Source organism: Lutjanus erythropterus, chromosome 9 (assembly GCF_056507025.1).
Source record: "Lutjanus erythropterus isolate fLutEry1 chromosome 9, fLutEry1.hap2, whole genome shotgun sequence".
NCBI classification, from domain to species: Eukaryota; Metazoa; Chordata; class Actinopteri; order Lutjaniformes; family Lutjanidae; genus Lutjanus; species Lutjanus erythropterus.
In genome coordinates this window covers 8199922-8340866 of record NC_139325.1, presented here as the reverse complement: position 1 = coordinate 8340866, position 140945 = coordinate 8199922, and the positions used below count along the sequence as shown (strand labels likewise).

Here is a 140945-nt window from a genome sequence, read left to right as displayed (position 1 = left end):
ACCTAATGATGCACTGACCTGCTGGAAGAACTATTATACTACACAAAGCCTATAGAAAGCATAGCGATGCAATCAAAAACACCAAAGATAGCTTTTGTATTTTTCTGACCTAACTGTATTGAAATTACTGCATAAAATTCAGTTGAAGTCAACTATAAGGAGTTCTCCAAATCTGTTAAATAACTGATTTCTTTCTGTCTTCAAGGGCAGTATATACATGAATTATGCAGTATTTTTCACCCTGATAAAAACAATCCAACATTACAAGCCTACCTGGAATTATTTCTCTTTTTCTAATTATCATAACATCTTGAGATTTAATTTTTCCTTTCTCCTGTCATCGCCATTACTGAGTTTTGTTTGAATGAAAGAGGGAGAGCTTGCTTGTTCTTGTTACCGAACACATCTGGATGACGTATTTCTGCTTTTACATCAGTCCCAGTTGAAAGCGGGTACTGTGATTGGTTTACTTCTGTGAGGAACACAGCATAGACAATTGCATTTTAGAAAAGAAAAAACAGTAACAGCCGACTTCAAAGCTATACTTAGCCTAAAGTAATGAGTAACAACAACATTCCTAGAAATGTAGTGGAGTGAAAGTCATAGGCTTCCAAAACCTTTAAGTTTGATTACAGCATGCATTTGCGAGAAAAAAATCCATTGATGTAAAAAGTTGTTCATTCAGTTTATTCAGGTAGTGAACTGGCCTCATTATTCGGGCACATAATGTCGCTGAACCTCTGCGTGACCAACTGAAGCAACCCCAGATCATGACACTGCCCCCACAGGCTTGTACAGTAGGTACTAGGCACGATGGGTGCATCACTTCATCTGCCTCTGTTCTTACCCTGATGCCCCCATCACTCTGGAACAGGGTAAATCCGGACTCATCAGACCACATGACCTTTTTCCATTGATCCAGAGTCCAATCTTTATGCTCCCTAGCAAACTGAAGCCTTTTTTTCTCCCCAATTAGCCTCAGTGATAAGTGGTTTTCTTAAGACTACACAGCTGTTTAGTCCCAATCCCTCGAGTTCTTTTCCTATTGTGTGTGGAAATGCTCTTACTTTCATTATTAAACATAGCTGTGAGTTCTGCTGTGGATTTTTTATGATATGATTTCACCAAACACTTAAGTGATCTCCAATCACAATCATTCAAGATTTTTTTCCATCCACATTTCTATCTGGAAGATGATGCTTCACCACTATCCTTCCAGGTTTTAATAATGTGTTGGACAGTTCAGTCTCCTTAGTTGTTTTCTTTGCTTGATGCAGGACAATAATTTGACCCTTCTGAAACAGAGTTATATCTTTTCCACGACCACAACGAAATATTGGAGTGTGTGACTTTTTTGGCCAGTGTACATACTTCAATTCTTTTGTCTCATATTTTTTCATTTCACCTTTTATGTCACACTTGTCATTGAAACAGTTATTAGTTATCTCCTGCTTCAACATTTCTTGCAAAATAACAAAAAGGATGACCAAGCAAACAGTGCTTCAAATGCATTTATTATGAAAATTACAAATCTCAAAGCCCACATATTACAAATACACTAAATTTAAAGCTTTATAATTACTTTGAATCAGATATGAAATGTAAGGTATGCAGAATTTGGTAATTATGACAGTTTTCTATTTTCTGGTGTCAGATATCATCAGTCTCATGTCTCCTCTCTGGTGCCTCGTAGCCATTAGCAATCAGCTGTTGATTTGGTTCACAGGACATCTAAGAATTCTTCTGTGGTACCTTGATGGTCACCTGAAAACACAGATGAAAGGATTTCAGAATATCAAGAAGTAAAGAATATTGAACTAGTTGTTATGTATCTCAGTGTATAATCATTTCTTCAAATAAATACTGCATGCAGTATTTCATTTCAGTTAGACTTGAATCAGATGAGCTAAAGTTAGCTTAGTTTTTAATTCTCAATTCTCGGGGCACCCCGGTAGCTCAATTGGTACAGTGTGCACCTTATGTACCGAGACTGTCAGAACAGATGTTACATGTGTCAAAAGAAGGGTCTCTTCTATTTTAACTTCAATCAGCAATCAAGAACGCACTTTATTTCTTCAGCTATGAGCATGATCTGCAGACTACAGGTAACCTACAGGTGATCTAACAGGATGTTGGTGTCTCCTCCTCTACTCTCTTGTAAGTCTGTTGAAAACTGTCCGACTTGACTGCAGACTTTCGTCACAACCTCCTGCTGTTGCCGCCTGATCTCGTCAAGTCTCTAGGCGAGGCACAGTTCATCTCGAAAGTACCTATTGTCTCCGAATGCATTGCCTCGATTTTTTGCCTCTGCTCTAACTGAAGGGAGGACATTTCAGCTCTCAAGTCTTTCAGGGTAGCCTCACAGGAGAGCTGAAGTTCCTCATGAAGAAGTTCAACTGAACTGTTGGAGCTCTGTTTCTGGACTAGGTTAGGTAGATGGTGAATTTAGCTAATTTTTTGTTAAAACCCCTGAAAACTTGGCTTGAAATAGTTTACTATGATGTCACACAGTGTTTTCAATGGGGAACTGAAGCCACCATCGCTGCTCTCTTTACAACTACCAGACTATATGGACAGACACAGCCAATTTACTAAGGAGGACATGGGAGTTGTCAGAGTTTGTTTGTTAGTCAACTAGTGTTATTGTTTGACTTTGGCATTTTGACACATTTGTCTGGGTCTGAACTAACGTCACTTGCTGCAGCAGTGGGAGAAGAGAAAAGTTTTGCTGCACACACATAGTAAGTTTTCTGACTGGTTTGTGGAATTATTTGCATAATAAATCTGAGTTCAAACACGTCCAAATCAAAGCCAAAATAGGCAAGTGTGCAAAAACGTAGAGGACAATATTTCAAATATGGGTTAAATCTGATTTCTAATACTATTTACTATTAAATACAGAAGACCCTAAATTACATGGTTATAAGACCATAGTGGATTTGGGTTTACTGAGACTTTAAAAGAAACAGCTTGAGAGAATATCATATACAGTGGACTTAAAACACTGAGTCTGATTTCATTTTAAACTAATCTTGTTGTACAAAATGAGTTTGTAGAAACTAAAATGATCAGACTTCTACAGCAATTCTGCCCGTCATTCAACCTGAACTATACTACATCTTTAAGTTACTGAAATGTACTTTTTAAACTAAACTGCAAGACTACTGCTTAAAACTCAGTTTTGATTAATTCATGTTCCTAGTATTATGAACATACTTCTACCCAAAAATAACCATCCCATTATTTTAAGGGACAAATGACTGGTAGACCATGTCTGATGATGACTGATTATTAGTAAATGGAAAATTCTACATTTTATCTTAAAACACTTGTGGGATGGGTTTTTTTCTTACCGTTTTGACTTCTGTGTAGTTGTCCAGACCATACTCGCCCAGCTCTCTGCCGTTACCTGAAGCCTTGTAACCTCCAAATGGAGCCTGAGCCCCAAACACGTCATAACAATTAATCCTGCAAAGAAACACACACACATTAATAATAAATAAACTCCAGGCATAATCATTACAGCAACAGCTAATTCAAGACATGGATATTCCTTATCGTTTGCTGACTGACCAAGAATCTGATGTGCAGAAGTTGTTCTATATCACTGGTGCTCACAGTCAAAGTTAAAGCTGGGGCAGGCAATATTGTTTTGGTATCATTCAGAAATAATTTCATAATAACCTTTCAGCACATTGTAAATCAAGTGGTCCTAGGCAGAACTAGACTTCCACACCTCCTCTTGGCACTATTTTTAGCTTTTAGAGAATCTGGCCCATGACGGTAGACTTAAACCAATCACAGGTCATCTCGGACCAGGGGCTCCTATTGGCTGTTCTAATAGTGCAGCTGCTCATGCAAATCAATGACTGAAACTCTTGCAAGAAAAGTCACCATAATAAAACAGAATTATAATAAAGAGAATCTTAAAAAGAGTCTAAGGAGCAATTTGCTCACCCAGGAGTTTGTACAATACAACAACAAATACAACAAAAGCCATGCTGTTGAAACAATTTGATTGTGAATATTCATTAACAGATTCTCTGAGGACCTTCGGGTTAAAAATTAATATCTGCAGCTTACACACTAAAGTTTGCACAGCAATGATTTCAGTAATAGCACTCCTACCAGACTGTGCCTGCACGGAGCCCATTGGAGACATAGTTGGCCTTATCAATGTCCTTAGTGAACACAGCTGCTGCCAGACCATATTTAGAATCATTTGCTCTTGTCACCGCCTCCTCCAATGTTTTAAACTTCAAAATCTGCATCACCGGACCAAAGATCTGCCAGAGAAAACAGGACAAGGTCAGTAACTTCAATATTCAACATACAAGCAAACCATGTACCCCCTTCAACCACACACCCTCAGGAAAACAAAAAACATATGAGAAAAAGAGAACAACAGGAAGGGGGGGGGCATTACATACTACACACACAAGACTTCACTAGACATAAAATGTCTTTCTTTTTTTTGTTGTATCATGGCCCACATGCATCCTTCCACCTCCAGTATCCTCCAGCTCCACCCATCACCGTTCTCCCCACCCTAGACCACCACTGATAGAAAAGACCACAGGTCCTGCACTGTCCCTCCATGTTTATGATCTTCCAGGTCCAGTTACCTAGAGGATTAAACTCGGTAGGCATCTTTACTGGTGTGTTCTGATGCACTGCGTAGAGAGGGGCGAGGTTACTTATACAACACTGGAACTTAGAGATAGTTCACCCAGAAATGACAATTCAGTCATTATCTTCTCACGCTCATGCTGATTGAAGGTCTGGTTTAGTTTTTTAGTCCACAAAACACTGCTGGAGTACATGTGAACGTGGCTCCAAGCTAAGGATCTACAGTGAAGATTCAGGGTAAAAACATGGTGTAATTTTTTTTTTTTTTTTAGTCCACTTGGCATGTGGGGCCTTCAGGAGATGTGGATTACAGCAGACAAGCAGTATGGAAGCATTTCTGTTTTTATTCTGTTGTTTTTTACATTTGACAATTTACACCATTGGGCGGTGGTGCAGTGGTTAGCACTGCTGCCTCACAGCAAGAAGGTCCTGAGTTCGATCCCCCACCTCCCTGGCTGGGTCAGGGCCTTTCTGTGTGGAGTTTGCATGTTCTCCCCGTGTCTGCGTGGGTTCTCCGGCTTCCTCCCACAGTGCAAAGACATGCATGCTAGGTTAATTGGTGACTCTAAATTGCCTGTAGGTGTGAATGTGAGTGTGAGTGGTTGTCTGTCTGTGTGTCAGCCCTGTGATGAACTGGTGACTTGTCCAGGGTGAACCCCGCCTCTCGCCCAATGTCAGCTGGGATAGGCTCCAGCAGCCCGCGACCCTTACGGAATAAGTGGTTACAGAAAATGAATGAATGAATTTACACCATTCACTTCCATTGTTTGGGAGATTCTGCAACACTGTTCTCCTGTGAAACTCGAGCAGTGTTTTGTGGACTAACAAAATAAATCCATGAAGGTGAGTAGATGAGTGAATTTTCATTTTTGGGTAAACAATCCCTTTAAAGAAAGCAGATAAATAGTTATTTGTATGTAGAATATGATATCATACACCCCTAACAGCAACCAGCTACAACAACTAAAGTATTTAGATCCATTATTTAAATTTAGAACCACAGACATTTTTATGATAGATTGTGAAAAAAAAATCTAATTTTCAGCATTAAAACAATAATGTCTGAAGTGTCAAATGAAGAGCTGTACATAATATTAAACAGACTGGTTTTATATGGTGAAAATTAAGTTTGCAAATTGCATGATTGCAGCCAACTTGACAGTTACATAAAGCAATTCAAAAATAATCAGTCTCATGCCATAGGATATAATAGTCTATTTCACAAGTGTGTAGTGTAGAGTGTGTAAGTGTGAAGTCTCATTTTAGCTACATTTCCATCTTTGTGTCATACTTCGCATCACTTTCAGACGGGATAATGTAAATTGTAAATTCAGATTTCCTGACAATAGTTGCCTACTTCCTGTAATGACTGTCCTCAGAAGAAAGCTATCTGTACATTAATGTTTGTTCATCTGTTGGAGGAGAAAACACAACCTGCTGAGTGCTCAACAGATCACCCAGCAGGTGCTTTGTTGAGGTTCTGCTGAGTGCATCCTCTCTTTTATTCAAGGAGAATAAATAGCTCTTTGCTGCCACCTTCTGACATCACTATGAAACTGCATCAACTGTGTTTGATATGATTATATTTTAGATGACAGCTCTGATTCTCATCAAAACTTTAGATGAAAGCATAACAATAATTAAGTTAGCAGTAACATTAGTCGCCTGTGTCTCGCACATGTTTGTTATCAGCATTACCAACCTGACAGAGTCTAAAGTATAATCTCAGTCAGAAGCATCCAAGTGACCATCATCTGTTTCATTACTTTTATTAAGACACACCCTGATACAGTGAACATTTTTTTGTGGCCTAACCTGCCAGGGGGACTCAAGAGTTGACTGCACTAACCATCTTGAATTAGCAACACTGTATGGTTTTGAATTTAATTATGACAGAGTAAAAATATTAATTAAAAAGGACAGGCATACAGCAATGTGTCATATACTTCACTTTGTTTCTGTTTAAATTGTCTTTATTTAGGCATTTTAAATGTTCCATGCTATCCTACCTCCTCCCTGGCAATGGTCATGTTGTCCTGGACATCTCCGAACACAGTAGGCTGGATGAAGTATCCTCTGTCTGCAGCCACTCCCCCTCCACACATCAGCTTGGCTCCCTCTCTCTTCCCACTGCTGATGTAGCCCAGAATCTTGTTGAACTGCTCCTGATCTACCTGGACAGGTCATTAGGAAACAGCAGTCCAGACTGTGTGAGACTGCATACCACAGTGTTTGCACTCTCTAGGAGTCTAAGTGCTGAATATGTTCCTGAACACAATGAATGAGGGATAATGCTCAAAAAGGTGTCCATTACCAGGAATTAATGGATGAAGCGGAGACCAGAACTGTCCAACACTTAGTGTCAGAATATCCAAGCAACGGCTCTGTGAAGTTCAGACATAACTTCCCAATACATGCACAGAGTTTGGATATCAGATGCCGATTTGATTTTTAACCATTTATTTAAAATTGAACTTCAAGATGAAATCTGTAACAGATTTACTGTAATGAATCATAAAATTACCATGACTTGTCATCAGACAGTAAGGAAACATGCCAAGAGAAAATACCGTCTTCTTCGACAACACTACAGCATGTCGTCCTGTCAAAGTTCCATTCCACATCAGAATGTCTGTTTTTGGACTCATGATTCTGCATGCTGCCCCTTTCACATTTATTACGGTTAAATTGAGCAATATGTTAATGGAGTATGGCAGTCACTGAACTTCAGCTCCAAAGTGTGTACTTTCAGAGCAGTGCACTTTTGTTTGTTGTGTGTTAGGGTAAGTGATTGTGTGTTAGAGTAGGTGATTGTGTGTTAGGGTAAGTGATTGTGTGTTAGGGTAAGTGATTGTGTGTTAGGGTAAGTGATTGTGTGTTAGGGTAAGTGATTGTGTGTTAGGGTAGGTGGGTGTGTGTTAGAGTAGGTGATTGTGTGTTAGGGTAAGTGATTGTGTGTTAGGGTAAGTGATTGTGTGTTAGGGTAAGTGATTGTGTGTTAGGGTAAGTGATTGTGTGTTAGGGTAAGTGATTGTGTGTTAGAGTAGGTGATTGTGTGTTAGGGTAAGTGATTGTGTGTTAGGGTAAGTGATTGTGTGTTAGGGTAAGTGATTGTGTGTTAGGGTAAGTGATTGTGTGTTAGGGTAGGTGGGTGTGTGTTAGAGTAGGTGATTGTGTGTTAGGGTAAGTGATTGTGTGTTAGGGTAAGTGATTGTGTGTTAGGGTAAGTGATTGTGTGTTAGAGTAGGTGATTGTGTGTTAGGGTAAGTGATTGTGTGTTAGGGTAGGTGGGTGTGTGTTAAGGTAAGTGATTGTGTGTTAGGGTAAGTGATTGTGTGTTAGGGTAAGTGATTGTGTGTTAGAGTAGGTGATTGTGTGTTAGGGTAAGTGATTGTGTGTTAGAGTAGGTGATTGTGTGTTAGGGTAAGTGATTGCGTGTTAGGGTAAGTGATTGTGTGTTAGGGTAAGTGATTGTGTGTTAGGGTAGGTGGGTGTGTGTTAAGGTAAGTGATTGTGTGTTAGGGTAAGTGATTGTGTGTTAGGGTAGGTGGGTGTGTGTTAAGGTAAGTGATTGTGTGTTAGGGTAAGTGATTGTGTGTTAGGGTAGGTGGGTGTGTGAGCAGCAGCTGGGTAACATGAGGTGCATTCGAGATGAACCAGCCCTGCACAGAATCGATCACTAGCGATCACCACATAATGCATGGCAGTTAGATTTGTGTGACTTGATCCCGACTTGCTCTGATGTTATACACACATAGCAACAATAACCTCATGAGATTAAGGTGGCCACAGTTGAGCCAGTCACTACAGTTTCTCTCTCACCGTCTGAAAGCGCCTGGATGTCATCTGATCAATGAGCTGACAGGCTCTGATTGGCTCTTAGTTTTGACAACAAACACCATGTGTTGTGTAAAATACACATTTTTGTCTAACTATAATATTTAACACTGGATATATTAGTCTTATGTTGTGCATTGAAGTTTTAATCTGTTAACAAGCAGATATCTTGTGGCTGATAATAATAAAGGTTACATATATGACTTATCAAACAGTTACAAGGTGCTTTACAGGGCAGATAAAAGAACAGATGATCATGTAACAGAGGAGGATCTCAATTTCAACTTTGATCAGTGATCAAAAACGCATTTCATTTCTTCAGCTATGAACATGGCCTGCAAACTACAGGTTACCCACAGGTGATCTAACAGGATGTTAGTGTCTTTCCGTATATTCTCTGACATCTGCTGGAAACTGTCCTACTTGATGGCAGCTTTCCATCACCGTCTCATGCTGCAGCCGCCTGATCTCATCTACACTCCAGGTGAGGTACAGTTCATCTCGAACGAGCCTACTGTGTGACAGGAAGTGTGTGTGTGTTACCTGAGGTCCCTGTTCGGTCTTTAAGTCAAACGGGTTTCCCACCACTCGTCTCTTTGCTCGCTCAACACTCCGTTCCACAAACTCATCATAGATGTCTGCTTGGACGTAGGTTCGAGAGCCAGCACAGCAACACTGGCCTTGGTTGAAAAACAGAGCAAAGTGGGACTGCTCCACCGCATCTTCCACTAAGTGAGGAAACATCAAACAGAAACTTAATTTTAGTGGAAAATAAGCAACAATCAAACAGCTCTTCCACTATTAAATCAACCTGTGGCTGCTACTGCACTTCAGGTCTGTCCTCTCTTAAGAGAGCAGTTGACAGCAAGTGAAACTTGTCTTTGCTGACCTCAAGTGGTTTCATTTTTAATGTTTCTGGAGTGATGTAGGAGTGAATTTAGAATTTTAGAATTTTGAATTTCTTTTGGTTCACAAATAGAAATAAGAACATCATGTCTAAATCTACAAAATCATGTAAATAAATGCCTCTTCCAGAAAATGGCAGATACTTCAATGATGCAGTGAAAAAGTCATTTAACATAACTTTGACACTTCTGCAGTCAGAAAAAGTGTAGGCTGAACCTATAGTTTATATGACCTGCTCTTAACAGCACATCATATTTAGCGTTCAACAACAAAACAAACCAAAACAGGCAAATAAAATAATAAAAATAACAACAAAGACAAAATACAACACAAAAACAACTTGCAAAAAGCAAGTTATACACTTTAAGTTCCTGTACCCTGTACTTCTACAGCAGTATTACAATCTGATCATCCATTCTCATATTTGATCAATACATTATTTTTAAATTTTGTTGTGTGCTTACTGTGTGACAGCACAACATTATCACCTTTAGGTGTGTTTACAGTGCAACAGCATGTTTCTGACCACTCCCAGCAGTAATGTTAGGACATAACCCTTCCTTTTACATGAAATGTAATGCAGCATGTATTCTGATGTAACAATGATCAGTAATCACTATCATTTATAATTGGGCGCTCAGACAAACTTATCAGCTATCTGTGTCTGATTGGAGTACATTGCATCGAATATTTGGGGTGATTGTTGCCGTTTTATTTTGTTAATGGTCTGCGAAGTGAGAGCCGGTGCTCTGTGACACACACTCATTCAGCAGCACATTTACACACCACCTGAACCGAGAACGAGTGCACTGAGCTGGAGGAGCTGTGACTGCAGCAGTTCTCTCTGTAAAGCACACAAACACAGCTTTGGAAACACAGAGAGAATACGTACTGTTGGCATCAGACAGGATGATATTTGGACTTTTTCCTCCCAGCTCCAGGGTGACTTTCTTCAGGTTACTGCTACCTGAAGCCTGCTGGATTAGATGACCCACCTAATGCACACAGAAAGGAAAAGAAATTAATGGCAGCAAATTATTAGAAATTAGTGCTATAAAATGACTACAGCTTATTCCAGATGGCATTACAAGTGACCAAAGTGATGAGAAAGAAGTTAGCCAGGTAAAAAATCCTGCATGGCTGTAGTAACACATCTTACAGCACAGACTGCAGGATAAGGTTGATCTGTCCATGTTGAAGCCGTTTCTTTCTTCTTTGTTTACTTTCTCTTTATTCAGTGAGAGAAATGATTTACTCTGCCTTGAGTCATCATTATTTGCTCTGGCCATGCCAGATTTACACAGTGCCCACAAAGCAGTGATCATGCCTCACCCAAATTAATAACTGACTGCACAAGTCTTCACCCTTTAAGTCAATATTTAGTAGAGACACGTTCAGTTTCAGTTACAGCCTTCAGTATTCAGTCTACATGGGCAGGTGCAACTATCAACTATTACTATTACTACTATTATAATACTATTACTATATGTCAGTTCTATTGAAGCGTATGGGAGGTGTAATGTTAATGTTGACATCTGAAGAACAATGGCAAATAAACAAATGCACAGATTTGGAAAAATCAGTCAGTATGTTGTATGTAGTGTAATGTAGTATGTAATGTTAGAGCCACTTTCCCATGAGGTCATTCATCATAGATCTGTTGGGTTGGGTTAGACTTATCACAGAACTAGACAGGACATTGCCGCTTAGCCTCGCTGCTGGTATTACATTTGTAAAACTTTCCTCATGCAGAAAAAAGCCATTTAAAAACCTGTGATGTCATCACAAAGTGAAGTCTATGCGCCTAGCAGGAACTCGCCAGATGAGCAACTCACAGTGGACTGACTGGGTGCCATCTTTGCCTGCACTGTATATTTCATTATAATATATCTATGACAGTAATACAGAGAGAGCTAGGTTCACTAGCCAGTTACCTTATCATTTGGCAAACTTAACTTTTTAACCGGCTCATTACTGAAACAAGTCTTTATAGACATCACAGCAATACAATAAACACACTTAACATCGACAAGACAGAGCAACATCATGAAGAACAGAGATTTTTTACATTATTCAGTACTTTTTCAGGCTATAAAATAAATTTGCTAAAATGTGCAGTCTTTTCTTTACGTAATTTATCAGATTATTTATTTTGCATATGTGCATATTTTCTCCCTTATTGATTATAAGATGTTGTACAACTGTCCATCAGTGGGTGTGACCAATGTCTGAATGTTGACTCGACAGAGCTGGCAGGAGTCGCTTAAACCGTGTTTAAGACAAAAATCTAAAAATTATATAAAAATCTATAAAAATAGTTTTATTTATTAGCAGTTATCAAATAACAACGAAGACTGAAGTTAATTCTCATGTTTAATCTAGGTCTGCAACATCTATAAAATGTGAAAAAACAGTGAAAAATGTGCATCCCAGTTTCTTTAAGTCCAAGGAAATGTCTTTAAACGTCTTGTTTTGTCAGTCCATAGCCAATGATATTAGTTTAATTTAATAAAACAGAGAAAAGTAGGAAATCTCCATATTTGAGAGGCTGAAAACAGCACAATCTGCCAGTTTGTATGACAAAATACTTAACAATTAATCGATTATGAAGAGTTTAATAAATTAAATCTTGCCTTGTCCAAGTGTGTAGTCTCCATTGTTGAGTCCTACTCTGTACTGTATTCTGGCCAGAGTATCAGCTAATGTGTTATTTGACTTCTGTATTTAGAATAACCTCCAATTAAACTTGCTTTATGTGTCAGGGTTGCATTTCTGTGACTTGTTTGAGTCTTTGTCCCGACGTGGTTAGAAATATGTCCTGGCTTTTGAGATCAACAACAACTAAATGGCAAAAAGCAGAGAATTTTCATACCTCAGTGGAGCCAGTGAAAGCCACCTTGTCAACATCCATGTGTCTTGCAATAGCAGCACCAGCAGATGGTCCCATGCCAGGCAAGATATTCACAACACCTTCAGGAAAACCCACCTACAAACAGATCCATGTCAACACAAGCTCAGGATCATTTGGTCATTACTGACTACATCTTTGTAGAGAATACAAAATGCAAAAGTAATAAAGTGGACAATTACACACAAAGTGTTGCTTACTGGGGCAGATTTGGGCAGTTTGGGTTGCACTGTGCAGGTTAAAAGCTTGGGTGAGTGGACAGGAGATTACAGTGCATCAACTGATGGAGTATAAAGTATGAAAAAAGTACCTCTTTGATCAGGCTGGCTACGTAGAGTGCTGTGAGCGGTGTCTGCTCGGCAACTTTCATCACCACAGTGTTGCCGGTCGCAAGGGCAGGCCCAAGTTTCCATGCCTGCATTAGCAGAGGGAAGTTCCACTGCACGGAGAGAAGGATTGATTGATTAGTTGGTTAGAGTCGATTTCTGATTCCAGCTTCAGTTTCCAGCTTAAATGTGAATATTTTCTGGTTTCTTTACTCTTTTCCAACAATAAAGTGAATATCTTTATGTTGTGGACAAAACAAGACATTTGAGGACGTCATCTTGGGCTTTGGGAAACACTGATCAACATTTTTCGCCATTTTATAGACCAAACAACTATTAATCAATTGAGAAAATGAATTGACTAATTAATGAAAATAACCATTTGTTGCAGTCCTAATAGCTTTCCTGAGTAATAAAATGCTGTTGTGAAGTGTAGTGGCATCTGATCTTACAAATGCATTAATCTGCTACTCCAACTGTACTTCCTCAATACGATACGATATGATATACTTCATCGACCCCATAGGAAAATTTGTTTTGGACTCGAATGCTGCACACAACATGCCTCCACAGTGTGATAAAACAAACAACATAATAAATAAATTGCACATAATCCACATTGCACATTACAGATATTGCACATACAAATACATAACACATATTGCACATATCCTGTGGTAAAAAACACCATGAAACTATTGCACAATCCCTGCAGCCTCAAACAGCACTATTTAAAAGTTTAATGGAGGCAATGTTTCTGTCTCACTAGTATTTTGAACAACAAACCCCCACTAACTAACTCATTCTGAATCTTTAACAGTCAAAGTATGACCTCATAGAACTGATTAAAGAGGTTACTTTTACACAAAAATTCCCCAGCTTCAGTTTTGATTCTTAATTGGAACAGAATGACAATATGCTGGTGGACAACAGATCATCATGAAGTGTAAAACATCTGAAAAAATGCCATATATAGTGTGTGTGTGTGTGTGTGTGTGTGTGGGTTTGTCTCACACCACAACACTTTATAACACAAATGTCTATTTTTGCCTTTGATCTGGATGGTTTTCCAGACGCTCTGGTTTTAGATGACCCATTCCTGTGCACTTCCATCTGTGCACTGAGGACCAGAGGAATCTGTGAGCTCATGTTTCATTGGCTTTGGCAGATATGTCTGGCTAACCCCCCATCCAGAATGATTTCCACCCATCCTGCATCTGGTCAGAACACACAATCACAACAGTTTATTTAATATGAAACAATGACTGACACATGTCAGTGATGTCACACATTCGAAAACAACACACCGGACTCATGAAACTTGGACCAAACTGTCCAATTAGACAGTGTTGATCAAATATGAATCAAGATTGTGTTACTACATCGCCTATTTCTGCCTAAAATGATTTCAGAAACACGTTTTTGTGTTCTGTTTAGCTGGAATGTGAGAAAGTTTGCCACCAGGATGCCATTTTTTCTTGCCTGAAACTGGACCAAACACCGACCCAATCTGCATCTGTCACACATATCATTCCTCTGACTGTAATTGCCCCTTGGAATCAAAAATGAACTGTGAAGCTGGGCTATCTGCTCTAGAGTGCACTCTTTTTGTTTTAAAGCTGCGGTAGGGAATCAGTGTTTAACCTTCACATATATATTATATTATTACTATTATCAATATTACTATTAATTTAGTTTACTCTCCCAACAGATAAGTGTGTTCAGTTATTGGTATCTCAATTATTGCTATTATGGTTGCTGATGTTGCTATAGTTGTTCTTATTATCAGTATTAAGATGGTTGTAGTGGTTAATGGTATGAATAATGTTATTGGCAATAATATTAAAGTTATAAGGATGTATTGTGATGATTGCAATGACGGTAATAATAACAGTAGTACTTACTGCTGTTGTTATTGTGTCAGTATCGTATATCATAATTATATCACATTTTTAATTATTTTATTATTATTATTATTGTTATTTTTATGTTGCAATGTATATATTATCTGCATGTACTGTATAATTTCATGCACATTCAGACCGCAGGAGGAATAGTGGCAGCTAATGGGGACAGATGGACGGACGGATGGACAGACACACAGACGGGGTCACACACGGACACACACACGTTCACATGTGTTTTTTTACTGTACAGCATTCCAGGCAAGTACTTTATCATAACCTGCAAGACTTTCTGCCACTGAGTCAGGCTTTCACTATTTCAAGGGGCATGCACTCACATCTGCAACAGCCAATAGGAATGCACAGTCTCTGAAATGACCTGTGATTGGCCAACGTCTTCCATCATGAGTTACATTTTCTAAAATCTGAAAACAGATTCAAGAGGAGGTGCAGAAGTCTAACTTCCTACCAGACAGTCCAGTGCAGATACAATTCTAGAATGAGCAAATCTTCCAACTAGCAGAGGAGAAACAAACAAATGTAATTTCTTGAAAGGGACTCCTGTTATCCAGTCAGATATCTACACATGTAAAACTTTTAGCAATTTTAATTTGAGATCCCTGAGGAGTGTGAACAGGCAGCAGGCAGGATAGTCTTCAGTGACCTTCATGACGTGTATATTTTGTGCAGAAACCTGATATTAATCCTGCCATTGCAAACCTAAAGTCAGATTTTGATGCATAACTATTGCAAGTTTATTTTTTCACTCTGTCCATCTTCACTGTGTAGTCTGTGTCCCTCTGTGTTATCTGAGGAAACTGTGCTGGAGGTTCGAATTCCAGATGTAGTTTGCAGAGTGGTCAGTCAGCTGGGAAAAGTCAGCAGCTCTTTGTATATTTACTCTTGTTTAAAAGGATGTGCAATATTTCATTATTTTTCTATTTTTCCTCGCTGTCTACCCCCCCACACCCCCGACCCCAACCCCCCTCACCGGTATGATCTGTCCACAGACTCCAATGGGTTCATGTCTGGTGTAGCAGAAAAAATCTCCATCAATGGGAATGGTCTTACCCTCCCATTTGTCAGCCCAGCCAGCATAGTACCTAAACACAACACACCTGGTTAACTTGTTATGTACTAACAAGGCAGTGTTATATCAGGGCTGCATTTGTGACTCTGTTTTCAAAACGCTGTTCTCCTCTGGCCAAGCACAAAATGAAGCTTTAAAATGCTAGAAAAGCCCGTGTTGTGCATTTGTTACCTGAGACATTTCACCACATTGGGCAGATCCACAGTGTAGGACACAGCATATGGCTTTCCATTGTCAAGGGTCTCTAGTTCCTGTGACAAAAAACAAATTATTTGGAATGAAAAGCATGTACAAATTACAACCAATTTCAATTGCACAATATTAGGTTGTGTGTGTGATTCCAAATATCATATAAAATACATAAAATGCTGTTATTGTTATAAAGATCTGTAGAAGAGACATAAAGCGTCCCATATCCTGAAAAAGCAAGGGTTTTGCAACAGGTATTTACAACACAGTGGGATTTTACAACAGACAATCACAGCAGGTTTTGTAACAGCCAATGTGAAAGTGAATCAGCATGAAGTAGTGAGATTAATCATAAATTAAGTTCGTGTTTGTTTCAGTCCACTTTTGGACTGGTCAAAATTTCTCAGAAGATGTTTGTGTTGTCTCCTGGGGCCAGTATTTCAAAACTTTTAATCCAGGTCAGAATTATTGAGATGTTGTAATCACTTTTTTTGCACTCCCAGATAAAACTGATCTTGTAAGTTCTGTCTTGGGTTTTGCAGTCTTTGGATAGACCTCCATCTGTTGGTCAGGGTAACATTTCATTAAGACAGACATGAAAATGCTGCTAGGGGCATTATTGCTATTAATTAAAAGTCTCACTGAATAAAAGAAAACTGTAAAACACATGGGCCTAACTGCTTTGTTACCACGCAACTGTTAGTAAAACAATGGGTCACTACAACATGTCCCATTGACCGTCCACCTGGTTCATCTGGTTGCAGTGCTCATTACTTGGGGATTCCACTGCAGTGAGGAGCCTCGCATCCTTAAGTGATGTTATGAAGCATAATGCAGGTGAGACTTATGTTGCACTTTTGGAGAAGAAATGTGAAATTCTTGTTTTTGTACCTACCAATTTTTACACAACAGCTTGATTTTAACTGAAAATATTGACTTATTGTTTGATTAAAAATAGATCTGTTTTGACATGATCTGTTACTTTAATATGCAAGAAATTAATAAAAGAACGATTAAATAAATCCCCAAAATAATACCCAATAATACCCAAAATAACATTTGATCTGGATTCTGGGAAAGACTGGATTACCAAAACCATATCTCAGTTTTGTAGGACAAGGATCAAACATCCTTGTAAAACATTCCTGTTTTTTAATGGACTGTTGTAAAAACAACTGTGCTGTGATTGGCTAACGTAAAAATACCCGTGCTATGATTAGCTGTGGTAAAACCCTCCAATGCTGTGATTGGCTGTTATAAATCCTTGATGTGCTGTGACTGGCTGCTGCAAAATTCCCCTGTGCTGTGATTGAGTGTCAAAAGACCCTCCTGTGCTGTGATTAGTGGTTGTAAAAACCTGGGCTATGATTGGCTATTGTAAAATCTCACTGTCCGATGGCTGTTGTACAATCCCCCTGAGCTGTGAATGGCTGTTGCAAAAAACACCTGTGCTGTGATTGGTTGCAAGTAAAAACCATCCTTTGCTGTGGTTGGCTGTTGTAAAATTCCCCTGTACTGTGATCGACTATTGTGAAGCCCACCTATGTTGTGATTGGCTCTTGTCAAACCCCCTGTGATATGATTGACTGTTGTAAAACCTTCCTGTGCTGTGAATGGCTTGTATAAAATCTAATAATGACTCACAGCAAGGTAGGCAGAATCCCTCTCAATGGCATCAGCCAGTCGGTTTAATAGTAGCCCGCGATGAGAGGCATCCATGCGTCGCCATGGTGATCCCAACTTAAAGGCATTACGTGCTGCTTTCACTGCCTTGTCGACATCTACCTGGAAATATGACACCACAAGATGATTAACCACGGATTTCAATGTGTATCAAAAGTACAGTCCACTTCTTCTCTGTCAATTCATTTTTTGAGCAAAGCATAACAGCTAAAAACACTTTTATGTTACATTATCAACGTCTCATACTTCTAAAGCTCCAATGGAATTGGATTTCCTTGAGAAACAAGTTCTGGTGGAACATACAGATGAATGGCACAGAAGTGCATTATGCTACAAGAAGAGAAATGTTTTTCTGTTTTTTTTTCTGATTGCTAATGACTGCTGTCTAACACACATAACTGTGCTACACTATAACTCAAGTAAAATTGAGCAGGTCTTAAGAGGACTGGATAAATCTGTTACATTCTTAACATATATAATAACAGACAACTTAACAAATCCCTAACAGTGAAGCCAAAAGAGGGCTGGCTGCAGATGGAACAGGACAAACTAAAAAGATTTTTAAAAAAAGGGAGTTTCATGTCATGATTGACAGCTGAGCCCTGGTCACATTTGGATTGTGTGTGTTGGTGGGACCTCAATACATCGACTGAACCCTGAGCATTACTGCACAGACTCTGCCTCAAAATGACATCACCAGCCCAAGATGGTAGAGCTTCTATCAGGGACATTTTGACCTAATTTCTTTACAGTGAGAGGGAGCGTCATCCATTGTCATTTACAGTCAGTGGTTATAACATAAACAGAACCTAACCTTCTCTTTTGCATTGGACAACTTAATTTCCTCCCTAAGTCTGTTTACTTGTGGCATTCCCCAAGGATATTGGATTTGGTCCACTGTTATTTTTTTTATTTCTCAACCACTGCCATGCAGATGACATGCAGTAATAAGTGACTCTAAAATCCAATTATTTTAGCCGTGCAGCTGATCTAACAAAAACTAAACAATTTTACTGCTTTTGCAAGAAGTTGTTCTCCATCTGCGTGGACAAAAAAAGTACTCCGACTGGTTCATGCATTTAGAGAGGGCATCATCATGAATCTGTAAAAATATAACTTATAGAAATGTCAGGACATTTGGTTTATAGAGCAGATGTGCATGCCGCAGCAGAAGTTCAGTTGGATCAACACTTCAATTTCAGTTGAATGTTAATTTAGTTTAGTTTAATATTATTTGCAGTAAATCTTGCCCACAACAGAGCTTACCTCATCAGCCTCTGCAACTTGACAGATGATTTCACCAGTTGCTGGGTTGATGGTCGGGAAAGTTTTCCCACTTGCTGCATCCTGCCACTGGTTGTTGATGAACAGCTGAAATATTCAAATGTATCATTACAAGAGGTGCATATAAACCAAAACAAGCATTTCCTTTCCTTTTAAAACTTTTACATTTCTTTTTTTTTAATGAAATAAATAAAAAAACAACATTAGAGATCACATTACTCCGTTTTCTACCTCTGATGCTGTGACTTGTAAATTCCACGCTGCTGAACAACAAACTCTTACCTTTGTCCAACTACATGTCTGACCTCATGCCAGATAAGGACAAGAGTCTGTCTTTGAACTGCCACTCCTGATGTTTCTCAAATTTTCCCTTTTTTTATGTGCTTTTACAGAGCTCAAACTGAGTCACAGTTACTGACATAAAACAATGACAGTGTATGCAGTACTTACAACGAATCTGACAAAAAAAGTGAAAGTACAACTTAAACTACTCTAAAAACAATGTTAAAAGATCAACAGTATGATCTCTTTCGAGGAAGTGTCACTATTATTCAAGATTATCCATAGACCAGAGTGATTTTCTAGGTTATCACTGATTAAGGAAAATCTGTGGTTACAGCTTTCTAACCAAAGTTACAACAAATAGTACATTAAGAAGTTAAGAAGAAGCAATATTATAATTTAGATCATTTTATTTTTGACTTGATGTCTTACAGTTATATGGAGGAAATACTTCTGCTTTAGTCCACAGGCACCTTCAAAAACCGTATTTCAGTAAATGTATGTAAGTATGAACAGCTAAATTTACATCACGTATGAACAGTAAAAGCAGTCATGTAGTGGTAAAATGTTCCCTGTGAGTGTTTTGCTGTTAGATCCCTTCAATTAATACTACTGCTGCATTAATGTGTAATTTTAAGACTAAGATGTTTGTAGTGTGACCTGTGAGAACCATGTATCTCTAAAAAAAAATTAATTAATTAATAAAAACAGCCTGTTTTCAATGCATCTTCTAGCTGATCCAGTGCTGGGCCAGTGCTGTGATCATTGGTAATGATAATGAACTGAATCTTTTATATTAAACTGTAACTGTACACACTCCTCCTGTACATTCATGTTGTTTAGCACCTTGTTTGCAGCCTGCATGGTACACTGTAAAACAAAGTTTTGGACATTGCCAACAAAATTATTAGCCCATAGTTCATCACAAGACAATTCAGAAAGAGTGACCAACAGGAGAAATGCCCTCTATAAACACTTCTGACATTCCATTATTAGATTTTTGGCCATTATTAGGAGCTTGTATATGGCCCACAGCAGCCTGATCAATTTCCCATGTGCCCCCCCCCCCCCCCCCATGAAAAATGACTGTCCACCTCTATGCATGAACACTGTGCAGCCCTGTGTTGTATAAACATAAATGAATTACCTTAGCAGTAGTTGTTGTGGAGATAAAACTGAGTGTTGGGGCACTGTTACATGAGCTTCAGCTAAACTTGGCCTCATCTGGCCCCTTCACAAACTGTTCATAAGCTGCCAAACAATCTGACTTGACAGGAGTCAAGGTTTACTGGTGCAGAAGAGCACATGTCAACATCCTAAACTGATAGAAAGCCACAAGGACACACTATTAATAATTAATCTTATGTAACAGTGATACACATCTTGGACCCCGACAGGATGCCCTCCGACCATTTTTTAATGCACAACAAAAATAAATGGATTCACACAGTTTTCCCAGGAAGGATGGACAGACATGCTAGTGTTGTATGATGGGATATGTAAGTGAGGCTATGAGTAACAGAGATGACTGATCTTTGTGTGATAGCCTCTCAGCTTGTGCCAAGTATGGTAAGATCTGAGGGTGAGATCTGCAGGGGCAGATGACTATTAGCTGAAGAAATGAAGATAATTCTGATCCCACTAAATGTGCTCTTCACTTTGTCCCTAGTAGCAGATGTTTGTTTATGAACACTGGAGTGAATGCATGAGGTAAGAGTTTCCAGCAGTTTAATGTTGCACAAACTGTTTAAACTGTTCCCAAACATTTACAACTAAAATACAGTTGCAGTTCTTAAATGCAGTAAAAGCTGAGTCATAGTCCTTTTAATGTTGAATCATCGCATCTGATAAACCGCGTTATTATGAATATTTGTTTATTAACTGTCCCCTGACCTCCTGTCAGATTGTCAAATTGGCCCCTGGACAGAGCAGTCTGTTATATAAGCTCATCACACCATGTGACACTTATCTCTGCAAGAAGGATTTCGCAATAGGAGCTGCATTCCTGCCTGCAAGGAGTCTTTCTACTGTTCCAGTACTTCGGCCTGACCGAGCTGCTGGTCCCAGAACTGCAGTGGTGTCAGTCTGGGTCCCGGGCCTGGAGCTGGAGCTGACCTCAGCTCTGATCTCACAGGTTGAGCAGCTTTTTGAACATCACTTAACTAATAATGTTCGCGGTGAAAATTAACACTCGTTGACTTGTTTGTTCGCAGCAGTACGCACTCACTCACTCACTCTCTCTCACACACACACACACACACACTTGTTGATTGCGCAGTTGGCCAGAGTCCAGCTGTGGCTGCAGATCGTTACCTTGTTGTAGTGGACCTCGGGCTGGGTGCTGGGTGCTGGGATGGCGGCTGCAGAAAAGTGTCGCACCGACAGGCGGCTCAGTGTGGGCAGAGCCCGAGAAAACACGGTACGGATCATGATGCCTGTCCTCAGCAGACTGCACAGATACTTCCTTCTTCTTCTATTAATACCTGTTCAGCCTTCTTCTGAACAAGAAATTCACGGTAGACAAGAAGCAGCAAACACGTAGTGCTGCCCCCCACAGGTCACTTGTAGAACTCCATTCTCTCTCCTTCACATCAGGTAGATCTGATCAAATGTTTTCTCAGACAAGTCAAAGCCAAAATAATCCGGAGATCCGGATGTCTCCTGGAGTAATTTGATCTAGCCTATTTTTTTTTTACACTTATTCTTAATAGTGTGCAATAACAAAGAAGAGATATAGATTAAAGATATAGATACTGGATATGGAAGCACATTCCCACCATTGAAACAAAATTACCTCCATGGAAATCATAATTATGAGATTAAAAAAAAAGTCTAAATTAATTGGATAAAATTGTCAAAATTATTACTTTTTATCATAGTTTTGACTTTTTGTCTCATAATTTTGACCTTTTTTTGTCTCTATATATCTACAGAAAACACATGACACTGACAGGGGGTCCTTTGAGAGTTATCAATATAATTATTATAGTATTATCTATCTAATCTTTCAGGGGGCCCAAGATTTCTGGCGGCGCCCCTGATTGGAAGATCCTTCATCATGGCAGAGGGGACACAACTTCCGGGTGAATGGAGGACAGAGGAGATGAGGAGGCAAAATTCAACATAATGAAAAGTACCCTCTATCTCCTGTTTTCTTTCTATTATCATTATATTGCATGCCTAGATCCACTTCAGGATCTAGGATCAGCCAAGATGGTGTAAATGACCAAAAGACTGGAGGGCACTCATTAATCTTTATAACACAAATTTTCTCCGCTTTAGATTTTAGCTTATTTCCCAAGTTTGTTTTGACCAGTCTTGGTCCTCCCAGGTATTCCGAGTGGCGGTCTAGCAGGCTATTTGTGTAATAACTCTGGTGAAAACTTAGACTCAAACACAGAAAACACACAGGAGGCAGGAAAACCGTGAGTATTTTTTAACCTTATTTGTAGCAGGTACTGGAGGGCTGCCTGTGGGGCCACGCAAGGATTTGGGGCTAGAAATATAAATAAAGATTTAGGCAAGTACTGTCAGTAAAAACAGCATAAATAGAAAAGTAAGAGTACACAATAAAACATGAGGAAAAAAAAACCAAAGTGGCTAAAAATGTACAATATAGAAAAACAGTATTTACAGATGTTACTGATATTTACATAGGTGGATAGTAGAAGGAGCTGTGCAGTTTTATGTGGGAGTCCAAAGGGTGTGACATTGAACATGCAAGTTCACAGTATACAAGGATGAAGCTCTTAGACAACTTCGACCAACTTGTTCCATGCCTGTTCACGGTCTTGCAGCCGCTGCTCTTGACATAGCAAGCAGTGCAGAGAACATCACTCTCTGCTAAGTCTGACATGGCCACATTATACTGTAATAACTCAGATTCAAATGCAAAGAACACACAGGAGGCAGAGCAGGGTTCAAAAGAAAGTATGGTCTTTACAAGAGTCCAAAAAGGTAAGATATAAACAAGGAGTTCAAAAAGCTAAAAAAAAAAAAAAAAAAAAAAAAAAAAACAGACAGGAAATTAGCAAAAAATCCTTAAATCCAAAACAGGCAGAGTTTAAAAAAAAAAAATCCAGGGGATAAAACACAGAGAATGCTAGAAAGCTACGACACGGATGAACAGAGACAATCTGGCAGAGACATGAGGAGCTGGTGGGTGTATGTACACAGGCATGGCTAACAGGATAATCAGGGGCAGGTGAGTAAGTGGCTGCAGGTGTGGTTGATGAAAGGTAGGCAAACACAGGAAACTGCAATGACATAAGAGGTTAGTATTTCAAAATAAAATAGGAATATCATAACAAAATCCAGAATGTTACAATTTGTTGGAAATGTTCCTTTTATTTTCATCAAGTATTTCAATCCAAGTTTGATGTTCTAATTTCTGAGGTCATCTCTCCCATTTCTATTAATAGGGCAGGTGTTGTTTGACTATTGACAAATGCCCCACTACATATTTTTAAGGCTTTAGTTTGTACTTTACTGTACTTTTTTACAGTTTTAATCACTGTAGGAGCTGCTGAACCATGATCAGTGAGTGATGTAATCATTGTTCAACTGTCATTATCACTGACTTTCTGTCAGGCCCCGGTCAGTCACACACCACACTCCATCACCTTATCCAGAGCTTTTTGAACACTGGAAAACATAATTGGGAATACTGTACAGAAATATGCAATTTCTTCTTATTATTATTTTTATAGTATTGAATTTATTTTAATAATCAAACAATTTTATTTGGTCCTAGTACTATTCTTCTTTCTGTTGTGGTTTGTATAGAAAGGACAACTGTAGCACTGTTTTTTGAGAAACACAGCATGACACTAGTCTGTTTTATGGCAGTAATTATGACTAGTCAGAATTGTTGTGCAAAATGTTGCGCATGCGAGGCTTCCCATTCGTTTGCTCATTATTATGGCAAGCTTTCCATTGGATACTGGCTCAGTAAACAAATCAATTGAACAGTGTTAGAAGAAGAAATGCACATGAAGAAGAAAAAGTAGAAGAAATGGTGGTTGCTGTTGTGGACAAGGTTGTCAGAAAATGCCACGAAATAGAACAAGTTTATCGCCAAGGAATTTGGTTTGAAGGGTTTTGATTGATTGAATAGGAAGCCCTATGGCCATACAAGCCGCTCCTACCACCCACTTGCTCCCGCCTCCCACTTTTACAGATATCTGCAATGTCATTTCGCCTTGTCAAAACTCCAATACAAGATATCTGCTATTACATTCTGACTAGGTAGATTGCAGGTTAATATGGCAAGCCGTTTTAACATTTAATAGCTAAATTTGACTATCCGGAATTAACATTATAGATATCAATAATTTCATTTTGACTAGTCGTAATTATATTATGACTATTAAGTATTTTCATTGAAGATATCTATAACTTCATTCTGACTAGTCAAAAGTACATTTAGAGATATCTGCAATTCAATTGTGACTAGTCAAAACAGAATTGCAGATATCCGAAATGACGTCACTTAAACCGACACTCGACTCGTCACACATCCTAAATGACAATTACAGATATCTGTAATTCAGTTTTGACTAGGCGGAATGAAAATTAAAGATATCTCAAACGTAATTATGACTAGTCAGAATTGTTGTGCAAGACGTTGCGCATGCGAGGCTTCCCATTCGTTGCTCATTATTATGGCAAGCTTTCCATTGGATACTGGCTCAGTAAACAAAACAATTGAACAGTGTTAGAAGAAGAAATGCACATGAAGAAGAAAAAGTAGAAGAAATGGCGGTTGCTGTTGTGGACAAGGTTGTCAGAAAATGCCACGAAATAGAACAAGTTTATCGCCAAGGAATTTGGTTTGAAGGGTTTTGATTGATTGAATAGGAAGCCCTATAGCCATACACATGGCAAGCCGCTCCTACCACCCACTTGCTCCCGCCTCCCACTTTTACAGATATCTGCAATGTCATTTCGCCTTGTCAAAATCCCAATACAAGATATCTGCAATTACATTCTGACTAGGTAGATTGCAGGTAAAAGATATCTCCAATTCGAGATATCTCTAATCAAAATCCATTCCAAGATATCCACAACCCCATTATAGATATCTACATCTGAATTATGACTATCCATAATCCCAGCTAGAGATATCTGCAACATAATTTTGACTAGTCGTAGTTCCAACTCAAGATATCTATAATGTAATTCTGGCTAGGTAAAACTCATTTTAAGATATCTCGAAAAACAAAGCAGATATCTTGAATTAAGGGCATTTGGAGATATCTTTAAATGGAATTAGGGATATCCATAATTCAGATGTAGATATCTTTAAATGGAATTAGGGATATCCATAATTCAGATGTAGATATCTGCAATGCGAGTTGTGGATATCTGCAATTTAATTACGGATATCTGTAATGACAAACCCCATACACATGAATGGGGGAAAATTACGTCATTTGTCCTAGTAAAAATTACATTGTGGATATCTAAAATGCTAATTGTGTATAGGAAGAATTACTTTGTGGATATCTGAAATGTTATTTTTGAATAGGAAGAAATGAATTACAGATATCTGCGATACATATCCAGCCTAGCTATTAAATGTTAAAACGGCTTGCCATAAAGGACAAGGAGGGAGGAGGTCATCTGCTACAGGATTAAATTAGGTCATTCAGATTTAAATAGTACACTAAACAAAATAGGAAAACACCCAACCGGTTTATGTGAACATTGTCAGTCAGAGCAATAGTCCATGTAATCACAGAATGCACCAGGTACAGCCAGGAAAGACAGGAAATGAAGGAGGAATTAAGACAGATTTGAATACATGAAATTAATGTTAAAATTTTGATGAAACTGCCAAGTGGGCAAAGCACTAGAATCTTCTTTGAATTTATTAGAAGGATTGGTTTACACAATAGAATTTAATCTCTGATCCACACTCCCGAGCAGACGGTGGCGGTAATGCACTTAGTACGCTGTTTACCAACTGCAGTTAAAATCCAAGAAGAAGAAGAAGAGTGCTAGCTGCGATAAACACAGCTCGTAGAATAGGTTGCCAGTAATTCTTTATTATTTAAATATGATTATTCTTGCAGGGTAACTGGCACCAGGTTAATTAGCAGTAGTGTAGAACATTAACTAACTGAGTGAGTTAGTGAGTAGTCACCCGGTTGATACAGTAGAGCTGGGTTAAGTGCTAGCACAGTTAGCTTCAATGTGCTAGCTAGCTAACGAAGGTTAGCTTCATTAAAAACCCGGAGTGTTAAATTCACTCAGCCGGAGAAAGGTTACGGTTCGTATCCAGAGAGTGGAAACAGCAGACGAAGGTAAGTGTTTGTTGTAGATCAGATGAAGATGAAGACAGATGCTTCACAGCAGACTACTGAACTGCTCCTCCGCAGTCTGAACCACTGAGGGGAGCTGAAAGTTCTCATGTGTCGTTGAAGTGTTTAGGCTGAAGGACCACAGCGTGCCTTTGCCATTGAAATGATTTTAAATTATATTTTATGTTAAGCACTGTTCTGTCACACAGCCACAGTACACTGACACATAGTTTGGCTGGTGTCTGATCAGTGTTTTTGTCTCTTAGATGGCGCTCAAGTCAGGAGAGGAGCGTCTCAAAGAGATGGAGGCTGAGATGGCTCTGTGAGTAAAACCGCTTCACCCAAATCACTAAAACTGTGTTTTTTAACCTATCCTAACAGTAATGTTCGTATAGCCACACATTATATTGTAAGTGGACATAAGGTAAATCAGGTGGGCCTACCTTCAAGACCCTCAGGTACAGGATTCAGAGAGAATACAGGTAGTATCCTCTACAGTTACTCTTGATTGAGAGCCTTCACTATAGCCAATGTGGAATAGGCTGCAACTAATGATTATCATTGTCAGTTAATCTGTATCAATTAATCTATCAGTTGTTTGACATTTTTGACCATTTTCTTACATTTTAAAGACCAATGTTATGTTTCCCTAAGCTCAAGATCAAGATGTCTACAACCCAAAGATAGTCAATTTATTGTCATAGAGGACCAAAGAAAATTGAAAATATCCACATTTAAGAAGCTGAAATCGGAGAAATTACTCAAACCAATCAATCACTTATAAAAATATTTGCCAATTTAATAGCTGACAACTACTCCATTACTATTGCAGCTCTAATATGGAATCCCCCATTTTCATTCCCTTTTCAATCACTCAGAAAATTCACGTTCAGTTTTTATCTCCAGTGTCATTCTTTGTTTCTCTTTGTTTTATTAGTTATATGTGTTTTGTTTTTTGAAATCTGTTGTCTCTAGCTTGAGTAAAACTGCCTCTGTACCTGTCTCTACCTCTGTACCTCTCTTGCTCTAGTTTTGAGCAGGAGGTTCTTGGTGGTCCAGCACCAGTATCAGGAAGCCCACCTGTTATGGAAACGGTACCTGTAGCTATCTCTGTTCCAGCAGTTCCAGTAGTGCGGCCCATTATAGGCACCAATACCTACAGACAGGTATGTATTACTCTAGTAGGATCTGGGTAGTAATATACATCCAGACTGTTCATAGTAGTCATGAATGTATAGAAACAAATGTGCGGTTTGCACAAAATGACCTAATCACAGACATATAAATGTAGATGCTACATTGGCCTTTCGATCACATGTCAATGTAGCCACCATACTGGATCAGGCAAGACAGACCTGTAAACAAATACATGTAAAGGGAGAGCTGCTTTTTTCTGTATAAAAAGCACTAGAACGTTTATTTCTCAACTGGCTTCAATGAGTCAAGGGTTCATGACCTACATGGAGTAAGTTAGAAAAAAAAAGCAACTTGTTATTACTCTGTGTAGATGATAAAGTCATGAATACAACATGAATCATTGAAACATTTGAGAAATATAAATGTCGTAGGGCTTTTTATCCTTAAAAACAGCAGCTCTCCCGTTTACATGTATTTGTTTACAAGTCTGTCTGGTAAGGCAGCAGTGTTGACATAACGCAGCAATGAGGTGAAGCGGTCAATGTGGCTTCTACGTATAATATGTCTATGGGCCTTATACACTAAGATGTTTTTACTGATGGAGGAAATGTCTACATAATTTAGGGCTGTACTACAAAGGAAGCTCAACACAACCAGGCTTTCTTTGCATGAGGTGCTCGACAAAACCTAAAACCCCAGTCAGAGATAACAGGTGTCATAATGGTGCTTTGTTAACTCAGGCTTTCTTCTTCAGACTCTGCGTCAGAAAATGACTGATCAGCTGAATGTGATCTTAATGCTGCTGTTTATTTCCAACACGACAAGTGCACATTAAACAGTTAAACTTCATACAGCAGATTTAAACATGATGCTGTCGGTCTGAGACGCTCCAGTTTTTGGCCAAATCAAAGTGAAATGAGTGGATTGAAGTTTTTTCCTTCAAATAGTCAATAGTTGTAGTATTCAAAGTCTGCATAGTTTCCTCATCATTCTTTTAGTGTGTGGATGATACAATATGTAAATTCAAAGTGTTAATATGATCTGATGCAAACAGGAAAAAAATAAGTTACCATGGTGATCTAGCCAGGTTAAAAGAGAGGCACCTTCATGACAATGAAAACGCTGCCTTTAGACTCAACATAACTCACTAACAAATAAATCTTGCTTTGTAGCACAGCCCTCTTGTCTTCCATCTCTCTCACTCTTTGCGCCATGTCCCTGTCTTACACTCTGTCTTTCTCTCTCTTAGGTCCAGCAGACATTAGAAGCCAGAGCTGCGAGTTTTGTTGGTCCTCCACCACCAGCCTTTGTGGGACCAGGTGAACATAAACTCTCACACACATACAGCAGCTAGGGTTTGGCAGTTAATATTATAATATTTAAAATAAACAGAGAAGACAGTGATACTGTGAAACCCCTATTACACTGGACAAAAAAGACTGTCACGTGTATTTATTGTCTCCAGCTCTGATTGGCAGCGATGGAAACATGACAACTAGATAAACACCATTTTCACCACTTTTCAGCAGAGGCAATGAAGGCTTGTCACCTCTTTTGCTCCTTATTAATCCACATGTGCTGCTTGTCTTGATTTAATTCAGTGTTGTAGCACTGAAGTTGAGCTGCTGAACGGTGTGTAAACATTTTACTTCCTATAAATTTATCACAATAAAAGTCCTCCGTTATTTTGTTATTTAAAGGCTTTTATTATGAGGCAGCAAAATCAAGAAATGTTGGGAGGTAACTGAACATGTTCCCTCTGCAGCTAAAAGCAAGACAGATACCTGAAAATACAAACATCGGCACAGAGAAGGGACTGAACTTGGTCTCCTGCACACACATGAACTGACTCTTGGCTTTATCAGTCGCCTGTTCAGCATCTAGCATCAGCATCAGTTTACCTGCATTTAAAACCTCATGCATATTCACCCTTATTTTGGTGTAAATATGTTATCAGGTTCACAGCTCAGTACACTCACAATTATCAACAAAGCTGAAATGGAAACAAACTGCTTGTACAGAAGATTTTCTTATATCTTATGTCATTATCTTTCTAATAGTTGTCTCACTTCTGTTTCATTGACATCCACTGTGATATGTGTCTGTCCCAGTCCCTCCAGTGCGTCCTCCCATGATGAGACCAGCCTTTGTCCCCCATATCCTGCAGAGACCTGGTAAGGTCACTTTTAGACTACTGGTTTACTGAGACAGAGAGACTAATTAGTCAGTCACAGTGAGCTTTGTCCACTTCTGCCCAGAGACTGCTGTGTCACTGGCTACAGTGATTATGGTCACCTAAACACCGTACCCAGTGATCATTCTCTGACTTGCAGCTTATCAATGAAATATGTGTAATGGGCATGTGTTTGTAGAGTGAGTAGAGAGTATATAATAACGTGTCTGTTGAGAGAAAAAAACCCATCAAAGTTCAAAAGATTTACAACAGGATGTGATGCTAACTATGTCATGAGCTGCAGTGCACTAATGTGTGTCATTACATTCTATCTATCTATCTATCTATCTATCTATCTATCTATCTATCTATCTATCTATCTATCTGTCTATCTGTCTATTATATACTCATTATATATCTCTCTTCACTAACTATTTTTTCAGCAGTAAACATGCTGAACATTTCAAACAATAAATATTAATTTACAGTGTGTGTGATCATTGAATTTTGATGTTCAAATAGTTTTAATCCATGTAGAAAATATCAAGGTGATATTGAGTAATGTTTCTATGGAAACTGGTTGCTCACTGACTTTGTGGTATGACTGAATTTAGACCAAAAAAAAAATCTTATCTGACATGTCTGTCTGACTCTCTGCTTTCATTCACAAAGTAGGCTTCATGTATGTTTAATATCCTCACACTGTGTTGATAGGTGGTCAGAGGCTGCCAATGATGCGTGGTCCTCCAATAGCACCTCCTCTGCCCAGGCCTCCTCCACCTCCTCCCATGATGCTTCCTCCTTCTCTGCAGAGCCAGACACCTCAGGGTCCTTCTCAGCCCATTCAGCACATGGCTACTGCACCTCAGGTGAGAGCTCATAGATGCAAAGAGTGTCCGCATGATATTCACCTTGACTAGAGAGACACCATACTTGGTGTCGGGCCATGTGCACATGTATGTCTTACTGTGGTGTTGTCATTAAGTTACTGTTCCTATAAACAGTATAATAAATGGATCAAATGTTCAAATGACATTTGGTCTGACAACTTAAAAAAAACTCCCCAAAATTCTGACATGTTGCAGTTATTTTTCTTGACATACCTTGTGCCTGAAGTTCTTGCTTCTGTGTTTGTTGGTGTGTTTTACTCAGGTGGCTGATATGGTCTCGATGGTGTCAGCCCCAACCACAAGACAGGGAGCCCCACCATCCATCAAACCAACTCCATCAATCATCCAGGCAGCACCGACAGTGTACTCTGCTCCTCCTGCACCTGGTGGACATAAAAGAAATGATGTGAGAGCCCAGAGACAAGCCAGAATGGTGCGTACATTTTGACTGATATCTAATAAAATAATGTGTTCTAAAGTTTTCTGCTAAAACTATTCTGCTCTGAGAGCCTGTTCTGTATCTGATGATGTGGATAATTTCAGGAGGAGCTGGCGGCACGGGTTGCAGAGCAGCAGGCAGCAGTAATGGCAGCAGGCTTACTGGATAAGAAGGAGAGTGAAGACAATAGCAGCGTCATTGGACCCAGCATGCCTGAGCCGGAGCCCCCCCATACTGAGGTACCTTTGAAAAGCAGCAGTCTGTCTGCTGGTGACTCTGAAGCTCCGCTGATTTAGACTATACTTAGAAAGGATTTAGTAAGGATCAAGTGTAGGTGCACTGTGAGTAATAGGACACAAATATTACAGTCACATGTGATAACTGAACAAGTCATTTAAAAACCATGGACATTCTTGTCCTGCTGTCCACTTGTGAAAAAGAAGCAACAAACTAGTAAGTGTCTGTAATTGGGCCAATATTGTATTGAAGTACAAACAAGCTGTTTCTCTGGGAAAAGTGCATTTTTTCAGGGGAGGTGAGGCTGGAAATAGGACATGGCGGTGTGTCAACGAGCGCCAGCATGTGCCTAGCCTGCCGCCTGTGTGCAACTAGATACATAAAAAATAATAGGGGCAACTGTATTGATGCACAGAAGCAGTGTGCTTTTAGGTTAACCGATCAAGAGGAATGCCTGAAATGTTGCAAGTGAAGACAAACGTTACTGCAAAAGTACTCTGCACACTAAAACTATATTTTTTACCTCCAAAAACTTCACATCAATGATATGAACTGTAGGTCAAGACGTACTTTGTTGGGTTTGTGTTGCAGTCTGTTGAAAGTGCTACAGAGGACAAAAAGAAAGCCAAGGTGGAGAAGGTGAAGAAGTGTATCCGGACTGCAGCAGGGACCACCTGGGAGGACCCTAGTCTGTTGGAGTGGGATGCAGGTACAAACTGCTGCAGGGTCTACAGGACTGTGATCAAGTCCTCAGTTTAACCAGCCTTAGACCCCTGATGCAACACGCTACAGTGTATTTTAGCCTTTACAACAAATGTGAAACATTACGTAGTTACATTCAGCATGACTGGTGATTTTGTTTATTATTGATTTCCTGCTGCAAGATAAAGATACCACTGTCTTTCTTTGATATGATGTTCGTGTGAATCTTGTTTTTTCTGTTTTTCTGTTGCAGATGATTTCCGTATATTCTGTGGTGATCTTGGTAATGAAGTCAATGATGATATCCTGGCCAGAGCGTTTAGCAGATACCCATCTTTCCTCAAAGCTAAGGTGGGATTGTTTTTCTGTTTTCTTTACCTCAAGACATGAATGAATGTGTTTGCAAACACACTATTAATTCAATATTTATGCATACAACTCAATCAGTGTCACTCGCAGCGCTCTGCTGTCTGTCCCTGTTACCATAGTAACCTGAATAAACAGGAAGGAGGCAGTCAGAAACAGATTAGCCAGGCTACTCAGTAGAGTTGGAGTCAGAAAATTTACAAGTGAAAGAAAAAAAAAAGAGAGCAAGAGAATAGGGGACACACATAACAGACAGGGGAGAAAGGGGGGTTGTGCCAGAAAAAATTGGGGAACCACTGGGTTTAACTGAGGATGTGAACATAAGTGTAGTTCAACAATGTTCATGGAAATGGATGTGAGCAGAGACTAAACTGTTCTCTTAATAATGTCCCTTTTAATGCAGTGGACACTGATGTAGAGATCTGTCATGACAACTTAACATTATCCAGGAGACAGATTGCCCAAAAATCTGAAATCAAGATCTGCTTAATATTTTTTTCCCTGATTAAAGCCACTACAAGTAACTTACCCACTGTGTTGTGGATAAAGGAAGTAGTGTTTCCACTTAAATAACCACTAGATATGACATCAAAGATAAAATCTTCTGCTTATTTTTACCATGCATGGGAAGACCTGGTGCTAGACTTAAAAAATAACTACAGAGAAATAGCCGACCTTCTCACAGATGTCTTATTTGCTTATGCAGGTCACAGACATCAGTATTAAAATCGTATATAATTTCAAATATTATATCATATCTACACACACACACACAGCTGTTTTAAATGTATTACAAAAAGTTTTTAACTGAAGTCATCACATGAATTTGTTGTCAACAGGTGGTGAGAGACAAACGTACAGGAAAGACCAAAGGCTACGGCTTCGTCAGCTTCAAAGATCCGAATGACTACGTCAGAGCAATGAGAGAAATGAATGGTCAGTCTCTTCATGGACATGCTAAACCTTTTCAACAATCACAGGGTTCTGTTTAGTTTACAAGTGGGTACTTCTGATGTATGTCTTAACACTTGGATGGTCCTTGATTTAGAAATTGAGTTGGTGACTTCCAACTTCCAACTTTGTCTGTGCATTCCAATCTATTTTATTTTTTTACCTGGTTGTCAATGTGACTTTGACACTGGTTTGTAACTGCTGCCTCTTTGTATCCCTCTCACTCTTTGTGTTTGTCCAGGGAAGTATGTTGGCAGTCGTCCCATCAAACTGAGGAAGAGCATGTGGAAGGACCGCAACATTGAAGTGGTTCGCAAGAAACATAAAGAGAAGAAGAAACTGGGCCTCAGATAGTGTTGATGCCAGTAGCTGTGTGTGTTGTACTCCACAGTGGACAAACAAAAACACTGATTTATTTTGATCTGTCCAATCAGGAGATGGACTGAGATTGCATAGTTGTTGACTTTTTTCCCTTCCATAATAAAACTGTAATTTTTCAAGTTGCTGACTTGGTCAATTCAATTTTACTGGATGTGTTTACGTAAATACATGAGTTTCATACTGCTGAACTGCTACTTGATGTAGATTCTGATTTCAGTTATGAGACTGGGCCACTGTGGTGCCACAGTAAAAACAGATTACTCCATTTAAGTTAATGTTGCTCATCAGTTGTTCCTGACATCTTTGGCTTGTGACAAGTTATAGCCTCACTGTGGACAAGAGAAGTCCTTTCTCACATTGTGAGAATTAGTCTTTTTACATATGAAATATGGATAGTTCCACCTTTTCAGACCTGTAGAGTTTGTTCAAATGACACATACATTTTTGTAAATAAAAACAAAATGATTTTTTTCTTAAATTCCTTCCATCTGAAGGGTCATGAGATGATTAATCTTGGGATCCCTTGCAGGCAGTGGTGGAAAGAACTGAAAGTCTACTCAAGTACAAGTACTATTACATTAACTAAAATATTACTCAAGCAAAAGTAAAAATACTGGGGTTACAAAAAAACTAAAAGAACAAAGTATTAATTAAAAAAAAAGACAGAGTATTAGTTACTTTTTAACCACTGTTTAATACATTGTCAATAACAGCTATTCAATCAAAGAGGTTTCTGTTTCTTTAAATCTTAAATCTAAATTTGTCCGATCTCCTTCTGTTTTGCTTTGTGGTAACAGTCACTTCTACAAACTAGGGTTCCAAATTTTGTGCATCTTCCTGAAAATGCAAGAATCAAGAAGAATCAATTTATAAGATACAAAACACACAAAAAAGGTAATTTTTCCCAGGTGATTAATAAAATATATCTTCCTCTTATTGGCTACAAAAATGCAGATGATAGGTTTGTAAAGTAAATTGTACTCAATCAGTTATGATTTTAAAAGTAACTAAGTAGATTACATAGTGTAATGCATACTTAAGTATGAGTAAAAGTACACACTTGAAAATCTACTCATAAAAGTACAAGTACCCCCCAAAAAACGACTTAATTACAGTAACTTAAGTATTTGTCCCTCCACCCCTGCTTGGGACGTCCCTTTCACAAAGTTGGGAACCACTAATTTGCCTGACGGGTTAACTGATCTCTACAACACATGCTCAGGACTCCTGAATGCAATAACGGGATAATTAATTATGGCTGGTGACAAATGCAAGTCATACATGTTTGTTTTGTGGCAAACATTTCATGCAGGTTTTATTCCCAACCAATACAAACACTTGATGAAGAAAGAACAGCTTAAACAGCTACAACTTGTAGGAACAATAAGGCTTTTATTTAAAGTGCAAATTCCATCAGTAGGCAAATCATAATGTCGGCCTCCCTAAACCAGATAATGTATTAGGTCTGCACAGTTATCAAAAATCTTAAGTAGTTTTTTGGTCCAGGTAAGATGTGTGACAAGCAACTTTATAATGAAGGACTGTAACGCTGCAAAGATGACCCGGCTTACACATCTGGATCTCCAGATTTTTTTTTTTTCCAGTGAAAATTAAAATTGATGCAAAAATGATGGTTCCCAATGATGATTGAATAATATTGCAATCATAATATCTGTCAAAATGAAAGCAATATGAATTATTTCTGTAAACCATACTGTGTAGCCCCATAATGTATGAATGTTGCTTACTTTGAATAAAAATAACTCTCATTTTCAGTGAGAACAAAAAAACAGGAGCCTACACAACCTGGTGCAGGTTGGCCATGGTACATTCAGATGCTGCACAAACACAGTCATATTATTTAGACACTGCTATATTAATATGAATTATACAAAGTGGTAGTGAAGAAAAAAGGACTTCAGTGTCTCTCCTGATCAGTCTTGGCCTTTGCAGGTGAGTCTTGATGCTGTTCAAACTACGACAGCTCACCTGCTGCTGCCTGCAGAATGAGTGACTGCACTTTTCCCCACAAGCTCAAACAACCAGCTCACACACGGTCCAGTGTCGAGCAGCTCCATCAAATTTAAGTTCTCAACAGCTCCTCGACAGCTGTCCGTCCACTAAAGATGACATCATTCACCGACACACCATCATAGGAGGAACCAGTCAGAGACAGCGACAGATTGTTCTCCTTTATGAAGCTACGCATGGATTCTGGAAAGGCAGGCAGACAAACACACCTCAAAATGATGACTACATTCAGAATTTATGGATGGAATTTATATGTGAATACTCACCGACTCTCTGATAGTGTCCCTGATAATACTGAGGTATACAGTCCTGATGAGAGAGAGATTCCATCACAGTTACAACATACCAACAATACAGTCAAGATGCAGCATTAGCACAATATTATAAGTTATAACTTCTAACAGCTCAAAATAATGATAGTAATATAACAACAGAGACTTGTGTATTTTCTGCATGAATTAGTGACATGTTAACATGTTATTTACACACACACAGTCCTGTCATACCCTCTGCACAGCCAGCCGAGTCCAGATGGGTGCTACAGTGACTCCCAGGTGGTTCTGCACTGCCTCCGTGGCTTTTGCTAAAAGATACTCCTCTGTTACTGCTTCTGGGGAGCCAAACACTTCCTGGAACCAGGCCCCACCCATCATCACCTAGCAGACATGGTCATGAGCTTTGGTCAGAGGAGTGCACTCATTTAACTGAACCATACAACAAGAAAGAAACGTGTGTGTTAACTGTCACTGTGTGTTGTTATTGTGTGTTAATCTTGTGTAATGTCACTCAGTGATGAAGCCACAGAATTATCCCTTAGTTTAGTTTCAGGTTAAGGTAAGGTGGAACTCAAATTGAAGGGGAAACAGATTTTAACAACACAGGAAAATAAGTTATCCCTAACCACAAATGTTTACATAAGTTACACCCTCACACAGTGCAGTGCTACTGGCAGCACTCTTGAAACAATACAGACTTCAACACAACACCGGCCCACAACTCCCCTTGCTTTTAAAATGAAAGACATTTTACATTGTGGATGAATCACAAAGACACTCGTGTGTGTGAGTATGTACCGTCAGTCTAGTGGTCTGTCCATTAGGTCTGTTGTGTTGAGGGAAGGGAACAGAGTCATAGACCACCCCGAGTACACCCCGATCCTCTGATGATGGAAGCAGATGACCAAAACCCTGTGTACACACACACACACACACACACACACACACACACACACACACACACACACACACACTGCTTAGTGCTGTTTCACTGGGTTTGTTCATGCCACATTTTGATTTGGCATTTATATATATACATGTATATATATATATATATATATATATATATATATATATATATATATATATATATATACATATACATATACATATATATATATATATATATATATATATATATATATATATATATATATATATATATGTATGTATACACATATATTTGTAACTGTAGTTCTCACCATTACAGGCAGGATGCAGCCCTCATACTCGAGGTTCACCACAGCGACTGTGACTGTGGAGACGTCCTGCAGCTGCTGGATGAGAGGTTGACAGGAGGAGGGCAGGGCTGAAGAGAGGGCTGGGGGTGTGAGGGAGGGGGGTCAGCTGAGAGAAGTGACTTCATACAGAACAGAAAGGTGTAATGAAGAGAAAATCTATTTCTCCCTTGTGTTTTTACTGTGGATCGTGTTGTGATTTCAGACCCAGTGTACTCAGGGCTGGGAAATATACTGATATTATATCATACTGTGATATGAGACTAAGTATCAGGAGAAATGTTGTTTATTGTTATATTGTGATATGGCATCACTGTTGTCTTTTCCTGATATATCCATATTACTGATGATCATCATTATTATTATTAAAAATTCTCATTGGGTTAATATTTTGTAAAAGCACCAATAGTCATCCCTACAATATTGTTGCAAGATCAAGGTATTTGGTCAAAAATATTACGATATTTACTCATCTTATCATCTCAGCCTCTTCGACCCCTCGGAGTACAAAACATCAGTCACAACCAACATGATCAATAATTATTGATATCGACCGATATGAAACTTAACCACTGTAATAGGTTTTTCAGCTATATCACCCAGGCGTAAGTGTACTATTACATATACTATATAATAATGTTGTATTTATTATTTTGTAACAGTGTAAAACATTGAGAATTACAATTTTAGGTTAAAATACTGAGCAAAGTTTTACATTGGATCATTTCCTGCTCTGCTAAATATTGAAGGATTGTAAACATGTTGCAGCTGAAGCTTTGTTTAATCATTGCAGCTCTAGTCAAGATAATATAAGGTGCTGCAGAACTGGAAGTAAAAATGGTGAGGAACCTTCATTTATGCATACATTAAGTCTTACCAAGATTTATTAATAAGGTCTATTGTGGATTGGGTTGTGATGGTTTGTCATTCTTTGAGGGTGGTGTAAAACACTACTTACCTTTTGCAGGCAGAGCAGAGATGATGTGGTCAGCTGATACGGCTCCATCCTCCAGTTGGATCTATAAACACAGACACTTGAATGTATAATGAAAGGAGCCAAATAATAACATAAATATATAGGTGGTATATGATACATGCTGACCATCACATCATGGGTGTCAAAGGGAGAAGAAGAGGAGGAAGGAGAGCTGCTGATATGAACTGAGAGGAACTTTTTTTTTCTTTTTTTTTGGAGACTGATGGACAATGAAGAATAAACCTCGTTCCTTGTCAGAAGGTCACTGTCTAGACATAAAATCCTGGTAATCCATCCCATAGTTTTCAAGACATTTCACTAAAAGAACAAAAATGTCAACCTCATTGTTGAACCAGAGCAGGGGTTCTCATGACTGAGTGACGATTTAGGGAACTGGCACATGACTGTGGGCTGCACAGCAAAAGCCATGAAGGAGGTTTGTGAGGTTTGTGATTCATTTCTTTGAGCAGTGAATTGACCTGTTTACAAGTAACACATCACTTTATCCGTCCCCTGAGTTCTGATGAAAAGAAGTTGATCCATATTTCCTGAAATCTGCTTTTCTCTTGAACCATAAAGAGTTTTTTCCGTCTCACATCTGCATTAAAGCTGTGGTGGTAACATTTTCTTGGCATCAATGAGCAATAATTCCATATTAACCTTTCGGCATATTGTAAATCCAGTGGTCTGAGAGAAAACTAGACTTCTGCACCTCCTCTTGTCTCTGTTTTCAGGCTTTAGGAAATCTGGCCCTTGACAGTAGACTTAAACCAATCACAGGTCATCTCAAAAACCGGGTGTTCCTATTTGCTGTTCTACTAGTGCACTAATAGTCCACTAGTGCAAATGTAAGACTGAATGCAGAACAGAATGCAACAAGAGAATATGAAAATATCTCATTTTATCTGAATTTATGCAGGAGATATATGTTTGATTTGTGGTAAAAATAAATAAATAAATACAGGTTTATCTCCATTAATGCTGAACACAGTTGTATACTCATTATTTATTATTATTATTCATTATTAACTCTTTACTTTAATGTGGTGCAATGCTCAAAATGGTCAGTAGTTGTCACCATCTCACCACTGGGGGGTTGTCCATCAAGAATTTGTGTTTCCTCGTTCACTTTCTCAGAATGAGAGCAGCGAGAGAAGCTTGTGTGAGGCAAAGCAGGCAGCCTCATGAAAACATATTTGCATTTAGGGTGTCTGCTGCCTTTTTTGGTCCTCAGGTCCCAAACTCTGAGTGAGTGTTGTTAAAAGAAATGATGTGTCACAGTGGTGAACATGACTCGCAGCTTTTTTTGGAATGTGTTATGAATGCATGCGAATGCATATTTATGAAAAACAAGTTAATCACTTTGACCATTTAATATTTTGTTCTGTACTGCATTCAGTTGAATACAGGTTGATTTTTTTTTTGCAAACAATTGCATTCTGTCAACCTTTCGTGGAACTGAATACTTGCTGAAGTATTTCAATCTTGACCGAAATGGCAGACCAACCATCACTGCCACCCCTGGAGCCACAGCGCTGCCACGTCTAAAATGGTGGAACTTCAAATCTACAGCTGAGTTATCAATTTTCCATTTTGTTGTTGTCCAGAATAACACAGCATATAGTCAAGCTGAAGTAAATGTAGTTTATAGCCTCCACACTGACCTTCCAACCAGAGGCTGAAGGACTGATGTGTTTAACAGCTGCCTCTTTGTGAAGCTGCACCTTCCCACTTCGTTGGAGATACTCGGCGATGGATTCTGGAAAGGACTCCACTCCCCTACTCAGGGACCACTGGGCCCATGACTCTTTAATAGATCTCTGAGCCAGAGGGCCAGGGAGGACCACAGGAGTGGGACCTGCAGGGGTTCACACACACACACACACACACACACACACACACACACACACACACACACACACACACACACACACACACACACACACACACACAACTTCAGTTGTCCATTACAACTATGTTGGGTACTGGGTGTAATAAGGGAAGATACAGTATATTAATCAGAGACATAAGAAAAACAGTTTGGATCATCTAGATTCCCAAACCTAGGAATGTCACAGCCCAATCTGAACTCTTCTGTGGCCCACCCAAACCTTTAATTACAACTTTGATCAAAACATGAGATACAATGAGATATACAATATATTTTAGTGTTACTGTGACAGATGCCAAATACTGTTAAACAGCTGTTAAACTAGGTCAGAGAAATGAATAACATGTCATTTTAAACCAATGGCTTTGTTTTGTTAGTTCTGATCACTTTTCTAATTAAGGATAAGTGTTTTATGGTTATTTCAAATTAAAACTGAGACTTAAAAACATTTCATGTTATGGGCTGTGGCCCTGTAGTGCTATTTATCCATCTACATTTTTTTGAGAAATCAGCTGTAGACATGTCTGCCTTCTCTCCAATATAATGGAACTAGATGGCTCTCAGCTTGTGGTGCTCAGAGCACCAAAAAAATCTAAAAAACTCAACAGCAATGTCTCTTTCCAAAAATCATGACCTGGTTACTCAACATAATTCACAAACCTTGTCATGAGCTGTTTCATGTAGGAACTACTTACTTTCTAGAAGAAAAGAAAGTAGTTTGGGTAGATTCTTAAGTAATTCTGAGAGTAGTTCCTCCACAAAACTGCTCACAACAAGGTGTGTAGATTATCTTGAGTAACTGGGTCGTGATTTTTGGAGAGAGACACTGGTTTTGAATTTTTCAAATGTATTTATTCCCTTTAAGCACTATAAGCCAAGTGCCATTTAATCCCATTATATTGAAGAGAAAGCTGAGATCTCTATGGCCAACATCTCAAAAACGGGTGCAATTGGTGTGAGCTGTCCCTTTAAAGTTAAGGGTAAATCCTACTAAGGACATAAATTATTCACAAAGCATCTTAGCCCTCCTGAGAGCTCCTGAGGTAAAAAACTGTAGCAGTAGGGAGAAGGACTCTTAAGAGCCTTAAGAGTTTCTTAGACAGAAGAGAAAATGTTGGAAAGAGAAATCAGTAGAAGAAGTGTTGTCTCTGTGTGTTAGGAAATACTCCCATGAACAATGGTGCCATATTAATAAATGTTCATAGGAGCATCATCTAACATGCAGGCTATGTTTGTTACACATTGTCCATTACCTAGTATTTATCGCATTTGGATGTGTGAGCTTTTGTAAATGTTTTCACAGGAGACATACTCTCCAAACGCTGACTGACAAGTGTGTTGTTAAAACGCTTGTGCAGGAATAATGTTGGTTAATCCCAGGAGAGATGCCCTCACACCTAACACAATAACACTGTAACACATGAAAGTGATCACAACACCAAGATATTTGGCAACTGGAAAAATACAACAGTGCAGCAGTGATGACGTGGGTCTGTCCCAACTCTCCATCAGCACAATGATCACACAAACAAATTCAGTCTCCTATTCATTTAATTTCCACTGGATGTCCACACTAGAGGGGCATTCATGGACACAGCAGGCTTCTCCTATTAATATCAAATAAAATACATGAGGTACTAAAATGACCATCACGGTAAATCAGCGTAGGAAAAGGCTACTGTGATGGTAAGCTTGTGTTCCCACTCAGTTTGTAGGCTACTTCTAAAGCGACAGTTCACCTCGAAATCAAAAATGCAGCAACTCATTATAATGATGTTTTCTCACACATTTTCCATTTTTCAAAAAAGTGCGATTTGGTTCTGGTTCTGTGATTTGGATATTGCACTTGGCCATATTGTGATTTTATTGCGACTGTGAATAATTGTGCAGCCTAGTGGAAATTCTCAATATTATATTTCTTTTAGACTGAAGTTGCTTCTACCCTCTCAGACATATTAGATAGTTTGTATCCTGCCACAGGTCCTTTTACTAAGTGAAGAATCTTCCCTGAGCCTCTCCGAGCAGAAGTAACAACAGTGTAGTAAATGCTGCAGTGTACCTGAGCCCAGCAGCATGCCCAGTGTCAGGGAACCTCTGCACTGCTCTGCGTTGTACAGGACAGGAAAACAAGAACGCACACTCAGCTTCCTGCAGTCCCCTGCAAACACACCACGACACAAACTGTCCACAGCTATGTCTGCCAGCTACACACACACACACACACACACACACACACACACACACACACACACACACACACACACACACACACACACACACACACACACACACACAGGAAGAAAACAAAGAGCAAGAAATATATCACAAGACAGACTACTGATGACATTAATATAATAATGTGATCAAATAAAACCATGATCATTGTCCAGAATACACAGGATGTCCATACTGCAAGAGTATTCTGTCATACATCATGTTGAATATCACAACAGCCTGAGAAAAATCTGAAGGATGATCATTCAGACAGACAAGTTCCCCACACCTCCTTTCCCAGCCTCCGCGAAACAAATGAATGGATGGACTCATCGTCTTCCTTGCCTCTCCTAACCAGCATCTCTGTGGCAACACTAAATAGGAGGGGACGAGAGAAGGGTGGGACAGTCCGCAAAAGTCCACTGAAAGAAAGACAGAGACACAGAAAGAGAAGGAGAAGGTGACTGATAAAGTATATCAAACATCTATCTTCACAAAGGTACATTATATTGAGAAGTGTTCCTAATTTTTTGTCCATCTCATTCACATCCTGCAATGCAGTGCTTATTTAGAACATGTGTCTGTTTAGAATGGGCTGAGGTGCTGACTGCTGCGTTCTTGAGGGACACTCATCTGATTGACTTCACATACGACACTGCACTCCCTCAGCAATACACCCACCAAGTCAACCAGACCGACGGTTCTCAACATATGTGAAGGACAGGCAGACAGACAGAGATTTCACCACCAGCACTTACAGTAAACTCAGTATAAGACACAGAATTGAAGTAATGCTTCTGTGACACAGAATAACAGCTAAATGTCATGTTTTTAGTCTGAATCTTCACTGTAGATCTTTAGCTTGGAGCCATGTTCACACGCACACTGTCTGAACTGTGTGTGTGTGGTGTGACACTGTGCAAACAGCATGGTGGGACTTTGGAAGACATGGACTTCACCAGACAAGCAGTATGGAGGCAACTGCATGTTATTTTTTTTACATCTGAAAACCGGTCACCATTCACTTACATTGTTTTGGAGATTTTGCAATGCTGTTTTCTTGTGAAACTCAAGCAATGTTTTCTGGATTAAAAAACACCCCAAACTTCAATCAGCATGAGGGTGAGTAGATAATGACTGAATTTTCGTTTTGAGTGAACTATCCCTTTAAATCCCTTTGTCCTGTTCTACATCATGAGCAGTGATTCGCTGACCAACTTCAACACGGTCACTGGATTCTTAGCAGAGTAAGGACAAACTAAACACCATCAGCTGAAACTAATCATTGTGCATGCAGTAATAAACAGTATATGTATTTGTTTTTGTTAGTTTTTTGTTTTTCTCCTTGCTCAAAATGTCAAAAACTGTACCTCTGTTCCAAAGCCGAAGGTAAAGTTACACCCCTGTGCCTAGAGCATCACAGGTGCCCATCTACAGAGATGTACTGTACCTGAAACCAATTATTAATTATTATATATTTATAGAATTTTTGTTTTGTGGGCAGCATAATGGGACTGGATTTTGTATTATAGTGTTGTAGAATAACAAATCAGTGACCCCTGAAACATCTATTCTGTTGTGTGAATGGGTGCTACATAAATACAGTCTGTTTGCAGCTTGTCAGCCAAGAGTTTCCCTCATGATATCACTGCACAATGTGTCACATGTGGTACAACAGTACAGAGTGATGAGAATAAGCACAACACACCCACTTTAAGATGGACACACCCTGCTGTGGTGTGTGCCAGTACAGATGGTTAACACACCACTGCAGTGTCAGTTTACAGTCGCAACAGGGACCTTTTATTTCTCCTTGTGTCGTCCTTCTGTCTTTTTTGCTTTTCTCTCATTAAGATAATTAAAATACATATTTGATATCAAGTAATAACAACAACAACAATACTAATAATAATAATAATAAAAAATAAAAGATAAAATAAAAAATAACAGAATATTTGAACGTAACCCCTTATCAAATTATTATTATTAATTATTATTACATTTGAAGAATATGACTTGAGATCATATATTTTGCTCCTGCAGATGTATTGAAATTTGCATTTCTATTTACTACTAACCAGCCAAACAAAACCAGTTTTGTCTTCTCACCAGCCTCACCTTATTCCTGAAGGCATCCTGTGGAGCTGCTTGTTGACATACAGATATCTGTTCTTAGAGGCCACATGACTGTAGGTGACTGGTAGAACCTCTCCTCCAAGACCCAGGTCATCGAGCTACACACACATACACACACACACACACACACACACACACACACACACACACACACACACACACACACATAATTTCGAATGTCCCCAAAAGACAGAGGTTCACTGTTGGTCTTTCTTCAGACTATCCTATAATAATCCTTCAGACCTGCCACTTTTAAACAGGATGACTGAAAGTAAGCATCTCACAAACTGAAGTTGTGAAGTTTCTCTCCAGAGCAGCAGGGAAACATTGAGACAAGTTGGATGAGTTGAAGGCAGCAGTATCATTATCAACTGATTTTTCCGACTGATTGTCACTGATTGTGATGCACCTGTATAAAGCGGCAGTACTGGAGGAACTTTTAATACTTTGTTTGATTACTACGACCATTTAAATCTACTGACTCTACACACGAGGAACTCCCCAAACATTTTTATCTGTATTAATGAACATGAAAGTCATGATAAACAGTCCTCTAAGTGATTCAACAATTATCTTAAAATGTATTAATTACAAAAACCATCCGTTAACACACCACTGACTATGGCCTCAATACAGTGGTAGAACTCACCATATTGAGTGTGTTGCGTCCCACTGCCCCAGCAGGTCGAATCCCTCTGGGTCCATGTTCAAACACTGCCCCGTCTGACCTCCTGGTGGACCACAGCCAACCTCCAAAACGACTGCTGGACTCCAACACAATGACCTGAAGAACAAAACAGTTGTTTCAGCACAATTTAACAGAAGTATGGTCCACAGATGTAGAAGAATTTTATTCATAGTGCAAATAAATGATAACTTAAAATGAGAGTTAGGCTAGTCAGCTGTTTGGTCACTTAAATGGCACGTCCCCCAATTTTCAGTTTTAATTATTATTTCTAAGTGCCTTTATTTTTCAGGATTCTAATGTACGTAGTCTTGCGAGGAGGCCACATCTGCTGTTATCACAGGTATAGTTAGAAACAATGTTTATATTTCCCCCCAAATTCCCAACATTCACTATGTGAACAGTAGATACAACTGAACATCATGACTGCACTTCTTCAGCAAATAGTAGCTTAAAAACAGGATGTCTATACCATGTAACAGTCTGTGTGTGTGTGTGTGTGTGTGTGTGTGTGTGTGTGTGTGTGTGTGTGTTACCTTGGTAACCTGGGGGCTCTTGCAGAGGTAGTAAGATGCTGCCAAACCCCCAATCCCCCCTCCAAGGACTGCAACTGTCCTCATTGGCTGAAGGTAAACACAAATCACGTCCAATAACCAACAGAGCTATAACAGAGGACCAGGAGCTGCGTACGTGTGTCTGATGTACTGTGACAGGGTGTGTCTGCTAAATGAAGCCTGTGGATAATGATAAAGACAACGCCTCATTCTGTCCCCCAACAGTCTGTCTGAAGAGGAGAGGACTCGTAGGACTGTTGCAGAATCACTGGCAGGCCTTTTTATTTAAAAAAAGGGCTGCATGATATGGCAATAAAGTCATATTACAATCTTTTTGACTCTTATTATAAAAACTATTAAAATCAAGCTGAAGAGTGTAGATCTTCAATGTGCTCCTGCGCATGTTAAATCTGAGGTCTTTCATTTGCCGTTCTCACTATCACTCTAATTTGCCCATTGGACCAGAGACTCGTCGTCCCCTGTTACTGGTCTGGTGGCAGACCCTTGGAATAATTGATCAAGTTTACATGAAATTATTATTTTTTTTCCTGCAGGAGAGTTTATGTTTGAAATTCTGACACCATAAAGGCAGGCGAGCAGAGAAGATGAATATAACCCCTGGCATATTCCAAGAGCCCTTCAACACATGCTGTTCTCCACATTGTTCCTGGTACAGTTTATACGCCTCGCTGTGAATCTTGGTGCTTATAAAATATATAAAATCTTGTCAGTGTCTAAAGCTATAAATTTAAACTCATGGTGCACCTCTGTGAAGGAAAGTTAGTCAGTGATTGTCAGGAGGTGGCAGGGGTGTCAAACATATGGCCAGAACCAGCCAATCAAATCTTCCAATCTTTGCAAAACAGCAGAGGAGTAATTAATTCCAGTACAGAATACAACAAAAAAACAAAAACAACAACAACAATGAATACTTATTGTAGTCACAAACAAAAGACACTGAACCTTGTCAGGGATGGCTTGACACCAGTACAGATGTCGAAACCAATACCAATCCAATACCATCTTCTTCACTCTCTTCAGCAATTAACCTGTTCATAATACATTTGTATGGATCCAGCTTGCTTGAAATAACGTCATGCTCAAACTGTGAAACAAATATTCTACTCTCATAGAGTGGGCTGAATGATTTTGAAAAAATAACTTTTTGCAATTATTTTGACTGATATTGCAATTGCGATATGATTTGAAATATTAGAAGGAAAGCTAAATTGTACATCATTATTCTCATTTTCATTTAAACCATATCACTGTGGCGTGAAAAACAATATATACATATACATATATGATGCATAGGCCAGTCTGACACACATTTTGATTTGTTTTGGGGGGTTTTTTCTGATTATTTTCTGGGCTTTTGTCTTTATTTGGAAGGTGACAGTTGAAGATGTGAGAGGAAAGGTGGTAGAAAGATGGAGGATGGCATGCAGCAAATGGGCCACAGGTGGGAATCAAGCTGGCAGCCGCTGCAGAGGACCAACAGCCTCAGTACATGGGGTCACACTCTACCAACTGAACTACAGGGGCGTCCCTCACACATTTTACATTTAACAAATATTGCACCTCCTGCGATTTGAAAATTTCCGTGGGCCATATTGTGATTTCAATAAAATTCTGATTAATGGTTCAGCCCTACCATGAAGTAAGAAATACATTCCCACAAATATGACTCACTTCTGCAACACTGCTGCTTCTTTTTATTTGATTTTTTTTTTTTCAAAAAGGACTTTCAGCTGCATGTTTGACTGGTCAGCACCATCCCAACATTAAAAATGAAAATAAATGTCATCTGTGTTACTGTGACACATCTACAGCATGTCACTCAACATTTAGCACTCATGATAGTTTAGACTGTTGGATCATATTGGATTATATGTTCCTCCTTTCCAAAATCCAGTCCAGTGATATTGGTCGGTATCAGATCAATACCAATACTGAGTATCGTATCAGCTTGTCCCTGAACACTGTGATAAATAAATACTGTCAATTAGCAGCTTCACTACAAAATCATCTGTAGGTTATCAGTCACTTTAGATACAGAACATAAATATCACCTGCCTCGTTAGCTTCCACTTTAGTTGTGTTTGTGCTGATGCAGTGTTACTACACAAGAGTGAAAATGTGTGGAGAATTTCCAAATCTCAACAAGCTGTCTGAATTACAAAGAAGTGAAATACTCCATTGTTGTCCAGATCCAGAATTTCTGAATGTTTTGTGTTTGTAGATCCACTGTGATCTGTATAGTGTAATGCACATCTAATGACACTAGACTGACTGAATGTGGAAAAGCTGATTTTTCTTCACACATCTCACGATGCTTATTATCTGTTTTGTAAACGGATGCTTCATTCATTTTGAACGTATTTTGAAAGTACTTGTACTTCTCATCACTAAAAAGGGGAAACATTTGGAGGTTGTTATTTATCATTATCCACTGGTTTCACTGGTCCGGCCCACCTGAGGTCAAACTGGGCTGCATGTGGTCCATGAACTAAATGAGTCTGACCCTCCTGTCCTCCTTGTCTCAGTCTTCACTGTGTTTCTGAGTGGAATAACACCATTATAACGAGCAGAGACACAGAGACTGGACTGTCCTGCTAGACAGCAAGCATACACACACACACACACACAGCTCCACGGTTACCTTAAAATTGGACGGAGCACAGCACGGTCAGGTCCGTCTTCTTCCGCGTGTCCCCAGTCACTCACAAACAGATCGGCAACGTAACACTTCTTCTTCTCTTGTTTTAAACCGCAAACAGCTTCAGGGTGTATACCGCCATCTAGTGTTCACGTCCTCAACACCACGCCACTGAGAGACCATGAGCTGCATGTGTTCAGGTGGAATCAGGAAAATGCAGAACTTTTGAGGCACATTTATAGTATTCAGTGACAGACAAATAGCAGCTGAATGTCATTAAAGGACTATTGTGGGCAAGGAGCTGTGGCACTGTGTCATTTTGTGTGGCAAAAAAGGTCACGAGAATAGGCATAACAGCCATATTGATAAAAACCAGCAGGATAAACACAGGTGATAGCAATTATACTATGGTAATTAAGTTCCTGTTCCAATTAGTGTAGAAGAGTCATTCCAGAGAACCAGCGTGGGACCAAACATGAATTAGAATCATTGCTATTGTCTATGTTGTCAGCTATACTTTGAATATGTAGTTTGTAATTTACTACCAAGGCAAGGCAAAGGCAACTTTATTTACATAGCACCATTCAGACACAAGGCAATTCAAGATGCTTTACAAGAACTTAGAAATACATTAAAATAAATCAAAAGGAACATTAAAATTGCATTTGAGGTCATTAAGACAAAAGCTAAAAAGTAAGACAATACATAGTTAAAAACATTATAGAAATTACATTTAAAAAGCAAACATAAAGCAAAAGCAGACAAATATAAAAACAATAGCTACAGATTATCCTAAAAACATGTAACATATCCACTTCACTGGTAAGCTGCAGTAAATGTTTTAAGACCTGATTTAAATAAACCGACAGTTTCAGCTGACCTCAGGTGTTCTGGAAGTTTGTTCCACAGGTGAGGAGCACAGAAACTAAAGGCTGCTTCACCTGGTTTGGTTCTGATCCTGGGAACACTGAGTAAACCTGTTCCAGATGATCTGAGGGGTCTTGGTGCTTCACAACATACAAGTAAATCAGAGATATATTTAGGCCCGAGACCATTTAGTGCTTTATAGACAAGTAACAAGATTTTAAAGTCTATCCTTTGACACACAGGAAGCCAGTGCAATGATTTAAGCACTGGTGTAATGTGCTCCACTCTCTTGGTGTTGGTGAGGATTCTGGCAGCAGCGTTCTGGACAAGCTGCAGTTGTCTGATTGATTTTTTACTCAGACCTGTGAAGACACCGTTACAATAGTCCAGCCTGCTGAAAATGAAAGCATGAACAAGTTTTTCTGTATCTTCTCCAGACAGAAATCCTTTAATTCTTGCTATGTTTTAAGGTGGTAGTAGGCTGATTTAATAATTGTCTTTGTGTGACTGTTGAAATTTAGGTCTGAGTCCAGAATGATGATTTCTGGCTTGATTTGTAGGTTTCAGTGTCATGGATTCAAGGTGAATGCAAGTTTGATGCATCACTGCTCAGATGTCATTCAAAACTTTTACAAGTGCAGTCTCAGTGCTGTGATGTGCTCAAAATCCAGACTGAAAGAGTATTAAAATCACCCACTATAACAACACAGTTCAATAGTTTAGAAGTCATCAATAAAGTGTGCATTATATTTTGGTGGTCTGTAAATGGTTACTAATACTGCTTGACAGGAGGATCTCAACTGCAGTGCAATATATTCAGAAGACTCAGACTTCCCATATGATAACTGTTTGCACTGGTAAACATCCTTGAATAAAGTGGCTTCTTCACCTCCTGTCCTTTAAGTTCTTTAACTGAGCTGATAAAATGGAAGTTTTGGGGGGCTGATTCAATAAGAACTGCTGCACTGTTTCATTTAACCAAGTTTCAGTTAAAAACATAAAATCAAGGTTTTTCTTGCTAATAAAATTAATTAATAGTGACTTGCCAGCCAGAGACCTGATATTTAATAAAGCCAAGTTTAGTGTATTAACACCATTGTCTGACACAGTCGGTGACTGACGCATAACTGGAGTCAGATTAAATAACGTAGCTGGGCGTTTTGAATACACATTGTTTTTCCTGATACTGGTCAAACCAGGAATGATAGACCTTGGAGATGCCCCTGGCTGATACTTTTCAATCTCAAGATGTGTTTGACCATGCCACCGGCTATTTAAGATTGCCGGTATGTTTAAGGAAACGGCATGGGGTCTGTCTCATCTCTGACAAGCAGCTGGGTGATGGCGTCTGGGGCTGCTATTTAAGAGTTCATCGATTTGACTGAGCTTCGGTGTGGCAGCTTTAACTAACTCCTTGATTGGTGAGTGTGGTGGAGGGGGGGAAGGTTGACCCTGGCTCTGTAGGGGTTGCAGTGGTGGGGAGGGTCGATGTTGGCTCTGTAGTGGTTGTGGTGGAGGGCAGGAGGAGGGTTGTTGAATCCCTGACTAGGACAGGGTCATCCTTTAAATGAAGACTTCAGGATTTGGATTAGCTGTAGTTGTGTAGTTTTGCTGGCTACCAGCACACAGCAAAATGGATGTTACATAATGAAATTACTGCACTGATACTTCATTACAAAGGAGAAGGAAAAATAATGAAGACAAGAAAGATGATGGGGCAAAAAAGTAGGATGAGGACAAAGAAGAAAGCAACAGAAGGGACAAAATCATCACAGCAACACTTCCACACATGTGTGTGTACTGGGCAAGAGGGGCAGAGATATTTTATGAAAACTGTTAAGTTAAAGATATAATATGCAACATGTTCTTATAAAAACAATGTATAGACTCATATTAACATGTTTTTCATTATGTATTTTGGTGTCTGTATCTGCAGAGACCCTGCAGTCCTCTACCTGTGTTGTGCTGTGTAAGAACAGCCTGTACAAAACCTATTTATTCTACCTTTAAATAAAATCCCTGGATTTCCCTCAGTGTACCATCCCAGGTGCTCTCCAGCATAGTGCATTATCACCACCTACTGGTTCAGAGTGTGGTGTCATAAACCTGACCTAAAAATAGTGAAGGAAAACCCAGACTTCTTCTCTGGTGTAATCTAAGTCTCCTAAAGCCATGACATCCTGTTCACTAGCGTGTGCACACCATCACACCACACACTCAGTTTAGGCGGTGTGCATGCGCATGTGAACGTAGTTCCAAGCTAAGGATCTACAGTGAACTTTCAGTCTAAAAACATGGTGTAAATGACAAGTTGTTTCAAGTCATGGTTGTTTTTTTTATGTTTGAAAACTGGTCACCATTCACTTCCATTGTTTGGTAGATTCTTCAACACTGTTTTCCAGTGAAACTCCAGCAATGTGGGCTAAAAAAAAAAACTGACTTTCAATCATGCTTGATGGCAAGTAGATATTTTTTGGGTGAACTCCCCCTTTAATAATAACTAGCTCTGAAAGCAGAAATCTGTACAACTATCATAATTTATTTAAAAACTGTGGTCAGAACACGGTTGGGTGATGCCTTCTGCTACAGTAAAGCTGGCTTTCACTGGTTTTCACTTAGAACTCTTGTCAAACATGCTGTTGAGAAAGCAGGCTGCCTTTTTCTTGGACTTTTGTTGGCTTTCTTGGTGGCTAAGGTTAGCATAATTGTCTCCATAAACTAGACTTCCCCTGCTTCACTGAAACCTGACACAATTCCCTGGACTATTTCTCACTAAAACAAACCACACCCAAGTGATAAGATGACCATCCAATGACAGCACGGGATGTTGTTTCTTCTAAAGAAAAGACGTACACACTTGCTCCATGAAAGCCTTGCACCTACTTCACGTGCGTGTAATTACTGCTCCCCGTGTCTTTATCCATCAAACGCTACCCTGACACACTTCAACAGCTGTGTTGAGGAACAGAAGAAGATAATTATTTTATTGAAGCAGTGCATTCAATCATAACTACATCCATGGTACTACTGGACCAGCATCTGCTTTTAACGGAAGTGGCTGGCTGGAGGTGTGATTTAAGTCTGTTGGGTGAAACTGTCACTGCCTGTTCAGGCTGCCTCATCACCCAATCACAAACCAGGTTTCACTGAGCCTAACACTGCTGACGCTGGTTATCAAGTTTCTTAACTCCGGGATTTCCATCATCAGAACCATGAGTAACATGACATGAGATGAAATAGTGACATCTACAGGGAAATGCAGTTAGTGTGGCAGCAAAAAGTGATGTTCAATGAGGTAAAACATACTGGATGTTAAGAGTGAGGCTAAGGCTATGGATGGACTGCTGGATGGGTTTACTGCGCACAGGCCCTGGTACCAAGGGGTCAAAGGACCAGAGGGCCAACCACAAAGGAACACAAAACAACCACGGAGACACAAAAAGAGATTTTAAGCGATTAGAAAATGATTGACTCTTCAAAATTGCCTTTGCTGAATATTTTGTGAAGATCAGTGAATGTTTGTTTATTTGTTAGGAACACTTGTGCGCAGAGTGCTGTTTTACCATAACAGTAAAATTATTTCATTTTCATTTTCCCCGACTTTGCACAGAGGAATGACAGCAGCTTCTCGGTCTTCTCTCTTGGTGATTCTGTTGTGCGCTCTCCGTCCTGCTTGTCAGCAAATGCAGAGATACGATTTTTTCCTACTCTGCTGTTCACTGGTTTGTTACAGTGCGCAACATTCATCTCTGCTTTTTCAGTGCAGTAGGCTTTATTTGCTCCCAGCCTTCATCCCCTCATGGAGAGATACGTTTGGGGTTCTGTGACGCATCATTATGCATGACGCTGTGGTGTGACTGTTAATTGTCAACATACATAAAACAAGTAATCAATGCTGATACTGTGTGATATTAGATAAGGCATGATGATAACACAGTATATGCTTTGAATTCCTTAGATAATGACAGATGAGCCAGTGGCTAAGTTGACCCAGCCCGTTTCTAGGCAACCATTCTCATGTAACCATAAATTGAAGAAGCACCCATAATATTTCTATCTGGCTGTGCTGGAAAGCACACAGGAGAATTTTTTTTTTTCAAAGTAAATTTTCTGTATATCCAGTGTGATGAATGTTTATCTAGTTCTAAAATATGTATTATATATGTTGGTGATTTGCCAGTGTATAAAACCATGTGAATTACTTAGCTAATGATTAGCCTGAAGTGCTAAGGTAGGCAGCTTTTTCCAAAATGGTGACAATGGGGCAAAGTGAGCCAAACGCTGTGGGGTACGATGAACCCGTAGTCCAACTTCAACATTGTAAAAATGCTAGAATGTCAAGAAACTACAAGAGAAGGACAAACTGGGGCTCAACACCCCTTCTTCTTCATTGATATAATTGTATTTTTATCATTATTATTTGCACCCCAAAATGCTTTGATTATACCTGTTTCATTTTTCTTTGCCTAGAGGAGAACATAAGTAAAAATGAGCTCATCCTTCCCTCACTCTCCACAATAGTTATGCAGTGTTCTAAGTTACCACTGTGATCTAACTGGGTTATAAGTGTCACCTTCATGACATTGAAAAGTCATCATCATCAGTAGATAATCTTCTACTGTAAATCACATTCAGTGTGTTCCCAGGACGAAGAGCTCTGCTGCTGGTGTCTTTAGGTTGCAGCTGTATAGATGAACTTCTCTTTGTATTCTGGTGATTCACCAGTAAAGCTGCTGCTGTTGTCGCCCACAGTACATGAAACATTTCACACAGAAATGTGGGATTTCATATTGACAATAATGTACAACAGATGATACCAAAATCCACCAAAACAGATGGTCCCCTGTAAATAAACACCTGCATCTTTGGGTTATTCATGGATTTATAAATGTCATTCTTTTTGAGATATTACCACTCAGACCCAATTTTCATGTTTAACTAAACAATAGCATATGAAAGAAACAATCATATGAATAAAGAGACAAAAATCTGATCATCAAATTGTGAATTAATCCAACACATTTGAAAGCCCAGCTCAAGTTAATGTTCTTTCATCCTGCCTCTTTTCACAATAAGAGCGTGCTGCATGCTTTTCCACTGTCTGTCAGCTCATTTAGACCAAAGTAGCAGCCAATCACAGTTCAGTCACGATATATTTTGTGTGAATTTATTTATGTGATTACTTATATTATTTATTGATGAACTCTTTATGTCTCCATAGTATAATTAGATTATTTAGATGAACTCTGCATGCGTTCTACAGGCACTGTAAGCCAGAAGTTCCAACGGTTTTTGTTCAAGGGAGCCATTTTCTATCTACTGACTAAACTGATGACCTCTGACTGAGAGACATATTTTATATTGTAATCACTGTATAACAATAAAAGTACAGAACAACTGATAACTGCACAATTAACCCAGACAGCCAGTGAACACAATAACTGCAGGATGTTTGTGTCAACGAGTGATTTACAATTTTTGGTCTGTATAATATATTCTTTTTTATTTTAACAACTCATGCAAACTACATAAGTTTCTTTTGTTGACAAATTCAGTGTTCTTCTCCCTGAGAAGCTCCGTGTACTTTTCTAATGCAGGACGAGGGTACTAAGCAGAGAGCGAAGGCTCTGTGAATACAGCTTGTGGTCTTCACACATTTTTTATTAAATAATAATCTAAACTTTAAAAATATCCAATTTATTTAAGCTTTTTTTTACGGAGATGACTGAAATGCTGAGACAAAGGCCTACTGCATTTTTTTTTAAAACATCCCTTTAAAATCAAGAAGCCCTCGCAGCTCCCCTGAAGCTTTGGAGACCCCTAGTGGGGGTTAGGACCCCAGGTTGGGAACCAGTGCTACAGGTGGCATAAAGGCATGATAGCAGCTGAGCATCAGAGCATGTGACGTGTTGATGATCTTCATCCTGACAACACATGAGATCATGAGGTGCTAGATCAGATTAGTAGGAAGAAAAGCGGAGATCTGATGTTTGTTTGACTTTGGTGTGCAAAAGTATACTCTTTATTCTTATTATATATCCAACTTTATTTTGCCCCAACCCCTCCCCTCCACCCAGCCCCCACAACTGGTGGCATTCCCATGTCACCAGTTACTGTCACTGTTACAATAGCCAATCAGAGCTCACCTGCAGAAAGAAGGCAACCAAACAAAGAAGAGCAGAAAAAAGGGTTACTTTCAGTTTGTTTTTTCATGTTAAATAGTAATAAATACATTGAGATGCAGTGGTTCTTACTTTATCCTTTTCTCTTAAGCAGAAGGGTTAAAAAGTTTCTTTTATTTCTGTTTCTATTTCTTTTTATTTCTTTATTGATCTGTGTTGGATCTTTAGCAGCAATCCGGACCAGTTGTCATGGTGATTAGCAGCACAGAGAGGAGGAGCTGTCTGGAGGAGAAACACAACAGGAGAAGGAGGAGAGGAAGAAGAGAGCAGGGAGTTGGGGAGGATGAGGAGGAGAAGGAGATCCCTATGAGCGCCAGGAAGGCATCAGTGTCCTGTCACCTTCTCCTCCCTCCAACTCGCTCCCTCTCTCCAGACTCCGTCACAACAGAGGGAGGACACGAACTCTAAGAAAAGGTGAGTTGAACACAGACAGGAGTCCTGAATCACACGTGTGTTGGTGTTTTCTCCCTTTGAACCAGCTTTTGTCTTCTTGATGCAGCAGTATAGGTGTGTATGTGTGTGTGTGTGTGTTAAGACTGCTCGTCTCTAGGAGTTGTAAATATGACTGTACTAATGTCATGTCTAACCATTGTGAACATGAATATGTGCTCTCCTTCCACTTACAGCCACCGTGTGCAGTAAGATGGAACAGCGTGGCTCCTCTCTTTCCTCTTCATCCTCCTCCCCCTCTCCAGGCTTAAACAACAACCAAGTAGAACACACAACTCCTCAAACCCGAGAAAATCAAATAATATTAAACAACAATAATAATATTAATAAAAACAAACTTGTCACAATCATTCCTTTCCAATGACAGTTGCAACAAAAGACAACAAACTAAAACAGGATCAAAGGAGAGTTTTCCCAGCATCCTCCTCCTTCCTCCTCCTCCTCCTCTCATGCAGTACAAACTGTCTCCTCAGCACAAAGTTCACTCTTTGTCTCTGAACTCTGGCTGTCCGTGTGTAGTTGTAGTAGTTGTAGTTAAAATTGTATGGCTTTAGGGCATGGTTCAGGTTTTATCAAGAGTTGGCTGGCCCCTCATCTGAGTCCGGCCTCCCTCTGCCCCCCGCAGCGGGGTTATTGTTGTTGGAGGCAGGGTAGTAGTCCTCAGGGGGCGGGGCTTGTGGCCCTGGGGCGGTGGGGGCCGTCCGAGTCCGGAAGGCAGACAGTCCGATTGGCAGAGCAAGGGGCAGGGAGGCGGAGCCAAACTGAGACGCCTCCATGGAAGACACCGCCCCCAGGTGGTGCAGCCCTAGGGACACGCCCACATCCATGCTGTCACTCATCTGGGGCGAAGATCCCTGCTGGCCACCCCCTCCACCGATGCCCGTCTGTCCGCCCTGCCGCAGGCCACGCCCCCCATTGCCGTGGTGGGAGTAGGTTGGGTGGGGGTGGTGTGGCGGGTCCAGGAAGTGGCGCTGGTGTTGTTGGGAGGCAGCCGGCTTGTGGAGCAGCAACTGGGTGTATGCTGGGTCCTGACCCCCACCTCCACCATCACTGCCTGGCCACATCCTCATCTGCTGCTGGGAGGGAGCCTGAGGGGGGACATTCCAGGACACAGACACAGAGTGAGACAAAGGAACACCGGGACACCTGATGTAACCTTTCCTAACAGAAGACCTTTGTCTTCTGTTTCCACTGATCATTTGCACTGTCAAGGCTCAGTCAGTAACCTGGATGTGTTGCTGGGGGTACCGGAAGGTGAATGGATAACATGCTGAATATTCAATCTGAGCTGATTTCAGGATGTCTAAACCACGGAAAAGTTCAGGAAAATGTGTGGAACCTGCTAAATCTGAAGGAGCTGGTCAGGAAAGGTGAGGGAGAGGTGATATTTTGAGAAACTAAGATGTGTACAAGCTAACTCCTCCTAACTCCTGTCTTGGAATAATGATCCAACAATTTTGCCTTCCATTTGCTACCCTGACATAATGATATAGTGACATAGGCTCCTTTGTTTACAGAGTACACACACACAGGTACAGGTACAGGCACATGTGAAGACCTTAAGGTTTCCTGGATTGTGGACAGTCAGAGAGGCTTGTTTTGCTGCCGACAAATGCAATGTTCACTACATGAGAATCCATACATACCACGACCCCAGCGTCAGTTCCAAGTCTGGATATGTTGTTTACATTCAGTACATCCAAAATGTCTGACCTCTGACTGATGATGCGCTGTGAAAAACACTCTATACTGAATCACAGCTGTTGGTACTATCAGGGCTTGAAGGCAGGGACTGTGATTGGTCAAAGCAGACCACCATTACCATTTCACTGCATTTGTGTCAACTGGGACAACACATCCTTTAAAACGGTTTCAATTTCCAAAGACTGGGTCGGGACCCACAGGAGGGTCACAGGAGATTTTATTTGGGTCACCAAATAAATGAGACTTAAGTAGAAAATCTGTAAATTGAGGATTTATTTCTGCAGTACAGCAGTACAGTCTGGCTAAAATGTCCTACATTCTTAGAAATAAGGGTTCCAAAAGGGTTCTTCCTGAGGGGCTGAGGTTCTACCCAGAACCATTTGCTACTGAAGAACCCTTTTTGGAAGAAAGAGTTCTTTAAGGATTGTTGAAAATCTTTCATCAAGGGTTTGTTGTAGCATAATATAAAATGGTTCTTGAGAGAACTCCCCTGGGTTGCTTCTAAGTAAAACCTTTGGAATATAAAAGGGTTCTTGGGTGGTATCTAGATAAAACAGTTGAAATATAAAAAGGTCTTTGGTAGACCTCCCTGAATGTGTTTTAGATAAAACCCCTTAAAGTATAAAAGTGTTCTTGGGAGAACCCCTTGGATAGTATCTAGACAAAACCCTTAAAATAAAAAAAAGGTTCTCGGTAGAACCCACTAAGTGGGTTTTCAATAAGACCCATGGAATATAAAAGAGGTCCTGGGTGGGTTCTTGTTAGTGCACTTAGAGGGTGGAAAGATTCTGTGCTGAACCTCTCATAGAGTGTTCTGGGTGGAACCATTACACCACAGAAGGGTTCTCTGTTGAAGCTCTCACAGAGAGTTCTGGGTGAAACATTTCACAGATGGTTCTAGGTATGACCCTTTATGTGCGGTTCTAAGAAGAGCTCATTTATAAAAGGTTCTACCAGGAACCAAAGGTTGTTCTCCTATGGGGACAAGCCGAAGAAGGCTTTATGGTTCTAGTTAGCACCTTCACTTCTAAGAATGTGTGCTGTTTTCCTGATGAGAGGAAATAATAATACAAGGTGATGAAAGTGATGGGGAATTTAAATTTATGCATAAATTAAGAAGACCTGATGAGGCGTATTATGAATTGGGTTGTGATAGTTTGTCATTTTTAAAAAGAGGGTTCCCAGAAAAAAAAAAGTTTGGGAAACACTGCTTTAAAACACAGACCAAACAGTAAAACCTTACAAAGATCAAGGTCCACCTGTTGAAAGCCATTTCAGAAAATAAAATAAAATAAGCTAATTAGTTACCAGGAAAGAACCTTTTGCATTACTTTGAGATGTCTGCTCTCATTAATGCATATATAGTTGTATTGTCTTATAATAACTGAAATTTTAACCTACAGGCTTGTTCACACCTGGGTATGAACAAGCATCCTGTGTTATCCAGTCACAAGTGGATGGTTGTACGTACAGGTGTGAACACACTCAGACCACATTCAGAAGTGTGACTGTAGTGTGTCCCTGCTGTCACTGAAGGGCCGCCTACTGATGTCCTGTAAGTTCATCATTTGGTTCACTGTGATGCAAATGACACTTTTGGGCTCCTCAACCTGCAGAGAGTGTTTGCGAACACACTGTAGCTCCACACTCCCTTAAAACTGATCTATTTACAGCATTGTTGAGTGAAGAGAAGCTTTATAACCTTACCTTTGTTAAATGCTGTATATAACAAATTCTTCATTATTTGGACCTTCTTGCAAATTCGGCAAATGTTACACAGTAAATTATTTGTTTCTTTGTGTGAAAACATTTTGTCCACTTGTCCCAGCATGTTAATGGTTACTACTGTTAGGCTGCTGGTTAGAAATAACACATTTTGAAAACATGTTTATTTGCATACAGAGTGGGGAAGTGAAGCAGCCATGACAAATTCTTAATCATTTATTTTGTCTTGTAAATTTGGCAGAAAATGCAAAACATTAATTGTTTCTTTCCTTGTAAAAATATTGCGCTGCTGTGAAGAGCAGACAAGAGAGCAGCTATATTGTGCACTGAGATGCACACTTCTACTTTGTCTGACACTGTCCTTTAGGCTTTTCCTCATCATATGTGGAGCTTCTTTCCTGCCAGGCCTGCTAACAACGCAGGTAAAACATAAGGCTCCTACAGACTTAAGTGTGGCGCTGAATTAAAAAAAAGAAGGGACGGCCTAATGGACAGTAAAGGACATTAAACTGTCAAAACAGCCCATGTGCATTATTTGCATATAAACGAATCTGGCAAAGTACTGGATGTTAACAAGCCACCATTGCTGTGGTGGAGTCTCCCTACAGTGTGAGTGCAAGTGAACGCAAGCCATCATAATAAATTTACAATCTTCTTCTTTTATACTCACTTTTTTTGTAACGTTACTTTTAACAACCATGTCTATGAAGTCAGGAAGAACCTGTGCTGTTCAGCTGCTCCAACAGTCAAGTCAGACTTCAATTTTGGAAATAAAAAAAGAATGGAAAATACACAAACCTTTACTTGATGAAGAGAGCTGCTGTCTGAGAGCAGAGACTTACAGAGATTCACTGAGTGTACAGAGGACCACCATGTGTCACAGTGGATCAAAAATATGAACAGAAAGGAACTTTGGTCATGAAAATATTGAAAACCTGATGAAAAATGACAATTAATGTTAATTTTTTATATATCTTACACAGTACTCCATCACTTAGATGTGATGGAGGTAGTCCGTTTTCTCTCTTCTCCATTATCCATTTACAGCTCTTGATCAAATCAACATGTAACTGCTATTTAACATTTGAAGAACATTAATATCGCCATCCTAAAAGAAACCCTCACCAGTTACTGAGGGCTGCTGTTTAATGTCAATCCAGTTATCTGCGCTGACACCGGTAGGAAGCAACAGCAACATGGTGTGTAGAAGGGAACCCAAGATGTGTGAGATCTCGCGAGAGTGAACATTTTGACCCAGAACTATGAAAAAAATCTTGCAGAAGTCTCCCTTCTAGACACAACCAGTAGACGCCGAGAGTGACAGACGTATCGTCGACATAGCACACATCACTCACATACTCAAAGCTGTCCACTTGTGATTGGATCACCCAGGATACATGTTAATACCAGGTGTCAACAGAGCCAATCATTGTACCTGTTACCACTGAGAGGTGTTATTAATACACCTGACCACCAGAGGGCAGCAACAACTGGCATTCCTACCTGTAAGCTCTACTTGTATTGCGTGTGGTTTAGACAGTAGAATTTGGTAGGACACAGATAGTGTTAAATATGTTAAACAATTGTTGCTAATTAATAATTATATGATAAGATATGACCCTAAGCTGTGTGTGTGTGTGTGTGTGTGTGTGTGTGTGTGTGTGTGTGTGTGTGTGTGTGTGTGTGTGTGTCAGGCTGTTCAGAGGTACAGTGCTGTGTGTACCTGAGGGCTGGTCATCTCATAGTCTGAATGTGTAACAGCAGAGTTGTAGTAGCGGTTACTGTAGCGGTAGTTGCGGTTGTCATTGGAAGAACCACTGGAGCCACCTGAAATCAAAAACACCAATGTTAAACTCATACTACTGTTGGCTGCACTGACATGTGTTATGGAAACAATCTGTTTCATTTGACCTGCAGGCTGACAGTATGTGGAGTTGTGCTGCACTTCAGACTTGTCACGCCACAGTGTAATGAAGGGAAACCTTTTGAATTCATACGCATGTCGTGTGTATACCATCACAGGATCCTGTGATAGTCACAGCACCAGAAACACACCAGGGTCCAGTCCTGTTCAGGTGTGGACTAGATGGCTGTGGTCATCAGGCCGTCCTCCCTCAGGACTGGTCTCTGTTCTGTTTTTAGTACTATTCAAAGGTAATGGACTGAACAAGCTCCAGCAGACATGGTTAACAGTTCAAGCACTACCTTCATGTCCCAACATGGCTGTTAATGATATGTGAAGGAGACAGATTCTCCTGTCCTCCCTTTGCATGTCCCCTGTGACACTGTAGCAGATGGGCTTGTTTTCTTGCACATAAATGAGGTAAATTATCATTTAAACATCCAGGACAACTGATTCTTTTTGAGGATTCACCATTTTCATTGACTGTGTTAGAGATGATAAAGATCTGGTTTTAAACTGCACAGTGTGTGTGTGTGTGTGTGTGTGTGTGTGTGTGTGTGTGTGTGTGTGTGTGTGTGTGTGTGTCTCTATTTGTGGTCCAGAGCATGTTGTGTGTGTTTTACCAGAGCTAGAAACAGAGCTAGTAGTGGAGGTTGAATGGGAGTGGTCCATGGCAGGAGAGGTGGATGTAGATGAACTGGTGTTGGTTCCTTCATCTGTCGTCTTCTTGAAGAAATTGTGCTGCAGGGCGTAGAATGGCGTGATGCGGCTTTTAGGGTCATAGTCCAGCATGCGCAGGATCAGGTCTGGAAGAGAGAAACATGATGATGATGATGATGATGATATGTTGCCATAGGTGGCCAGCTAGTGCAGAAAAGAGGGGGCAGAGTCCAGGAACACCCTGCTGGATTTAAATATCTTGTAGTGCTTCCTAACCTCCAGCAGGTGCCACTATTTACCATCATCTCCATGGCACCATGCCTTACATGTGCAGTGTTTGCTGAGGCGTTTGGTAAAAAAAATGCATGTTTGTACTCTTTACCAGGTTAAAGCCTATCTGGGAAGTTGTGATGTTGTGATAGCAGCAATTCATGCAGTTTCAGCCAATCCAGTGAATTCTGCACAACCTTAGAATTTTGTCCAAATTCTGCAACTTTCCCTCAAATTTGACCAATTATTGTGTGTACATGTTTTGCTTTATTATTAATTTTTTTTTTGCATTTGTATATTTTTTAATTTTATCACAGGTGCTGAACAGAACACATCTGTCATTGTCATGGACATTTATTAAAGCTCTGTGCACTTCTATGTTATCGTGTGCTGTTTTGACTGAGTTTGAGCTCCAAAAAGATTCTGCTTCTTTGCGGAATACCCTGGTGCACTTCTTCATTTACAAATAAAGCAGATCTTTATCATTTTTGTAATTCTGAGCCTTTTTGATGAGGTTAGTTAGAACACTCAGAACAGTGTGTTTTTTTTTCTCCCTGGAACAAGCTGACGCTTTAATGAATTATACAAAAAAAAATTGTAACTTTCTTTTGCAATTTTCATTTGGTCGTACAATTTCATTGCAAAAAATGCCTAAAAACATTGCAACATGCATCGCAATTTCTGAGAAAAGCTACTGTGAAATCAGGCATTTAAGGCACAAAAAAGGTCCACAAAATCCTGGAGGGACTGAAAAATCATGTATTATGTTCATCATTATCCTGTTTAATGTCATGTTTTAATACACTGTGCAATATTACTTTCACTCTCACTATTAGTTTTCATTACTAGCACTGTGTAGTATAGTACTGTCAATGTCATTGTCATTACTACTTCATGTTTTTTTTTTTTTGTAATTCATATATTTTACTTCAATCGTCATTTTATTAGCCACAGTTTCTTTGCATTTACTCCTAATACACCTTATACTTCACCTTTTTGATGTTGTTATTCTTATCTTATTGTAATTTTGGAGCAATCTGTTACAAGCATTTCCATTGAGATTAATAAAGTTCTATCTTACTGTAACTTTTAAATGGCTGTATTCACATTCATGTCAATACATCTAGGAAATACAAATGAAAAATCAATAATATTTCTTGAATCAATATGTCGTCCATCCCTGCAGATCAATACAAAGTGATGGTTTACCCTTAAACTTCAGGTAGTCACAGGGGGCGTGTCCTGGCTCTCCTGCCCTCCGCCCCCCTGGACCGCCAGTCTCAACACCCAAAATCTCATGAAGACGCCGTGTAGCTGGGGGCTTATACTCCTAGAAAACACACACACACACACACACACACACACACACACACCAAAATATGAATTCAGGATCCTCTAGTAGCTCTTATTACACTATATACAAGTAGTGAGAGTCTTAACAAAGCAACTCTCATTCACACCTCCCCCCTGGTGACCCTCAAGGGTCACACAATGGAAGGGCGGGCACATGAGTCACATGCCCCTCTAGGTGTTAACGACCCCATGAGGTTTAATACCTGAACTCCCAAACCAGTCAGTCAAAACTGAAGAAGTATCTTGGATGAGAGGCGAAATGTCTTCCAGAACTCTATCAAGTCCAGTTGCCTACTACAAACCTTGCTACGAATACCATGACCTGGATGACTGAGAATATTCACACACTTACTGCTCTAACCCTGTTCAGCTGTCACTGTTCTTAATACTGTGAAGGTTTGTTTTGTTTTTAATAACATTTCTGAGGTTTGAAACAGTTGGACAATGAGACTTCTGTTGGCAGAAAAACAATAATGGTGAATTCAAATCTATAACAACCCATGTCCTCATAATCCATAGAGGTAGTAGCCTCTTATTCTTTTCCTTCAGCAGAAAATCATTCCACATGAAAACTCTACAAATATGCATAATAGGGTTTAATATTTACTTTGAAATTCAGCCTTTTGTAAAACATACTTTTCACAAAAACAGAATCTAAAACACCTTTTCACTGAGCTACTTTTCACTTTCACTTAGCAGCACTCGGCATATCAGTAGAGTAAAGTGCTTCAGTGGTGTCTTCAGTTATTGTCATGCAGCTCACTGTGGTTTCAAACACTAATAAAGCTGTATTTTGTTTACTGTTTACAATAACTGCAAACACCAGGAGGTAGTTGTAAAGGTGAGAGGTAAAATGTCCATGAAACTGACATCACACACCTTCTTGACGTCCTTGTTCTTCTTCACTGTCCACAGACCATCTGACAGCTTGTCAAAGTACTTCCTTGCTTTAGGAGCTGCATCCAGCATGTGGCTGGGTGGGACACCCAGAACCTCCACAATCTTATTCATCTGATCAACCTACACACACACACACACACACACACACACACACACACGCACACACACACACACAGTCTTTATATTATGTACATCACTGTATACTCACTGTGAGTACAATACAGTTAATGGCATTCAGGATCCTGACTTTGAGACTGCAGAGGGAAAACAGAGTCCCTGTGTGTGCTCATACACATGTAATGACACTCTCACTAGTTAAACAAGTCTTGTCTGAACCTGAACCTGTGACTCAGTGATGGCAACAAGGAAGATATAGTTTGTGTTATGTATATGTATATGTATGTGTATATGTACAGTAAATTTACACTGTTATACAAGCTGTACACTGACTACTTTACATTGTATCAAAGTGTCATTTCTTCAGTGTTGTCCCATGAAAAGATATAATTAAATATTTGCAGAAATGTGAGGGGTGTACTCACTTTTGTGAGATACTGTATATGTATATGATTGATACATTTATTGTCAGAACAAGTGTGACATTCGTAGCTCATGTCTGAGATGTTTATCAGAGATTGGTGAACAACACTACAGCCTGGAAATATGTTGTGAATCTAATGTGAATGCTGATAGAGGAGAACACTGAATCACTGTCCAGTCCCTGCTGAAGTAATACGTGGTGGTGTGGCTTTTACCTCATTGGAGCCACTGAAGAGAGGCTCTCCTGTGTGCATCTCTACCAGGATGCATCCCAGAGACCACATGTCAATGGCCAGGTCATAGGGCATTCCCAACAGGACCTCAGGAGAGCGGTAAAACCTGCTCTGGATGTACTGATAGATCTGTGATGAGGGACAGATGGAGGTGGAGACAAGTTCAGAGACTCAACACTAACATGTGAACAAGTTGTCTTAACATGCCAAGAGTTCACTGACTTTTATTCTACCTTGAAGGTTTTCTTTAGAGCTATTTGTGTCTATGCTGAAGAAAAAGTGTTGTATCATTAACACTTCCAGAGCACACTTCATTTACAGGTTGGATTAAATGACGCTTATGTCAGTGTGTCACCTGCCATTCAGGAAATTCAACCTTCATACAAAAGCTGAACTCACTCCTTTCACCACATTGTTTTTCAAACTCTAACACTGGTATAAATACACAGTTCTGAATTACATTTATAAAGTAATAATAATAATGATAAAAGCAACAATTGTTGTTATTATCATCCTTATCATTATTATTATTATTATACTTATTATTGTTGTTGTTGTTGTTGATATTAAGTGGAGTAAACTGATAACTGTAGGTAATGTGGTGGGGTTTGTGTGTGTGTGTGTGTGTGTGTGTGTGTGTGTGTGTGTGTGTGTGTGTGTGTGTGGATGCTGCTGACCCTCTGTCCGAGCTGACAAGAGGATCCAAAGTCGACTATCTTGATGGCAGATCTCTTAGGGTTACACAGCAGGATGTTCTCTGGTTTCAGGTCGCAGTGGATGATTGACAGCTCTGGAGTGGCCAGGAATAATAACGCTGTGGACCAAAAAAGATATCACCCTTACTTTTATCAGGGTCTCAACTCATTATAGTTTTTATATACATATATACGTATATATATAAAAGATGATGTACTGAACACATTACATGTTTTTTTTTTCTATTCTAGCAGGATAAATCTGCATTTTTGGCATAATGGATGCATTCTGAAGGGAATAGGCTACTGTCAAAGACTTTCTATGTGTTCTGAACACAAGACAGCCTGTACTATTCACTCTGCTTCAGACGTCTGTTTACATTCATGTTTCCAGAAGTCCCTGCACCTCTTTCCATAGGCAGCAGGCTTTGATTGGTCGGGGACCAATGTGTAGTCTGTCATGTCTCTTGGAGAGAATGCATGACTGGACTCATCTGGCACAGGGGCCACCTGAGCAGACAAAACATTGTGCAGTGTGAATCTGCACCCACCTGTACAGAGCTGCTGTGCAAATTTCCTGGTGAGGTTGAGGGAGACTCCTCTGAAGTTGGTGTTCCTCAGCAGATCATATAGGTTGTAGCTCAACAACTCAAACACCAAACAGAGATGGTTCCTAAACATAAAGTGACGCTTCAGGTGGACTGCACAGAGACAAGTTGAAAGACAGACAGACAGACACAGACAGATGGGAGACAAGGAGGAAGGTTAAGATATACACTGAAACAAGAATCAGGTCAGGCAAGAGTACTGGACAACATCCAAATCATTTCCTGTCAATTTTTCTTGTTCCATCTGACTGTACAGTGCTGGAACATTTGATACCATTATCATTGTATACAGGTTGACAATATGATAAACAGATGAATAAATACTACTACTACTACTACTACTACTACTACTACTACTACTACTACTACTACTACTAATAATAATAATAATAATGATGATAAAAATCTTAATAATAATAATAATAATAATAACAACAATAATAATGAGAATAAGAATAACACTAATAACGTGCCACTTAACAATAAGACTATCCTTATAGATTTATGAATGGTAGGGCCCGATACTGGACTTGTGGCCAATGCATATACTGAGATTTGGAAGCAAAAAAGTATTGATCTATCAGCTGATATTCTTCATACAGTATGTAATAAACAGGACAAAGAATATAAACATAAAGACACTTTTTTGCAATAACCCATCAAATGTGGTTATCAAACACTTGACAAAGACCTTAATGGAATTTTTGGGGATATCTTACAGTTCAACAAAAAACTTTATTGTCCAAAATGACATCAGGGCACTGACACAGTGAGCTCTCACCAGCATTTTAGCAATCATAAATAACTTTAAAAAAAGAGAAACTCACAAATAGAGCAAATATATGTATATATTACATTTGAATTAGGAAAAAAGATCAAATATGACAACCAGTGTAGTATAACCATATTTGTGGGGCTATACATGTGTTATATTTGACCTCAGTCCTCTGCCACCTCACCAAAGTGTGTGTGTGATCAGTCTTACCAATGTAATATTTCATCTCTGTGTCATGCTTGTTCATGAGCTCCAGCAGGCGTAGTTCAATCTGTGCCTGGTTTAGAAATGCCTTTTTGTTCTTGATGATCTTAATGGCGACCCATTCCTGCTCGTGGTGGTCGTAGGCCTTCACCACCTGTAGACACACATCAACACATGATGCAAAAAATATGCTTTGAGTGTTTAACTTTTTTCATTAGAGAGGAAATGACTTGGACACAATGTCCCAGGCTGTCTGAATGTGGCTTTGACACGTGTGTTACACGTTGAGAGAGTCCCAACAACAACACCTTCTGATTGATTAAAGCCAATGCAAATGTATGACTGTAATAAAATCCACTAAATATATCCTGACACCATACCAAAAAAATTCTTCCAGAACGAAATGTACTCCCTCTAAAGACATGAACTGTCCCTTTTTTATATCTCTGTTCATATACAGATGAAAAGAAACAACAGATAACAATTTTTTTCATCCTTATGCTCAGCTGGACTAACCATCTGTGAGGAACAGTTAATAAACCGGGAAATGAGTTTCACTTTTCTTGGTTTGTGGATCTGACCTGTCCGAAGGAGCCCTTCCCGATCAGCGAGTCTATCTCATAGCGGTCCAGCCACTTTTCTCCATTTTTGACAATGTAGTCATAGTTGTCGTCGTCATAGCCATCATTATAGACTTTTCTCTCCTTCTTGGTGCTGCTGTCCTCTGGAGGGACTTGCTGGGCCCGCCGCTTTTTCTTAGTATAGTACACCTGTGGATAAAACAACAGCTCAGGTTCCCTGCTCTGCTTCACGGTGCATCTCATCATTGCTCATCATTGCTACTAAGAAAATCAAATACAATAATCACATTTTTAACTAAATTAAATCTTATATTCATTTAACAAAAATTGAACACAATGGGAAAGTTGTTGTAATTTGCTGCAGCTGGCCTGCAGAGATATTTTCTTGACCGTCGTCTTACTGTCCTAAATGACATCATGAAGTAAACCCTGTTAAAGGGTGAATTTTCTCTTCAAACCAAACTTTCACAAGATTAAAAGCCATGACGTGTATTGGAAAGTAGCTTAACAGCAGTTTTAGTTTGACTTCACTTAAAACACTTGTTTTTCCAATATATTCTTGTTCAGTTGACAGTGCTGATCCAAACCTGATTACTTCAAGTAGACAAATGCTGATACCTAGTAGGAATTACCTTCTGCAGTTTCTATACACCCCTGCTTCAATGCCCCAACAGTAAACCCCAAAATGATTAACACTTGGTAGTTTTCCCACTGACTGACAAGTATTCCCAGCAATGCTTTATTCCAGGATCATCAAACATCATGCATGATAATGTAGACAACAGTCAAATACAAATCAGAAAAAGTCATTGAAACTAGAAAAGTCAAAAGACAAACACATGAACAGGTGTGTGTGTGTGTGTGTGTGTGTCATACCTCATTGATGTGCTTGTAAGTTTTGATGAGGTCAACAGAGAGTTTCCTCAGTGGGGCGCTGGCAGGGTCTCTGAAACTGGGGGGGATCCTCCGCTGGAGTATGGTCATATCAGACAGCACCTGCAGACAACAGTGACACTTCATACACGCGTCTGCAGTTCGAAGCGGCACATGACAATCTAGAAACCAGTAGGTGAAGTGTGTCTGTGTGATAAACAGAAACAGCTGTGCAACTGTGCAGGTTTATAAGACTGAAGTAGAGTTGAAACAATAAATATCAGGACCACATTACTGATTTTTTTTGGTAACACTTTGAATTTTCTTAGAAATTACCCTCAAAGTACATCCAAATTACCCCGGTTTAAACAACTACGGCAAATAATGACATACTTAACATGAAATTTGGGGGTGGTTTGTGGGTAAATTCAGAGAAATTTCAAATATGATGCTTTGTAATTACCACCACCTACATGAAAATAGTACTTGCTAATTATCACATACTTAAGCATGAAATTTGTGGGCAATGTCGGAGATATTTCACAAATATTACTTGTTAATTACCAACTATTAACCATGAAGTTGAATTGGAAGTTAAAGCATTACTGATTTTTTTTCAATATGTATTTTTTAAAAATAGAGCCATTGTGTGTACTCTGTATCAATTCTACCTCCTATCATGAAGTTCATCTTTGCACCGCCAGACTGCTAAATTATAATTGATAAAACGAACATGCCTCTGCATTAAGTGGTCAGATACTAGGCCTACATTACACTGGCATACATATACAATGGGCTGATTATTAAATCAATAATCAATGACATTCCACTTGCTTTTGGGTCAAAAGATAGATATGACACATATACTAATTCCATATGAGCTGGAAAATGCTGCAGATTTTCTTGTACTGTGAATTCAAACAGTTTATTTTTCTATATATTTTTCTCTTTTGGTGTTAACATAGATTTACTGTAAGTGTGTCTGATGACCTGCTGCTGTAACATAAGAATTTCCCAGTTTGAGATCAATAAAGTTCTTTTGTGTGATCACAGTTACAGTGATCAACCACTTACACGGACCAAAAAGACTGAGACAGAATCATTTTTCCACAAATGCTGCTGAAATTATTCACTTGTAGTAATCAAGTAGTAGTAGCAAGACAACAAATGGGAAAAAAAACATTTAAAACTACAGTCATTCTGTTTTTCTTCTTTTTTTTTTATTTGACTCCCATGATGCTTTGCCTCATGTGCTTCCAGCTGGCCCCCTCAGGCTGCTGCTGCGTGCAAACCGAAATCATGACGGGAAAAAGAAAGATATTTTCTCTCAATGAAAAACGTTGTCTCCTCAAACCTTCTGACAATCTGCCAAAAAAAAGCCAACAACACGCAGAAGCAAAACTATATATATGGTGCTGTACTGTATTATAGTGTATTTGAATTAAACCAAGTAAAGTAATTTAATTCATACAGTAATTTGAAAGGTGTTTGAAACACCTGTACTGTGTTTTGAAACAGCAAAATTCAGAAAAATAGCGACACTGTCCATTTCATTGCCTAATTTTCATGTAATAAATATACAAATCTCAGTTAGATGGTAATCTGCATGAGAAGTAAAGAAAAAAAAACAGTTACAATATTTATCTGCTAATGAATTCAAGTACTTCAAGTACTGATGAATTCAACCTGGACAGACTTGATCACTGTATCTCTTCTTAGTTTAAACTAACAGTCATGCGCTGCGTGTCTCTGGATTAACACTAAACGATGTGGAGGAGGTTTTCAGGACAAAGTCCAGGCTGTCCTACACCACAGTGAGGATGCTGACTCATGTCCTCAGCTGCTAAGTGGACACCAGGACTCATATTCCTTCCAGTCTCCCATGAGTAAAGCTTGGCGGTGTTTTTCAGGTGTGGTTCTCCTCAGAGTGGGGAAGAACTGCATCTCCTCACAGAGGTTACCTGCAGCTACCTGCTCACACATCATGTAGGCCACGTGCCCACATCTTCTCATTCTCTTAGTCTCTGACAAATCTAGTGAGCAGAGGTGAAAAGTAGAATGAGACTGACAGGTAAACAGAGCTCTGCTTAATAGAACAGCTTCATCTCCACCACCACAGTCCAGTCCTGAGAGTGCATCACTGGAGCCTGTTACACTAACTCACAGTGAACATCATGATCCTTTCATCTGTGAACAAGACTCAACGATTTCAGCATCAGAAGACATCATCAGTGCTGTGATTTCAGACTGTAGAGGTGCTGCTCCTCTTCAGTGTGATGAAGCAGACAGGTCAGCTCAATGTTTCCACATCTCAGTTGCAGCTCCAGTCCTGCACATATATACTGGGCAGCAGGTCACAAGCACAAGAGGTGACAAGATGAAACCTCGTTGGGGTCAAATGCTGTATTCAGCGACCCAGCAGCTCAGTTGGTAGAGCGTGTGACCCAGAGTCCTCAGCAGTGGCTGTGGGTTCCATTCCAGACAGTGTCCCTTTGCTGCCTGTCTTCCTTATTCTGTCAATTTAGGCCAAAAGTGTAAAATGTAATATTTTTTAAAAAGCTATGCTTAACTCAACCCAGAGAACCTGAACATAGATGAATGCATGTGCTCTTGCAGTACCTCTCAAAGAGTGCTTCTTCCAGATCCATTTGAAGAGGATTCCCATGAACCTTGGAATATCTTAGAGACTTCTTGAGGTACTCTGCACCCAGAAGTTCTGGTTCTTACTGGACCAGAACTATTACAGTTGGCTTCTGGACCACAGCATGAGCTTGTCCATGTCGCAGTTACCATGTTGTACTTAAAGCTAAGTGAGCTCCAGGTGATCCTCAGAGTCCTCCTTGTGGATCTTGTCAGAGTGTGTATACTCATGACTGAGTGATCACTGCACTGCACTCTTTTGCGGTATGTACAGCACTGATTCTTCTGTATGTTTAAACAAAGTGAGTTGCCTGGAGAAAATGCTCTCCGTTGTCACTGAGGTGCCCCCTGATGGACAACCCCTCACACATCTGACACAAGTGTCCACATTTCCTCAGGGTACTGACTTATGACATCACACTGACAGACCAGTGTTAACCTTGTTCATGTCAAGCTGAGAGCTTATTGGCAGTTTGCATGATTTTCAGAGAACAACTAAAACCTGGCAGGGCCTGATTGGGCAATGTTTAATGATGAGTTGATTGATCAAGCATCAATTGTCCAATCATAGCTTAGCAGCCATAACTCAACATGGCAGGTTTTTGCATGTTTAAGTGGTGTGCATGCAAAGGAACAAAAGGCTGAGGAACATCTGTGGCCAGTTACACGTGTGTGTATGTGTAAAGGTCCTTTGAGAAAGCAAGTGATTGCCGTGGCCACCTGCATATTTTCTATGTTAACATGACAGCAGCCATAGCGCCAAGGTCAGTGGCAGTGGTTGCAGTGAGGAGAGCAAGGGTGGCTGTTGCTCTCAAGATCCTGCATAGCTCTTTGCTGCTACATTCAGAGTTTATGAGAGTTCAATTTTTTTCAACTTGCCACCACAGCTCTCTGTGTGACCATGGCAACCACAGAACCAACAGCGAAGGAAACCATACAGGAGCTTGACTTAAAGACCTCTTCACCTGCAGAGAGCAGACAGATCAATAAGGAGAAACATCAGCATCAGAGTCTGATTATCTGCTCTGGGACAACAAACAACCTTTGCGATGTAAGTTAGAACTCATCATACTGCTAAGCATGTGCTCTAGTTTAGACTGCAACGTTCTCTATCTGGTTCTGAGATGAGGCGATACAGAGAAGATAATGGACAGTAGCAGCCTGTGTGGTACAGATAGGTAGAATCCAGCCAGCGACAAACCCTGCTGCTTTCGATTCAAAATCTAGAACAGTGGCGTTACCAGCTGTGACTGCTTACTGCCTGAAAGTGTTCCCAGTGTTCCCTAGAAGGGGGACAGGGTGTAGGTGGATCATTTGCATACTGAAGCTGGTACTGATTACCATGGCAATCAATATGACTTCTGACTTCTACCTTTAAAGTATCTGGTTTAGCTATTCACCTCCGTGAAGCTTGCACACAAAAACAATCACAGCAATCACTGTCAACAGATCAACTCTGCACTAATATCCAGCTTAGGGAAATATGGGTTACATTTAAAAATACCACAAAATACAAGCCAAAATCTCAAGGCTGACCTATATTCATATCTGTGCAATCCAACCTCTATAACCAAGCTACTTAACAGAGTAGTAATTAGAGCTTGAGATCTGTGCTTGAACCCAGCAGGTTTGGGCTGGGCCATATTTCTCAGATTTTTCATGGGCTTACTTTGGGTTTGGGCTGTATTATTATTATTATTATTATTATTATTATTATTATTATTATTATTATTATTTCTCTGCAATTTTGTTATTGGCAATTCAAATCCCCCCCATGTATTGACCATGCCAAGTCTTACTGTTTGGTACAAAGAGGGAAGCTTGTTAAGAAAAATGTTGGGCTGTAATGGAGTTCATGCTGAAATATGCTAATGAGGCACGGGTTTGGGTCAGGTTCAAACAGAATTTTGTCGATCTTGGGCCTTTTCGGGCTCAACTTTTCAGGCCTGAGTAAAGTTGTAGCGCTAACCAATCAGAGCAGAGTTGTTGGCGTGTCAGTGGGGAAAAAGAATGAGGCAATCGAGGCCTTCGATGTTGAGTCATTCATTCTTTCACTTTGATGGAAGGCTTTTAAAAGATTCTTTTTAGGATATAGAACTCTCCCCTGTATTGGGAAATGAGTGCGTACAAACTACTGATATAGTAAATTAAAAATTCATTCTGAACTTTTGGTATAGTTGTATATTGTAGTAATAACGTACAGTTATCACAAGATCATAATGGCACTGCCTCAGTTTACTCCTTTTTCAGTAACACCAGATATAGTTGTAATTTGTGATCTTGTGAAGCCATCTCCTCTGCAAACCTTCCGCTCACTGACATCACCAGACAGTAAAGGTGAAAATGTAAACAAAAGTATTTTTTTTATAGTGACCTCACGGCAGTAGTCTCATTTCCAGTAGCTTGACAAGACAAACGCAATTGTTTTAATCTTTATCCAGATTGGAAACATCTCATTGGTGCTGCAGTGCTGCTCTAACAATCAACAGGTGAAACATTCAGTTTAGAGCAGCAACAATAACTCAATTAATCGATTAGTAATCATTATTAAATTAATCACCAATTATTTTGATAATTAATTAATTAAATAAAGAAAAATGTTAAAATTCTCTGATTCCAGCTTCTTAAATATGAATATTTTTTGGTGACAATGATCAATATTTGTCACCATTTTCTGACAGTTTATAAACCAAACAACAATTAATTGATTAATTAAGAAAATAATTAACTAATTAATCGACCATTTAAATAATCATTAGTTGCAGCCCTACATCAGTTCATGAATCAAAGGCATGTATGACATGCCCATTGTAACGCTGTGTGTGTGTGTGTGTGTTACCTGCTGCTGCTCGGCCATGGAGTGGATGGAGCTGAAGGAGGGGTGTGTATGTGTGTGCTGGCTGGTCATGGCTGGCTCAGCGAGGGAGAAGCCCTGGGCAGTGGAGGAGGAGGAGGAGGAGGAGGAGGAGGAGGAGGAGGTGGGCGGACATCCTGAGCTGCTTACACCTGGGGAGAGAGAGGGGGAGAGAGAGAGAGAGGGAGAGAGAGAGAGGGAGAGGGAGAGGGAGAGGGAGAGGGAGAGAGAGATGATTAGAGAGGGAAACCCCAACATTCTTATCTGGTTCTTTGGTTCTACAACAACTTCTGCTGATCAGAGAGCACATGTTACCACAGTCACTGACACCACACATACTATTCATTACAAATATCCACACGTCAAAAAGTTATTCCGTACCATGTTGCAAAAACACATCAAACATCACTTTAAGAATATATGACAACAGTGTTACCTCCAGAGCTTATAAAATGAGGTGTGGCTAAACATGGGGGGGTTACAACAATACCTCCCACAAAAGTCTACAACAAACAATTTGTGAGGGGCGTGGCTAATTGGGGGCATGGTATAAGTCATTAACTACAGAGATTCATGTTTGTCACATATTTCATGGGCTTATTATTATCAGTATTATTATGTTTTCTCTGCAATTTTGTCACTGGCAATTCAAATGTCCAAAGTATTGTCTCTGTCACTCTTACTGTTTGGTACATAGAGGGAAGCTTGCTAAGACTAAGACTAATCTTGGGCTGAAATATGCTAATGAGGGACAGGTTTGGGTCGGGTTAAGACAGAATTTTGATGGGCTTGGGTTTTTTTGGGCTCAATTTTTCAGGCCCAATTTAAGTTCTAACACATACCACACACCTCTGTTTAAGAGTACTTTTGGATTTAATCCTGATGATAAAGGTGAACCAGCAAACACTGCAGACTACTGATTGGTCAGTGTAGCAGACTGTAGTGAGGGTGAGAGAGGGTGAGTAGCAGACTAATGTGTGGCAGAGTGATAATGCATGTTTGCTGAGAGGAGGAAAAGGTGAGCAGTGAAGTTGTCGGTCTGGCAGTGATTGTATAGTGTAGGTTTGAGTTTGCTAGTCAATAAAAGCTGTAACTTCTCTTGACCAAAGCAGAGTTCCTGAGTGTACGTTGTTTCCCAACAGCATCACTATGACGATCAGCGTTAACACAGTACTGTCTGCAATGGCGTAGGGTGGAGTTGAACTGTTTTACAAAGTTTTACACAATTACCACCATAATGCTGTAACCCAGGTAAAATGTCAGGAAGGTAAGAAAACATTGATACTGCCCATCAGGGGAAAAATATGGAGTGATACGTAGCTGAATGTATATGATTCATGTAGGGAAAATAAACAAATAAGAGTTTGCTGATGCTATCAGGCTGAATTTTGCTTTACTAAAATTCAGCTTTGTTCCTTTTTATATAAGTTATTTCCTCTATCATTGTTCACAATTGATTTTTTTCAGCCTCTGAAGTGGAAGAAGTTTGAGAACCACTTGTGTAAGTAATAATCTAATGAACACTGGGACATATTATAGAGCACAGATAACTGTAGACACTTCTCAGAGGCAACTTTCTCTCTGATTTAATTGCAGCACAAACAACACAGAGACCATCAGGAAGTTGTGTCACTGTATCAGCGGGTGGTAGGGCTGTATGGTTCCGGTCAAAATGGAAACCCCAAGAATCACATGAAAGGGAGGTACTTCCACTCAGGGTAAAGATCATGATTTTCTCCCACAATTCAAATACGATCAAATACAAATTACAATCCATATTGCCTCCATGCAGGCATACAAACAATACGGTCATTAGCTATTGGGAAAGGACACAAAGACAACTTAACATTCAATAATATTAAGTCTGTTGCTTACAGGTCTAACCACCTGTGGCCACTTCAGCCTAAAATGATGCATTTTTTTGCATTTCTGCCACAAATGCTGCTCTAGTCCTTAGTGCAGTCGTTCCCAAACTTTTTCTGGCATGCAACCCTTCAGAAGTCAAAAAAAAGTTCAGCCACCCTACATGTTTTTTAAATCAATCATTAACAATAATTAGGGAAGCAACCAATAAAAAAGGATTCTAAAGTTGAATTGTTGTGAAATAAAGGTCTGCATGAAAGAATCAGCAGAGTCTTGTTTGTTTATTTCCCCTACATAAATCAGAATCATCAATCACCTTAAGTGATTCTGGTTCTTCTGTATGTAAGATGTGTTATCATTTTGAATCAGCTTAGTAAAAACTCATGCTGAACTAAAAGGTGTGAAAGAATCTGGATGTTTGTGAACTGAAACATGATGGTGAAGGCTCACAGTATGGGGATAAAACTTGGTAGCCTACGGGGACTACCTACATGGAACATTTGGTGGTTATGGACCATCAAGTCATGGTTAATGTTGAACAAATGTACAAAACTGATATGTTTTCTCACAAAGTAATGTGGGTGCTTTTGACCATCATCTTTGAATCAGCTCCATCACTGTGTTTCCTTAACTGCTTTTTTGTTGTTCCTTTTGAAGCATTTTCTCTTCTTTACTTTTCTCACACATTAGATTTCTTTATACTAAGGTTGCGCCCCTCTTTCTGTGCAGTTTGTCACATGGAGTAAACCACATTTGTCATTTGTTGGTGCAGCCTCACTAGAAATCAGGTAACTCTGTCTTATTGCATCAGATCTCAAACAAAAACAGTAGAATCAGTGTCATTTAAAAAACTAGCTTGCATAATCATGCAGCCCAACTAAGAGGCAGAATAAATCTTGTAAAGATGAACATCATTTCAAAGTTTTTATCTGTTAAAAGTTGCACCTTAACACACCACAAAGGCAACCACCAACAGCTAGCTGGCTGCCAAATAAGACTATACAATCATACGCAAAATACACAAATGAGAAACAAACAAAATTACGTTTTCATGCCATGATGAGTCTATTTAAGCGGTCATAGACCTGGAAACTAAATCACCACACCTCATCATACCTTAATAATAATAGTGCAACTGATGCTGCAAAACTTTTGCTTTGATTCATGGTATTTTGATTCTTGATGCAGCTCTTCTATAGCAGCAAAATCCCTGGGAGAGTACTGCAACAATTACTGCTCATGAATCCACTCATCATGTGTTATTTTTTTCCTGTGGTCTTGTTTTGCCTTAATTGTGAAAGCAGCTTAGAGACAACACCAGCAAGGTCAGCTAATGTCACCAGAGTCCAACTCAATGAAGTTTATCTAAAATAGTTTTATTGTAACTTTAGTATAAGATGACAGTTTGAAAAAAAACAAAACACTGCAGCATCTGTGTTGTTCAGCAGCTTCATTTTGGTTTGTGAGCGAAAAAGAAAAAGATGGAGACACCATGTCAAAGCCATATCAAACTGGTGGCCTGGCCTCAGTTGGTAGTTGCCCCACAAACTGAGGCTGTGTCCTAAGCAGCGGTTCAACTCCCGCCTACTTTGTTGCATGTTAGGACTCATTCCCTCTCCCCCTTTCCTGTCATATCTTCAGCTGCCCCTCCCCTCCCCCAACCTCTGTTGTTAGTGGGCAGAAAGGAAAAACGCAGAGGTGAAAAATCTATATTAAACGGATGCATAACAGCCACTCAGGGAGCTCCCTACCAACTTCTTCTGATGCCAGTTCAGTGTGCTGAATCGGCTGTGATGTGGGCCAGCACTGGGCCGAGCAAACCATGCCAGGCACACTCCAAAAGCTACAGCTGGTGGTAAGCACAATAATATGATGGCTGACTGTTTCTGCATTTGTCAGTCTCAAACACACACAGATGCACACACTGCATCTTCCTGTGAGAAGTGGGGAAAACTCCATACACCCACCAAACTGATATTTCCTACAGCCAATCACTGCAAGTGCTTGTGATATCCAATCAGTGTTCAGTGTCAGTTGCTCTTTGATCTTTCCATGTACACAAAGGCTGGTCGACCCTGGATGTCAAACACACACCAGGACTTCTTGTCATCGTCATGGCTCAAGCCAAGTGAGTAATGCTAGGCTAACTGTTGGATTGACTCGTTGTTTTATTATGCTAGTCAAATTATCTCCCAAACTGTCACAGCTACTCTAACCTCACAGAACAAGTGAGGGAGCTATCAAAACAGACATGTGTGAGTGAGAATATAGCTGGGCTTACTGCATAATTAATGATGGTATGATTTACAGTGGACAGGGAGTGGCTCAGCTGCTGACCACGTCTCTTCTCCACTTCAGCTGCTGGACTGAGAGGAGTGATGAACTTTCTTAGGGTATGATAGGTTCTTTCAGAATCAGGAACCATTAGAAGTGTGATAACATACATTACAAGGACCACAGTGTAAGATTTATGGAGAATGTGGCAGAAACTGTGTTTTCATGAGGGTATAATTCCCTGATAATAAGAATTGCTGCATTTTCGTCAGCTTAGAACAGGGGTCTAAAATCTGCGTCATAGTCTGCATCTGGCTTGTTGCCGTTTCCTTTCAGTTTTTGAATGAGCCCCATATATCAACAGAGAATACAGGTCCTTATCCACAGAGGCGGCCATGTTGGTCCACCATGTTTCTACACTAGCTCAGAAGAGACAAACCAAACACTGGCTCTAGATGTGGACTTCTGCGGGGTTTTTTGTGAGATTTGCAGATACTATAAGCTCTATTCTGTTCTAGGGCAAGGTGTTAGCAATCTGCAAGCTAGTCATTTAAAGCGTGGTGTCTCTGTTCCATCAGTGGGAAATATCAAATACAATGCAATACCAGTATTAACAACTGCTTAAATGGAAGACAGCTCACTACGCAAATAGACGCCAAAGCCACCATTTTGATATGCAGGGGTGCGGTACTAACTGTTAAACAATCATGTGATATACATGCTCTGTAATATTGCATAGATGAACTTCATTGATCCCATTGAAATTTATGTTGCAACAGCTCAACAAAAACAGGCAGAAAGAAGGGGGTGAGTGACAATACAATACTTCTAAAATAAAGATGAAATAGAAGAAAAAAACTAAGACAATTATGAATTATAAAGTATGAAGTACTAAATTTGGTATACACCTTTCACCTATACAGATATATGGAGACATTTGGATGTATGGACAGATATGTTGATAAATATGGAGTAGTAGTGCTGCCTTGTAAAGGCAGATTGCACAAAAATCCAGATTGGATTGCACAGAATACTAGGTGCAAAAACGTCACAGAAGAAAAATATCTATTGCACAGAAAATGACACAGAAACACGTAAAAACACAATATGTTGCACAAGGTAATTGCACATTAAAGATGTGAAGGCTTCACAGTATGTATAAAAGAGTATATGGTATGTCACTGGGTAGAACTGATCACAGAATTTGTACTAGATGTACCAACACATCCAAACAAGCTTACAGTCTTTCTCCATTGTTTGGTACACTGGTGCTGAGCTTGTTCTTGAGTTTTAGCACCAGCTCACGTGTTCTAACCCTACAGCCTGTGGATATGGACATTTTGGAGTTTGTATCACCAGCACATGACCTTCATCTGTGGCCTCTCTGAAACCCCTGCAGAGAAAGTTTTCAACAAAGCCAGTCTTCTCCTCATCAGGCCAGTAATGGACAAAATTCAGTTCCTCCATGAAGTTGCGATGTTGTGATCACAACAATTCAAACAAATTAATCTAATCTCCATGAATTCTACACAATCTTGCAATATTGTCCAAACTCTGCAACTTTTACGCAAATTGAACCAATCACTGTTACTCCAGTATAATTTTGTGTGTAATCATGAGCCTTTTTGGTAGGGTTACTTGGAACTTTTAATGAATTATACAATTTTCACTTCCTTACGCAATTTTATATTTAAAAAAGGCCTCATAACATCACAACATGCATCACAATTTTTTAGAAAAGCTGCTGTAAAATCAGACATTTTAGGCCACAACATTCCCAAAGACAAGTCCGTGAAATCCTGGAGGGACTCAATATCAAAAGACCAGGTACGACATGAATGTGCTTCTTCCTACCTCTTACACACACATTCAGATGGAGGAGAAAATCAACATGTGCACACACAAATTAATCTCTGTTGACATCTGCATCACTCTGACATAAATGAATACAACACTGTGAGCTTTCCATAACAGAAGATGCATCAGTAGGTAAAAGAAATAATGGAATAGAATCAGGGGCATGATGAGATAAATGAGAATGTATGTGACTAAACATCGAAATGAATCTTCTTACAGACAAAAAATGATGCCGTTTGTATAAATGCAGCATGAGCAACAAGAATCCATATTGTGAAAAACAGTTATGTAAAACACATATGAAGTATCAACAGGCAGGCATGTCATTACACCATAAAAAACTATCTTTATATGTGTGTGTGTCCAAAGCTTTTACTTTGAAGCAGCAGCAGCAGGAAATAGTTTGCATTAGTAGCTGCAATTGAAGCTGATGAAGAGCACATCACAAAGCAGTGAGGTTTCTCATCTCAATTAGCTGAAAGTACAAACAAAATGTATGAAGTCCAAAGCACAGACACTGTTAAAGCTGCTACAGTCCGAGAGCTGAACAGTGCGACTGCTCCCTGCCGGCCACAGTAACCGTTTTCAGGGCTGCAAAATCTAGTCTATTTTTATCACTATAACATAATTCAGGGCAGACATTCTCAGTGAACACGTAAGAATAACCTTGGTAATTATAGGTTCCTCATTACTATTATCTAACACACACACACTGTAGACACTTCTCCTATTCAGTACATCTTTTTCCAAATGGCTCCCTGAGATTTTAAATAGATCTCTGGGGCTAAACCAGGTCCTATTTGTGAACTTAAAACCATTGAGCAGCTGTGAACCACCTCTGTGTTGATTGCTTGTGTGTAGTTGTTTCATGTTGTGTGATAAGGAAGAGAAAGTAATCCAATCATTGTCAGTGGGACTGTCGTGGTGCTCTGGGTCCTGGCCTGCTTACAGATATGACACTGCTGGAGAGAGAGAATATCTGCCTAGTACTGAAAAATCAGCACCGTCTCTTTAAGAGACTGAGAGGCACTCACAGCACTTCCTCAATCTGGCATCCCCCTTCTTACGCTGCCATTGGCCGAGGCCACCTCTTTCTCTGTCAGCTGATTCGCTGTTGGTATCTAAGGGCTGGCTGGCCAGCACTCTATAAATAAACCCAGTGCTGTCTCAGCAACCAGCCTACAATACTCATTAGCTACTTCTCCCTCTCCTCTTCCGCCTCTCCCCTGCTAAGCAAGTAGCTTCCAATAGCAGGCCTGGCTCTCAGCAGCAGCAGTCTGACATACTCTCCCCTAGCAACCCAACCCACCCTACCAGCCACTCTCTCCTCCCCCTTTCCTTTATCATCCTTTCTGCTTTCTCAAACCTCTCAATCTGATTCTCTCCTCTATTTATCCATCCATCACCCCTACTTCCCTCACTGCTGACTTCAATCACAGCTCAGTATGTCTCAGAAAGAGATATTTCCTGTTTCATCTCTTCATTAGTGCTGTGTTGATCACAATGATTTAACAATACAGCCATGCACACTACAGTCAGAAACTCATGCCTCCTGCTCACAACAAGTTGCTACATAATGAAAAACAATATGAAGCCACCTGTGTTCGAATCAGAGCTTCACAGTGAACCAGTTGTGCAACACTTACCTGAAGAAAAGACACACAAATCTGTGTAGACAAAACCAAGTCCATGTCTGAGCAGTTTCAAGATAGAGTCTGATGACAGCAGATAGCATTACTTTGATACTCTCACTTCAAACAAATACTCTCAGTTAGCATTTAGAGCAGCAAATCCCAAAGACCAGGTTGGGACCCAACTGTTGAGGTGGGTCACAGGAGATTTTATTTGGGTCCCCCAAAAAATAAAAGACAATGGAGGAGATTCTGCAAATATAAGATTTATACATGCAGTCCAGCTTTTATAAGTTAGTTTAAATATGTCTATTGTCTTACTAATGAGAGGTAAAAGCAAAAACCTGTTAATTCCATCTAAAAGCATTTATTTTGTCTTATTTATGAAGGAAGCTAAAATGTCCTTGATTGTTTTCCTGAGAAGAGGAAATAAAAACAATTTGATGGCCTGTTACCTTAGCCTATATGAATTTATTTCTCATTTCTAAATTTTTAATGTGTATATGATGATGCGGAAATAGCAGGAAAAATGGTCTGGAACAATCATTTATGCATTTATGAATGAACACTTCCTAGAATTTATTGTCAAGACCTATTGTGATTTGGGTCATGATGGTTTGTCATTTTTAAAAAAGTTGGTCCTTGGGGAAAAAAGTCTGTGACACCCTGATTTAGATGATCCATTATTTGCTAATATCATGATTACAACTCCATGAGAAGTACGGCATATAAACACCATGAGCAAATCTTTGACAGATCCCCTCCAGACACATTTTAACAACATCGTGCTAAAGCTACCTCAATCTACACGCTCACCCAGCAACATGGCCGGTTCAGTTACTCTCAGTTTTGAACATGACTATTCAAAGAAGTTGTTGAGGTGGTTCTAACCATTGTTCGTTTGTGTTTAAAAATGGATGTTGGTGAATTAAAAGAGTGAGCTTGAGTTTATATAAAACTTAGTAACCTAACTGGACAGCACATGCACCGCAACAGAAACACATCCGCCAATCTGATCTGACACAACATGCTTGTGTCTGCACATCACAACTGATGGAAATATAACACAATTACAACATGTCAAAGACTCAGAGACAGGTTCAAAAATTAATACATATTTAATCCACAACACATACCAAATGAGTCATATAAGAAAATTGTTATGGCTCCTTAAATTCTCAACTAATTCACAGACTAACATAATCCAAAGGCATCTACACACTGTGTTGCATGGAGAAAGTTTTTCTTTTGAGACTGCTGCTCACTGTTGAGATTCTGAGGAAATACTCCATATTGCATCAGGTAAAATCTTATCCCGGTTTTTAAAAACCTGGATATGCTACTCCAGTATTCCAAGCCACAACTGCACACAAACGATCAGAAACCAGGATACTGTTAGAGTCATGTTCATAGGTATACAAATTAGAAAGATTCTCCTGTTGCATGTGAACATGATACAAATAATAAGATCAAAACCAGGATATGGTGCATGTTAACACCACTGACATAAAAAACGATGGACACCGCGTCTCCTCTTCCTCCCACTGTACATAAATTAAGCCAAAATGTCTCAGATATGAGTGCTGCCATTTTGGTCTGGCGGCGTCATTTAGAGTCAGAGTCTGTATAATAATGATCATTGGATTGTGAGTTGGAACTGCTGTATCAAGGTCCCACCCACACAGCTGGCTGACTCAATGGCGAACAGAACTCAGCTGTCAATCGTGACATGAAACTCCCTTTTTTATAGCACCAAGTAACTACTAAAATTAAACTGATCAGAAAAATCAGTGCTGGAACAGAACTAAGATAAAAACTACCTAAAATGGCAGAAACTGTCTTTGGGAAACATTTATTTGATGTGTACTTTGATGTTTTAGTTTGGCCCATATCCTATCTATTAACATGGAGGAGGCAAGATTTATGAGCTGTACTGCAGCCACCCACCAGGGGGCAAGTTAGATGTTTTGGCTTCATTTTTGTGGAGTTGTCATGTTGTCCATCTCTATATATGTCAATGACTAACACACTGAGTGCGACAGTAACATAGAGCTTTGAACTATAAGTGTGACTAAACAATGTGACTGTAAACAGGGTCAATGCAAAGACCCAAGCACACATAGGCAGACTTCAGGCATGAACTAAGGTCAAAATATGTCTGTGTGATTTGGACACATTTTAGCTTCACCCAAAATTTCCCTCTTATACCAAAGCTGACCAACTTACTGCATAAATGCACAGAGACAAGAGGAATGAGGAAATGGTCAAAGGAAGAAACTTAAATAACTTTAATCAATGTAATTTTAAAAATATCAAACTGTTGATGCGTTTTAATACCACATGTTTAAAACCAATACATTTGATAGAATTGATTGTATTGAAGCAATGAAAAATGTTGCAAGTGCTCTTTCCAGCACTCAGCTCAGTTCAGCTCAGACTTTATTTCTTGCCTGAAATGACTTTTTCAGTGAACAAACAAAGAAGTATCAAAAGAAGTATTGAGTATTGTTGTTTTTATACTAGTTTTGTTAAGTACAATTCTGGTATTGTGACAACTCTGACTGGAACCACTGTAAGAGAGTCAGAATCGGTCACATAAACACAGTTATACTGTTTCACACGAAGATAAGTGAGTATAGACAAGTTTTTTTAAATACAGATAAACCTGCTTAAAACAGGCGATTGTTCCTTTCCCACTGCCAGTAGATTCGTTTGCCTTTCTGCCTTTTTTTCTGATGTGTCTGACTGAACTCTTGTCTATGCAGAAGCCCAGAGAGAAAGAGTTTTTTAAAAGTCTCTGTGTGTTTAGCTCTCAGTAATTTTGTAGCTTCTAACCAAATCTGGTTTGAAGTTAAGTTTCTCTACTGAGTCGCTGTTTGTACTTTCAGCTATCTGCTTTATTTTACTGGTTCATGTTCACTTTCAGCTGGAGTTGTATTAAGTTACGGCTGATGAAAACCAGATACTACCTGATTTTGTTGCTTCACTATAAAAGCTTTTAGATATCAAAATAACAGGGGACCTCTGCTGTGCAGGGCTGACATACAGAATCAAACCGGGTCAAGCCAGACAGCACTGTGTATAAGAAGCAAAAGAGTTGACAAGCCTTCATTGCCTCTGCTAAAAAGACGTGAAAATTGGCGTGCCCGCCCAGGTGTCATCTTTACATCACTGCCAGTCAGAGCTGGAGCTGATAAATACACAACTGCTGCAGAGTCACTGGACCTGGAGTGAACGCCATTTGTTCCCATTGTTTTTTTGTTTGGTTTAGTGTAAAGAGGAGCTTTAGCTGACATCTGGACAGTTGGTAGGCTACACTGGCTGTTTGTGTTAAATATACACGATACATATACACAAATATATACATGCATATACTGTCCAATTACTGAGAAACTGCATAACATCAACCTGTATTCACACAGTCAAACATATAAATATAACCCCTCCTCCCTTTGGGGGAGTTGGTGTGTCTTCCTCAGGCTCAGGTCCTCTACCAAAGGCCTGGGAGTTTGAAGGTTCTGTACTGTATCTTGGCTGTTCCTAGGATTGTGCTCTTCTGGACAGAGACCTCCGATGTTGTACCTGGAATCTGGTGGAGCCACTCTCCCAGTGCTCCGATCACTGCTGGAACCACTGATTGCTACATCTATCATCACTACCTTTTTCTACTGTTTGTCAATCAACATGCTGTATGGTAGGTTAGCCATCACCAGTTTGTCAGTCTTGATCTGGAAGTTACACAAGATCTTGGCTCGGTCATTCTCAACCACCTTACGAGGTGTCTTCCATTCTGACCGAGGGACTTCCAGCCCATACTCATTGCAGATGTTCCTGTACATTATGCCAGCCACTGCTATTATGTGCTGGACCGTCTCAGGAGCATGCTTGGCCAGCCTGCACCTAGGGTCCTGTCTGGTGCATATATACCGATTCACAGTTAAGGTTTATTGTGAAGTAGGCTTATGCTAATTTCCAGTTCTATATTTCCATGCTAGGACTCCATTTTAATTGCTTTGCATGATTCACAGTTCAAAAACATCCTTATGCATGTTATACCAACCCCTCATGCAGTCGACATATATGCCCTCTGTCTGAAACAAGCCATTTCAGCTCCTGTTTTTAAGAGCCCTACCTAAAAGCCCACTTCTTTTTTGACTGACCAACTTCCCAGAAGCCCGCTGGGGGTCATGACCCACGCCTGTGAGCTCTGCTTTACATTGACAGACAACGGTTAGACTAAGTACTTGCTGCTGATCCTCATTGAATATTTACAAAACACAACTTTATTCATTGATTTTGGTGAAACTGAATATCTTCTGGTTTTCCTTCTGATGACCTCAGCTTTCAGTGTTTTATGAACTTTCCTGATGGGCAAAGCTTTACTTGTTGTTAGCAGTTGGCTACTTTAGCTCCTAACTGCTAGTTAGCTCAGTTAGCTTTCATGCAGTGCACTCTCCCAGAACTGGGAGCTCAAATACTGATGGAATGTGTGGCTAATTAGCTGTAGCAGTTAGCTACAGTAGCAACTAGTAAAGATACCTGTCCATCGGAAACTGTGAATCAAAGAGAGGTGAGCAGTTGCAAGAAATCAGAGGGAAAACCAATGACATGAAACTCACTGACACTAATACAATCCTGAGCAGAGCAGTCAAGCAAAGACAGTGGGTGGGAGTGCTGTGGATGCTGCACTATGTCTGAAGTGGATGAACACCTCAAGAAATCCACATGTGCCATTGTCAGCTGTCATTGAAAGTAGGAAAAAAAACAATGAAAATGATGTATTTTGAGCAGTCTGAGACCTGAACATTTTTCTCACAGAAATTACTTCTACATATGTTTATTTTATTATTTGGCCATGTTTAATATGAACATCCAACATTATATACCTCAAAAAATAAGAAAAAACATATTAGGTCCCCTTTAACATAGTACAAGAAAAATATGAATAAAGAAGAAAGTAAGAATTTGAATTAATAAAAGCAAGTTATCAATAATCAGAACATGGAACACATGCACTATATAAACTTTCTTCTGCTGACAAGCACAGAACAATAATTAGAATACACCTTATCCAAAACCAGTAGACAACATGAGCTTCATATGGACACGATTTCTTCTGTATCTCCAACAAAAATAAATAAATAAATAAAAACATCAAATATTTGTTAATTTGCCAGGTCCTAGTGATATTTCATAACACAGTAGCCTATATTAGAGTCAGGCTCATATAGTGACTGACATTGCTGATACTGATATATCTTCTATGGACTAATATCAGCCAATGACATCTATTAGGCACCACTAGCTAACTCCTGATTGACTCAACTCTATGAAGATTTTGAAGCTTTGCAGTACTGTTGAAATGTATTACTTTGTATGGAGTCGTGTTTCTAATAGCTAGTCTATCCTTTCTGATATAAAGGGGATGGACAAACTATTAAGAACATTTCAAAGTATAAATCAACAGCACTGTAACTGTAGCTGCCAATAGGACCAAAAATTGACAATTGATAAAAGCTCTCTAAAACTTTCCCAACAAAACCTGAACATTAGAAGCTTCATGAAGGGAGGATTTATTGCAGCATTAGTTCTACATACTCGTATTTAAGATGTAACCTAAGTGGTAACTGATTGTATATATGAATCAAAGAGAGTGCAATGCAATACACTGATATCTGACAATATAAAAAACAAACAAAAAAAGCTGTCAGAGGAACATTCAGAACCAGCAGTAGTCTGCTTGATCCAAAAACAGTGGATGAGCATAACTGAGGAGGTGATGTTTGTGGTACTGGAAAACAGTGGCCAAGTACTTTCTCTGTGTAGCTAGCCCAAGTCTGACAGTCAACTTCAGTCTTCCTTTGCTTTTACCCATCAGTCTCTAAGCAACACCATGTTACCCATCATAAACACTTTGTGCCTCAGCTACAGGTGTCTATCTGCGTGGAGACGAGGTGCTGGGGCTTCCATCTGAGTGGACAATATGATGAATGAACTCATGTAAGAGCTAACAGGTTGGCTGCCCTGGCTAGCTAACAAGCAGCACAAATTCACTTACTTATCTGTCCATGAATGACAATCCCCATTTTTAAACGTAAGATTAACTTGACATTATTAGATTTTTGTATAAGAATGCTGTGTGATTATTTGCTGACTGATGCTTTTGACAGTCACTCCTTAGGTTTTGAGATTTGGTATGAATGAGGAGGTGTTTACAATCAAAGTAATTCAGTCGGTGCCATTAAGTATCAAAGTTTGGTGCCCAACCCTAATCACAGCTAACCAAAAAAATACAACCTGAACACTGTTTTAACTGTCCATCTTTAACTGTTCACTCACCAAAACAGACTTCAGACTGAGGCTGCTCTACACAGCATCAGCATGTACAGTTCCTGAGATATCACCCTGACCGAACCACTGATTGACCATGGTTAACAAGCATTGTCCATGACCTCTGTCCCTAATCACACCATGGCCGCCAAAGCTATTCTGTTCAAGTCCACATGAATACAAATAATAAGACTGGTCAGAAATACAGACAAATAAATATATGCAGCTGGAGAAACTTGGGAGATGGATAGGTAGCTGAAAAAAATGCCATCGTGTCCGCACAGGAGAAGGAGCTTGAGCAGCAGTTTTCCATTGTTTTTTTTTTGGTTTTTTTGTGTAGCATGAAGGGACTTAAATTTGCATTTCATTTTACAACCCTGTGTTGTAGAGCAGCAGCTTCAGTCTTCTGTCAGTGTCCACACATGATGCTTGTAAGTATGGTATTGAGTGTAAGTCACCCATGAGCCCAACACACAACCACTACGGTTACACGTGCAATGGAAGAAAAAAGACCTGGCCTGTGTAGACAGGCTGGATATAGGGTAATTGGGGTAAATCTCATGAAAATAATAATGATGTAGACATTTGAACACCTTATTACAAAAGGTTCATACAACTACTGACAAGTAACTTGCCTCTTTAAAACTAAATGGATAGCTGAAGAGATCCCAGTCACGGGACCTATTCAAATATGAATAACTGGACTATACTAATTTTCCTCTCTCAAATACAAAAAGAGACAAGAGTAATGTTCTCCCAGGACCAGCTAGACAAAAGCTTAACTGTAGTACCAGCAGTGCAGCAACATACCAAGTGATCAAACCCACAGCAGTGACAGAGCACATGGCAGAGAGGAATAATTACTCAGTGTACAGCCACTAATAGACTGAAATAACCAGTCACCATCACAGCAACAAACACACAACAATGGGTTAGACTAAAGTGAGGTTCAAATTCTGGCCAGAACTCCTCTTGACCGAACGATGATGCTATGTGAACACTGCCTCACAAGAACAGATCAAAAGGAAAAGTTTTAACATCAACAAATCAAGTCAAATCCAGACAGAAGTTTTTATTTCCCTGGGCAGGAGGATCCAGATCCAGTTTTAATCCTGAACTCTAAAACAGATGAAGACCTCTGCGCAGCCTCATATGGGGTTGAAAGGTCTGCAAGGGGTCAGAGCGTGAAGACTCACAGCTAATCAATACAATGTTCAAATCCATCCTTCTGTATACAAGAAGCTGGTGTAAAGATGCTTAAAGAAATGTCATGAGGTCACACACCTTACCTACCACAGCTCTGTACAACCTGTTAACGCTTTTTGATTGACAAAAAGTGTGCAAAGAAAAGCATGTTTGATATATGAGCACGCTTACTATGATGCCACAGGGTGCCAGTAGGCTGCCAGATCTGTTTAATAATGTTGTGTGACCACATGACAAGGAATCACCTATTTTAAAAGTAAAGATATCCAGCTTTTCCACATCAGCCATGCAATGATGTAAAGACCTCAGCATACTGATGATGGTGGGCACAGGGAGCTACACTGGCATAACAGTGAAAATAGACAGCATGACTGTGAATGATGTGACCCAGAGAAGCGTTCATTAAGCAACGCAACAGGTTCCTAAAGTGAGCCTTGAGGGACACCATACATGACACAAACAAGAAGAGACATAGCTATTGATAGGTAGGCTAAACTTGTGATCTGATGGATAAGAGAAACTACTTCATACAATGTACAATAAAACCACTCAATACTATAAATATAAAAAGGAATTCTGTGATCAGGCTGCACCAAGTCAAGCAGCACCCCTGCATCAACAGTCATTAAAAAGTTGTTGGTGACTTTAACAATGGCAGTCTCAAGATGCGAGGGTTGAAACAAAAAGTTGTCAAGGGATGTTACAGTTGGATACTATTCTTTCAAGAATTTCACAAATAAAGAAAAGTGTAGTGCTTTAAGGCAGACCAATATTCATCATGAAGGACCCATACAGCAAATATCAACCAACATAGAGACAAGACTAAGACCAGTGACAGTTAAGTGAGGATGACCAATTACGATTGAAGACAGGTACCAACATGAAGTGAGGTTTAATACTAGCGTGATTAAAAGAAGGCGAGCAAGACAAAAGGCCATCAGAGCCTGTTTTTCACAATGATTGCTAAGTATCCCACTAAAAGTGAATCTAGGAGTTGAAATGATCCAACCCCAGAGGATGACATGTGTTTTAAGTGCTCAAAAAATCTCAAAAAGTTACACATCTACAATTCTGTGGCAATATGTATACTGATGAAGATCACGTGATATGATCAACAGCTCTGGAGCAGCTACTAAATGGACCTTTGATTTTCCTGCTATTTTGATATCTTCTTTCACATGTAATGTATGTATAGAACAACAGATTAATTCATACGATGGTCTGCTGATTTTACTCACATTAAATATCACTGGTCACAAACCCTTAAAGTGATAGTTCACCCAAAAATGAAATTTCACTCAATATCTACTCACCCCTGTGCTGATGTGAGGATGGGTGAAGATCTCCAGTTCACAAAACACTCCTGGAGCTTCAGCGGAAAACAGCGTTGCAGCCAAATCCAGTACAATTGAAGTGAATGGTGACCAGTTTTAAAATGTAAAAAAAAACAAAAAAAAACACAAAAAGTCTCCATACTGTTTTTTGTGGTGTACTCCAAGTGTCCGTAAGCTGCGACATTAAAATTTGACGCAAACAACACCATTTACACCATGTTTTTAGCCTAAATGTCAACTGCAGCCTCTCAGACCTGATCCTCGTGCACACGCCTGAAGCGATTACACAGGCTCTCGCCCAAGCGGCGCAACACAAGATATACGAGATCTCGCGATACACATCTGTGTTTACGTGCTACCTGGAAGCGACTCAGACAACAGAGAGAGATCTGCTCAGAAATTGTGACTTATTACATGCAGAGTTTACTTTGCAAACTTTCAACAAAGAAGAAAATGTCAGAGGACTTCGACACAGAAGAGGGACATCATATCTTTGCTGCAGCCACACCACTTGGGCGAGAGCCTGTGTACCCACTTCAGGTGTGTGCACGTGGATCTGGTCTGAGAGGCTACAGTTGACATTTAGGCTAAACATATTTTAATGTCACAGCTTACAGACACTTGGATTACACCACACAAACAGTATGGAGACACTTTGTGTTCTGTTTTTTTTTTACATTTTAAAACTGGTCACCATTCACTTCAATTGTACTGGATTTGGCTGCAATGCTGTTTTCCACTGAAGCTCCGGGAGTGTTTTGTGAACTGGAGGTCTTCACCCATCCTCACATCAGCACAGGGGTGAGTAGATATTCAGTGAAAATCACTTTAAAAACCCTCCTTTCAATGGTGAACAATGTGCAGAAAAGAGTCAGAAAACACTGCCCTACCTTCTTTCACCTAACACTTCCCCACACACAGGATATGCAGAATATAGCAGCTGCAACACAACCTGTTAATAGACACTAGTGAAGCTAACCCTTTGTCCTGAGGAGGTAGAGAGGAAACTAAATCTGATGAAGAAATGCAATGTCTCACAGGTAACATAATGTCATGGTGACTTTTTCTGAGTCTTTTTTACACAAGCTTTCTGACAGAGGTTAAGTTCACTTATCACCTCTGACAAAATCATGACGCAGGCTCCATGTAAACAGGGCTCCCTGTAATGTTACATTTTCAGTGTGTTCTGGCCTGAGGACAGACACACCATCACCTCCAATGTGCCTAATACATGCAATAGGCACAGCTGCTCATGTGATTACTGGCACTGTACACAGATAAAAACTTAACAAGCTGCCCAAGATTGAGCAGTTCAAAGTGTCAATGAAATGTATTTATCTTTTCAATATTTCAAACTCACATAAAATGTATATCTCTTTTCAAATTCACCCTAATAAGAAATATTTTGATGGCATTATTTAAGTTAACACTTTCTGTGGTGGCTTTCATAGTAAAGGCCTACCACTGCATTCACTTAAGAGCACATTTATTGTGAAGAGGGAGAAGGAAAATGCTTCAAATTTGAATCAAAAGTTAATTTACAAACAAACTGTAGTTTACCACAGCAAATGAGTCAGGGCTCATGTTGTGATAGATCCTTCAGAGTGGCATAAGGTCCCAGTTCACATGTCCCTCCTTATGCACTAACATACTTAATCGTTCACTCCCACTACATCTATGAGGGCTCAGTATGGGGTAAGGTTACTGTCAAAAGATTAGTGCGTGCACACATAAAAAAATCATGCAAGCATCAAAAATTAAATTAGTCTATAGTTGTGCATAAATAAAAATGTTGTAAACTCTTGTTTAAGTCAAATCATGCATGTATTATGTAATGTATATTTTCTCTGTGAGAATACAACTCATAAAGTTACAACTTTACTAAATTACAAATACGGATTGCAGTTTTATGGGTGAGTTTTCTTCATTATGGTTACAAATCTGACAACTGTGAAATTACTGTCAAAACCACGTCACGAGGTGACAGGCATTATGTATCGAATGGAAGATAACGTCAAATGTGTGAAAGATTGAAAAGCTCTGGTCTTGAGCTAATTATTGTCATAGCAAGGTTGTTTATGAGCGATACAGCTTATAAACTGAGAGAAGACGTTAAAAATGAAAAGTAACTGAGCTGTATGTTCGTAAAATCACCGAACAAATCCGAATAATGCAGAAATCTAACATAGTGTCTTGTTAATCTCTCATGTTAACCGCTGTTTGGGGAAGCTTAGGCATTTTTCCCGTTTGCTTCAGGTCCACTTTAAATTTACATGGTATATAATCCTCACACTAAAATAATGATGAAGCAACTACAGACACTTTGAATACTTTTTTTTTTTTTTTTTTTACCAGTGTCCGTTTTGCATTGCATTGCTCAGCGCTGTCCCACAATGAAACTGGCAAAATGTCTGTCAAAGACTTTTTAAACCCTTTATGCACACTTTTTTGTAAGTCAGCACCTCAGCAGACTTTGCTTAAGGCAAACACCTACAATACACAGCATTATGATGTTAAAACAGTAGTGACAGTGGTATTGCAAACATTTTTTTTCTTCTCCTAAAAAAGAAAAACAACAAAACAACAAAACCTGGATGGAGTGAGCAAGATGAAGTTTTCCTTTTCATCCTACTCGCATGCTGTTAACCAGAACTAGTATATATAGTTGCTTGTCTTACAAGATCAAATATCTAACATGCTGAGATAGCAGCTTCACACTTTACTGTGCAGAGACACATGTCCAGGTAACATGACTTCATAAAGTGCTGTCCCACTCATCACGCAGTGTTCGGTGCCCTAACATGTCACAGGAAATGTTGACTGAAGTCTCTGAGGGCTTGGTACTTAGGGCTTAGTAGGGACATGGACCTCTGGCAAACAGTAATAAAATACAGTTATCTACAGCTGTGACAGGCCACATTTTTCTATACAAGTTCTGAATTTATTCATAACATACACACATTTTTTTCAAGTAGTCATTGATTTTTTTTAATTATATTTATCAGTTTTCTTCTTCAATTACATTGACTTGTTTCATTAACCTATTTTCTTTTTTCCAGCTGATACACATGCATGTATGTATGCATTTATATGAGTATGAATGTGTACCTTATTCTTTATTAACAATACTATCATTATTGGTTCAGAGTATATCGGTGGGAGGGGACAAGAGGAAAGGAAAAAGTTAAAAATCAAAATATTGTAACAAACTCAGTATGACAATGTGATGCACTGTCCAAAACAATAAAAAATGTGTTAGAAAAAAAGTAATCATTGATTTTCTATTTAAGTGTTTTTACCAGACTGTCTGAACAAACTTTCACTGTTACAGCTGGATGAAACTGATAAACAAGGAGGAAAGACAGGTACAGTACAGGTAGGGAAAGGTGGGGAAAGTCAGGGCTCATACTGGTGGATATGAGGAAACCCACCTGGACTACAGGGAACCCACAGAGCCTGGTGTGCAGTAGTCAACATTTAGGCCAGAAAAATGGAGTATATAATAACTGAATTTCCCCTCTGGGTATCAATAAAGGCTTATCTTATCTTAAAGTGGTACAGGCTACAACAACTAAGCCCTTTATGATACATTATATACATTATACAACAGACATGTGAATCTTTGAGTTCCAGCATCTAAATTTGTATTCATATTCATAAATCATGTGAGTTTTCAGCCTAAATTTGATTATTTACACACAGTCTGTGCAATAAAAACCATATGAATTCACACAGCCTGCTGTTTCAGGTCATGTGTAGTATCAATCTCTAAAATAACCCAAGCTCATACAAAACGATGCAACACAGAATGCAAGCAATTATTATCAGTGTTATTATTGTTATGGAATTTTATATCTTTATTAGATAGCAATGCAGCAGAGAGATGCCAGGAAAAAAGGGATAGAGAATTAATAAAATGTCCCCAGACAGATTTGGACCCGGGATGTTGTGGATCATGGTTGTCTTTCTAATCTCTAAGCCAGTCATTTGCAAACACTGGGTCAGGACCCACAGGTGGGTCACAGGAGATTTTATTTGGGTCACCAAAATAAATAAAAAGACTTTGGAAGAAATTTAGTAGTACCTGAATTATATTCTTATAATTCAGTAGGCTAAAATGTTGCACATGGTGAAAACGGGTGGAGTGCATTGATGTACACTCCATGGATGTGTATGTGATGTGATGTGTGTATGTGTATGGATGGGGGGGGGGGGGGGGGGGGTTATGCCTTTAATGGATAGGACAGCTGAAGATTAACAGGAAATAGGGAGAGAGAGTGGGGGAATAATAAGCAGCAAAGGGCCACAGTTGGGATTCAAACCCATGGCTGCTGCACAGCCTCCATACAGGGGGCGTGCATGGACACCAAAACATTTTTTAAATTTGCAGTCCAGGAACAAGCAGTGTATGGTCATAGAAGCAGCAAGTTGTTAAGAATCACAAACTCAGTCAGTCCAGCCTCTGATGAACCACATCAAGCATGCACAGGCCACTACAACCCTTCTTTAATCAAACTGTAATAACTACGTTAATAACAATAGACAAAATAACACACATCTGTTTTCTACTGAGGTAAATGACACGGCAGACCAAGGCTCATGGAACTAAACCAGATTCTGGGAGAACATTTACAGATGACCACTGAGCACATCCATAACCTTGGTGTTTCTTTTCATTTTTGATAGCCTTTTCTGTTTTTTTTAAAGCCTTTATTGACACGACAGCTTGTAGTTAGACAGGAAATAGGGGAAAGAGAGGGAGGGGGCATGCAGCAAAGCGCCACAGGCTGGAATCAAACCCATGGCCACCGCCAAGGACCCAGCCCCTGCACATGGGGCACATGCTCCACCAACTGAGCCACTGGGCTGCCTTGCTCTTTGCATGTTCATTCCCAAAACACACACACACACACACACACACACACACACACACACACACACACACACACACACACACAAACAATCAAAAAAACACTGACATAAAATCAACAATGACATGTCTTTAGACTAACTATTAAAGTCCAGTCCATATATCAGGTGTGCCTTGTGCTTTCTCTCACAAACCCACACATAACCACAGTCACAACATATGTCACATGAACATATGTCATCATATTATTATAGAATGTATTTTATCAGAGGAGATAAACCATAAGAATGTAACTTGGAATTGGCACTGATCAAAGTGTTGATGGCACATTCAATAAGCCCTGACATAAAGGCCAAGGTAATAAACAGCCGCTTTGCTGAAAATGATCAAGACAAGTTACAGCTAGTTTCCAGTCAGGATAGTAATTCTTTTCATAAAACGTGTTTTTCCTGGTCAGCGTGAGTAAAACTGTTAAATATATTCTGTGTAAACTTTGTTCAGTTAATTTTACGAGCAGTGTAAACTATGGAAGGATCCAAAAGAGTAGTTCTGGACATTTGCTACACTTCAGCAGACCTGCGGACAACCTGTTGGAAACCACTGATATAGATAAAAAAAAAAACAAAAAAAAAACAAAAAACAAATAAAAACACAAAAAATCCTAAAGCGATATCTAACATGTAGAAGTAAAACTGTGTCTGATCATGATCATGACTGTTCAGCTCAGACAGCATCATCACCCTCAGTTCCCTCCATGTCCCTCAGTTCAGTGTCCCAGACTGACAGACCACAACTGCTAAACTGCCCAGCTGCTTCAGGTCACAGACAGATGTGGAGCATGAGCCTGTTCAGAGCCAGCAGCATGGACTCAGTCCGTCCAGGTCCAGGCTCAGACTATACTGAATTAACGCCAAACTGTTACACAGACACGCTAAAACTTCAAACACTACCACTCACCGCCAACACATGGTGAAACACACACAGGGACTTTGGATCATATTCACCATACTGACGAACGTACACACGCCATCATTGTGGCATATTAAAAAAAACCACATTCATCATCATACTGTAGTGACAAACTGCTGCACACAGCTACAATAACACATCCATTCAAACACACATAAACACACAGACTGCCATGACAGTAGACTCACACACACACTTGTGGATGTACTATGAAGTAAGGGAGAGAAAAGTTTTTTTGGTAGGACTGTGTGTGTGTGTGTGTGTGTGTGTGTGTGTGTGTGTGTGTGTGTGTGTGTGTGTGTGTGTGTGTGTGTATGTACTGACTCTTATTCTTGCGCAGCAGGGCAGAGGTGATCCAGGGTTCTGATTGGACCATCCTGCAAGAGGGCACAGTCTTGTCCTCCACGGATGATGACGTGATCACCATGGAAATGCTTGGCAATTGTTCACTCCAGCAGGGAAACACTGTCAATCACAACACTGTGACAGACGCGTGGGGGCTTGTGGGGGGGGGTCAGGTAACTGTCATCAGACGCGTTTCCAGTCCCAGAGTTCACTTCAACTGTTTACATCCAACTAAATCAATGAATCTTGAAATGGTGGGAAACCGACCAACCAATCAAAAGGCACCGTCTTCTCTGGCTTGTTTCTTTTTTAAAATAATTTGTGACTGTGGTTTCTAAGGCAACCAACTGGTGTACAGGCAGCTTGTCTCTCTGAAGTAAAAATATAAAGGATGAAATCTGTCTTCTGTGGAGTTACATTATAGATATATATCTCTCATTCTACATATATATTCTTTTTCTCTGCAGGTCTAGGGAGTGGGGGAAATAGAATATTTGGTTAGTTAGTTTAGCTTTTTATTACGTTGTTTTCGGCAGTTTCATGCATTCTTTCTGTGTGCTGGAGGTTATACTGCTCCAGATCGCTGGTGACTGATACTTTGAGTGGTCAAAACTAGGCCTTTGTTCTATAGTAGGTTAACAACTCTGATAAAGAGTCTGAGCTGAATGTCCAAGGGGTAAAGGCATAGGATTAAACTTGCTTATACTAGTAGTCCTACAGACATCTTGGTAGTAATCCAGCACAGGGTTGATGTGTAGAGAGCAGCTAGTATTCCCAGACTACCAAGACTCCATGGTAAGATCTCATGAATAAATTCATCCAAGTTTTTCTTTTTCTTCAAGACTCCATGTAAAACACATAAACTAGCTGTAAGTCAAGTCTGTGCTAACCAGGCTCGCCCAGCATACTGCCAGGTGGGCTGAGCGAGGTAGTGTGATAGAAGGGGTGGAAGAGGAGGAGGTGGAGGGGAGTTGGGTTTCCAGCTGCCTGCTTTTACCCCATCCCTCACGCTAAAAATAGCTCCAATTACTGGCACTTTCTGGGGGGACTCGTCACTGGACAGAGTGGGACAGTGTAGAGTGATGTTATCACTCAGATTAATCCAGTGACACACACAGCCCTCCACTGGCAATGTCACAGAGGCTGGACAGCCAGAGCTTCAGCCGCCTACAGCAGAAGGTGGCTGGCCTCTGCGAGGCTGACAAGGAGTCCCTTTAAACTGCCAGACAGTACTGTAATCCCCATACACTGTACAGCAAACACATGTAAACACAGCAGTCCACTGCAACGTGTTGATCGCACACAGACGTGTAGTTCCACACAAAGTTCCTCTGACTGAATATCCAAACTCACTGCGCCTCTTTCCCCATGGACTCAAATTAGTATCTGTGCTCAGATGCCAAATCTTTCCCGGTGTTGTAGACAGAGACGGGACGAGCCGAGGACGGCCACCATTGTACTCCCAAACTCTGCTGCTGTCTTGTGTTTACCACAGCAGAACTGGATCCAGGAAGAAGTCCGCCTCTGATGTAATCACACTTAAGTTAAACCACAAACTACGTCCGAACTGCAGCCAAACCAAACTTGAGAGTCGTCTCTGAGTAAACTGAAGAAACAGATCCGGTGAAGTTCCTGAGCTTGCTGTCGGACACTCCGCTCTCGTCTTCTTCGCTCTTTCCTCTCACACCGTGTCCCCCTTCACTCGTCCCTCTCACAGCTGAGGGAGATTTTTTATTCCTTCAAGATGGAGACCTTCACAAGGGCGATTTCGACTCATGTTTCTCGCCCGTTTCCCTTTCCGTGCTTCTCCGTTAGACGGAATCTGTGCTCCCCTCCCACACGGCTCCCCCACCCTGCCATGGGGAACATACCATATGCTTGTGGCAGGGGTCGGAGCTGGTCTGTCTGGCGCAGCCTCACACGGTATTGGTGAAACCAGAACAGATCCACGCACAAGACGAAAACATGGCAGAAAGCAAATTTCAGCAGGAATTTCACAGCAGCCAGCACTCGCAGGCGGAGTGATTTTATTTAAGGTTATCAACAAGTGAATGAGCAGGACAGTAACCTTCGATCTGACCGCAGTAGTCTGTTCCGAGCAGACCTCTCCTGTCCTGTCCATTTATAGTAACAGCGGGATATATATACTGGAACTTTATATACACGCATACACAGACAACCTTTACTTAAACCCTTCATATAGTTTTGTGGGCAAAGTTGTGACAAAATAGGCTTTGATACAGGCACTTCATACGAGTTCAATAATAGGTGTTACTTTTCTAAACGTATTAGTCTTAAACGACACAGTGTCACGGTATAAAATACATGGAAATAGTCTTCTAAAAGTTGACATAAATATGTTTTAAATTGTAAATTAAATCCAGTTTAGGGTCTGAAAAGTATGTAATTTGGTCTGCTTACCCCAGGCCCATTGTGCAATGTTTATTTAGAGGGAAGGGAAGGGAGAAAGAAGAGACACCGGACTGTATTGACAAACGCCATTAAGATTCAAAAATGAACTAGTTTTCAAGACACAAACATTGTTTTTAATATTAACTTTTAAGGGTCTCTGACAAATATGTCAGACCTGCACTAAAATGAGCGGACAACTAGGTTTTCTTCTTGCTCCCATGTAACACATAAAGGCTCAGTTTGTTCATTCAGTCTTTCAGAGTGTTTCAACTTGTCTGTAGTCGGGTGAACACAGCCTCTACCCTCACTCAGCAGGCTCCCTCTACGGGCTCTGTTGCTACCCGACGCTACGGCAGCTGCAACGCTATTGGCTACATAAAGTCCCATCCCTGGCTGTAATTGGGTAGTGGACGGATGAGTGGGAGGGGCGTTCGGCTGAGTTTCTCAGTGTTTCTTCAAACGGCGCGAGGCAGGAATGACGCGGAAATAGTTTGAAGATGTCAGGTAGAAATGGAAAGAGGGAAGTGAGGGGGTGGAAGGGGGCAGAGAGAGCCGGGAGCGGGGGAGAGAGCGGGGCAAAAGGCTTCCATAAGCACATGGTCACTGAGTGACTGTGTACAGCTGAGATGTGTGACTTCTCCTCACAAGCAGCCAAAGCTAAAAGTTGTTTCTGTTGCTATCCGAGCATTCCAGCTAAATCAGGCACAATGCTGCCTGGGAACAGCTCAGCACACAAACAGTGTCATAAACCAGCTGACAGCTCCTTAAAGGAAAATTCACCCTCTAATACAGCTCACACTGCACACAGAAATGTGTGCCACTCCACTTCTCTTTCTTTAATGTGATTTCAAACCGTAACTTGTGCACATTAATCAGTTAATACTGTGTCATAAACAGTGAACAGTCAAATGATGGTTGCTTACTGTAATTACCTACTGTACAAAGGTTTGCCCTCCCTGATCATCAGAATTCATTTTGGGGGACAGGACTGAAACAGCAGCACACTGATCTTCTATTGTCTTTCCTATTGTTTACTGCTGCATTTTATTACTTCACTGCCTAATTGTCACATCGAACTACACTCTAAATAGTCCCTTTTTTGTTATGCTGAGGTGTTTAAGTAGGGCAAATAAGCCACAGTACAATAGTACTGTGTGCAAAGCCATAATGGATAAACTGCAGTAGAGAAAAAATTGGTTAAAACGGAGTCAAATGTAATTTAGAAATCTTTAATTTATTGTCATTTAGTTTGTAAAACTGAGCTAAATTCCAAGGCACACATCAGCAAGCGTATTTAGTGCTTTGTAATGACCCTTTAAGTTTAAGCTTCTGCAGCTTTTCTTGGTAGTCTACTCGAGCTCCAGGCTCCAGAACCCATGGTTCAAATCACTGCACTCCCACACACCGAAAAACAGCTGACCATAGTGTAAACTGGTCACAGCTAAAATAGGATTGCATGGCCTAATAACATGCTATAATTATAGAGCTTGCATTAAAATGACCTTTCTCAGAGATAAGTCATAAAACAAGCAGGAAGTAACAGTAATACAGCACAACAGCAATGTACACTAATGTGCTAATCAGATGCATGTGTATCATTACAGGTAAGCTATTTCAACAGCGCTCTGGATGACTGGATCTGAGTGGGAGCTAGGAGCATGTCACAAAGAAGTAGTGCATGTCACAGTTTCATAGGAAGACAAGGGACGCCATCACATTTTTAGTGACTCTTTGGCCCTGTTTACACCTGGCATTAACATGTGTCTTGGGTGATACGATCACAAGTTGACAGCTCTAGGTACATCAGTTCTCACTCATTAGATTGCGTCTCGAATGACCACTTGTGATTGTGTCTCACTGCCCCACATTATATGCAAATAACCACATACATAATTTCTGTCTGCAAAGACCACATGCATTATTTTTAACCTGACTTTGTTAATTTACCTTTAACAGGCCACAAATTAAACAAGATTTATGTTGCAAAAATGATAGACACTGCTAGAGCTTTAAAACTTGTACGAAAACAATTTTATTCAGTGATTCTGGCGAAACTGGATGATATGAAATGATATATGGAGAAATTTTTTTTGATTTTTTATCTGATGTCCTCCATCTGATCTGCCTAAACTCTCAGCAATTTGCTAAGTTTCCTGATGGACAAATAGCTTTACTTGTTGCTAAAGTAACAATGAACTGCTGCTAACTATAACAATAGCTGCTGTTTATTTAGTTTGTCATACAGTTAGCACTCCTATTAGCTTTAAAGCTTTATTAGCCTTTTTAAAAACCCCTCCTCCTGGCAGTCCAAAGCTCATGAGTGGTGTAAATGCCAACAGTCTCTTGGTACTCAGAGGACATCACACTGCATGTTTTCTATCCATTTGTATGTAGGTAGTCCTTCACTGTGGCTCAAGCATTAGAGTTTATATTATAAAATGTTGGAAAGTGGTTTCAGTGATTGGATCACAATGCGTCTTTTACAATTGTATTGAGCACTGTCTCGTGATGCAGTTTCCTAAGATGCTTGTTAATACAAGGTGTAAACAGGGTCTGTCTGTATGATTGCCACTGTAACAAAGCTGAACTTGTTGTGCTGAAAGGTTTAACTGCAGTGCTGGATGGAGATACCAGTATAGTCACTTGCTCTGGAAGTCTGTCATCCACATCAGATGCTTATTTGATAGCAGTTTACAGAGAAAAGATGGTTTGTACCATAAATCAAAGAAGGAGACAGGGTGGAGATTTTTTCTGAGAACACATGAAAAGTATGAATGAAAAGGTGCGAGTAACAACTTTCATTAAACAAAAATCTTCTTCCATCCATCGCACTGAAAAGCAATCCATCACTGTGCCAAACTTTTGCCTTCTTCATCTTGACTGTACGTGAACACATTAAGAATCATCTTGTAATTAGTATCCTTACCTAATGGACTTCCATACGCTAATCATGTTTACCAAAACATTTTAAATTTAGTTGAAACTGTTGCTTTGATGACAAAAATATGGCAATAAAATATTAGCTGCCCATCAACAGCTCACAGGGAAATTATAGGGGAACACAATGTCAACAAAGAAAGTAAAATACTCTATGTGGTTCAAAGGACACAAAGACCTAAATGCAGCACACTGGACCAGTCGCAAGAAAAGGTGTATTGATGTGTGCCAAAAAAAAGCTACGCAAACTGATCTTTGCATTCTTTGCATTTGAAGACAAATTAACAGATTATTTAGCCCAAAACAAGCCATTTCACCTGTGCATGCATACAAATTTTTATTTTATGACACATATATTTCTTCATGGGAAGGTGTGCCATCAGATACACAACCATTAGGACACAAGAAGGTGGCTGGGCACACAGAAACAAAAAAAGAGACTGGTTAACTCTATTTCACTACCGTACTGTGTAGAATACGTTCTGTTTGCACTGAGAAGAAACATGGAGTACTGAATTTCTACTCTCCCTGCCATGCATACCCCACAATTATCTCAGCTCCACAATTACAGATGGATGAGCAACAGGTGAACAAGTATGTATGTGTGTATGTGTGTGTGTGTGCGTGTGTGCTGGGGATGACAACAGATTCATATAGTAAACACACAACAGCCGATCGGCACAATTGTTCTGTAGTTCGACGGGAGGTTGTTCACTAAAATGATCAGGCTTCATTGTTAGCAAGCAAAGGACCCTCAAGACAAATTAATATTAACATGGAAATATATGCTATTAACAAATAAACAGACAAACACATATGATTAAAGATAGAATCCCCATGGTGGAAAGAAAGTGCAACATTACTGTATAGAAATAGAAAAAAAGAGTTTCAAAACACAGCAGAAAAATATTTCAAATAATCTACTGGAGTTTATACTCAAAAAGACAAACTCTAAACTTGAATAAAATATACATAGAATTTTCACTGATAAATATAGTAGTGTAAATCATAGTAATAAATATATAAATGCACATTGTTGCATATAATAAGTACTTATGTTTAAAGCTATTTTGTGCAATAAGTAGTCACAATAGAAATCATTAGCATCTAAATGTCTTTGTCCTGAGTTTTTGCTGCAGTTCTTATTCAGAGCTATGTTTGTTAAGATGCCTTTATTCATTTTTACTTATTCATATGTTTTAATGGGTCTTTGCTTTAACATTCTATATTATTTTAATAGCTTTTAAGGGTCACTCTGCTCAACTCGTGCTTCAGTCCATCGTTAAGAGGTGATACAGCACATTACAGTGACAGAGAAGCAGCTTGTTAACAGTGGACTTAAACAGGCGGTGGAATTAGATGCTGTCGTTTCCTGTTGTCTGCTCAGCCGCTTCTCTTCTCTTCTGTCTGTTGATACTTCTGAACGTGCTAAGGCTATACTGCTAAATATGTGAATAAACGTTAGTAATTCCCTTCACAGAGTTACTGACTGTCTTCCACTAAATTACGTTGAGCTGTACTAACGAGCAGACAGCGGAGATTACAGCGGCACTGCGAGGAGGCAAGCAGACTCTGAGACTCACGTGCCTTGCAGCAAAATTCCACCCGGCAACTATACACTGTACCATGGCAACAGCCCTGCCATTGGTCCCCGGTGCGTTTTCAAATGACCAATGGGATGGCCAGCCGCGGGTGATGCTTGTTGCTAGGTAAACATGATGCAGAGGAAAGATAGAGGAGCAGAATTACCATGCTGCTACTGCAGGGTGCTTTCAGCAAGGAGTGGAGGAGCACTTCACACTCCGAGATACCCTTCTCACTTGGCGGTGCCAGAGAGACAAAAACAAAAAGAAGCAGGAATGACATAGGCAAAGAGGAATCAAACACAAGACACGGTTCAAGCTTGTGGGAATACTGCCGCCGGAGCTCATGCCATAATGTTGTGCATGCACAAATGCCATTAATGTATATTAAGATGGCCAGAAGGAAAACTTAGCTTCAAAATCAAATCAGCAACCCATTTGCTATTACATTCTTCAAACAACATTTATTGATATGATTTACTGATACACTCACTTTCAATTAAAAATGGTGCCAACCTTCCAGCATCCATGCTATTACTGAACAGTTAAAAAAAATCATAACCTACTAATGTGAAAAAAAGGGACAAATAAATCAACAATAATATAAAATAGTTTAAATATTCTAAAGTACAATGATATTTCAGATCAATACATTAATAAAATACTAATAATGAAAAATAAATAAATCAAAGCAATCAACCTTAGTTACCTGTGTGTAATGACTGTTTAAATAAGAAAATAATTCTAAATTTCAGACAGGATTTTAGCCTGACAAAAAACAATACTAAATATTCTATTTTAATTGCACATTGCTATTGCTCAACCTGAACTGGCCATGACCTCATTTCAGGATTCCACCATTCACATGATCCTATCAATGAATTCTCAAATTGGCATGTTAATTTGACTATGACATATTTTTTATTTATATTGGATTGTTCCAAATGTGTATCTATCTATCAGTCTATCTGGTCTGGGATCTGTCGGGACTACGGCGGCTCACTGACATCCCTGTTTAACACAATACACATTGGCAGTGCTGGACAGTAAAAAAGTACATTTACTTGAGTACTGTATTCAAGTACATTTTTTTAAGTATCTGTACTTTAACTTGAGTATTTATTTTTTTGGAAACTTATGACTTTCACTCAACTACATTTCAAAGACAAATACATTTCTAGGAAGGTTGTTGTTACTCGTTACTTTAGGCTAAGTATAGCTTTGAAGTCAGCTGTTACTGTTTTTTCTTTTCTAAAATGCAATTGTCTACGCTGTGTTCCTCACAGAAGGAAACCAATCACAGTACCCGCTGTCAACTGGGACTGATGTAAAAGCAGAAATACGTCATCCAGATGTGTTCTGTAACAAGAACAAGCAAGCTCTCCCTCTTTCATTCAAACAAAACTCGGTAATTGTGACGGCAGAAGAAAGACAAAATTAAATCTCAAGATGTTATGATAATTACAAACAATTACAAAAAAAAGAAGTTTTTATCAGGGTGAAAAATACCCCGTAATTCATGTATATACTGCCCCTGAAGTCAGTAAGAAATCTCAATTATTTAACAGACTTGGAGAACTTCTTACAGTTGACTTCAATCAAAATTTATGCAGTGATTTTCATACAGTTGTGTCAGAAAATGATAATAGCTGTCCTTTTTAAGTTTCTACAGGTTTGTGTAGCAGAGTGGTTCTACAAGCAAGTCAGTGCATCATTAAGTGGTTGCAGAGAGTTACAAGGTTCTGTAAATGCACTGTGAAAACTACAGCAATTTGTTGGTATTAGAAAATGTACATTGTAATTTGTACTTTTATTAAGTAATTTTAAAACAAGTACTTTTGAATACTTAAGTATTTTTAAAAGCAAGTACTCTAGCACTTTAACTTGAGTAAAATTTTGACGGAGCAACTTTCACTTGTAGCTGAGTAATATTTGACCAGGAGTATCTATACTTTGACTCAAGTACTGGGGTTGAGTACTTTGTCCACCACTGCACATTTTTGAGTGTGTATACAGTATTACTCAGTATTGCTTATTGCTCCTCAGTTCCTTCTCACTGTAATGTGAACCTACACACATTATACCCTCATGTGATCAATGAAAAAAGTGGCTGGTGACTCTCTATGGATCAAAGCAGACATGTGGCTGTCTACAGTGGGAGCTGCAGCCACCAGGAGTTGAGTAGAGCGAGCTGGCCTTTCCAAACTGGGAGAAGTGTTACAACATTTGACCAACTTTGTACATACTAATCCTTAACCATGACGAACGACTTTTCTAAATGCCTGCTCTGACCCAGTAGAGTTGTCACATGACCAGAATTTTTAATTTTGATACAATGCTAGTATCAAAAACAATATACTTCACATCACGGCACACAATATAGGATTTTTTTCCTCTTTATTCATCAACAACTCACACACAGTGCTGGTACAAAAAAAGTCACTGAACACTGTCTGGTTCCGCAGGACAATAAAGACTGAACAGAACTGAAGTGAGGTCTTGATTGAGCACTTAGATAGTTTTCCTAATAGCTTTAGTACTTTCGATACAATATTTATTGGATATTGTATCATTTTAAACACATTGTTTCAAAAAACAAAATACTCACAATAACCTAACCAGCCAGTGGTAGAATGTAAATACAATTACTCAAGTACCATACTAAGTACTAGTACTGCAATTAAGTAAGTATTGTGCAGCAAGTACTAATTAAATCTTATGCCACTTGCACTCCCTTGAGTATTTCAACTTTTGCTCCATTACTCTTATTGCTACATTTCTAATGATACTATCCTTTTTAATGTTAACCCTACAGGAGCCAGTATTCTTTAAAACCATCTCTCCCATATCTCTGAGGTGCCAGACCTGGGGGTGCTGTGTACAATAATTTGTGAAACTTTTCCAAAACGGTCAATCTGCCTTCTACGCCCTCTTTATGCAGTAACTGGTCAGTTATGTGGAGGTGAGACAGTAAGCTGGATTTACATAACTACTATTCTCACTTTTCATGGAAAGAAGTGAGTGCAACACTACACAAGTCTTCCAAGAGAGACTCTCTGAAAATGTGTTTAATTACTGAGTTACTGAATAATTACTAAGTTCTGAATACTTTTTTTTACTCCAGCCAATACCAATGTGTTACTGTAATTTTGATTTAAGACATAAAATTTTGTCTCTCCAAATAATGTTTTGGTTGAAAAATCACAAAAAGTATTAAAGCAAAACCCACATTCTTCACTTTCTGTGCATTTCACAAAGGTACTTGGATCAGCAAATATGGTTAGCCCAGATTTTCTGCTAATGTGAGTGGTTTACAGATCCAAGCTTTGTGTATTTGGCACATTGGTTGGCAAATTGGGGAGGTGGTCCAGGCAGCTATGAGGAGGCTGCAGGGCAGACTGAGGACTAGGTGGAGGGATTATATTTCATCACTGGCCTGGGGATGCCTTGGGATGCCCTAGTCAGAGCTGGTTAATGTGGATGTTAATGTGGAAAGGGATGTCTGGAGCCCCCTGCTGGAACTGGCACCTCCGCTACCCGACTTTATATAAGCGGTTGAAGATGGATGGATGGATGGACAACTAATTGCTTAATCGGCAATATAATTGACAAATTAATCAATGAAAAAAACAGTCCTTGTTCATACAACCAATAGCTGGCGGTATTCAAATCCACAACCTTCTTGCTGTAAGGATAACCACTGCACCACCGTGCTGCCCATCTTCATATTTGAAAATAACTGCACAAATACCACACATTTCCCTGCGGCTACTCTTGCTGGTCAGCACCAGAAATACTAATCGAATAAACTAATCATTAATATTTCAATCATGTACAATGGTGGCCACCTGCCACTAGTGGGAGCTGCAGCGCTAGCAGATGGCAGCCAACAGCCCCTCTCTCCCTGCAGTAATGTCCGGATGTTGTTGTACTCAGCAGAGTTCTCTGGAGGATGGGGAGCCAGTGGAGTTTGTGGAGGACGGGGGTGATGTGGTCACGGGTACGGGTATGGGTGAGTAGTCGGGCAGTAGAGTTCTGGATGTACTGGAGCTAATTGAGGGTTTCTGAAGGTGAGCCATAGAGAAGACTGTTGCAGTAGTCCAGACGGGAGGTGATGAAGGCGTGGATGAGGATTTCTGCAGCTGTGGAGGAGAGGGATGGACAGAGACGGGCGATGTTCTTGAGGTGAAAGAAAGCTGCTTTGGTGATTTGTTTGATGTGGTGGTTGAGGGTTAGCGTTTGATCAAATATGATGCCAAGATTACGGAAGTGAGGGGAGGTTGATACTGAGGAGCCATCGATGTTGAGAGTGAAGTTATGGGTGGATTTGGTGAGTGATTTTGGTCCAATGATGATTATTTCGGATTTGTCACAGTTTAGTTGGAGGAAATTGATTTGAAGCCAGGATTTTATTTCAGTGATGCAGTTAGTCAGGGTAGAGTGGGTGGCAGTGGAGATTGTCTTAGTGGAGATGAGGAGCTGGATATCATTGGTGAAGCAGTGGAACTGGAGACCATGGCAGCGGATAATGTGACCAAGGGGGAACAGATACAGAATGAAGAGGAAGGTGCTGAGAACTGAACCTTGGGGGACACCTTGGGGGAGGGGAGCAGCGGGGGATTTGCAGTTGTTGATGGAGATTAATTGAAGTCTGTCAGAGACATACAGCTTAAACCAGTTTAGGACAGTGCCAGTGATGTTGAAGACTGTTTCAAGTCGGGTGAGAAGGATGGAGTGGTTGATGGTGTTGAAGGCAGCGCTGAGGTCGAGGAGGTTGAGGATGTTGAGGTTACTGGCGTCAGAGGAGAGAAGGAGGTCGTTAGTAATTTTAACGAGAGCAGTTTCAGAACTGTGGTTTGAGCGGAATCCGGATTGAAATGTTGTTCATACATGTTATTGGCAGAGAGGTGGTCTTTCAGTTGAGAGGCAACAACACGTTCCAGTACTTTTGACAGGAAGGGTAGGTTGGAAGTTGGGGATGTCTGGGTTGAGTCCAGTTTTTTTTAGAATGGGGGTGACAGCAGCGATTTTGAGAGATGGTGGGACGACACCGGTAGACAGGGAGGAGTTTATTGTTGCGGTGATTAGTGGGTAGACATGAAGGGATGGGGTCCATGGTGCAGGTGGCAGGTTTCATTCCAGTAATGATCTTGGAGAGGTCTGTAGGGGAGACTGGGGAGAACTGAGACAATGGTTGGCAGGATAAGGGGGGGCAGGTGGATAGAGGGGGAGTAGATGCAGTGGTGGTTAAGTTGCTGTAGATATCGTCTATTTTAGTTTGGAAGAATGAGAGGAAGGAGGTGCATTTGTCGGCTGTAAATGACTGAGAACTGTTGTCCAGAGGGTTGAGGAGTTTGTTGATTGTGGAGAAAAGTGCTTTTGGGTTTCCATAGCCAGAGTGAAACAGCTGAGAATAGTAGGTGGATCGGGCAGAGGAGTGGGCATCTTTGTATCGCTGCAGATGGTCCTTGAAAGCTTCTAGATGAACTGTGAGACCTGTTTTATTGCAGAGTCTTTCGAGTTGCCGGGCAGGAGTTTTCATCAAGCGGAGTTCGGGGGTGTACCAGGGGGCAGAATGGGTGAAGGAGACTGTTTTGGTTTTGAGGGGTGCAAGCTGGAGGCAGGAGGAGAGAGTGAGATTGTAGTAATCCGTGAAGTCTGAAGGGCTGTGGAGGTCAATGAAGTGAGAAGCAGATATTTTTTCAGAGAGGGAGGATGAGAGGAAGGTAGGGAAAACAGAGTTGAGATTACAGAAGGTGATCGTGCATTTTTGCTTTGGCGGTGGGGTGGGAATGTCAATGGTCATGGTAATGGTTAAGTGGTCAGAGATGGTGAGGTCGGAACCAGAGAGATGATACAAGGTGAGTCCAGTGGAGCAAACAAAGTCCAGAATGTGACCACGGTTATGAGTGGGAAAATTGACATGTTGAACAAAATTAAAGCAGTTAAGTATTTCAATGAAGTCTGTGGTTGTAGTGGAGTCTGAGGACTCAAAGTGGATATTGAAGTCACCAAGGAGGAGGATTGAGGGAGAGGAAGAACAGAGCTGGACCAGAAAGACAGAAAAGTCAGAGAGGAATGATGGGTGAGGTTTGGGAGGGGCAGTAGACAACTGCCATAACTAACTGTGTGACCAGAGAGTTTAAGTACCAGATGTTCAAATGAAAGAGCATGTGAAATGGATATGGGACAGGTTTTGATTTCCTGTCTGTGTATTACAGCAATTCCACCACCTCAGCCCTCAGTGCGTGGTTTATTGATGTATGAGTATCCATTGGGTGCAGTGAAGTTGAGTGATAAATAATCCAGTGGTTGTTGCCAGGTTTCAGTGAGACAGAGGAAGTCCAGTTTGTTATCAAGAATGAATTCATTTACAATGTGGCTTTTATTATTGAGGGACCGGGTATTGAACACAGTGAGCTTCATATTGCTTTGCATGGCATGAGTGGACTGAGGAGCTTTTTCCAGGGCTTGCAGACAATGGGCATGCACATGTGTATTGTTGTGATGACGTAGACGATGAGTAGCAGGGTGCTCTGTTGACCAGAGAGCAGTGATGGAGTGACCTGACTGAAAGTAAACAAACTTGCGACCAGAGCCTCTGTGGATGCATCTGGGTCATTGTAGAAGTCCAAGGTTTTTGATGGCAGAGATGCATGGTGGAGTGGAGTAACAGTTGAGCTGGAGAAGTTGCAAGGCAGAGTACTTCAGTGCCATGACAGTCGGGAATGACGGAGCGCAGAGCCTGGAGAAGCTGGCCGGCAGCCATAGGCTAGCTGACCAGAGCGTCCAGGACAACAGGATCCAGAGCATGGCATGTGAGGAGGACTGAATGATGAAGATGGGCAGCTTGAGAATTTGCTCGTGAGAGCAGAAGGCTTGCAGGTGGAGAAGGCAGCCGGGTAGCAGGTAACACCAGCAGTTGGCAACTTTCATGCAGCTTGATAGCTGTGACGGTGGCTACCAGGGAGCTAGCTAGCCAGCCACCCGCAGTGAGCAGGGAGCTAGCCAGCTTTCCAAGGCAACCCACTGAGGAGCAGTCCAAGACTGCGAAAGGCCAACCACGGCAGGACAGGTGGTGAGATGTCCAGAAGTGGGTTGCAAGCAGCAGTGGAAGAGTTTGGTCAAATAAAGCTGAGCCCTAACCCTCCACTGAAGAGCAGAGGAGAGCTGGTGGAGCAGCAGAACAAAGCTGGTGTTTCAGGTGTGTCAACAGAAACAGAAAATGAAAATAAGGTTGTATGCAGGCTGTGTCAGAATAAACTGGCATATAACAACACATGTGGACAGCAGGCTGCTGATGATAACACGGCTAATGTTAGCCACACTGTGAAGCAGCTAGCAGACTCTGTGATCCTGCTCAGTCTGAGTAGATAATGAGTTGCTGTCATGTTTTGTAGGATAATGTGAAATGTTCATAAAGCATGGAAGAAAGTGCCATGTACACATTACAGTGGCATTTAAAATACAATTTGGATGTGATTACCTAAATCAGATTGCTTTTGCATGCAATATTTTTTGGACGATGTTTATCCTTATTGATTAAAAAGTAGTGCTCAATTTGAACGGTTTTCTTCTCTTTTCTTTTAGAATCATCAAATTGGAATTACATGTTAAAAGTTTTTTTCTGGATTCATAAAGCCAACCTAAATGTGGTCACTATGTCAATGGACATCGGATGCAACAAACCAATCAAGGACAAATGGACAGAAACTACAATAAGAGTTTATATAGCATTTATTATTTTGCAAGCATCATGTAGGCTAACACTAGGGATGTCACCATTTCAATATCAAATCGAAGATAGATCAAAATGAGCTTTCAATCTTAATAATGAAAATCAAAATCAGGATTGTCGATTCTCCCAGTATTTTTTTCTTCGACCCCAACTGCATGTGTGCATCTGGTGTGTGTCCAAAGAAAAGAAAAAACAACACTCGTCACTACAGTTACCTAGCAGCTCCAGCTCAGTGTTTCTGCTGGTAACATTTCTGTTGCAATGCAAGAGGATGGTGCCGTAACATTACATGAACAAGAACTTTTTATTTCTCTTCTGTGACACTGAACACAATACTTGTCTTTCACTAATTATTATTCTTTGTTTATCTAGTAGCATTATGGCTGACTAAAGTATCTTAACTGGTCCTCATAGCATGAAGCACTTTTCTGTGACTGCAGCAACAGGCTGACACGGGGAATTTGAAAGTCCCTCTGGACTGGAACTGAGACGGACTGAATGTGTAAAGACTTTGCACTCCTTTGCACATGCAATTTGCACACAACTGCTGCTATTCTTACCATCTATTATCTATAACTATTGTTACTACTGCTGCTACATTTGCCATGGACTGTTTTGGCACTAAAAAACCCTTGTATCTACTATCATTGATGACTACCTTGCACATGCAATTTTGCCACACCTGCTCTATTTTTACCATTTAATATTCATTACTGCTGCTACAATTTGCCATGGACTGTCCTTGCACCAAAAAACCTTAATTCCTACCAACTACAACCTGAGGAGCTACCTCACAACACAGTACTTCTCAAATGCACACTGTGAAACACCTTACTGTACTTAAGTCTTGTCTTGTCTGGTTACATCTTGTTATGTTAGTAGCACTAGCTATGGGATAAGCCCTAAGCTACTTACAACTTATTTATTTTAATATTACCCTAGTGTTAGGATTTGTCTTGTTGTCTTGTTGTGCATCTGCACTTTACTGTTGTCTTTGTCTATGCTTGGGACAGCGAGAAATGTAATTTCGGTTCCTTTGTATGTCAAGCATGTGAAAAACTGACAAATAAAACTGACTTTGACTTTGACTAAATATACAGGTTAAATACAAGTGAAGGCACATACTGTGAGTCAAAACCAGCAATATGAATAAAAATAAGATGGATAGAAAGAGCTGTGACCATTTATTGATTATTACATCAGTTGCTGTTGTAACTGTTAATAATTGATTATTCATTGATTAATCAGTTTGAGTAATTGAAATTCTCAGATTTCAGCTCCTTACATGTGAATATTTTCTAGTCTCTTTGCTCCTTATGACAATAAACTGAATATCATTGGGTTGTGAATAAAACTAGACATTTGAGGATGTCATCTTGAGCTTTGGGAAACACTGATTTACATTTTTCACAATTTTCTGACATTTTAAAACAAACAACTGTTAATCGATCAAGAAAATAATCAACAGATTAAACAACTATGAAAATATTGTTAGCTGCTGCTCTAGTCAACATACGAAAAACAGAGAAAGAGAATTTACACACAAAACAAGACAAAACAATGACCACCAACACACCGTTGCAGCCGTTTGTAGCACCATCTTGGTTATCATGCAGAGCTGGAAGAGCTGGCAGTGTTGGAAAAAAAAATTGAAATTAAAATTGAATGAAATTGAATCGTAGATTTGAAAATCATGACCCCCGAGCCTAGACAGAACACCAGCAAACAAAATTTTTCTTTAAGCCTTAAAGTTCATTTTTGGCCTTTGCAAACTGTATCTGTAACAAAATAATCTAAGTTCATTACTAGTCTTAAAACACATCCCATGACCTTAATTCAGCCAATGGACCTGGTGATAACAGGTGGTTGTGTATATGGGGGACGAGATGGTATTCCTCGCCTCTGTTCCAAGATGGTCTCTTTGAGTGTGCATGTTTCCTTGATTGTCCACTGACTCCTGATCCATGGCTTTTGTCCTAATTGATCCTGAGACTGTGTCATGCTGATGAAACTTTAAATGTGAACTTTTCATGTCACTGTCTTGTCAAACTGTGAAAATTTTGCTTGCAGCTTAAGATCTTTAGAAACCTAATCTACACCTGGGTCACTTGGTCAAAGATGAGGTCCATGAACCTGTGAGCCTGCGTGTAGTAACTGTTCAAGTTTTTAATGTGTTGAACTGTGTAGATGTTTGTAATTTGTTTGTCTGAAAAAGAAATGTGAATTTCATCACAATAGGCAACAAAAGTCAATTCATTATGGCTTGCTGATACAAACAAATACAGACCTGATGAATGTGTACCAGTGTTTCTTCTCTCTGGGGATCGGTCTGGACACCCTTTTGTCTTAAAACAGGAAATAGTGGCAATGTGCTAGCTTACATGCAGGGTAAACCCATCCACCATCACACACTAAAGGCTAACCCAAGCCGACCACTCAGACTGAAATGGGCACTTGTATTTACAGAAACATGGCTGCATGGCAACATCCTTGGGAGAGTACCGGGTTGACAAGAACCCTGCAGCCTCTGGTCAGACCCACAGTGGTGGACTGTGAGTTTACAGAAACACTGACTGGTCTGTATACATTATGGTGATCTCAACCAACAGTTAACAGCAGCTAGAGTTTTTAGTGGTGAAGTGCAGTCCATTTTATTTACCAAGGGAATTCACTAGGCTTGGACAGTATCAATTTTTTTTCTTCTTCAAACCCTACTGACTTTTCACCAGGGTGTACGGTATATAATGATCATGCCAAACTTGCAACTTCAAGATTTCTAAATATCAACACCCAAGCATGGAGTTCAATTCCATTATGATGATGGTGGTACTAATCTCTCAAGTGCCATCAGCAGGGCAGTAGGCAGCCCCAAAAAATCTCAACCAACTGAAACTTAATGCACGCCACATGGTTGCATAAATAAAATGGGTGCTAATCAAAGTTGTCTGTCTCTTGACAAAGCTGAGCTACTGCACTCAAGAGATTCCCCATACCCTTTTGTTCCAAATCTCTAAACTTAAGTTTTAAATAAATGAAAAGTTGCAAAGATGTAATCACATATCAAGTGTTGCCCTTCATTTTAACAATGGAAAGCGGCATGGTTTTACTGCAACTTCAAGAGTTTGACCCCAAATGTTTGCCCTACTGAACAGGCAACCTCATTTCTCCCCACAACAAGCCCACCATTATCAGTTTTACCATATATATATAGAGAGGACAACATGATGTAGAACATAAGTAGGATGCAGGTTTTATATGAAATGGTGCCAAAACACTCATCTGGACAGAGATTTGGTTTTAAAACATTGTTTTTTAAAAATACCTGTGTATGTGTGGACTAGGTTTCAAATAGTTTAGCAGATGATCTCAAGGAGGCATAGCCACATTTATGATATAATATTTGATGGAGGTAAAATTATTATGGCAAGGCTTGTAATATTACAACATCATTTATTTGCCTTTATAAGTGATCAATCGATGCATGCAGCATCAATTAATACACTTTCAGCACTGTGGCGAAGGACAGCTCCAACTTACGATGTACCTTAGCAGCTCTTTGTAAGAGTACCCGCTAAGGGACAGTTTGGGAAACACTCGTAGGAAAACCTAAAAAACGTACCTTTGCTAAGGTATATCTTAGAGACCTTCGTAGAGCGCTGAGATATACTGAAACTGGGAAACGCAGGCCAGAGTGTTTTTTCCCTAAAGCAGAATGATGTGTGGAGCGAGACCTTTCTCCAGTGCTGGATGCTGTGGAGGTCTGTGACGGTCTGCCTATGCAAGACTACCTATCTCAATGTAGAAAATCAAAAGAGATGGTTGCTGACTTCAAGTGCACTCTTGCTGACCAAGCTCAACTGGTTTTCAGTGGCTCCATAGGAGGGACGTTTGGAGTAGGGTTGGGTATCATTCAGATTTGAATCATTTTTTTATTCTGATTCTTTGAGGAGCTGGTCAGAACTGGTCACATGCTTATTTCACTTTAATTGGTAACTTTTTTGATAACAGTCATTTTTCAAAAACATTTCATAGTTCCAGCTAAACAAATGTGAAGATTTTCTTCTCTTGCTTCTGATTATTTAAATAATTTTAATTTATGTCTCAATATGGATATCTACCGCTACCAATACTATACGATTATTATTATTATTGTTATTATTACCACCCTCATCATCAGTAGTAGCAGCAGTTGTAGTTTTTTTTTTTTCTCCCCAACTTTGTTGTTGACAATTCAAATTCCCCCCATGTATTGTCCCTGTCACTGCCAGCTCCTACTGTTTGGTACATAGAGAGAAGCTTGTTAAGACAAATGTCAGGCTGTAATTGGGTCAGGTTGAAATATATAGTAATGAGCGACGAGTTTGGACAGAATGTTGTTGTTGGGCTTGGGCCTTTTTGGGCTCAACTTTTCAGGCCTGATTAAAGTTCTAATACAGAGAGAAATTCTGCACCCGGAAATTCTGCACTCTGTCAAAGTGATTTCAAGTTTTCACTGTTCACACAGTTTTTTGGATGGTGGAAATGAATAAAGTGAGACACATCAAAGGCCTTTGCTGGTTGTTCCAACACTTTCAGAATCGTTACTGCTTTTGTCATTAGCATATAAGAGGCGGCTCGCTTGGTGCTCCCAAAAAATATGCATAAATAATTAAAGTAAAAATCATAAACATGTGACGAGCACTTGACTAATGGCTTGAACTTGTGGCTACTGGCTGACGAGGAAAATCTTTAGTTGGGGGTAGCCCCCAAAAAATCCCCTGTTCATGTAATGTTACTGCGGCGTCCTCCTGCATTCTTCACAGCAGAGATGTGTGAAATGCTAATTACTACTAAATAAATGTTACCAATGAACAGACTGATCTTAACTAGACAACCTTAGCAACAGTGGTCTCTTTTCCAGTTTCTTGAATATTCTGGGATTTACTTAGGCTACTCTGGTGTAACAACAGAGTAGTATCCCATCCTTCTAAAGTGTTTCCTTGTTTGGTTGGATAGGTTAAACCCTATAAGGGGAACCTCAATTAAAAGAACTTCTGTAAATATTTGTAACACAGATATTTTTAAATAATAATCCACCACCAGATGCGAAGACCCAAAAGCCACACCTAATGCTGCTACTACTTGACACAACCATCACCAGTCTAACCATGTCTTCAAGACATATTGATTCAGTCAAAACTGATGGAAACCACATTAGTCTAAAGTTTTGTAGTTATACTTAGTATAGTTACAATAGTTCAGTAAATAAATTTAATGTTATCTAAATGTGATTTTGGCAAAAATGTATAGGTTTTGTAAAGTCATATAAACAGGTGGACCTAATAAGAACATTTTTAGGTCCAACTATTTTCTGCATTACAAATCAGAACAAAACACAAATGAGTCTGACAACAGACACCCACCAGATCATTCAAGACCAGCACATGATGGAAAAAACAAAACTGTTCAAGACCAACATGTCACGTTCATTAAAGCTGAAACCTGGTGCCAACATTAGCTTCAGCCCTGTTTTAGCAAAAGGGTTCAATTGGGTCACTGTTCTGCTGTTACAGCCGGTCCATATGAGCCTATACAGCTTTGGTCCAGCTGTAGTCAAGACCGGAATAACACATGTACACACACACAGAGTGCATACATATATATACAGGCACTGTTGCCAGGCGAGACATAGTCAGGTTCAGTGTGAGACCCAGAAATAGAGTCCCAGTAAGGACAGGTGGAGGGGCCACATGCAGCAACCCCCCTTGTCCAAATCACCACCACACATACAGAGAGAGAGAAACAGATTGACGGACGTGAAGGGAGACAAATAAACTAAAGCCACACAAACTGAGAGGACTGACCACAGTCAGTCACATTACTGTGTATGTAACAGGCCTGACTGTTAATGTAGTTTGTTTTTTAGCTGTAGATGTTTGAACTAAGGTTGCAAATTGTAAGCTCTTTCCTTAATCGATCATCGGTAAAATTAACAATCAATTAATGGATTAATCAGACTTACACATTCTTAAAACTGTTGCACTTCCCAAACAACCCCTCAATCAAAGTACACTACTACATGTTGTATGTTCTCTGAGAGCATCACATACACCCTTAAAAATAAATGTCCTAACTCGTTTGTCCCCATAGGAGAACCACTGATGGTTCTTGTTAGAACTTTTTATAAACATTTACACTAAATGACACATATGTTTGTGAGACAAGAGACAGACGTGCACATCACTATTGTGTGTCGGAAAATGAATCATTCCTCATACTGTCAATTCCTGTGTGTGTTTTTGAATGAAATTATGTCAAGTTGACTTGAGACATTTTGTTGAATTTGTCAAAAAAAATGGCTGCCTTCAATTTTATTTTACTGCACCTGCTTTCAGTGTGACGTTAGAACGGTTTAGAATAACTTTAATTTTTTCTGGTTAGGACTGGCCATGCATTGGTTCATAATAAGGTTAAGTCACAAAAAACACCAGGAAACAAAAAGTAAACAAAGATATATTGAAAATAAATTTAACTCAAGGTCCACAAACAGCTTTCAACCAAGTCCACCTCAGCTATGAGTTTAGACAACTGATTGAACTTCACATCACAACATTATATTGCTGAACACAATACTCAGTCTTTTTTCTATATGCTTCAAAGCAAACGTGTAAAACCTGATAATTTTGAGGTAGGTTCACTCCAATTTACCAAACATTTTCTAACCCTAAGTCATGCAGATGGCTGTGGTGGGATATCACTCTGAGGTTTCTTCCGTTTCTGCTCATTCTGCTACTGATTCTGTCACTTGCTCTCAGCTCTACACTTCAGTTGATGTTTCAACTGATCATAGTGCTCAACAAATGTGATGTTCCCACTAGAAATATGGCTTTCATGTCATAACATAATAAGAACAGGTGCTAATATTGTATGTGCTGGCCTCAAGGGGTGGCGAGAGAACATTTTTGGTTGTCCAAATGCAAAGTCAAGTAAAAACAATACAAAAACACACAGAAATTCAAGTTGTAGATTTTTTTTAATTCCATTATTTAATTTTTATTTTAATCAAAAGGGCCTATAACAGGTGTTTTTTTAATCAAATAAAAAAGCTAACTCTAATTTGTGCAATTTCAGAGTCAAATGTGTTGCTATCGTTTCATTACATTCATTACAGTGCATTTCTCCTCTCCTCTGTGATGGGCGGGTTTCCCCCCTCGCTCCTCTCTCACCCATGAACCGGTACAGACACACCCACCCACACTCAGAGAGCAGAGAGAGAGTTTCCGACCATTACAGTAAAAAACAACAAACAAACAAAAATTGTAAATGGACAACTGGAGGTTCCACAACCATTCGCCCCACCAAGCAAAAATATCGGCGTTTTTTAAACAAACCGTACGTGGCGAGGCGGGAAGCACAGGTAGGTCTGCACCCAGTGTTAGCCAAAATGAGAGCATCTCTCCCAGCCCTGACCACAGTGCTTGCCGATCTCCTGCCCCTGTTAATGTCGCCACGACTAGACCCAAACACACCTGTTCAGCCCTCCCACCGAAGCACGCAGTAAAAAGCTGCAGACGGGTCACCACCGTCAGTCTGGCTTTGATCCAACATGGCTGTCAGACTGTAGATACTCCGCATGGCTGTACAAGAGCAAACTTGGTGAGTGAATTGATTAATGAAGATGGATGGATGGATGGATGGATGGATGGATGGATGGATGGATGCATGCATGGATGGATGGATGGATGGATGGATGGATGGATGGATGGATGGATGGATGCATGCATGGATGGATGGATGGATGGATGGATGGCAGCACGGCGCCAGGATTGTAATTTTGGGTGGGCCACGGTAACTTCGGTTGGGCCTTTTAATTACAAAAGTTAACACTGTTTCCAACTGGTAATCTCACTTTAACAAAAATCACTGGTATCATACTGTGGATGGCGACGAGCACTTCCAGTTGATTATGACACTTTTAAAATCTTTTGAACAGTTTCAGTCTGCAGTTTATATTTATTTCAAATGGCACAGGATATCTCCTTATCTATGTTTTCACTATGGATCATGTAGATCAGTATATCAATTCATTAAAAAAAAACTCACTTTATTGCTTTTATCTGGCTGGATTACTCTTTAAACTGATTGTAAGAAGAGAGAGAAACGAAGCGATCAGAATGATGGGTGAGCTACAATGACTTTTAACAGGAGAGAGAGCACGGTGCGATGCTCTGTTCATTTATAAACTTAACTATCTGTGCTGTGAAGGTAATCTGAATACAATCAAGTCAGGCAGTAATATTCAGCTCTACCTCCTGTATTGTCTACATTTTATAGACGTTCTAGTTTTGATGAAAAATGCATTTTCATGTATAAAATAAAACAATGATAAGCTTTCCTCAGTACACCGGTCATCATTTCTGCTGAACAACCGCCATAGAGTGACGTGACGTGCGCAAGCGAAACATATCTGGTGCGACGAATGATGGTCCATTGTGATTGGTCCAGACCTCACATGTGATACTAGCCGAATAAATGTTGTCTTTTTGTCAAATGGAAACTTTTTTGTCGTAAGGGTGTATTTAAATGCTGATTTTAATAATTATAAATGAAACTTAAGAAAATGTATGTTCTCCCAGTCACTTAAGGTGGGCCAGTTGTATAAGTGGGTGGGCCCAGGCCCGTTAGGCCCACCCATAACGCGGCGCCTGATGGATGGATGGATAGATGCATAAATAAATAACTGAATGAATAATTAAATAAAAACAGTGTTCCATTGCTAAAATAAAAAAATGTGAACACAGATCAGTGTAAAGTGTTTATTCAGGTCCAAATGCTCTGTAATCATGGTAATGGGGTCCTTTGGCGAGAGGGTCCTGCAAGGACCCCAATGACGGACCACGCTCATTCCAGCCCAGGTGCCCCCCTTCCCAAAGCAAAAAAGCTAGGGGAAACACTGCATCTATGCAATCTCATCTCTAAATGACAATTCACTTGCTCCTTTTTCCTATGCATTCACATCACATTGCATTCATGTGTTTATTTGCTCATCAGTCACACTCACACAATGTAAAGAAGAACACGCTGTTAATTCAGCAATCATAAATACAACTCAATCATGTTCTCTCATTTCTCTTCCTCACTCACAGGACTCTGCTGTCTATCCCTGTTTCTATGTGGAAAATGCACCACTATAGACCTCAGTTTGAACATCAGTTTGATTTCAGCTCTTTAATGCATATCTGTGACTTTGACTAACAGCATTCAAGGACTGCTGGCCTAGCCAGTTAGCTTATCACTTGGCAAAGCTAGGATTCAAGCCAGGCTGAACACTGCCTAAGGGTCTGTTATGCTTGATCAGAACAAGTCAGTGAGACATGTTGTCCAACCATGTAAGAAATCAAGTGTTTTAAGGTGTTCTGAACAGCTTCACTAGAGCACAAAGTGAAGAACCAGCTGTCATGGAGAAGGGAAGAGACATATTGTTATTATATGTAGAGATAGTGTTTAAATATGGGGATACTGGCACACATTTTCAGACAGTCTTTCCTTAAAGATATTCATAGCGTTGCACCAAGCTGTTCAAATGACAAGTGAAAAATACTTGTACTATGACATAGCTCTCGTAATACTTGTCAAGAAGGAAAGAAGTGCTGGAGGGAAGCTCAAACCCCGGCTACTTTCTGTCCACAGCAAAGCTGGCCAATCACTGTGTGAAGTGGATGTGAATGTTGGATTGTTGGACACCGAGGGAGGGGGCTCCTGAATGTATCTGACCATCTGACCAGGCTTCTGATGGGAGAATACTGGCTCCTTTACACTTCAAATACTCTGACTGGTTATGGCACTTAAAGTCAATGATTACACAAACAGGCTTAAACAGCTTTTGCACTTTTGCTTCAAATGAAAATGCAACTTCTTTTATCGCTTACATTTCACTTGACATCTCCTTTTGATACCTGCACTTCAAATGACACTCAACTGCCTTTAGCCTAACTTCAACAAACACTTCAACTCCATTAAGTGCTCCAATTGCAACTGCAATTGTCATCATTAGCAGGCGCTCTTAAAAAACATAAAAAATATGTATTCATTAGAGGATTTAATTTCAATATTAAATCAAAAATTAATCAAAATTAGCTTTCGATTCAAGAATCAAAAGGCAGAATCAATGATTCTCCCAGTATTTGTTTTTCTCTCCACCCCTGCCTACTTGCAGCAGCTGGCGCATGTCTGAAAAAAAAAGAAAACAAAAGCGTAGCTAACTGGCTGTTATAGCACACTTGATACATGTATACTAACTTTCTAAAGAACAATTGTACAATGTAAATTGTAAATGTAAAATGTAAATGAAAGTTGTCAGACTGTAAGACTATCGAATCTTGATTTGTAAAGATCAGAAGCTAACTACCTAGCTACCTCACTCACAGTAACACAGATACAGTTAGGTTGTGGGTGTGCTAACCGAGGTAAAGTAGTAGTATTTATTTTATACTGAAGCAAAACTACTTATATCCTACTTTAACTAAAGTAAATTAAAGAAAATTAAAGTTCTGTGTTCTAAATGTTAGATCATCATATGTTTGCACTACTTAACAATTTATGGCATTGGAATAAAAACCACTTGCACTTTAGACAAGCTAAAACCTGGTCAAAGCGCAAAGTCTGTGGTCTTTCAGCACAAGATAGCACCTGACGTGTTTGGCCGAAAAACACACACGTCTTCACAATCACAAAACACCTTCATTTATATCTTCTTTTCCTCACTCAGGAGTCTGGATTAGTGTCATTTGAACATATTTGCTATCAGCAATAAAGTGTAAATACTGAAGTTAAACGCGTGTGTTTAACTGTGTCTGTCTCCTGCTTAGCTGAGGTGCACACACGTCTTTGGACACACCTTGAATGAATTAAATCCATTGCGCCTTGCGCTTTGCACTTGTACTTTAGATCAGTGTAAGATAGGACCCCGGGTGTCAACCACAGCTGTGCCATATCATATCACTCAATACATCATAATAACTGTATAAATAATTTTAAAAATAATATTGTTGACAGAATGATATTGCACAGCAAAAACAGGTGTACAAATGAAACAGCCAATCATTTAACAGATGTGTTGTTGGGTTGGACAGATCAGCTCACCAATGTTGAATGTGTATCAGGGTGAGATCCTTGATTATTTATTTTTATTATTTTGTGTAAGTTTTTTCTTTGTGTGTTTTGATTGTGTTAACATCACATTTATTACTTGTATGCCTTGATTGGTACAATGGTTAAGGTGTTAAAGTCAACCTTTTCTCCTGATCTTTATGAAAAATAGGTAATTCAAAATGATCAATAATTATCAATATGAAGCAAAATGAAACATTTTATCGTGAAACATTTTACAGCTATAACACCCACCCAATATTTAATTTAAAAAGACACATTTCGCCTTTAACAAATATTGTGCATCTTGTGATTTGAAAACTGCGGTAGACCATTTTGCAATTCCGATCAAATTTCAATTAACTGTTCAATACTAATAACTGATGCTAAATCTACAAATGAACAATTGCTGTTGCACAGATATGTCGTCACCTAACTTTGCCCTAACGTATTACTTATTAGTATTTGAAAATTGTATTTCTGCATACTGGGGTCCCTAAACAGCGCTGGAATTCCACAAATTGGGTGTGACTGGAAAGCTGAGATTTGATGAGACCAGTTGTATTCATATGTGATGATGTTAGTGCCCATAGTGGCCATTTCATTGTAGTGAGAGGATTTTTTGAAACTTGACCTCACTGTATAAAATAAACTATAGTGACCTCTAGGATAATCACAGCCTCATGAAACTTCACAAACACAAAGTACAGGTCAGGCCCTTTCACAGGAGATATACTGACAGTAAGGGAGTCTGGGTGCCATCTACCAAACTGGTATATGACCATGTCCAGAGTAGAACATTTCAGACATGGATGCTCCATCCACTATGTAGCCTATACCAGTGGTTTCCAAGCTAGGGGGCACAGAGCTTTTGCAGGGCGGGCTGCAGAAGACCAGGGCAGAAATAAAGAGTTAAATAAAGTTGAATGAATATGATTTATGTAAAGGAATTAAACAAACAAGAGTTTGCTGATTCCATCCTGGTAACCATTATTTAACTAAAATTCAACTTTGAATCCTTTTTTGGTTCCATTCCCAATTATTGTTAATGACTGATAAAAAATTGTGGGGTGGAGGGGCGCAAACTTCATCAGTTTCTGGATGGGAGGCATGCCAAAAAAAGATTGGGAACAAATGGCCTATACAATCTATAATTAAAACATCACTGAGTGTGAAGGAGCTGCCCCAAACAATTGGTGCAAAAAAGTCGTTGATGTTCACTACTTACTCACCTGGAACAGAAATTCTAAAGTGCACGCTTTACCCGAAAGGTTTTGACAGTGCATCGGCTGTGCACCAGTTATTATCTCGTTGTATCATGCTACTTGACCCAGTTAGTCAAGCCCATTTAGGAGCTTTAGATTGGTTCAGTTAAACCAAGCTCAGGTCTGTTTACCCTGGTAATGTAGCTGATTTGGCCTGTATGAAAGCTGTCAATCGAACCTTTGTGTGGACAAAACAACCAAACCATCATCAATAATGAGCATATAATGACTGACTAGGAAAAAGCAAATAATAAAACAGCCAGAACAGACTGGTAAGTTCAGAAAATTACACCATCCTACTGCAGTGCAGCCTCTAAAATCAGGAAGAGACAAGACTTAACATATCATAATATAACAGTATCCAAAATTTAAGATCATATCAACTCTCATGTCATGATATTGATATAATGTGGATATATTGCACAGCCCTACACAAACACACCCTCCCTCTGTCTCACTATTTATTTGTGCAGCTCAACTTGATGGTTAGACTTATCTATGGCCTTGCCCTCTACTCCTTAATCATTTGACTACCGAAGGAAGTGTGAGCACACATTGTTGCATACACAATAGGACTTATGTCATAGGCTATAATATGAAATCTATACAGCTATAAAGATGCTTTGTCCTTCAATACAAAGACCACCATTTTTTTTTTTCAGGAAAAATGTAATCTTTTCAAGAAAATTGTTTCAACCACTCTATTATCTCTATTCAGCCCACTCTCTCTCTCTGTATCGGCATATACATATATACATATGTACATATAAATATATGTATACACACACACACACACACACACACACACACACACACACACACACACACACACACACACACAAACACACACACACACACATATATACACACAAACACAGTACTGTGCAAAAATTTTATGCAGGTGTGAAGAAATGCTGTAAAGTAAGAATGCTTTCAATAATATAAAATGTAATTGTTTATTTTTTTTAATCAATTTACAAAATGCAAAGTGAGCAAACAGAAGAAAAATCTAAATCCACTCAATATACACCCTTTGCCTTCAAAACAGCATCTCTTTTAGGTACACTTGCACACACGCACACATGCACGCACACACACACACACACAGAATTTCCATTTTGCAAAAAAAAATACAATTAATACCTTTTATTAAATTCCATCAAAGTCAATATAGTCTTCATTACATGGATGTCAAGTATAACTTGACTGGTTGGAGGAGCCAAACAACTAGGAGGCAGTAATGGCAGACAGGGGGTGACATTACACCTGTGTATCTGCTGGGTTTCACTGCGCTCCTAATGTGAATAGCCAGGCAGACACTGTCTCCCAAACCCAGTGCTACTCACACCTTATATATCCAGTCTTGTTGTGATGCTCTGCCATGTATAAGCCCTCCTTATGTCTTTTTCAGTCATAGATTTCAGGAAACTCACAAACGGGGCGGGGGGATCAGCCTCTCATCTCAGGAAAAAGTACCAAAAAGTTCAACTCTGGCTGCCAGCGGATGTGTTCATGAGACAAGCACAACCACGGGACTTTCACGGGATTATGCCTGCTTGTCGCTCTCTCTGTTTGATTGCCTGCGCCTCCTGACCTGCCTGCTCGGGTACTCTTTACAATTGAAAAAGACTTATGCTCAATTGTTCCCTATCTGAAAAACCCAAAGTTGTAATTTTTGACTGCTCTGTTTTATATAGCCATTGACAGCTGACTTCTAACTTTGCTTTTAACCAGTCACTAGGGGCCACAACTGCTTCAGTTTGAAATGTTGTTTCAGCTAGGGACATTGTATATGGGGTCATGTTAACTTTGCCAGAACTCTGCAACTCGGCATTGCAGTGGGTGCTTCACCATCTGTTGCCTGGTGGAAATTTGCCCTCTACAGCTCTTCTAGTTCTGAATGCGTCGGAACACACAGTCTGAACAGAGTCTGAACATTAGGTTAATTTATTTTAACAATGTAACCTCGTTAAAACATGGGAATAACTCCAGCAATCCAATCACATGGTACAGTTGTGAACTTCCAACTTCACAAAAACTACTTGCATACTTAACACGTGTGACATATATTTATCAACTCTCAAATGCTTCACGCCTCCCTACCTGAGCCTGCCATGTCGTCATCATCCCCAGACAGAGTCCTGTACATCACCTCAGTAATATTACTGTATTCCTTGTCATAAAGCTGGTCCCAATCGGTCTTGGAAGCTGTGTCCTAGTCTAATATGACCACAAACTAAGCTAACTAGCTAATGGCAGCTGTAGCATAGTTAGAAGCAGTGCAACGATGACTCTAGTCTTAGAGGGAAAAGATTAAGACTCTTCTCATGCTTAACTGTATAATCAACTATTAGTGGGCAGTCCTAAACTAAAGCAACGTAACTCCCCTCAGTGGTAACCAGCAGAAACTCTAAAAACTCAGATACAATGATATGGTCATATGCTGTATGATTTCAACAAGAATTTGTTGTCGACTACTGGAGGAATTGGAGGTCTCCTGTCCTGCTCATTTCATCATCCAGGGGAAGGATAGTGGAGAGGGTGGACCTGGTACTAGTGTCGCAGGGTATACCTAACATTTTTAGATACATTTTTATCAAAGGGTCCAATATTAGGATTTCTCTCACAAAGTTAAGCCGAATCCGATGTGACTTGCTGTTTATTAGTGGAAACGCTCTGGCTCTGCCCCTGGCTCTCTCCTCTAAAGCTCCCTGGAGCTCAGCAGCTGTCTGTTGGTGAGTGGTGGCTGTCCCTCCGCTTAACACTTGGCAAAGCAATACACACTAACTTAACACTGAAGCTGAATATTTTCAACTTGCACTTTGGTGCTTAATACACTGTTGCCTGTCTCACTGTATTAAGCATGAATTATTTGGGGGTATTGTTTTCTTTGCTTTTTAAAATGCTTAACAGCTAAATAGCACAGGGCTAATCAAACTAGCCACAGGTCACCTCTAAACTATAGTGTGTGTGTAGGGTCAGACAGAATGACCAGTAAAAAAAAAGGCAGACTGATTCTCACTGAAAATTTAGAGAACAGTGCCCATAATGAACACAATGCCACTGAATAAAAAAGAAAATGTGATTGGATTGCTGGAGTAATGCCTGTTGGTAGAATCATGATTTGCAGTTTTGGAACTATTCATATATCAATAATACATGGGCACTGTGCAGAGCAGGTCTATAATAAATAATGTATTAACATTTGACCCAATATATAATCACTGATTAGCAATTTGCCCTCATGTGTATGAAATTAAAATGAAATAGTTAAGATTTTATTGTATTGTATTGTATTGTATTTTGTATACACTGAGGGTCTCATGGTTTTGTCCAGGGCTAATGTCCCCTGTCAACGTTCTGTTTCTGATCTGTTAGATATTGTTAAGTACTGAACTGTTGAGTATTGAACTAGTATTGTTTCAGCCTCATGTATAGTTTTAGCATTGAGTATTATGATACTAAACTGAGTACCGGTATTGAATTCAAAATTTTGATATTGTGACAACACAACTTGGTATGGTTCCTTTGGAGTTGAATTTATCAGAAAAAAAACTGGACTAGTCTCATAACTGCCTTTTCAGGAAGGGACAGTGTAGTGTGTTCTTTCTAAGACCAAAATCCTTCAGTGGGTGCAATAGGTTCCTCATGGCCTTCTACCATCTGTAGTAGCCATTGCACTGTTGTTTGCTGGGGTGTGCTGGTATGGTGGCATCAAGGCAGGAGAAGCAAGCAGACTGAACAAGCTGGTCATAAAGGCCAGCTCTGTGGTCGAACTGGAACTGCAGATTCTGGAGTAGGACCAGACCAAAACCATACAAGAAAACCCCTCTCACCTTCTCTACAGAATGTTTCAGGTATGCCTTTGTACCTGCTGCCATCTGACTGCACAACACTTTGTTTACATTTTGGCTGTTTGATACTATTAAAAATACAATGAATTAGCTATTAGACGTTTCTGTGTGCAATGTACCAATGGATGATGGAGACAACCATCCCTGGATTAGTGAAGAAAACCTGAAAATGTGATGACTCTCAGCCAAATTCTGGAGTGTTAATCTATGACTTCTGAGCAGATTTATGGACGTTGTTGGGAAGTCAAAGTGACACTGACTCTAAAAATATGTCTATCAGGCCTGTATGGTCTGACTGGACAAATCAACAGGCCAAACTACAATGGGGTCCAGAAAACCTTTTTTTAAAGGCAAGTTTGTGGAGCAGATTGTTGTGTGACTCTTGAACTGCATGTGCACTGATTAACATATAAACCCTACAGGTTTAATATCCACATTAGACAATGTGGATGGATAGCATGTGGCTGTGGCTTAGTTACATCCATTGCATGTAACTATAGGTCACCTTTTCTGACCATGTTATTTTCACAAAAACACCAAAACAAAGCATCCAGGTGCGCCAGGTGTGTTTCTTTGTCTCATGTTCACTCTCTGTCTGAATCCTCTGAGTGGTAATGTACTTCTGGGAGCCACTTCCTGTCTTTGTCTCCTACCTGCACTCAAACATCCAATCCTCCCCACAAAGCTCTGAAGTTTGACTTTTTTTACAAATCATGGAATCATTGTGCTAGACAACAAAGGTCCTGTGAGCGTGGGATAAAAAAAGTGCTGTATTTAGAGTTTTCTTCCTCTCAAAGTGTGGCTGCTAATGCATTGCAGTAGGCTATATCCCTATCATAAGCTTTTATTTGTCACTTGTCCCTCAAGAAAGTTGTCTATTCGACCTGTGTCTGGGTCAGCCACTGACACTAGTGTGTGATGTTACATCGTAAAGATCTAATGCCATGTGATTGATCAGCCACACCATTATTATGATTTTTTTGTTGTATAATTTAACTTTCTATTTTTCTTTTAAGTCATAGGTATCCATAATTATTAAAAATACCAGTAAAAGTTTACTGTTTCAGTGCCCTAATGACCATTACGTTTATTGTTAAACTGTAAAATATCCTGCCTCCATTACACATCTTTGTCGCAAGTGTTTGATAACCACATTTGAGGGATCACTGCAATATTGGCTTTTTTTTTTTACCCCAATACTGATATTTTATTATGTTATCAGCATGGCACCAAAACCCCCCTATCTGTCTGATTCTAATTGCTACCATGCTACCAAATTGATGATTTGCAAATTTGAACTTATATTCAATTGAATACAGTACAAAGACAAAATGTTTAATTTTCAAACTGGTTAATTTTTTTAACACTCAGTGAACATTTAGGAACTGCAGAAACTAACTGCTGAAGTTTTAAAAGAGAATAATTTTTTCTCATTCTTGCTCGATATACAATTTCAGGTGCTCAACAGTCCGAGGTCTCTGTGGTCGTATTTTGTGCTTCATAATGCACCACACATTTTCAGTGGGAGACAGGTCTGGACTGCAGGCAGGTCGGTCTAGTACAGACCTGGGCATTGTACGGCCCGCGGGCCAGATAGAACCATCATGCGGGCTGGATGTCGAAGACAAACCACACCATTATACTTAGGAGGCTAAAGAGACGAATGAAATAATCTGAATTAGCTTTTATTTTGAAATGCTTGTATGGCGCAAGTGCGCTTCCTCCTGTCACAACTGACGTACGTGAGTGATGTTTGCAGTCGCTGCATCTTGTGCTGAGGTGACTGAGACACGCCCACGGCAGGTTGAGTGAATGGGGATTTTCATTTTGTTCATAGAACGCAGTTGATGGAGGAAAACATTGGAGTCACCAAATGAGCACTAAAGAGCATAAGGTTGATGCTGAATGGAGGTCAGCAATAAGACTGTGTGCTTCGTTTGCAATGAACATGTTGCTGTGTAGAAAACAGTATTATTTTTTGTTAAGATTTTTGTTTTTTGGCATTGACAATCCACACTGAATTATCCAAAAAACAAAACAAAAGTACTCCTGTTCTCATAAATTGAAAAAAGTGACCTACATGTGTTTATAGGTCAGGACAGGAGATATTGTACTGTTTTGGTTTGTTTTGTTGCTCAACAGTTCTTGTCAAAGAAGCAAACAGGAGTTCATGATGAGTTGTGTCCAAGCATCACGTGTTTGTTCTGTGTGTACAAAACAGTATTATTTTGTCATGCTATTTGTTTTTGGCACCGAGAACCCAAAACTGGATTATTCAAAAACAAACTGTTCTCATCTGAAAACAGTAATTTGTGCTTTTTTTTGGTATATTTTATACCTGGCTGTTATGCAGCTAACAGTTCTTGTCAAAGATAAAACAGGTATACAGGATGGGTTGTGTCCACAGCATCCCTGGTGTGATGCTTTAGATTACCTGTACAGTATTTTCAAAGACTCCTGCCTAATTTAATGTTCTTAATAAGATGCTGTTTGGAATGATTTCAATATAATAAATGCTGAAGACTAAGAGTAAGTGTACAGTGTGACAAAAATTTATGTGAACATTTTACTAGAGAAGAGTCAGCATTCTTTGTTTTTTGTCCTTTTTTGTTCAAAAACACACAAAGTGGTGAACCTCACCCCAATCCTGCTTGTGACTGACTTTTGCTGACTGTCATTTCCACACATCCTATACAGAACAGCACTTTACAATGCTGCATCACAGCTGCTTTTGGTTCCACATGCGACCAACTACATGAGACTGAGTTGGTTACATTAACTATATTCACTGCACAGTAGAAAAGTGTGAAGTGAATAGTTACAATATCAGTGTTTGCCCTATATGCACAGCTGCTGCTAATTTTAAAGAAAAATCTCTTTTAAAAACTAATACACATTATTTTGTGTGATGAATGTTTCATATCTGGGTCAATCTACACACCTTAGTGGGAAGCATATAAAGGAGAAACTTCGCAGTTACCTGATAATTTAATCACAATGATTATAACAACAATCAGCAGACTGACAGACAGTCAACACTGAAGCAAGCAATGATCATAGATTTGGAATAATCATTGGCTGAAGGGAAGATCCATCTTGAAGCAAAGATAGTAGGTAGAGCTTGAGCTCTGTGCCCAAATCCGACGGTTTGGGTCGGATTTGGGCACAGAGCTCAAATCATATCATATATATGTCATATTTTTCACATGTATCAGATGCTTATGTTGGGTATGGGCTGCATTATTATTAATATTATTATCAGTAGTGGTAGTAGTTGCAGAATTTGTTTTTCATGTTTCTCTCCAATTTTGTTGTTGCTTATTCATCGTTCCCCCCATGTATTGTCCCTGTCACTGAAAACTCCTACTGTTTGGTGCATAGAGGGAAGCTTGTTAAGAAAAATGGGCTGTAACAGGGTTTGGGCTGAAATATGCTAATGAGGGTCGGGTTCAGATAGAAATTTGTCAGGCCTGGGCCTTTTTGGGGTCCACTTTTCAGGCCCCATTAAAGTTCTAATAGTAGGTATTCTACATGCACAGAAGAGCTACTGTAGCAGAAATTGTTGAAAAAGTAAATACGTTAGAAAAGGTGTCAGAAAACACAGTGGCACTACATAGCCACAGATGGGTCAGACTGCCCATGCTGACCCCTGTCTATTGCCAAAAGCACCTACATCTAATAATTAGCTGATCTACAGAAAAATAACTGGCAACTATTCTGATAATCTATTCATCAACCATCAGTTTTTTGAGCAAAAATTAGGCCTGAGTGGTATAATGATATTACCGCTGGTATGGTGTTCAATACCGTCATAAATACAGACGTTCCTCTTTAGCTGACTCAGAGATGATGTATTGAGGTGGTGTATTGTAGTATCCGCTGAACTGAGAAATATGGCATCTGAGTTGTAGAGTTGACGTGTCCTGCAGCAGCAGCAGCAGCAGTGAGAAAACAGCATCGACCCGTTTATTTGTTAGATTAATCGATTAATTGAAAAAATAATCATTAGATTAATAGTTTAAAAAAAAGTTGTTAGTTCCAACCCAGTACCGTCATAATACCATATACCCTGGGGTATAAGGGTCATCAACCTTTACAATCAAAAGAGCCATTTTTGGCTGGAGTATGCCTGGAGTCACAGATATCAACTTCTTTCTTTTCCACAAAGACTTTTTTTTCTGATTTGGCATCCATAGGGAGCTTATGGAGACTCTCAAAGACAAGCCACCGTCAAAATTTAGAGGATCAGGCAATGAGCCACAAACATGGCGATGACACCCCTTTTAGCTGAAGAAATAATAAAAGTTTTTTTTTTTATTTGGTGTATAGGCTACAATCCTTTTATAGTTGGCAAATGTAAGAATCACTTTACACTGTAAAACATTAGCTGAGACAACTCAAAATTTCAAGGCAACGTACAAAGATTTTTGAGCCCAGCTCGAACAAAATTCATGTTTTGAAATAAGGTTTAAAAGGTTTTGCCAATCTATAATCTTTGGCTGAGATAATTTACTTTTCTTTTTTAGATAAACTGACTCTGAGCAAACTCAAAAAAAAAAGTATTTTAAAATTTGGTTAAAGTGAAGTGTGAACCTGATTTCTTATGATTTTCATGGAACGAAGGGCACTTCGTTACTGTGGACGGATGACTTTGGTTTTGGGAATATTGCACAATGTGGGTCAGAATTAATTGCACTTTCTAACAAACAAATGAACTATGCATAGTAATAATGGCACTTGGCACTTTGTCAGCAATATTTGCACTGTATTAGCGGAACTGGCACAGAATAATTTGCACGTTGCATATTTTGCATGTTTTGTAGCATATTTATTGCTCTATTTATTGATAGCAGGTGTCGTTTTGAACCATGAATGATTGTTTTGTCTTCTGGCAGATGCGGCAGTCCATAAGTGGCGCCACCTGAAAGAGCGGAGTGATATTAGGCTCCGACGGTATCGTGCATCGGTTTGTTCATGGTTGATGAACAATGATGTAAATTATATTTTGGAGTTCTGTGCAGTAATATAGATGTGCTAAATATATACTTATGCGCTAGTGCATAAGTTTAAATATTGTTTGCATTGTTTGTTATTTACCTGTCTTCCCTTGTGTCCGCTCCAGGGTGCACGGCCAAAAGAGTCCCCCCGGCTACAGGTGTCATATTAAATGCTCCGGGAGGGAACCAAGTAGGAAGATAAGGGGAGGGGACTTTGGAAGTTTATTGTACTTGTAAATATTTATTGATTATAATTATGCTTGGGTGTTTGTTAATGGTGTAAACAGCATTTAGTGGGATTTTGTACATATCTTGATTTCAACACTGTTTATATATGGTTTAGGTGAATTTGAGCAGTGAGGAAATTTGGATAGCACCTGTTGATGGTATCTTCTAACAAGGTCTACCAGAGACGCAGTATTTAAGGCGCCAGGTTTCATCTATCTGTGTTGCTGGTCAGACCTCACTTAGGTTGCTGCCATGCTGTTACTGATGCTGTTGATTTTGTGAATAAACACCAGGTGATTGGTATCCTTGAACTCTGTCCTGTCATCTTTACCGTAACCGCCAGCCACTAATGGTCGTCCTAACAGAGTGAAAAGATAGCAAAAATACCAATCCCTCTCTGGTTCCTGCTTCTCAAATGTAGGCAGGGTGCAAAATGTACTTTTTTATCCACTGGCCAAATGGCCATTCATCAGACTGGCTGGTGAGTGAAGCAAATTCACCAGCAACTTGCATATTTTAACCAGCACCTTGCTGGTGGTGCTAACTTTATGTGCAAGTTTTATTCAGAAGTTGACTTGTTTTTTCACTATGTTATTTATTCTACTGAACATTCCAAGGTCAGTTAGGATGATGACTACTTAATTTTAAGAATATGAAATGTCAGAGTAATAATAAAGAAAATTATTTATTTCAGATTTTCTTGCTGTCATCACATTCCTAATTGGGCAGAAGTTTACATACACAAGTATTTGGTTGCCTTTATATTGTTAAACCTGGGTCTTTAAGCTTCTGAAAGTTTGGCCCATTCCTCTTGACAGAACTGTACCGACGTCAGTACCTTGACTTTGTTGTCCATAATCCATTTTGCCACAACTTTGGAAGTGTACTTGACATAACTGTCAACATGTAAGACCCATTTGTGACCAAGCTTTAACTTCTTGATGTGTCTTGAGATGTTGCTTCAAATATGCATAATTTTCCTCCCTCATGATGCCATCTATTTTGTGAAGTGCACCAGCCCCTCTTGCAGCAAAGCACCCCCACCATATGATGCTGCCATCCTTTTGCTTCGCAGCTGGATGTTGTTTAGCTTGCAAGCACCCCCCTTTTCCTCCAAACATAGTGATGGTGATTATGGCTAAGCAATTCAATTTTCGTTTCATTAGACCAGAGGAAATTTCTCCAAAAACTAAGACCTTTGTCCCCATGTGCAATTTCTGGCTTTTTATGGCAATTCTAAAGCAGTGACTTCTTCCTCACTGAGCAGGCTTTCAGGTTATGCTGATAAAGGACTTGTTTTACTATGGATACAGATACTTTTGTACAGATATTTTTGTGATATTTTTGTGTGCTCCAGCATCTTCACATGATCCTTTGCTGTTGTTCTGGGATTTATTTGCACATTTCACACCAAAGTATGTTTATTTTAAAGAGACATTATGAATCTCCTTCCTAAGTGGTATGATGGCTGCGTGTTCTCGTGGTATTCATACTTGAATACTATTGGTTGTGTAGATCTTGACTTGTGGAGGTCTGTTTTTTTCTGAGGACATGGTTGATCTCTTGATCTTCCCATGGTGTCATGCAAAGAGGTACTGAGTTGGTAAGCTTTAAAGGTGCATTATACAACATTCAGTCTCACTAGATGTCAGCAATTTGCTGTGTAAAGATATAGTGAGGTAATGGTGTCCTCAGCAGAGACATCACACACTGTGTTGTTATCCAATCTTCTCTGTTTCTGCAGGACAGCTGCATGTGCATGTTAGTGCATGTGAGAGTACATGTAAAACCCTCTCTGTCCTCACCACATCCATTTCCAAATGATGGCCTGGTTAGTAAGTTTCTCATATTACAGCTACACTAAAATGTTTCTGAAAAAATTTTAGTTGACAATGCTCAATGTAGCAACAGAATCTTGATCCTTATTTGATCAACACTGATCAATACAACAACACATCCGAGTGTTGTGAACCTCTGTTCTGGATGCAAAACGGTGGCCTCCTGGTTACAATATTTCTTGTGTTACAGCTAAATGGTACACTAAAATATGTTTCTGAAAACATTTTAGGTGAGAAATGGGAAATGATGTCACATAATCTTGATCTGTATTTGATCACCTCTGCCTAGTTTAACAGGTTGATCTAAGTTTGGTTCAGATGTTGTTTCTTTTTTTTCCACAACTTCACTGAGTTAACAAAGCACTGATTTGTTTTGGTTTGAGATGCTGGTGTTATATGGTGCCCTCTATTGGCAGTCAATGTTGCTTAGCGCCTTTAAAATCCATTCACAGGTAGGGCTGGGCAATATATGGATTAGGCTTGGACAGTGTAAAGGTATTACAGCATGGCAGGGTATGAAGAAATCCCAGCAGTATGATTTTCAATACTGTCATAAATACCGATGCTCCTCTTTCTGTTTAACTGACAGGGAAATGCTGTATTGTAGTGTGCATCATGTGCCACCAGAGGTCAGTCTCTCTACTGGTGGACAAGGCAGTTCAGTTGAGAAACATGATGTCTGAAGGATAAAGTTACAGGGCTAACTAGTAAGAGAAATACCTCTACCCCTGTTTGGGAGTATTTTAGATTTGGTCCTGATAACAAGGGTGATCTGGCAAACACATCAGACTACTGATTGGTCAGAGTAGTGTACTGTAGTGAACGTGTAACTTCAGTTAGCATGAACCAGGGAAAGTAGCAGACTAATTACTGTCTGTGGCAGAATAAAGTTTTTGGTCTGCAATATAAGTACAGTGATAGTGCTGTAAATGTACAGTGTAAGTTTGAGTTTGTCACTGCAAGCAGCTACTCAAGACCTAAGCAGGGATCCTATGTGTGTTCTTTCCCAATTGCGGGAATAGCGTTGCTATAGCGATCAGCTCCATCTACGTTAAGGGAGTATGGTCAGCAGTGGTGTAGAGTCGAGTTTTACACAAATACGGTCACAATACCATATCACAGTAAAATACTAGGAAAGACTGAGGGTATGAAAAATTAGATATCACCCAAGCCTAATATGAATTATATGGACATTGTGATACGAGACTAGATATGGAATTAGATTAGGGTTATCATTATATGGTGATATGGTGCAAGTGTGGTCCTTTTCTAGTTTTACAGAAAAGCTGTCATTTTCTGAACTTAGACATTCTAGCTGTTACATTATCTGTCTTTTCCCACTTAGTCAAAATATCCACATTAGTGATGGTTGTCCAAAATCTTGTTAATATTTTGAGATAAAAATGCTTATACCAATCATACTAATTAAGGTTACATTCCATTCAGGTCTAACAGAGTCAGGGGGCTGCTATTGTTCTATTGGCTCAGTGGAGATGGTCCACTACAACAAATGGAATGGGACCTTAATTACTATCATTGGTAATACCTGTGTTTACCCTACTATCATATCAATATAGCTATCGTAAAAAAAGGTCTATATGCTGACTATGGTTAAGTACCTCATACAATCCCACTTGAAAAGATCCAAACTGTCTTTTTAAAGACATTCTGATCTATTCTTATTTTTCATCTAAACACCCAATGTGTAAAATTTAGGGGCATTTATTGTCAGAATATGGCAGAAATGGAATATAATATTCATAAGTATGTATTCAGTAACTGAAAATAAAGAATTGTGTTTTAATTACCTTAGAATTAGCCCTTTATATCTATACAGGGAGCAGATCCTCTTCCACGGAGGCCACCATGTTGCACTGCCATGTTTCTAGAGCAGCCCAGAATGGACAAACCAAACACTGGGTCTGGCCACAGCCTTTTTCACAGCCACCATAGGTCTTCCTACACAGGAGGGTGAGATGAGAGGTTTTCAATCTGCAAGCTCACTGCTAGATGCCACTAAATCCTACACACTGGACCTTTACGTTTTAAGAAGGCAAGAATTAATCTGTTTACAAAAACAAAATTTTTTCAGTAAAGAAATATTGATATTTTATTTCAGCACTGGAGTCTGCACAATAAGGGAAAACTGAAAGAAAAAAGAAATGTTTCAAAACATGCCTAAAAAGAAACAAATAAGCACTGTGAGACCCTACTTTGTTTTCATTCTTGGTTTGCTGAATATATCATGGGTGTATAGAACCATGTGCCTTGTACGATCTACTGAATTGACCTCTGACATCTACAGGGAGTGTTTGATCATCAAAACATGCATTTTGGGTGTTGCATTCCTTTGTAACTAAGAGCAAATGTCTGAACTTGATTGTACTGACTTCTCCACACAAACCCCAAGTTTCAGATTAGGAGGGGGCATGGATGCATGTACAGTCAATGGGCAGATGTAAGTGAATGGAAGCAAGCAGATGTAAATCTACACTCACAGCTGCAGCTGAAGCAAAGACACATCCACACAAATTCAAAAAAAGTTACAGCTTAGGTAACACTGCTGTTACCAAGTTGGCTCTATGGACGTAGAGAGACAAGAGCAGAGAGGAACTAGACCATGAGAGAAAGTAGAGAAGAAGAAATTACCATGAACTCTGGTTCATGGTAATTTTGGGACTAGTTTTGAAACTGATGTGTCAAAGCTGTCACAAACACAGTCTGAACTTGTTGTCACAGATGTACTGTCAGAAGACAATTGGCTGAGTCTACTGTGGCCAAAAGACAAACTGCAAAACCACTTTTACCACTTACACAGTTGTAAAAGTGAGCCAAAATTTGACTTAACATTATATCTGTGGGATGGAGTGCCGTCTCAGAGTGAGAGAGAACACTGATGTCTGATACTTAGAAAAAGCCACTCCTGGATACTCCACCCCCACTGTGCACCCAGTCTGGGATCTAATTGACAAAATTTGAACTTGATATTACAATCTATTTGTGAGTTGGTGATGCATATCCTTATACATATTATGGAGTAATACTTTGCAACATAGTGTTACACCACAACTTACAAGATATTAGTACCACAGTATCTTTTAACATACACACCAAGAAGTTAATTGAGTTTCCATTTATATAACATTAAGTCTTAGGGTATTGTGATAGCTTCGTTATTTTATGCCTTTTTTATCCTCTGACAGCCACAGCTGATAAAATGTAGCACAGAAATCTTAACATTCATACATGTTCTGGCTGATGGTGATGGTTAAGTGGTTGTGGCAGACTGACAATGTTGTGAAAGGGACTAATCCTCCAGCTGGGCACAGGTGCTTTTCCCACTTCTAACTACTAGTGGCTGACTAAAACTGGAACAGGTTTCATGATGAACAGAGAGCTCAGTGCCTTAACAAGCAGTCAGCACAGACTGAATGTTTTTACTTTATCATGTGTGATGGTGCAACTAAGGCTGAAGAGACCTCGACAGAAGAAACAACAAGCAACATTTAGACTTATTTCAGTCTCAGGTTTCTGTGCCAAATAAGATATTTGTCTGATAACGGAATAAACAGCACAAACAATATGGCTCAAGTCCTGTGTAGCTCAATGACACTGCAACTGCCTGGATTACACATCCAGTTCCACCGGAACGTTGCATATCCAGTACTTATGCACATCCTCAGTTCAATGTTCTTCCATCTTTCCATCATGGCCTAAGCTGTATATGGCCTTTTTGATTGAGTGGAAAATGATTAAACACTCATATATACTAGTGGTTCAATAATACCGAAAATTGATTTGAGAAGACAAAGAATTAATTAAGGAAGAAGTGGTTGGGGGAAGGTCCATTTTGAGACTGAAATATGTTGACCACAAGAAAAACAGTAACCCTTGTGTTTAATCGGCAACAATTTCACATCACAACATCTCGTGTTGAACAACGACAGAAAGAGGAGTGCAGAGAGCCATATATAGACAGAGAGGAGATGTCAAGTCATGATTCCTCCAGCTGTGCATAAGCACTGCTCTCATCATAGTCCTGTTCCTTATCTAGGGGTATCCATCTCCCAGCAACTGAGTGCCTGTGTCCCTCTACTCCAGGGCAGGGTAGGGGCTGGGGCTGATGCGGTAGCTAAGCTAACGGCTAGCGTTAGCTGCCATAGCAGATGAAATGCTGCAGATCTACAGAGGACAATCGGAGGTTGCTGGCTGGCTGCTTTCACAGCTAAAGCCATCGCTCCACGCACGAAACATCAGGAGGGAATCAACTACTGTGTAGTACAGGGTATCAACACGTTTCGATCATGCAGTAACACACCCATTCATCTCGCATCCCTCCCTCCGGTCTGCTCCGCCGGCATCCTCCTCTCCCTTTCTATTTGGTGTCATGCATTAACTTAAGGCAGGTCGCTGCCACTGAAACTTGCCTAGATACACACACTGATGGTATTGATCATTTGTCTCTTTATGGCCAACATAACACTTGGTGGACTCACCAGATGGTTAGCTGTTAGAATCGGCTCAGTCACAAGGTAAACTGGAAGGGCAGGTGGCTGATAACGGTAGACTGGAGGACATTGCATGCTACTAAAACGGGGTAACGTTAAGAAGTCAATCATCATAAAGAACGTATCAGCTTCAGTAGATGCGACAGCCAAGCCTTGATTATTAAACAGGGTCTATTATCAAAGACGTTCTCCACATATTGGATGGCCAACCTGTCCCATAAGCCGTCCACGGCAGCGGTGGAGGAATGGGGACACGAGGCCGGTGACAGGGGCGAAGAACGTAGGCAGGGGGACATTCTGCTACCCAACACTGTTCCTACTGATTCACTGTCAAGCCTTTAAAACACACATTTGACAGCAGAACCAACTAACGCTAGCCTCACATACACACATGAAGAAAAAGACGACGCCGACCGGCTCTTTCTTACCTCAGGCAGTGTGTCGAACCAAGTTCCGCGTAGCAGCCATGTTCGGAACCTCTATCTCCCCCGTCCAAACGAACCGAGCCCCCTCCCCCGGGTCAGCCGTCCCTCTTCCACAGCACAAATCCAAATTCTGTGGTATACAATTGTTTGCCGATAAAATCCCGGTGAGATTATGTTCCAGTAAAAATGCGTTATTCTCCGGAGCTCAAAGAGCGGGCTGTCGATGGGGACTGATTGCCGGCGCAGCGCAGCTAGCCGTGCCTAAGGGGAGGTGGGCTGCCCGCCGCCTCGACCACGGACACCTCCGCTCCGCTCCGACCCAGTCTTCTTTCTGTTCGAACCCAATTCACCTCTTCGACATTTATTCACAGATACACCGGAAAGCACCTTTAACTACAGCGTGGGCCAGTTGGATTAGCAATCCCGTCAGCTTGTTCAATTGATTTAAAGGCAAGAAGCTAACATTAGCTAGCTAGCCATTAGCTAGCATGCTAACAGCTAGCTGTCTAATAAAACACTGCCATTGGAATTTGGAGGAAGACAGTCCGCTCACTGCAGGCTGCTTGGCGGGCAACAGTCAGCCGAAAGGCCGCTGGACACTACAGGCAGACGCTGTGAAAAACTAAATGAGTTTTAGCAGCAGGCAGGCACAGCTACAGCTAGCTGTGTGCTGGCCAGCCCCTCCGCGATGGTAATATCGGTCAAAGGAGAGGGGCTGCATTGAGAGCGCACTCCCGACACCAGGCAAGTACGGCCCAGCGCGTTCCAGAGACATTTCCCACAAAATGGCTGCCAAAACAAATCCATCGCGGACAGTCACACAAGTTACTTCCAAAAGTTGCTCATTACATGGAAACGAGCGTGCGTCATTATATTTTATGTAGCAAAAACATTATATCTGAAGGCACGTCAAGACATTTGGCTGCAGACGCAGAGAAAAGGGGGCAGTTTGACTAAAGTTAACACTGTATGAAACCTGCTTCATTTCATCCTGTACGTTGGGACGTCTAACAGCATCTACAGCCATCACACAGTTTCTGAAATCAACATCCCGTGATAA

General features: G+C 39.8%; 4 protein-coding genes across 6 annotated transcripts; 1 reads left to right on the top strand and 3 right to left on the bottom strand.

Annotated features, from left to right (window-relative positions):
- Positions 1-1495: 1495 nt before the first annotated feature.
- On the bottom strand, positions 1496-21523 carry LOC146321042 (aldehyde dehydrogenase, mitochondrial-like). The gene is made up of 13 exons (XM_084726031.1): positions 21352-21523; positions 18739-18843; positions 17434-17574; positions 15772-15851; positions 15502-15613; positions 12591-12719; positions 12245-12358; positions 10265-10367; positions 9010-9194; positions 6639-6803; positions 4129-4286; positions 3354-3468; positions 1496-1764 (listed from the first exon to the last, which is right to left on the bottom strand). The coding sequence occupies exons 1-13, from the start codon at positions 21466-21468 to the stop codon at positions 1732-1734; spliced, it is 1557 nt and encodes a 518-aa protein (XP_084582157.1). The 5' UTR covers positions 21469-21523; the 3' UTR covers positions 1496-1731.
- A 4503-nt stretch (positions 21524-26026) lies between these two features.
- rbm42 (RNA binding motif protein 42) lies at positions 26027-33737 on the top strand. Its single transcript, XM_084726030.1, has 12 exons — positions 26027-26345; positions 26609-26664; positions 27373-27508; positions 28729-28798; positions 29591-29653; positions 30367-30521; positions 30805-30975; positions 31086-31220; positions 31810-31927; positions 32174-32271; positions 33126-33222; positions 33479-33737. The coding sequence occupies exons 2-12, from the start codon at positions 26609-26611 to the stop codon at positions 33589-33591; spliced, it is 1212 nt and encodes a 403-aa protein (XP_084582156.1). The 5' UTR covers positions 26027-26345; the 3' UTR covers positions 33592-33737.
- Positions 33738-35337: 1600 nt separating this feature from the next.
- ppox (protoporphyrinogen oxidase) lies at positions 35338-48360 on the bottom strand. Its single transcript, XM_084726028.1, has 13 exons — positions 48281-48360; positions 45601-45687; positions 45029-45163; positions 44362-44477; positions 42533-42665; positions 42089-42233; positions 39803-39996; positions 38121-38181; positions 37127-37245; positions 36723-36836; positions 36156-36305; positions 35916-35958; positions 35338-35832 (listed from the first exon to the last, which is right to left on the bottom strand). Exons 2-13 carry the CDS (start codon positions 45682-45684, stop codon positions 35702-35704), a joined length of 1425 nt encoding a protein of 474 aa, XP_084582154.1. The 5' UTR covers positions 45685-45687; positions 48281-48360; the 3' UTR covers positions 35338-35701.
- Positions 48361-55154: 6794 nt separating this feature from the next.
- On the bottom strand, positions 55155-140604 carry dyrk1b (dual-specificity tyrosine-(Y)-phosphorylation regulated kinase 1B). 3 transcript variants are annotated; one of them, XM_084726025.1, is made up of 14 exons: positions 139889-140604; positions 136761-136911; positions 74280-74446; positions 68804-68923; positions 67928-68116; positions 67353-67500; positions 66311-66460; positions 65742-65878; positions 65047-65193; positions 64271-64411; positions 63248-63368; positions 61732-61914; positions 60929-61032; positions 55155-56864 (listed from the first exon to the last, which is right to left on the bottom strand). In XM_084726025.1, exons 3-14 carry the CDS (start codon positions 74346-74348, stop codon positions 56349-56351), a joined length of 2025 nt encoding a protein of 674 aa, XP_084582151.1. In that variant the 5' UTR covers positions 74349-74446; positions 136761-136911; positions 139889-140604; the 3' UTR covers positions 55155-56348. The 3 variants fall into 3 exon arrangements, with proteins under 3 accessions (XP_084582151.1, XP_084582152.1, XP_084582150.1); XM_084726026.1 differs by lacking the exon at positions 136761-136911 and having other exon boundaries at positions 139889-140603; XM_084726024.1 differs by lacking the exons at positions 136761-136911; positions 139889-140604 and adding an exon at positions 96953-98808.
- Between the last annotated feature and the right edge of the window lie 341 nt (positions 140605-140945).

Excerpts from the sequence above, each read along its gene's own strand:
- LOC146321042 (XM_084726031.1), bottom strand. The coding sequence starts at position 21,468 with ATGATCCGTACCGTGTTTTCTCGGGCTCTGCCCACACTGAGCCGCCTG. Across the intron at positions 15,852-17,433 it reads GGGATTCTGCCTACCTTGCT|GAACTAGAGACCCTTGACAA; the intron begins GTGAGTCATTAT and ends TTTTTGTCACAG. Across the intron at positions 12,720-15,501 it reads TCTGTGGACAGATCATACCG|TGGAACTTCCCTCTGCTAAT; the intron begins GTGAGGGGGGTT and ends CTCTCCGTGCAG.
- rbm42 (XM_084726030.1), top strand. The coding sequence starts at position 26,609 with ATGGCGCTCAAGTCAGGAGAGGAGCGTCTCAAAGAGATGGAGGCTGAG. Across the intron at positions 31,221-31,809 it reads CGGAGCCCCCCCATACTGAG|TCTGTTGAAAGTGCTACAGA; the intron begins GTACCTTTGAAA and ends TTTGTGTTGCAG. Across the intron at positions 33,223-33,478 it reads AGCAATGAGAGAAATGAATG|GGAAGTATGTTGGCAGTCGT; the intron begins GTCAGTCTCTTC and ends GTGTTTGTCCAG.
- ppox (XM_084726028.1), bottom strand. The coding sequence starts at position 45,684 with ATGAGGACAGTTGCAGTCCTTGGAGGGGGGATTGGGGGTTTGGCAGCA. Across the intron at positions 45,164-45,600 it reads AGAGCCCCCAGGTTACCAAG|GTCATTGTGTTGGAGTCCAG; the intron begins GTAACACACACA and ends TTTGTTCTTCAG. Across the intron at positions 42,234-42,532 it reads CGCGGAGGCTGGGAAAGGAG|CTGGCAGACATAGCTGTGGA; the intron begins GTGTGGGGAACT and ends GTGTGTGTGTAG.
- dyrk1b (XM_084726024.1), bottom strand. The coding sequence starts at position 97,055 with ATGGTGATCACGTCATCATCCGTGGAGGACAAGACTGTGCCCTCTTGC. Across the intron at positions 65,879-66,310 it reads TGCACAGCAGCTCTGTACAG|CGTTATTATTCCTGGCCACT; the intron begins GTGGGTGCAGAT and ends TTTGGTCCACAG. Across the intron at positions 64,412-65,046 it reads TCTTCAGTGGCTCCAATGAG|GTTGATCAGATGAATAAGAT; the intron begins GTAAAAGCCACA and ends GTGTGTGTGTAG.